Source organism: Mixophyes fleayi, chromosome 8, assembly GCF_038048845.1.
Source record: "Mixophyes fleayi isolate aMixFle1 chromosome 8, aMixFle1.hap1, whole genome shotgun sequence".
Taxonomy (NCBI): domain Eukaryota; kingdom Metazoa; phylum Chordata; class Amphibia; order Anura; family Limnodynastidae; genus Mixophyes; species Mixophyes fleayi.
The window spans coordinates 57,214,096-57,358,274 of NC_134409.1; the positions used below are offsets into that span (position 1 = coordinate 57,214,096).

General features: G+C 42.3%; 2 protein-coding genes across 2 annotated transcripts; both read right to left on the minus strand.

The window, feature by feature from the left end:
- Positions 1-9,948: 9,948 nt before the first annotated feature.
- On the minus strand, positions 9,949-87,152 carry KIF14 (kinesin family member 14). The gene is made up of 31 exons (XM_075184172.1): positions 87,088-87,152; positions 84,588-85,622; positions 83,005-83,259; positions 81,671-81,755; positions 79,742-79,840; positions 73,957-74,009; positions 73,750-73,780; positions 73,499-73,591; positions 66,326-66,433; positions 65,839-65,955; positions 53,150-53,268; positions 52,252-52,424; positions 50,922-51,069; positions 50,290-50,353; positions 49,692-49,876; positions 49,438-49,540; positions 49,048-49,208; positions 48,807-48,954; positions 46,507-46,659; positions 42,646-42,757; positions 40,609-40,702; positions 35,172-35,316; positions 34,613-34,713; positions 34,140-34,234; positions 24,291-24,536; positions 18,112-18,296; positions 16,402-16,560; positions 12,565-12,687; positions 11,350-11,424; positions 10,814-10,937; positions 9,949-10,190 (listed from the first exon to the last, which is right to left on the minus strand). The coding sequence occupies exons 2-31, from the start codon at positions 85,472-85,474 to the stop codon at positions 9,949-9,951; spliced, it is 4,683 nt and encodes a 1,560-aa protein (XP_075040273.1). The 5' UTR covers positions 85,475-85,622; positions 87,088-87,152.
- Positions 87,153-93,566: 6,414 nt separating this feature from the next.
- On the minus strand, positions 93,567-107,994 carry DDX59 (DEAD-box helicase 59). The gene is made up of 7 exons (XM_075182598.1): positions 106,551-107,994; positions 103,572-103,739; positions 98,523-98,612; positions 97,909-98,160; positions 95,114-95,266; positions 94,612-94,740; positions 93,567-94,031 (listed from the first exon to the last, which is right to left on the minus strand). Exons 1-7 carry the CDS (start codon positions 107,895-107,897, stop codon positions 93,771-93,773), a joined length of 2,400 nt encoding a protein of 799 aa, XP_075038699.1. The 5' UTR covers positions 107,898-107,994; the 3' UTR covers positions 93,567-93,770.
- Positions 107,995-144,179: the final 36,185 nt, after the last annotated feature.

Consider the following 144,179-nt stretch of genomic DNA (forward strand, 5'->3'; position numbering starts at 1 on the left):
CCTTAATGACCCGTTAAAAGCACTATCGTGCTTTATTAAATATGCCCCTATGAGGCAAATAAATGTCACTTACTGCATGAGCAGTTAGCGCTATACAGACCTGGTCCGCAGCTCAGTCCCGTGCTGAGGTCTGTAAGCACATAAGTCTCATACCATGTAAAAACTCTGGAGCTCGCGGTGAAGCCGTAGCTAGAAATGCTGGTTCAAATAGATAATATCAATGGCGGCTGAAACACTCGCGGCATAACAGGCTGATAACACTTGGACTGCTAAAAGATAGCAATTTCCAGGGATTACTGAACAATAACAGGGTCAAGGAGTAGTGTATCCGAACGGCTCAGTGAGGTCTCCTAGTCACCTGACGCGTTTCATCACCTGCCTGGTAATTTCTTCAGAGGAAGTGTTCTGTTCTAATCCAGTGCTCCTTCAAATATCCTTAACGTGATTAATCAATCAACAGCTGATTCAGAATGTGCAGTATATGCTCCAATCGTGCTTGTGGTAAAAGATGCACATTCAGTTAACTCCATTAAAGGTATTGGGACATTTCATTAATAAAACAAAATAATATACCAATAGTTTACAATACATATATCAAAACACTTACAAAATAATACTAATAATAACAACCTCACAACACAGATCAAATTACTATTTTCAGGATCCATAAGTATCCAAGAATCCTAAATTCTCACACTGATACCACAACTCTAAAATGAATACAATTTAATACAATACATACACATATATAGATATATAAATCAACCCACTTAATGGGTCAATTGAACTGCAGCACAAGTCATCTGACTGGATCTATCTTGAACTGCATACAAATATAAAAATATAAAACATGTATAGACCAATATATATAGATGTTTATAGATATATCATAGATGAGGAGACGGGCAACAATGGATGTCACCCAAATGCCCCACCACACCAAAAAAGATAAATACAAATAGGAATGACCCACAGAGTCCAGATTCATTCTTAATACTAGAGGCATTGGAAAGAAGAATAAAAATAATAACAATAAAACCTAGAGGTCAATCATTACAAATGGGCATCTATATAGGATAGAAAAAGGACCAAAGATGAAATATCTAAAGAACATGTGGATTCCCACATGTAGACTCCAATCTATAGATTCAAATTAGCCCCAATAATAAAACCTAAGTGTATCCAACATTTATACATATTTACCTGATTTCTACATGTTTAGTCCTGTATCCACTGGCCAGTGATGATTTTATATTGGATGGTATGTTTTTTATCAATAAAGTGTATATTTTTCACTTCACGGATCTATTAGTGCATTGTGTACATCAGTATATTGCGCTGTTCTGTGTTCAGTTATTATTTCTTTGTTTGAGATCTCAATGATCTTTATAGCTGCAGATACTTTTCTACACTTAGTCTCCGTTCTATATCATCTCTCCTTGCGCCAGGTTTTGGTTTGTTGTTTCAATTCTGAATCAAGGCAGAAAAAGTGTCTCTTATTGTCACGAGTCGCGGCGGTACTCACAGCCGCCGCAGCTCGCTTCCTGTCCTCCCCGGCGTCCCGGCCATCACCATGACGACCGGGACGTAACTTCCTCCCAACGGCCGGACGCCCTGCAGTATAGCGCCGCATCCCGGTAACAGCCGGGCGCGTGCGCAGAGGTACTCAATAGCCTGGTGGCTATTAGGCTCTTATTGTTTAATCAGTCAGATCCTGGGAGTAGCTGTAGAGCTAGGCTCTGATTGGCCCACCTGTACATTTAAGGCAGTGAGGTTTGCAGCCTCACTGCCGGTTATAGCTTCTGTTATCAGTCTGCTGACCTGCTCTGCTCCTTGTTCCTGTCCTTTGGATATTCTGTTGGATTGCCCGTGTATGACCCCTTGCCTGGATTAGGACCCTGCCTGTATTTCTTGTGACCCCGACCTCTGGCGTGTTTACCGACCTTCCTGTTTGCTCGTGACCCTTGACCTCAGCTTGTTTATTGGATTCCCTGTCTGCTGCCGGTCCTCGACCCTTGCCTGGACTTCACTCAGCTTTCCTGGGTTCTCCCAAGCCGGTACGCACTTCACAACCCTCTGTCAGTCTGCGGCCAAGTCTGTCCCCACCACTAGGGGCTCCAGTGAACACCTGACTGGCAGAGCAGACTCCGGGTTGTGCAGTACTGGCTAGAGGGGTTCCTAAGACTTATACTAGATTTAGATCAATGCAATGTAGAGAAATGCATCGATCCTCAAGTGGACATATTTAGTTATGTAAAAACACATCAGTAGTTTGTTCGCTGCAATTCTGTTCAATAACCCAATGGACCTGATGCTGAGTTGGATACATGATGGTGTAATTTAAATTAGAAAAAGCTTCCCATAAAATTAGCGTTAACACACTTTCTCATTGTTCACTCTCTCCTTAACAACCAGACACCTGCCTTTTAAGTGGCAATATGTCTGGCAGCATGGTTTTCCTATCTTATGTATACCTGCAGACTAGTCCATTGTTTCAGTCCGAACAAAAGGATTATTGTCCGCTATTCCTGTATGAATGTACATCACACCAGAAGGTCTTGTGTATTAAGATAGGGAAAAGGTCCACAGATAGAGCTCTTTGTTTAATTACAGAGGACTACATTGTGTATTTAAATGTAATGTGTCTGGACTGTGATCTCTCCTGTTTAAACAAACTCTGCTGTATAGACACAGAGCAATACCTGTATCCCTAATTATATAGAGAGTGACTCATCTGCTATCCCTTTGTCTGTATGTTTAAACACAGAAAAGGACCAATCAGGCAGGACGTGAAAAGGTAATTTATGGCTTTAACAGAGCTCCAGAGAACAGCAAGGGGGCATTCACTACCGAGTGATAGTCGAAGTCAGGCTGGCGCTGAGATCCAGATCTCTGCCCCTGGAAGGAAAGGAAAGGAACAACCGGTCCCTGGAGTACTGCCTTTGCCCTGATCTACCTCTCCAGGTCTTGGGGAGCTGTGTGTCCACCAAAAGCGGAGTGACCGTGACTCAGGACCACTGCCTTGCTGGTAGCCTCAAAGGAGAGAGGGGGAGAAGCTTGGAATAATAGATACTAGTCCCTGAGAGTGACTAGGATACTGGTGAGGTGTTTTCATTATACCCAGTATGTTTTCTGTGCCAGACTGTAGTGCTATTTGTTGCAGGTTATTATTTAAATATTATTATTGCTGTTTGGCACTACCATTTTGTTAAATAAACCTATTTATTTTATTTTGGATATTTGCCTGGGTGATTTTGAACCTTGGATAGGTATCGGGTAGACCAGCTGTGCGGCACAGAGGATTACATTAAACCCGGTATCATCAGAGAGGGGAATAGGTGCAGTCTCCTGGGGTAGGTGGTAGTGAACAGCAGCAATAAAGTCACAAGTCCAGGGTTTTCAGTACAAATGAACTAAGCCAGTTTTATTAAGCATATTTAAAACATAAATAAAAGGCCTTGCTTGTCCAGCACTAACTATACATTCAGCAACACCCTCTCTCAAGTGTGGGACCTTGTGACTCCAAACATACCAAACAGCCTTTAACTGGCACCACTCAGGTGAAACTCCTAATTACCAGCAGACAGTAGTAACCTGGAAGTCCTAGTTACAGCCCTAATTGATGGTGCCGGTCCTCATTCTCTCTCCATCTATAACACCAGAAACGCTTACCATATTCGCAAACAGACAGGACACATATTTTGGGAAGCTTTTCCCATACACAAAAACAATTTGTCTGGTGTTTTAATGCACACAAGGCAGAAAGCCAAGGACACATCCCTCTGCCATTCCACTAATCCAGTGACTATCACAACTATATATATTTTATGGATCATATAGAGCCACCAACAAAAAACAAAGAGGAATCATACCTAATAATCAGGATATTACATAGACTTTCAATAACAAAAAGTAATTCAAGTGTATCTCAAAATAGTTATGTAGCTGTTCCGGTTAAGAAAATTCCTCTCCACATACAGCATAGACCCAATTACCTTAAAATGAGAAAATGCCTTACTAATCTCATACTGGTGATTGGACAATCTCCTGGATCAGCATATTATAATGTATGAGGCCAGACGCCCTGTATATCCAGTTTTGTTGTGAAAATATCCATTTCTTTCTGCAGTCCACAATTTCAGAGCTCTTATGGTAAAGAGCCGGATGATAAATCTCTTTTGTACCCTGTACTAAAAATTGATGTTCACCAAATGTCCCCATCCAACCTATTGGAGATCATGCAATATTGGAAAGAATAATTGGCATAAACTGCAGTAGACTAAATTCTCCCTTTTAATTTTTCAAGTCATTCTCATTTTACTATAGATACTCATATAGATTTATGGTGGGATTGGTCTTGCTCTCTTTAGTCTTTCATTTTAGCCAACCAAAAGCAGACCTTATTGCTCTGATTTATATTTGTAGTGTCCTTTTTTGGCATCAGTTTCTATTTTTTACCTTTAAACTAACATACAGTGTTTTAGGTTATTATCTTTCTCTTGCTCACCACAGGAATAAATAGGGAAATGTAATTGGTTTAATCGCTTTACCTTCTGTGTCTTTTTTTTTTTTTGTAAAGAGTTTCAGGCTATGAGTTGGATCAATGACCTCAGTGTGCTGAAATTAGCCTTCTAAAAACAAAGATATACTTTTTTTATAGCTTTAATCGAAGGACACTACATTATCATCACTATTCTCCTAAGTTTGCACGTGTAATAAGTGATCATTTATATAACGCCAATCATATTGCACAGCACTATACAAAGAATATGTAAATCATTCCTCATCCCAGTGCAGCTTCCATTCTAAATTTCCTACCACACACACATTTTAAAAAAACTTTAAACACTTTGCTAACAGACCTATTATCCAGTTGTACAGCCATTTTTTTTTTGTCTGCGTTTGGAACAGTCTCAACCTCATCATGTATACTAGGGATTCATCACACTCCAAAAATTATCGCAGCAGTCCTATGTGGAGCTTCATCCATAATGTTTTAACATCACATCAAGATCATCATCATCCTACATACTACATTTAAGATCACTTCTATCCATGGATATCAGCAGCCCAGAATGAACTGTCCAACCATGTTTCAGCAACACCAGTGAAATAATGTTTCTCATATAGCTGCAACTTGAGCTCTAACATAATATCTGCTGAGTTTTTCTTTCTTTCTGTAATTTGCAAATCAAGATGTGATCTTCTATGTTTAGCTGCCATAAACCTCCCACCGCTAAGCCACATTTTGTTTCTCCTATTTACCTCATTTAGTAATTTGCCATCCATCTCACACAGATTTTAAATACTTATACAGGTATATAGAAATTTCTCCACTAGCCGAGCAGACTCCCTTTCATTTAGGTGTAATCCATTCTTAATATAGAGCTCAGTGCACCAGGAACCTAACACTTTAGTCATTAACTTCCTTAGCTCCCACTGTCTCATTTGATCTATTAATGGCACTGCCAGTATTTTAGAGAATCCAACCTTGGCGGGTTTCAACTTCAGCTTACAGTCTAGTTCCTCTAAATGATTTAGGATTCGGCATTTATTCTATCATTTGTACCAATATGAACCAATACAGGTCATGCCCAGCCCTTGCCAGCAATCTGTCAAACCATTTGATCAAAGTGATCATGACAACAGATTTATCTGCTTTTCCGATCATTGAAACCACTATTACCACCAACAGTATAGGTCTTTCTAACATCCCCAGTGCTACTAGAACAGGTGCGCTCTCTTTTATTTGAGAAAGCAGTTGTGTCTAAAATTTTCACCACTGAACTTGCAACACCTATATCTTTCCATAAGCTGACAACTGTGTTAGGATACACAAATCCAGGACTGGCACTCATTTTCTAAAGACCCTTGTCAACTCCGTTTAGTTTCTGTAATGTTCGTTTTGTCGCTACCAATAAACATTGTCCAATGCGATTATTGTGGTTCCAACGCACAAAGAGATAACAGCAAAAGATAGCATGATTTACAGCAAGCCATGATGATGCATAAAAGATAACATAATACAGTAAAGTACAAATTGAATACATTGCGCAAGCGCATCCTGGGCCCAGGTCCATATTCAGCCTTGTAGTCTGAAGTCAGGAAGAGAGAGCTTAACACTGGCCCGGGGGCTTACTTATAAGCAGTTTGAATTAACATAATCAGTGATGATGTCACAAATATACACAGATAACACTAAGAGAGGTCTTTATTGTTCCAGGGTTAGCAATGTTCCAATAGACTGCTGGTCATAGGTCAGTTCATTTGATCTCTTCTCCAAAGGTGGGGGCAACTTACTCCAAGTGTTGCCTATGTGTCTTCCCACCAAAAAAAACAATTTAATGCTGTAAAGTACTTTGTTTATGGGTCATTTTAATATTATACCATTCATAACTTGCGATCGCAATATGCGATCATTTCTCTATTGACACCGAACTTAAGCTAGTTAAATATAGATTAATATGAAACCAAACTTCACACATTTCTGTGGAATTATACCATAATTACTCTTACTGTAGTATTATCTATGTATAAATAATCTCTAATACATTTTACTAATAAATGTGGATTGAAACCTTAATGTATACCATTTACAAGTGTAAGTGTGAATGTAAAAGTGTGTGTTATTAATCTGTGTGACTGCGCCATTACACATGGCATACTAATCACAATCGTACGGTAAACAAATATTAATTTAGCCGCCTTCATCCAATTATTTGACTTCCCCATTTCCATAACCCAGCTTCCCTGTCTGTTCACCCCAGTGACTTTTGTTCAAACACCATGTCTACCATGCTGCCTAATAGTGAGCAGGAGACTCCCTTCAAGTTTAATAAAACCTTTCAATGTTGCAGTTTTGTACCTGCAGAAATCTGTCTCTAAGCGTGCAAACATAGAACACATTGGACCTCATTTAGTTAGCAGAAAACCCACCTAGAAGGTTACATGTTGCACCTTGGTAAAACCATGTGGCACCGCATAGGGAGCAAGTTTAAATTGTGTGGACAGATTTAGAATTAGGAGGGAAGGGGCAAACTCTACATTGCAGTGTACAAATAATTTTAAAGTGATTTATTTGTTTGCTACATTAATTCTTTGTATAAATCCATAGTGCAGAGTGAGATCTTGAAGCCTGAGGAATTGCATTATCCCAAGGACTAGTTTTGCAGGTACTAAAACAAAAAAGTTATTTACAGTAAAACCATAAAACCCAAATTATATTAAGTCCCTTTATTCACATGTTCCTTAGTCAAGCAAGTAAAAAAAAAAGCTGGCTTAGTATTCAATAGCCAATACAAGTTAGTCAATGCAGATACTGTCAGGGTCAGCACAAGGCTTCATGGCACCCAAGGCAAAGCTTCAGCCTACCGCCCCTGTCCCGTCGTACGCCCACTTTCCAAGCCTCACACCTAAGCACTCATATTTTTCAACAACAAAAAATATAATAACCAAAAGTACTTATTAGTTATTCACAGTAAAAATAGTATATCCCCCTCCCTCCAGCAGTACTAATTTATTTAACTCATGATTAGATTACTTAATATACTAGGGAGGGTGTATGATCATAAGGAAATGCTCAAGTCTCCTCTACCCTTTCTGTCCAAAAGTTTTTTTTTATTACTTAATCTGTCTTTACAGCATGCACACAAGAATTAAAACAAGATATGAAGTAACATTCCTTGTATTTGTCTGTCCAAAACTTTGCAAAAAAAAATCAATCAAGTTACAAGTAAGGTTCATCCCTCTATTGAACAATAAAGATATTATACCATCAAAAAATTTGCGTCTTTAGTACTCACGCAGAGTGTTATTGATTATTTATTAAAGTCACTATCTTACCTGGCTATCATTAAATCTACTGCTGCTATTCTGGGCTACATAGACTCCATTGCTTGTTCCTCTGTGGGCGGAAATTGACTTGGTGGGAGTGAAGGGAAGGGTGCCTTGCTGTGTCTCTGGCTGTCATGTACCAACAAAGGTTGGGCCGTTCACAGGATGTAGGCTGGGTGGCTAGCAGCATTATGCTCCACCACCACCAGCAGTACATGTATAATTTAGAGACAGTAATGTTTGCACCTGGTCTCAGTGGCACTCCCCATCCCCCCCAGATCATGGCACCCCAGACAGCTGCATAATGGAAGCATCGGGCCTGAATATTGGTCTATATGGAATGCAGCAATATTCCAGAACTATGCATCATAAAATGAGTGGATGCTTATAAATCTAATAGAATAGAATTAATGTGTGTATCTCTAACAGTGGTGGGAAAAATGCAGCCCTCAATGGGACAGGTAATGACCATAATAATTTCCTCTTTCTGCTTCTCTTCCCAGTGAATCTGTTGTCACTGCATAGCCCAGGATAAGACGGTGAGCTTTTTTTTCACCAGTTTGATTAGCCAATCATCAGTTGACCTACTGTTGAATTGTCTGTCATACTGGTGCTCTGACCTCAATGTGATCTGATGCTCTCACAAAAGGTAATATATGGCCCCATTGTGGAATCAATGGCCACTGGCTAAGACATTGACAAATATCAACCACTGGTCTATAGGGATTCACACTATGTCACAAACTGCAGCACATGTTGCTTTCACAAGTAATCAATGGAGTAAAAGTCTTATTTGCCAAGAGAAGCTTATTATAGGAGGCTGTCCTCTACCTTTGAGGAACCAGCAGACAAATTAAGGAATTATGGCTATAGGTGAGCGATGATGTCAACAAAAGAATTGGGTGTTATTATAAATCCGGACACAGTTGCCAGATTATGTCCGATTGGTACTTTGCTGCTACTTAAATCCTGGAAATCCATTACCTGTAATTATTAAATCAGGCAGTGAATCGTTAACCTCAAGTTTTGACGCTTCTAAATCGCTCTGGTATCAAATTGTATGAAAACATTGTCTGTGCACCACTCGTTCTACATGCTGTACTGCTGAAATAAATACTGTCTGCTATTACAGCCTGCATATTCATCTGTGCTCCCAGTCTGCATATTGTGCTTATCACTCTGCATATGAGACCTTGCTTATTCTACAGCCTATAAAATATCTTCTGCTTATCACAGTCTGCATATCCATCCGTGCTTACAGCCTGCATATTGAATTGTGCTCATTATCCTGCATATGAACTCTTGCTTATTACCAAATTCTATATGTTCATTGGTGTTCCAGCCTGCATATTGGTTCGTACTTATGGACTTGTGCTATTCACCACAACTTGAATAATAAAATTATCTTTTACTATAACCACTTTTATTACACGTCTTCAACCACTGGGATCTTATGCAGGAAAAGACTACCATGACACTGCTGCTTTATCTGTAGCAAAATCTAAGGCTCATCTACCTGTGCCGAGAATGAAAACATGAGCATTCTGTCACATTGGTTAGACTCCCAAAGTCACTCTAAGAAACGATGTACCACCCTGTACCTTATTTAAGACATTGCTCTGAAAAAGGAAGGAAGAACAAATTTTGGTTATACCATGAAGTTGGATTCCTTACTACAAACCAAAAAGGGGACCATGATAAAATCACCCCAACAGCTACACACACACCGATGAGTTTCTCATGCATATTTTTAATTTATTTTCCAAAGGCGTTGGCACAGTATAAAGAGCCCAAGAGATAATTTGTGTAGCGCAGTGACATTATTTACACAACACGTTTTACTCCTTCTGTGCTGCCAAAACTCAGATTACACTCTTGTGATACAGTTAGAAATGTCATTAACATGTAGATATTAGCACAGATCAGAGGGTCAATCTTATGTTAGATAAATATGATTTTTAAAAGATTGCCTAAAAAAGGTAAAAAAATTATATATACACAAAGCTCTTTACAAAAGACCTATCTCTATACAGTTAAAGCAATCATGCAGTGCAAATTTCTATTTGAAATAGTATTGTGTTTGTAATGCTTCCTTTTATACACAGTATATGAAGGTTACACCCAAAGTATGGTGCTAGGTGAGAACAAACAGTGACCGGGTGCATCTTTAGCTTCAGAAGGCTGGTGGTCACAGTTGCTCTTGTGAAGGGCATAAGAGAGAACTTCTGACAAAGTTCTAAGCTCAGTGAGGCTGATAACTTGTGGTGACAGTGAAAGAAAGATTTTGTTTAATTCAGATGCAGATGAACCAAGGTCATTCAGTGAGCCAATGATTTGTGAGGGATCTATATCTGAACCTGTAAAAGAGGGAAGTTAAAAAATATATATCAGAATTAGCAACACTTGACTTCAAGAGGCAATTGTAGCACACAGAATAGAAGCAAAAGAAACTAGCACTGTCACAAGTGCATAATATGAGCGCTTCATATTTCCACATTTGGCAAGACGGTGGAAATAATGCAGGGTTTGGATCCAAAGTGAAATTATAGCTACCAAGTATTCATTCAGAGCAAAAACAGAACAGTCAATATCCAGCAAATGGCCATATTTCCAAAAATCCCCTCCAAAAACATTACCATGTGTTCAGTAATTGTCCAATTGCACATAGTGTTCCCCCATGTATCTCCCTAGCCCAGTAGAGTTGCAGCCCTGTATTCATGTACCACTAAAAACTCAATGTAATTATTTGCCCAATCCATTAGATCAATTTACTTTACCTGTTGATGGTAATGAGGAGAGAGTTGAGAAATCTGCGTTGGACTGAGCATTGTATGTTGTACAATTATATATTTTATCTCTTTGTACTTGTTTGCAATAACTCAATGTGTACAGTGCTTTCAAAATGACCTGATAAAAGTGACCATATTTGTCTCTCTGGAAATCAGAAGAATATTGAAGACACACAAGGATGAAATGTTACCTTTCAGGAGTGAAACGACAGTATGCCGCAGCAAATCCACACAGTTTTTTAGATTGCACAGCCTTGCACTTAGGGAGCACCGAGCACTAAAATCCGAATCTCTGATGAGCAGGTCAATGTTAATCTAGGGTAGATTTAGAAAAGGAATATTGGAAAGAACAACATAAGTATATATAAGAATGTGACATTATGGAGTATATAATAGGATGCTCTATTCAATGAAAGAACAATAAGGAGATATGCAGTTTAATTTATTGACTAATTCTAGACAAATTATTTCTTACATAGAAAATCAAAGGTCACATAGCTGAGTAATTTAGCTCGCTATGTAGGTAGATTGCTTATAGTGTCTAGATGCCACAATATATCAAATACACATCTACAACTTTAGTGAAACACTGTAGCTTTTACATTAGTACAAAACTATCAAACATAGTTAGAGAGAAATATTGGCATATGTGGTGTTAAACAGGTGGCAAAACAGTAAATGTCGTTATCTCTAATATATACACACACAAAGAAACCTACAATTATACCTTCTTACAATCTGCTAGACTGCGCTGGATAAAGGCAGCTAATGTACTGGAACTTTTCTTTATTTCTACAAGTACCTAGAAAGAGAAAAGGAGAGAGAGTGTTTGTCCAAAGATCAGCTGCTATCAGTGTTCTGGATCAGTAGATCTTGTGGGCAGACTTTACATGTATTCACATAACTCCCTTTTACAGAAAGGCAAGGGAAGTTTAACACATTTATACATTACCAATACAGTTCACAGTTCCGTAGCAAGTCAGATAAATATGAGAAAACACAGTTTAACAACAGTGACGGAATAAACTCTCCATAAAGATGGCATGTTTAAGTGTACTTATAGATCATATTTGGTTAATCAGATTTAGGCATATTTTTATTGTATTGTATACAAATATTGCCCTGGCAACCAGCTTTGACGTCCTGTCATCTGGGGAATGTGCGTCCTCGATTGGCTGTATATCAGTAGCACTGATAAGTCAAAGCCGACAGTGTGTTACTGTGTGTGCCGAGGACATCCTGGCGGGCTTTGTTGATGCACACCTGCCCTGGGTCAGTGGTTAACGTTACTATTTAAAGCTACTATAACATGTTTTTGTATGTAATCTGTCCATGAGGAAAGGTATTGGTATAACTGAAACTAAGTACTACATTTATATCGTAACCGGGTTTGGGGAACAGTTGCCATCTCCTGAATAGTGGTGTACAGCAATAAAACAAACACCTTGCCTGTCTGGCACTTGCTAAACATGTCATTCCTGACTATCAAACTAAACTAAACATAAGAAGTTCCAGCACATAGTGACTCAACCAATATCAGTCTCTCTCTTTTAGAGACTCTGCAGTCCCTTCCCCCAAGCAGAGCAGAGACTGAAGTGACATCCTTTTAAACATCTCACAGGTGCACCCATTAACCAGTCTGTCAGACTGGCAGAACAAAAGACAGAGACTGGGCCTTGTAAATGGAGCCCACCATTCTCTCTCTATTTACATCCAAATGCCCCTTACCAGCTTTTTCCTAAAGCCGAACACACTCTTGGGGAAACTACTTCTCACACAAAAACAATCTCCCTGAGGTTTTTAAAACATATAGGTCAGATACCTGGGACAAATATACCAGCCCAGATACACTGTTGCAGTGTTTTTGTATATATAAATGTATTTTTAATTGTTTTAAATTTGACAGATCAGATTTAAAACATGACCCACTTGTTAGATTTACCTCATCATGAACACTGCATCTCTGGATATCTGTTTGCATCACATCCGAGGCCTTCATTCCACAGTTAATGAGGCTTTCTAATCCAAAATGTATCCCTTGGTACAGTATATCAGTGATAGACCTCTGGAATAGAGTAAGGTTACACTCGAGAAACAGGATTGAAGCCAACATTCATGATAGTGGAAGCATATCAAAAACTTGATTACACATGCTAGCCTTGATTAATAGCTATAAGCCGTAACTGATAATGATAGCCATCATACTCGTATTACAGTTTTTAAATATACAAACTCGTAGAATAGAGAGCAGAACCACCTAAAATCTTTAACATGGAGAGATTAAGAGTCGAACAGCTCTGTGTAGAGGCATTTAACACCAGGTTTCACGAACATTCTGATGAACCATCTTACAGGTGCTGTTTAATATCTATAGGTTGTCAATTAGCAGACTGCTAAAAATACTTAATTGTATTTTTACTGCTGTTCGCTTCTGTACACGTTGTACCATTTTCAATAAAAATAGAATAAAAAAAAAAAAAAAAAAAGGAGTTCGACACGGAGGTCCTATGTCCCCGAACAGATTAAGTAAAACTATTTTAATGCAAGTATAATAAATCCGGAGACACCTTCCAAATTGCATGCAGCTGATGGATTTATAAAAAGTGGGGAAGTACAAATGTTCCACAACAAAATAAAAGAAGCAAAGCCAAATCTAAGCACTACAGGTTTTTCAGCCAATTATCGTGCCAATCACACGATAAACGACTGTTCGGTCCAAAATTGTATATGCTCCCACGATCATGTTTTATCGCAGCAAAGCACATCATATGGTTGGATTTGATTTTAGAAACTAACTAAAAGTCACTTTCAACGATGGAACATGTAGGGCAAATTTGGAAGTGTGTATGGACTCACAACCAGCAGTGTAGGCAGATCTCTATAGCATGAGCAGAGTTACCATCTTTTCAACAGATTCTTTACCAGATCTGCCGGTAAATCGTGTGGTTGTGTAGAGAAGTCTGCTCATTGAGACTTTCAGTCGTTGGTATAAACGTTACATAAACCTTTTCTGTATTAATTTTCTGTAGTGTGTACCCAGCTTAAAACACAATGTAATCTTTCAACCAAAATGGGAGGCAAAACATGAATCTGATCATGTACTGAGATGAAGAGGTAGCAGTCTTACATAAGTGCTCCTTGTTCAAGTCCTTGCAGAAAGAGAAGCTATCTGCAAAGCCATGCTTGGAGGTTAGGCAAAGTGTTCCTGTTACTCCAAAGAGATAAGGATATAGTGTACATGTAGCAAACCCTATTTTTCAAACATACAGCTTATGAACAAAAGATAAGGCATTTCACATAAGTAGATTTTTTTTTTCCTATTTAGAAAAATGTCTGGACACAAAATCAACGGAGTGGTCACAAGGTCACATAAAAAGTATGAAAGACAGGTCAAAAGAAATAACACCAGGTAGGATATCTTCGGGTAGGTAGCTAGACAATGACCATGTCAGAACATTTACATTTGAGTGCTATAACAAATAAATAAATGGGAGGACTGAAGTATGAAGGAAAGCAGGGAAGGAAAGAGAGGGAGGATAGCTAGTGCTTATACAGTCGCTATATGTAAACAGGAGCAAGAGTGTCTTCATGAAATCAAGGAGTGAGTGAAAAACTATGGGTGATTGGGACTGCCAGGGAGATCCCATCCTGTAAGGGGGTTCTAATTCTGAAGTGCAGAGTAACGCGTCGTCTTCAGCAACCAGAAACGGAGGGGAAAAGGATGATTTAAATTCAGCCGATTCTTTAAACTTCAACCAACTAAACCAAGAGGCTGTAAAGACCGCGTGCTTGTCAGTGGCAGATAAAATAATATCATCCATGGACATATAAAAATCCACACAGTTGAGCCATATGTTATTCGAAGGAGGAGACCTAGACCACCAGTGCACCGGGACAAAAGCTCTGGCTGCGTTGTTCAGAGCTTTAGGAGCAACCTTTTATACTGAGAGATTGGAATATTCGTGTGGCAGAGCAGCCAAAAGCCCTGGAACCTCTTGTTCAACTATCATCTCAGATAGCCTGAAAACTTTGTTCCAGAAAACAGATACATGTGCATACTCCCATCATATATGGTATACCTTTCCAGGGACATCACTACATCTCCAACAGTGTAAGGGCATTTGTGGGTGGTACTTATGGAGAGAGGAAGGATACCTGTACCACCTAGTCAACAACTGATATTGAGTTTCGACTACCAAGACACTTAATGAGCAGCTCTGAGTAATTTGTAATGTCTTGGGTCAGGATAGATGGCTAACATGCACTGCCAAGTCTCTCACCCAAGGACCAGTGAAGGAAGCTGCAGACAGCTCTTCCATCAAGATCTTGTAAATACCCAAAATTATATGGGTAGGAATGGCTTGGAACAGATACATAGCCTAGAGAAGAGATGGATAATTTAATGCCCCCAACCAATCTAATATAGTGTATCACCTGAATGTATCTCCACTTTTCCCCAGAGGACAGGGAATATTTATAGATTGATGCTCCTGGAAAGAGCACAGCTTCCCATTGACTACCAGCTGGCCCAGCCCGACGGTCCCTGCCTTTCTCCATCCTCTAAACAAAGTTTTGGAAAGGCCAGGACGATAGCGATGATTGGCCACAATGGAGGACAAAGGAGACGGAAAAGCTGAAATGTTCTCAAAGGAGTGAAGCTGTGTCCACACTGCAAGAGTTAGACCAACAGTGGGGTGAAATATTCTAGGGATTTTTGAAAGGACATGGTATAGCGAGCAGTGGAATTTCTACAGGTCTACACGTCTACCCACTGTTTCTTCCTGTCCCACTCCTATATCCTGTTCAAATGGACAGCCTGGTGTTAGCTCGTAAGCATTGGTAATTGCACTAACACCCCTCCCCCTTTTGGTGTTTGCATCTATATAAAATAGAGTGCTCAAATCGAGGCTTCCTACTTCCCCCAGACAAAGTGGCGGACTAGGTTTTGGAGATCGACAAGGAATTGCATGGGGTTCTTAACCTGTACTGTCTGTAGAATGTAAAACATTTTAGTTAGAATATTCATTTTTATAATATTGAGTCTGCAAACTATGAGAATTTAGAAGAGGACCAAGGCCCCAATTCCTTCTTAATTTGGGATAAAAGGGGATAGTAATTTAGACGGAAAAACCGATTGCTATCTCTAGCGATTGAGACCCGAGATAGCGGATGTCGGAGGATTGCTATTTAAACGGGAAGGTGAACTTGAGCCAGCTATCGCTTGGTCCGAAGCAGAGTTGTTATGTGTAATCGATTTAATAGCATTCATTTTGAAATTAGAAAAATGGCCAAACTGCAAACAAAGCAAAGTGATATTCCTTCGATACTACCTGGAGGCCGGATATGTTGGGGTTACACACAGAATAGCCCTCACCAGAGCCTTCACATAACTAGCAAAAATTACGGGGACAGTGGACAGACCTGGTGTACCATTAGAAATAGAGATGGGCTCTGATAGCGTGCCATTAACTCTAACCTTAGCTGTTGGAGATTTATATAAAGCCAAGAAGGATCAATCCCCATGTGTCCCAGAACCCTCCTCATAAAGCACCAGCCCACCATATCAAATGCTTTCTCAGCATCCGTGGATAAGAGGACAGTGGAGGTCAAGGAGACTGAGATTGAGTTAATTAAAATCTATAATTTTGGTGGTATTGTCTCTCGTCTCTTTGCAAGGGACAAACTCCACCTGATCGTTATGGGTCAATGTGGAAAGGAGAAACTTGAGTCAGTTCGAAATCTGTTTAACGATTAATTTTCACATCAGTAGAGTTTATACCTGGAGACCATGTTCCTCTGTACTCCCCTCTTCTGAAAGATGCAATTCAGTGTCACTCAGTGCAGCCAGGTGTCCAATGCTCTGTAGTATTTGCTCAACTATTTGATTAGCTTTATCTTTTGCCTCTGTAACCATGGCCAATATATCAGAGCAGCAGCCCTAATCAGAAGTAGATAACACACGGATTACTCAGAGTTGAATAAATTACAAGATTTCCACAGATGAAAAACACATGGTTTAGTATATTTCAGCTACATACTGTGGACATCTTAAAACCTTTTCATCAATGGTTACAAGAGGAGATACAAAAATCTAAGTCATACTGCTACAAACATTTGCAGCATTGCCATGCACTCAGACGATATATTTACATTTCTCCAATGATAAAAGATTAAAACCCAAGCCCTGTTTAAAATAGCGGCACATTGCAATATTCTTATACACCACAAGGCTTAAACATACTGTTGCACTATTCTAAAACCATTTTGAAGGTTTAGCATCTAGGAAACACCTAAGGCGTCTCTTGCTTGGGCTATTGGAAGGAATTGGAAATTAAATTTCAAACTATGGCCATTCACAACCCACTATCCTTAGCAACAAAAATAACTGCATATAAATGGTTTTTTAAAAATCCTCCAACAATTACACAATGGGGAAATTTGACCAGCCAAATGCTTTAACATGAACCTATGAAGGCAGCAGAGTGGTTAATATTGTTGCTTCACTGCACTGGAGCCATGGGTTCGATTCCAACCAGGGTACTATGTGCGTAAAGATTGTATTTTCTCCCTTAGTTTGTGTGGGATTCGTTCAGGTGCTCCAGAATTCTCACAAAGTACAAAAACATACTGCTAGGTTAATTGGCTTTGGACAAAATGAACTCTAATGGGTGTGCCCGTGTGAAGGATTAAATATTCTCTACACAGCTCTGCGTAATATGATAGTGCTATATACATAGCTGGTAACAGATAAATAAAACGATCAAGATACAAACATGGGGTACAGTTTCTTACATTTGGAATAACTGGTTAGAGGATTAATATTACACCTCTCTCTAGACCTTCCCTGAAAGAGATGTAGGTCACACTTCGTATTTTACTACTATAGTAGATGGGAACCAGCCCTGAGAGTTGTGATGGTCTTTCTGTTTTTTCCTTTTATAGTATTAGTAATATAATATAGTAATAGTATTTATGTTTAGTAGAACAAGGATTTTAGTTGCAAGTATTTCTAACTACTGTGTGTACGAATATGTCACTTGTGGCCTATCTTCATAGTGTTAACAGCATTTTATAAAAACACAGACATGCTTATTTATTGCATATGGAACAAATACTTAGCAGTTTTATAAGACATGAATCTTGGGCAATGACGTACCAAATAATGAAAATATATTATAGTATACTGCATAGTAGCATAATGATCACCATCCATTTATATATTTAGCAACATTTAAGAAAACAGATGGACAGCAAGATGCTGTAAATCATAGCAACCAATTAGATGTTGGTCTTCATCTTTGAAACTGTACTACAAAAGACAGACTATTTTTCTGTGCTCCAGTTTTAAAACGCCCAAGATGAATTCCGCACAATTCCCAAACAGGGTATCTATGAAAATATTGACCCCTTTTAATAATTGTCTAACTTAGTGACTGTTGAAAATAAAAGGTTTATAGCAAAACTGTGCATAATTAGTGTTCATGTTTACCTGTAAAAGCAGCTGCAGATATCCTCCCAACTTCTTAATATACAGGGCTAAGCCGTCAGCAACCTTTGTAATCTCCTGACTTTCTGGGAAATGCTCCAACCAATGCTTGGTCAATACAACCAACTGTTGAAAGGCAGAGGTCAACCGCACACTATGTTCTTGAGCCACACGATTAACCACAAACACTGGAAAGAATAAGTGGTAAAATAATGATTTTGGTGAAATTGCTCTAAATGTAATACAGGTACTTCTTGGCACATGCTTTGGAGTTGCCCAGTGATGAACACATTTTGGGAGGATGTATGTGTCTAACAGTGATTGTAGCCCCCACCTTATGTTCGAAGATATGTCTCATTGGCATTACGCTGGAAGAGTGTTTTAATAAATTATTCAAATATATATTTAAAGTCACTAGCCAAGGTGATGATCGCTAGGTGCTGGATAGCATCAGAGGCCCCGACACAAATGGATTGCTCTTGGTAATGAGGTTTTAAACCACAATATATTTATGTATGAGAGCAGATAAGCTTTACATAATTATTATAAAACCTGATCTCACTAGAACAAACCACGGTCGGCAATACATCCCCATCAAAATGTTGAGGATCAATGGCTGAACTTTAATCCCGCTCCACTTCTCTCCCCATCCTTCTTTTTCCAGTGAGTAGTTTTGAACAGCTCTGCATAGCAAGTCTAACACACCACTGCTCTATATGAATGTAATATTTATTTGAATCGTTGATTTATCTTGAAATTATTTCTTGGCAATAGTGTAAAGTATCTTTTTTTAAATTTGACACGGTTGCCTGATTTCAAGTTGGGGTGAGAGTATATAGTTAGAACAAAAAACAAAGCAAACAACCCACAAACTGCTCTATATCTATTATGAAATTTTTCAATAAAAATACAAAACATGAATTATAGCATTTATTAAAAAGTTTTTTTTCTTTAAAGTAATTTATTTTTACAAACAATGAATCATAACATAGCCAGAACAGTGTCATTCACACTGCTCATGACTGGGGGAGTCATTGGAGCAACTTGTTACATACATACAAACTTAACAAGCCATTGCGGAACAACATTACAACATAGATCAATTCCCAGGGCTATCAATTAACTGGTCTGGACTTAGCGGTAGACGCCACACCGGGCCTTCTCTCTTTACAGAGCGGAAGCATAGCTTCTGGTGGGAAAGGGAGATGAAAAGGAGTCTGCTTCTGCTCCAGGATGAGGGATCCTCAGATGCTTGTCTAGCGCTCTACTGTGTGGTGCAACAGAGATAATATCTGGCTAACCTCACCTTCGCAACAGCTACTGTAATATATGTGGGCGAAGAGACTATTCCCCAGTTCTCTATGTTTGGAACGAGTGGAGCAAGACTCACCTCCAGCAATAAACTGAAAGTTTGTCTGGTCAAGAGCTGGTGGAGCTTGTTGCAGCTCGAGATCAAATCAAGCTTCAACATTCTTGAATGAAACTGTGCAATATGCACTGCTTCGCAGGTGGACACGAACTTTCCCAAAAACTTCATGTCCAGGTGAACAACCACCCACCTGCAAGCTAACAGAGACTTCAAAATTCCCTGTAGCAAGAGGATGTAGTTCTCTGGTAGAAACATCCTTGCTGTCGGGTGTTGAACAGAAGGTCCAGAAAGCCAGGTTGGGCCTCCTGAAGTTGATAATACAACCATGAAATTCTAACACCCGGGTCATATCCTGAACATTGTACTGAACTTGCCTTTATCAGCAGATCGTTGAAGTACACAATGACCGCCACCCCCTCTGGATCTAAGAAGGGCTGCCATCACACTTCAATGATCTTGGTGAACACCCTCAGACCTAATGCCTTGTCAAAGAGCAGGGCATGAAACTGAATGATCACTGATCCCTTTTTAAAAAGTTGCTCATGAAGTTTTAGTAAGTATATTCATATATTTATTGATTTTATCTCCTATTTATGGGTTACAAACACTGCAGCAGCAATTTGCTATTTTACACTTGCGGACTGAAAAAATACCTTTTGGCAATAGGAAGGAGCTTTAACCATCTGAGAGTGTTTTCAGTCTGGAAACGATGGCTAAAAAGTGGCCCCAGTATACATCAAGGTACAAGTACTAGCTTTTCATCTCTTGGCCAACAGATTACCTGGAACTTCTTGTTCCAAAATTGATTCCGGATCAAATAGTTCTCTTCCCTTTACATTCATAACACAATACGGTTACTTGAAATAGGTACTAATCTCTGGAACTTGCAGTTCCACATGTATCCGGACTGGCATTAAGAAACCAGTCTTAGTTTCTTCAAATTTATACTGCTTTTCGAAGTATGCACAATATTAGCAAAATCCATTAGGAGTGACATGTATGTTTATACATTTGCAACAATTTGTTTGGTTATTATTTTAACTAGAATATATGCTTTCCTTGCGCGTTCAGAAGAGGGAACACGCTTCTCCTTGATTTCTGGAAGACCTGTGGTGAAAAAAAAGCACCTGGGAGGGAAAGCCTTGAGATCTATTATGTATCCATGCCTCTTGCCCTATTATATATCCCTGGCTGTGGTGGAAGAAAACCACTGATCGATGAAGAGAAGCAGACTGGCTCCCACCATGGGAGCCCCTGGGTGTGCAGACTGCATGTCATGCCAATTGCTTGTCAGAGGGATTTAAACATTGGACATCTTGCTATCAAGGCCTGTCTGTCTCCATCCATGAGGAGCTGCATGCTGACCTCGAGGGCTGACCTTTTATTTTCCAATAGAGATGAAAGGAAAGGAACCTAGGACCCTTGAAAGATTAAAAGGAAGAAAAGAGACCAAATAGGACCTACCCAGAGTATAGAGGGGTTCCATGGTCCTTTTGGACAATGCATCCACCTCACAGTTCCATAGCCGTAGGGCGCAGTGCTTCACAATGGCAAAGGTAGAAATTCTAGCCACAATGAGCCCCATATGTATGGCTGCTTCCCCAATATACTCAGAGGCATTGTGGATATGCACCATCAAAGTGAGCAAATCCGATCTGGGTCTATCAGTCTCCAGACCTTCAGGCCACTGTTCCATTTATATTTCCACAGACTTATTGACCCAAACTGAAGCTAAACCGGGTCTAAGGGAAGCCTCTGCCACTGTGTAAACAGTCTTCAGTGTGGCTTCAAATTTTCCTATCCTTGCTGTCCTTCAAGGTAGTAACATCAGGAATAGGAATAATGGTTATCATGGTAAGGTCTAAGGGAGCATCCACTTTTGGTGGGTATCCACCAGGTAGAGTGTAGAAGGCCTGCAGTCTGCTTGAGATCTAAAATTTGCGATTAGGTCTAACCCACGCTTTGCTAAACAGGTCCTCCATCTGTGCAGATGAAGGAAAAGAAACAGTCCGTTCCCTTTTCCTCCTAAAGTGTTTGGAACCTCCAATTCCTTGGTGTTCGATCTTCGAACAGCAAACACCAGGTCATCCACCTCCTTTTTCTTGTAGGAGAAACGAGGAACCATCCTTTTGGAAAGAGAAATCCGAATAATATTCGTCTGAGGCAACGTTGTAAGACAACACATCTGAAAATCCAGATGTCAGAATCCTCTCTGAGGAGGAGGATACCCTGAAACAAGCCTTGCATGGACCCGGTAAGGTTCTGTGCCCAGGTCAGATGCAAAATGAGTAGAATCTAAAAGGTTCCAGCACAAATGGCTTGGGGAGGGACAGACCCACATTGCTTCATAGAGTGCATAGCCAGCTGCATAAGCTCTTAAATAGCCTGAGCCAGAGAAATGACCCAGGCTGGCTCAGCCATCTCAGTGAGTACACTCACAGACGATCATGACCTCTGGTCCATCACCTCACACGGCACAGACAAACAGGACCCCAATACTTAACCATTTAATCCCTGCAGCTAAGAGCATAGGTGGAGAGGAGAAGACTACTGTACGAGGCTGCTCCCCAAAATAGCTACTGTGTATCTTCTGGTAGGAAGCCCCTCCAGGGAGTAGGGTGCTAAAGGCATCTCACCTACCCCAAGGGCCCAGCACCAAGATGGCCAACATTCACAGGACAGCCCTCTTAGCTAGGTAGTGCCTTGTGAGGTGCCGCTAGGTGCCATAGGAAATAAGGAGAATGCAAGGGTGGCTGAATACATTTGAAGAACACAGAGCTAGGTTCCTTTTCCAGTTCAATATGAAGTCAAAGAAGGAACCAAGTTTGGGTGTTAAATTCCTTTCCTCACACAAGGATAAGTAGGATTGCCAAACTCTATAACAGACATGAGAATAAAAGGACATCAATGTCCTTACTTTGGGTATGGGTGCCGTCTTATTCCCATGTCTATGGTCTCAATAAAAGTTGGCAGATCAGTTTTGCTTAAGAATCATGGCTTTAAGAGGCATAACTTTAAAGCAAGTACTGACATTCTTGGTTAAAAAAAAAGACTCTAAAAGAGAAGTTCAGCTAAACAGGGAGATACATAGGTTGATTGCTCAACAGATCAAGCAGATCTATGTACCAGAACCATTTTGTGGGGTCACACAAAAAACATACCATTGACAACCAGAAAATATATAAAAAGAATAACCTGCCTGAACAACTTTGAGGCTCTGGCACACTGAAAAAAATACCCTTCAGATTTACCCTCATCCTATCCTTTATTCTTGCATTTGAAAAGGAAGAATTAAAAACTTTAAACAAAAATATATATAAAACCACACATGTTGAGAAACATTGGTCCTTAACAAACAGTAGAAAATAATACATAATCATTATTGATTAGTGGTCAGAGTCTTTGCATTCTTTTCATACAGAGGTTTATGCAAAACGTCCTTTTAAACTGGGAGGGTATGGTTTGGCTTAGTATGGCGTTGGACACATGGATCCTGCATTCCCGCATAATCCGCCTACTTATCACCTCTGCTGCTACTTGGAAGTGCCCTGTCACCCATCATCTGGCATCAGCTTACCTGACATCTGTCTAGAGAAGGATCCGTTGCCCTTAGAGGTCTGGAGCTCTCTTGTTCCTCTGCGACGGGCACTGTCCATGCACCCAGTCGGGTGTTTCTGTGTTGCTTCACACAGACCATGTATTTTACCATACAGAAGTAACTGTGGACTTTTGTTACTCTTGGGAGCGATATTGCTTTTAATTATCGCTGAGCTTCTTTGGATCAGGCCATACCCTTATGACCACAAATGTATATTCCATTTCTGTGAACGCCACAGATCTTGCTTATTACTACGGGACTGTTCATTTCTTTTCGGTGTTCAGCGGGACATTCAGTGGTGCCAGAAACACAACAGCTGTGCTGTGGTAGACTGTGTTGCTGGAACATTGCTGGTGGCAAAAACCCTGTTAAACATGGAAAAAAACGGTTATGCAGCAGGCGCTGCGGCCAGATTGGAAAAATGTACCCGTCAGCTTTCAAACGCATTGACCCTCTGTCAGGCTCTCATTCCTCTAAAATTTTACCAGATCAAGCTTCTGCCGATCAAGGGGAACACCCCATTCCTCCAACAAGTTCTTCATGCTACAACAACTTCACAGATCAGATAAAACTGGAGCGGTGCAGGCTGACCTTTCATTGATCCGCCACAACCTTCAGAAAATACGTGAGATGGTAGGAGAAGCTGAACACAGAATATGCACCTTGGAGGATATTGTTGCTCCCATCATCGGAGAACTTTGCCCTTGAGATCCATCATTTTAACTCTGCATTGACCAGTTTTTTGTCATCAAGTTGGAGACTTAGGCGAAATAACCTCAGGTTTGCAGTTTTCCCGGAGAAAGCAGAGGGCTCTATCCCTGAAAAACTCCTGGAGAAATGGTTTACACCGGAATTTGGTTAGGAGGCATTCTTGCCGGACTTTGCTGTGGAATAAGCTCACCATTTTCTGCCCCAACCGTCTCAGCCTGGTGTCCCTGCCCGTACTTTTATTGCGAAGCTACTGCATTACAAGGACTGGGATGCTATCCTCAGGATGACAAAACATTAAGGGTCTTTAAAAGTACACCGTCTGTTTCTCAATTTTTAAACTAGACAATGGCAATGTTTTGAAAAGCTGGAAAGGAGATTTTCTTTGTTTTAGTGTCTTATTCCTTACTTGAGGACCTTCACATGATCTCTATTATGGCTATGACAAAATGCAACACACTCAAATGAATAAAAAATAAAATTAACGCAGGACCCTTTTGAACTTACAAGCATCTGTGCTGTCCTCATCCTGTTGCTCATATGCCCGAGACAGAGCACGAACCCCAATACACACTATCTGAACACAGTGGATCAGACTGTCGGCAAGGTTACCCTCATCTGCATGACATCGACCAAGGTAATCCAAAGCAGACCCTATTAGGTCTTTACATATTCCAGGGAGATGGGAATCAGTGGGGTTTGAACAAACACTGCTGGACTTACTCAAGAAACTACTGGATTTGTTCATCAAACCTGGTGATAGACAAAAATTAGAAAAATAAATAAGTTCAGAGACATATCTAAACTTTCACATCACAATTAGAGGTTGTAGAAGCAAAATGCTTCATTTGCAATTGTACTACTAAATATTATTGAAGGATAAATAAATGACCTCTCCATTATTATAATGATGCTTCGTATTCAACATAGATAGATTATTACGACTTACTATGGCACTGAACAGTGGCACAGTGGTTGCAATTGCACTTCACATTACTTGGGTCATGAGTTTGATGCCGACTAGGACTAGGACAATCAGGGGATTAATGTGTGCTTATCTGCCTGTCCATCTAGAGCCCGGAGCCACCCACCGTAAGGTTCTCACCATTACCTGAGAACTGGGAAAAGGCCAGGTGTCAGCCCCTCTCATAAGCAGGCGGATGGGAGAGTTATCCAAGATCTGCCTTGCTGTAGCCACACCACCGTTTGGACCCAAGAGGGGCATAAAAGACAACACAGCCATACCAACGGGGGACTGTTGGACTAGTCAGTGGATTGTGTGCACACTACTGGATTTTGATACTGGTCAGATAACTGGCTTCTGACAAAATTTACCGTGTAGTTGGGAATTTAGATTGGAAGCTTAAATGGGGCAGGGCCTCATGTGAATCATTATATATTTGCTGTACACCGTTACATAATATGATTGGCACAGTAAAAATAAAATAATAACTTAAAAAAAATATATATATATATATATATATATATATATATATATATATATATATATATTGTATTATGAACAAATAATCACTCATCCCATTATAGTCACTGGACACCATTATTAGTTTAAAGTTTATTAAATTGTAGAATTGTGCAAACGAAGACTATGATTATGTAGAGTACAAGATAGCATACAGGTAATACAAGCATCAGAGGAAAACACACAGCTGAAAAATTCAGACGCCAAATATAGCTATACAGTTTTGCTTCACACAGTCTATTGAATAGGTGGTAGTCTTTAAAACCACGCTATAAACAATGACACTGAAGCTGTCATCCCCAACAGACTGGTCATACAGACTGCTTGAAAAAAAAGACTTGAAAGAATTCTGATTAACAAATATCCCACGGGCAGCAATGATGTCACTTTGAAGGGCAACACAACTATTGCTGTTAAGGGTTTAAGGAGGCGCCGGCTGTACAATGTGCTTTACAAAGTCTTGTACATTCTACAGCCGGCGCCTCTTTGAACAGAGGACCAGGCCAGGTGGCCGTCAGATACAGCTGCTCAGCCGAAGCACCATGCTATGCATCCAGGAAACACTCACAACCTCGAGGAGTGAGCCCGAAGATTATCCGGAGCAGGCTGCTCAGCCCCAATATAAACTAGACGAGTTATAGCTGTAATCAACTGAGCAATAGTCACCTTAGAGGCTGGCCAGCCCCTTTTGTGCGCCAACATAAGACCCAGCATTTACGAAATTCTGAGCATCTTTTCGCCGTTTATGTACATAAGTATGCAAAGCTCGGACCATATCCGGAGAACGAAAAGAAACCTCGTCCTCTGAAGAGACAGGGTAATGATGAAAATATCCTAATTTATGTGGACTCAGGACACCACTTTAGAAAAAGCACAAGGGCTTTGTCCTAAGAATTGCCCTATCCTTATGAAAAACAAGAGGAGACTTGCAGGACAAGGCTGAAAGCTCTGAAACTCTTCTAGCCAAAGAAATGGTCAAAAAGGAAGACAGCCTTTCACATAAGGAATTTCAAGTCCACCGTGTCCAAGGGTTCAACATCAAGCATTCAAAAATGGCACCACTGGAGGAACATATGGACGCTGCACAATAAGCACTCCCTGCAGGAATGTCTGCACATCAGGCATCAAAGCGCGTATTTTTTTGAAAGAAGAAAGAAAGAGCCAACACATAATTCTTATTTAAGCCAACTTCCAGCCCATCCTGTAAGAACATAAGAAACCTGGATACTTGGAAAGAGGAAGTAGTGTACCCCTTCCTTTCACCCCAGGCAACATACATCCACCAGACATGATAGGCACGGAAGTCGGGTTCGACCAAAAAAATGCATCATGTGATCAGACAGACCTTTCGCTCAAAAGGATCATGACTGCAACAGCAGCACCGTTAAAGCCAGACATTCTAAACAGAGATGAAAAAAAAAACAGTCCTTGACTGAACAGGTCTGGCTGGAGCAGCAGGCGCCACGACTGACTCACTGCCATGAGAGAACATCGGTGTACCAGGCCATCCAAGGCCAACCCGGCGCCACCAAAATGACCAGAATGCCTCTTCTCTTTACCTTCAAAACCCTTGAAAGCACAGCTACTGGATGGAACAGGTAAACCAGGTGAAACAGCCAGGGAATGGACATGGTGACAACCAAGACAGCCCGAGGATCTCTTCCCCTGGAGCAGAAGAGCTGAACGTTGAGGTTCAACCGAGACACAAACATGTCGACGTCCGTTCAAGAGACAGATTGCCGGGGTGAGGAGTTTGCCTGCTCAGAAAGTCTGACTCCCAATTTTCCACCCCTGGGACGAAAATCACCATGACGGGCCAAATGTGATTGTCGGCCCACTGAAAAATCTTGAGTCTCTCGCTTGGCTAAAGGACTCCTGGTGCCACGCTGGTGATTGAGGTATGCCACCGCCGTGGCACTGTGACTGTATCTGTATGCCACTGCCCTGATCAGAGCACGGGACACCACTCACAGTTCCAACACATTGATCGGAAGCTTGGATGCTTTCAGCGTCCAATGACCCTAAAAATGTGTACGAAGACAAACATCACTCCAACTCTGAATACCGTTGTGACTGAAGTCCAATCCCTGATCGAGAATTGGTGACGACCCCAGCTGAGATTGCCCTCCTGCAGCCATCAAAGAAGCAACAGACACACCCGAGGGGAAAGATGAAACACCTGACTGGAAAGGTTCCACTTTGAGAGGTGATCCAGCTAAAATTCCCTTTCATAAAATGGCGTAAACTGGACCACCTTGAAAGTCTCTACTATCTTGCCCAGAACCTTCATGCAGAAGTGTATAGAGGTCTGCCAGAAAACCAATAGAGACCTTACCATCTTCCGCAAGGCCTGAATCTTGTTTAATCTTGTTTAATGTCAAGAACACCCGCTGTTTGCAGGTGTCAAAGAGAAGACCCAAAAAGATCATCCAATGGGAAGAAATCAATTTGTCTTTTTAGAGATTGAGGATCCAACCATGGGTCTCCAGAGTCTGTGCCTGACTTTGATTTCTCTCCCACGTCACCTGCTCCCCTCCCTTCTATACCCTCTCCACAAGAGCAGCTCAGTTTATTTACTACCCAAGCCACAAGAGAGGGTGAAACCACAACCCACACACAACAGAACTGTCAGAACAAAGGGTGGGAGCACAGTACAAAAATCCTATTTTCTCTTTCACACCAGTTGGGGGACACTGCTCACCTTGGGGACGTTCCAAAGCTGCCCATATGGGTGGGAATGCTCAGAATAAGTGGCACATAAAACTTTACGGCCAAAACGTGCGTCTTTTGAAGTAAAGACGTGGAAACGATAAAACTTGGTGAATGTATGAACAGAAGACCAAGTAGCAGCCCTACACAACTGCTCATCTGAGGCCCCATATCACGCCATCCAAGAGGCACTAAGGGACATTGTGGAATGAGCGGTCAGACTTTCTGAAACCGGAGAGCCCTCCGAAATGTACGCCTGCCTGATCGTAGCGGTGCTCCATTTAGCCACCGTCTGCTTTGTGGCCGGCTCGCCAGGCTTGCGATCTGAACCAATGCTGTAAGGTCCACATAAATCCTCAAAGCTCTGACCACATCTAAAGAGACGGAGTCCTGATCAGGCGCCAGTGAATCCTGAGCAGCTGAACAATATCCTGATTTATGTGAAATCTTGAGACCCCCTTTGGTCGAAACGAAGGCTTTTTTCTAAGCACCGCACAATCGTCATGGAAAATCAGAAGAGGAGCTCGATATGACAGGGCTGCCAACTCCAAAACCCATGTGCCTGAAGCAATGGCAAGCAAAAAAGTCAATTTCCACGAGAGAAGTTTTAAAGAAACAGACACCAAAGGTTCAAAGGGCGAGTTTTGAAGCGCTGAAAGGACCAAGTTTAGGTCCCACAGAGCCACTGGCAGAACAAAAGGCAGTTGTACATGAAGTACACCCTGTAGAAGTGTCTGCACCACCAGTAACAGAGTGATACGTTTCTGAAAATACACAGACAACGCCGTTACCTGGACCTTAAGGGACGACAACCTCAATCCCTTGTTTTCTTGCAGAAAAGCCAACACCCTGGCTAAATGAAAAGAATTAGTAGGCACTTTAACCTTCTCACACCAACATATACATGCTTTCCAAACGCGGTGATAAATGGTGGACGACGATTTTCTCCCTGGATCATGGTATTAACCACACTCTCCGAAAACCTTTTCTTTTGGAGAATCAACGATTCAACCTCCAAGCCATCAACGCCAATCAATCTAGGTCCCGATGAAAGAATGGACCTTGACTGAGAAGATCCTTCCTGAGAGGCAGACCCAAAGGACGATCCACGGACATGTCCAGAATATCTGAGTACCACGCTCCTCTCGGCCAATATGGTGCCAGTAGAATCACTGGAATCCTTTTGCCTCTCACTTTCTGCAAGATCCGCGGCAGCATCGGAAGTGGAGGGTAAAGATGCACCAACTTGATGTTCCAGTGTATCGTCATAGCGTCCAGTTAGAATGCCTGAGGGTCTCTTGACCTGGCACAATACCTTTCTACCTTGCGGTTGTGCCACGATGCCATCATGTCTATTTATGGCCGACCCCACCGGAGGACTATTTTAGAAAACACCTCCGGATGGAGCGACCATTCGCCTGGGTGAAGGGCATGCTGACTTAAGTAGTCGGCCTCCCAATTGTCCACCCCTGGAATGAATACGGTGAAATTGCAGGAACCTGTTCCACCCATTTCATGATCTTTGACACTTCCTTCATGGCAAGAGGACACCTTGTTCCTCCTTGGCGATTTATGTAAGCTACCGCCGCAGCATTGTCCGACTTTATTCGGATCGGCCGACGTGCCAGAAAAAACTGTGCCTGAACTAGAGTATTGAATACTGACCATAGTTCCAGAACTTTTTTGGGCAACTGTGCTTCTTCCAGCATCCAAGTCCCTTGCAATCTGAGGTGGAGAGTGACTGTACCCCACCCCAACAAGCTGGCATCTGTTGTTACCACATTCCAGTCCCACACCAAGAAAACACCAAAATCTCCTGATGGAAACTGCGCAAAAGGAAACAAGCAAACTGCAGAGCCTCGAACGAGGAAAACCATGCGACCCAGTAGCTTCATGCACTGAAGTACGGAGACACCACTTAGAGATAAAAGATCTTTCACCCGATGTCGGATCTTCCGTATTTTATCTGAAGGGAGAAAAACCCTCTGACAATGTGTGTCAAACAACAATCCCAAGAACACCATACTTTGGGTTGGTAACCAACTGGATTTTTTGTAGTTGACCACCCATCTGTGTTCCTGCTGAATGTCCCTGGTCAGCTGCAGATGTGACTGAAGCCGAGGTACAGACTCCGCCTTGATTAGCAGGTCGTCTAGGTAAAGTAGTCATCCCCTGTAAACGCAACTGAGCTGCCATTATAGCCATCACCTTTGTGAACACTCGCGGTGCTGTGGCCAAACCGAATGGGAGAGCCCTGAACCGAAAATGCTTTAGACCCACCGCAAACCGCAAGAGACTTTGATGACCTGTCCATATCGGAATGTGTAGGTAAGCATCCTTGATATCCAAGGATGCTAAGTACTCACCTTTCTTCATGGAATTTATCACAGGTCTGATGGACTCCATTCGAAAGGTGGGTACCCGTAAGCAAGTGTTGATGTCCTTCAGGTTTAGAATTGGTCCGAAGCACTAGATAAAGGTGAGTAAAAGCCTTGACAAGTCTTCCCCAGTGGAACTGGAACAAATACCCCAGCATCCTGAAGTGAATGTACTGCCTCCTGCAAAGCCTGTATTTTCTCCGACTTCCCGGGAAAAGGTGTAGTCACGAAACGACGTGGAGGTGCCCCCACTAGGCCCAAGATGTATCCCCTGGACACTATACCTTTCACCCAGGAAACTGTGGTGTATCTGAGCCACCGCTCCTCAAAGAGCAGTAGGCGCGCTCCCACCACCGGAGACCCCGGTGGAGGATGCAGGAAGTTATGCTGCTGGTTGTCTGCTGGCTTAAGGGCAGAGAGACGTCCTGTCCAGGCCTGTCTGCCTCTTTGCCCTCCTCCCCTTGTAACCAGGGCTTGGCTTCTGGAAGGACTACCTCTAGAGTGGCCGACAAACTTAAAGGAGCGAAAACGCCTCCCTTTTGCTTTTGGCACAGCTAAAAGAAAAGCACCCCCCCCCCCCCCCTCCCCATGACCTGAGCGATGAATTTGTCCAAAGGAGAACTAAACAAAGCAGCTCCGTCATATGGGACAGTTTCCAAAGCTCCCTTGGAATCAGCATTCGCCTGTCAAGATCTTAACCACAATGTGCCTAGCTGCCACTGCCAAGGAAGAGGCTTTTTGACAACCCCTGACCTGCATCCAGAAGCGCATCCCTTAAAAACAAAGCGGCATCTTTAATATGCTCTTCCAGAGGAGCCAACTTAGTTCTAGCCACGCCAGACTAAATTCCTGCATGAAGGGAAATGGCCCATTTTTCAAGAGCTTTAACGACCCAAGCCGATGCCACCACCGGGTGCAGGGACGCCCCCAGACGCTAAATAAATTGATTTAAAAATCGCTTCACTCTTTTTGTCAGTACTGTCTTTAAGCAACGGGAAAACAGTAGACTTCGCCTATTGTAAGGAGTCTCGAAACTGGGAATGATCCTACCTCTGAAACTGAAAAGGGGTAGAAAAGTTTGTATCGTATGGGAATCTGAAATTTATTATCAGGCGTAAGTCTGTCCTCGTCCCAAACTTCCAACAGTTGTGCAGAAGGAGAAAAAAAAAAAAAAAAAAGTTCTCCTTTGCACTTTGAAACATGGAGGTCTGTGATACAGATTGCTCCCTATCCGATATGTTAAGAACCTGTCGCACTGCCAGTATAAGGTCCTCAATGCCCTGTCTATTGGATATACCCTCCTCACCTGTGGGCAAGTCCTCAGTCAGAATCCTCTACAACATCATCTCCCAATTCGGACGGATCCGTGTCCGAATCTACTAACTCCTGGGCAATAGGCAAACCCAAGCGTTTACGCCGTCCACCTGCCATACTCGAATGGAACAATTTTTCCAGGGGAATTAGACACTCATCCAAACAGCCTCCTGGGAGACCCCTGGACCATCCAGCAGCAAATGAGATGCCTGTCCTGAAAAAATGGCGTCTGAGGACTGCGTACCAGTAGAAGAGGAAAAAGGTATCAGCACCTACCGTCCCCAGCCGTGGGTTTTCTCTTTTTAATTCAGCAATAGGCCTTGCCAGCTCCTTGGCCCAGGCTGGTTCCACGATGTCCGCCGCACCCGCAGACGAGCGCCCGCCCAGGTACATGGCCTCGCATACAGTGCACAGGCCCCCCTGATCTGACCGTCCACCAGTCAATTTGGACTCACACCTAGTACAGGTATAGTACATTACAGAGACTCGGATTTGGCCCTGGTCCCTCTTTCTGACATATTGCAAAACAGAAAGGTAAATGAGAGACAAACTGTAGAACTATCTGAAAACAAAGAAGAACAGTATATGGCAAACACTATAGAAATACACAATAATACAATGCTTCAGCCAAGACTAGCACCAGAAGTGTTCTGTAATGTACCCCGACAGGATGTACAGCAGATAGAAAACACACAAACACTGAAAAAGCTATAAGAAAGAGCAAAGCCACTTTATATCTACTGGTTCTCAATCCCCAGGGATGTGTCTGCGTCTGAGTAACCTGCATGCAGAGTGAAAAATGGCTGATAAGCTTGCCAGAGCCCTGGGAAAAAACAGGTGAGTTAATTATTACCTAACCACGCCCACTTAATTCTTTGCTGGTCTGCACAAAATCAGCAAAACACAAACATTTGTAATTGCAGTGAAAACAAAACCACACATCAGACCCTGGTGGGTACTACGCTCCAGCGACAGCTCCCCACCAGCATAATATTCCCCACTACCTGTTTGCAACTCAACATCTACTGTAAATGTCGGCCGACAGGCTGGGCAACTGGACCGCAAGCAGCTCCGCCTCCACAGCAGTCACGGGCGACCAGAGCATGCTGCCGCGGCCCGCATTACCTCCCTGGAAGCGGCTGGGTCCTAGACACTACCGGAGTGCCAGGTGACCCTTTACCGGGAGCCCTACATAAATCAGGGGGGCCGGCACTAAAGCACATCAGGCACTCTCCCTGAAGTAGCCAAGGCTCACTCAGTGATTGCAGCAGTGAAATCCTGGCCATCTATAAGAAACACAAAAAAACCTCTAAGACTAGACAAAGAAAAACACTGAGCTCTTCCTGTGAAGGGGGCATAGAGGGGAGGGGAGCAGGCTAGACATGTTATTTAGTGCCAATAGTCCCACAACGCACTCTATACTCCAAGATGAGCAGTGTCCCCCAACTGGTGTGAAAGAGAAACACCCCAAACATCTGACTTTCGGGAACTGGAACAACTACCCCAAAAGAAATCAGGAAGAAGATGGCTTCTTACAGAGCCAGTCACTCACATACAGTGCACAGGCCCCGCAGGGAGCCCCGTGGAAAAGAACCAACTGGGGAATTACCTGAGGAGACTGCAGCCTCCAGAATGTCTATTACCCGGCACACAGCCTGTATCAAATCCTCCATCTACAGAAGGACAGAGGGAACTTCCTCCCCAAAAGAGGAATTCTCCACGTTCAATTCAACCACCACTTCATCCTCCTCCTGGGAAGAGCTGTCAGAATCTGACTGGGGCACCACCATTCACCTGCGCTTACACAAGTAATATAGCGTATTGGATTCCAACATCCTCTTTAAAGAGAAGGATACCAAGAAATGTTCCAAAGCAGCTATACCTCGGCCCCTGGCAGGTTCCTCCGATACCACAACCAAAAGCCCTGCAGGATCCTGATCCAGCAAATCAGAAATGGGAGGCACCATACTCCCTACAGAAGCAGGGGAGACTGCCCACTAGGCTATCTCAGGCAGAGAATATTTTTTTTTAGGCGATTAAGAGCAAGAAATGCTACTATGACCTGTGTATTCTAAGGAATTAAATTGATTAAATTACATTTAAGAGTAGATTAACCGGCAGGAATCATCTCCCCCTGTTTTTTGTTTTCATCACTAATAAGCATTTTTGGATTAAATAGTTTGATTTATATATAAGCATTTTTTTAATGTGAGAGGCATTGTAATGTTCTGCTACAATACAAAACACACCAATAAAGAGGGCATTTCTACTTAATATAGCAATGCTAGTGTTTGAGCTAAACAATGGTTTATATTTATCAAATACATTTCAATAAGTAGCTTAAAAAGTGATATTTATTTTTTTTAAAGTTTCAGAATTAGCAACGAAGCAGCGATATATTACAGAAAGTTAAGTAGGCAACACTATGCTAAGTTCGCCCTGCATATAGTGCTATATGAAAGGATATATTACCTGATGTATGTCCATACTGTAAACTTTGAATAGGGTGAACTCGTATTTCATAAAGACATCCAGAAATCCTCTTGTTCCTCATTAGGCTTTTACTCCTGGGGCGAATAATAGAAATAGGTTTTCCCGAGTACATAACTACAATAACTAGACCAGCTCAGAAATAGTTAGATGCGCAAAGTGTCATCCTCACAGCACAAAACGATATACTTTACACTAGGATAGAAGTATTGGTTAATGCTGTGTGTTTACACATTAAGGACACTATAATGTATTAATGACTGTGTCTAAAGCAGAAGCATCATTAAGCAATATATTTTGCTGCCTAGTCAATCTGGCATGCTTTTTATCAAACTGATCTGCACACTAGTTTAACATACAACAGTTGGGGATATCATGCTGTGATTTGTGAATTTACATTTCTAATCATTTTAAACTGTTCTATTGCACTAATCTTCATCAAAATTGCTCTGTACCTGCGTCTTGAGAAATTGGACATTGATGATTTTGACAGATCTGGCTCCCACTCATCTCCTGGATCATAAAACACTTCATCATCCCTTGTACTACCATTATTCTGTGAATACCAGAGACAAACCAAAGATACGTTTAAGGGGCTTAATTGCTTGTCACGGACGAGCTTACAAATATATCTACATTAACTGTATGCTCATAACTTAATGCATTGTGAAGCTTCCAAAACAAGAGCTTTGGTCACCCTTAATATTTTTACAATCCACAAAAAAACTAGGGAAAATCCGTACTCTAGGTATAAATGGGTCACTCCCTCCAAAAGGTTACTTCTATTCCTTCTCAATATGAAGAAAGGACAATGCACTTCATGGTTTGGGAGGGGTCAAATATCTCACAGAAAAATATGCTTTAGGGATTTAAGTTAAAAAAAAAAAAGTAGTAAGTTAGCTGAAATATGATATTTTTAATTCATTAATCAATTTAATTTAATCTATCTTTATTTGTTTAATGTAGAGACACTGCTAAAGATCTCACATACTTCATATCCCAGTTGTCTGTTACCTCATACAATTCCTTCATGGCAGCCAGTTTGTATTCAAATTTCTCCAGGCTCCAGAAAGTTACAATGCCCAGCTTGTTATTTTTGACCTGGATTTCTACAGAATTTGCAGGTGTGTTTTCTTTATCTTTATTAGTCACATCATGTCTGAAAAACACATTAAAATATCAGATGTTTAGTGGAATTTTTGTTCACCTGATGTTAACTAAACCTCCTACAAGACTATAAACATGGTGAGAGGCATCTTCTGATACTCCACCATTTTCTGGATGCAAGGGCAATGGCAGAAAACAGCATAAAGGAGTTTACAGCCCCACCCTCTTCATGAATTTTTCTGGCTTTGATGCCTGATGGCGACCAACATAGGCAACCTGTATCTAAAGATTTGTGCAGTCTCAGAAGTTCCACCCAACATTCTGTACATCAGTAAGATGGAGATTCCACTTTGAGTTTTTCAATTAAAGATGAGTGAATGTTCTATGTGCGAGCAAGGCCCACTTATTTCTGTCTACAATACCCAATATTGTTTTATTACTCTGTTTGTTCCCAATTGTAAAGCACTATGGAATTTGCTGGTGCTATATAACTATATGTTGATGATGATCATGGGAGTGCCTCTTTCAAATTAATTCTTTCATCATTGCAATGCAGCAAAGGGTTGGAGTGGGGAAGGAGGAGAGAGTGGCAAGAAAATATATAAGGTGAAAGTCACATTGGGTTGGTGTGCCAAGGTGCCTGGATTGTATGTAGAGAAGGGCTTGTGCGAGAGCAGTATTGTAATTTGCCTTTTTGACAGGTCATTTTAGTGGTTTCCTTGGCCAACCTCATTCTCTGTCTAGACTTGTCTCTTGATTGGGTTTAATACCTTGTTTGGGACTCAGCAAGATATTTGCATATTTCACTTATTACTATTTCACAAATAAATATCAAGATGCTGGCACATGATAAAAAAAACAACGAACCATGGCTGAATATGTCAAGTTGGAGAATATTGGAAAACGGGTCCTGAGTGACGCACTAGATTCTTACCTACAGACTAACGTCCCAGAAGACACCTCAAATTACACGCACTGGTGCGCTTTGAAGGCAGTCATGAGGGAAGCTGCTATACAGACTGCGGCTAGAATTGGACATACCCACTTGGAGGTTATAGAATCGTATGAAGCCCAGATTGTTGCTCTAGAGCAACAACACAAGCTTAACCCCTCTGACCATGCTATTAAAGCATATCTGGTTGACCAACGGAAAAAATTAGGCTCTATCATGTTACCTCAGGTGAAAAGCGCCATAGCCAGGTTAAATCAAAAGTTTTATACATTGGGGACTAGGGCGAGTAAAATTCTGGCTCGTACACTTTGGGGAAAGAACACCAAAATAATAATATCAAAAGCTCTTGCAGGCCCTCGAAGATTCCGCATCTATAACCCGTCAGACATTGCTAATCAGTTTGCCACTTACTATGCGCAGCTTTATACTCTTCGCCAGGACCACACTCAGCCTCACCACTCCGTTATTCATATAGCTGCCTTCTTAGACCCGGATGTGCTCGCTCTGGACGAGCTCAAGATCTGAGTCTCTCTTCTACTCTCATTACTTCCTCCCATTCTCGTTTACAGGACTTTTATGGGCTGCACCCACTTTATGGAATTCACTCCATCGAACCACAAGATTTTCCTCTAGTCTTCAAACATTCTCTGAAAAACCACCTATTCAGACAAGCTTCTGGTATTCCTCTACCACCCTCAATCTCCCTAGGTTACCCTATTACCACCCTCTACACAGCTAACACAAGACCACAAACCTCTGACCAACATATTTGTGTGACTGAGCATACAGCCCACTAAATACTTTGTAACCTTTGCATTCTAGCTGGACAAATATTTAATATGAATGTAGCACTTAACGTTGTGTATCAAACCTTTGTCCTATAGATTGTAAGCTTGCGAGCAGGGCCCTCTTACCGCTCTGTATGTATTACCAAGTATTGTTTTATTACTGTTTGTTCCAAATTGTAAAGCGCTACAGAATCTGCTGGTGCTATATAAATAAATGTTAAAGATGATGGATGGAGGATGAGATACAAAGGGCGATAAAATCCCTTAAACGAGATAAAGCGCCAGGACCAGACTGTCTCATAAATGGCTTTTACCTTGCCGTCCAGGGGGAGCTTTGCTCAGTGCTTACAACTCTCTTTCATAAGGCCACTGAGGAATCTTACCCAAAAAGATGTTGGAGAATAGGATAGTTACCATCCCAAAGCCTGGCAAGGACCCTGCCCATTGTCAGAACTATAGACCAATTGCGCTCTTAAACACAGATCTTAAATTATTTGCCAAACTGATTGCCAATAGACTTAACCTTATCCTGACAAGCCTTATTAATCAAGACCAGGTTGGTTTTGTGTTGGGCAGACAAGATCCAGATAACACACGCCGGTTTTCAATATATTGTCCACCCACACAACTCGGGCTCATCCTCTGCTGTTACTGTCGCTAGACACCGAGAAGGCTTTAGACAGGATTCATTGGGAATACCTGAAGGCCATCCTTGCCAGGTTTGGGTTAAGTGGTTTATTCCTCCAGGCAATTAGTACCCTGTATAGCGGTCCCTTAGCCAGAGTCCTCAGTAATGGATTCCTGTTGATATCACCAATGAAACCAGTCAGGGCTGCCCGCTCTCTACGCTCATCTTCGCACTGGCAATGGAGCCCCTGGCGGAACAGATCTGGACAATGCCCACTATCACTGGCACCAGGATTGGGGATATCCATCATAAGATCTGCCTATGCGCAGATGATGTACTTTTGTTCCTGACCGAGCCGGAGACCTCTTTACCTGGCCTTGCACTAAGTCCTTGGAGCATACTCTGAGGCTTCCTACTACAAAGTAATACCAAAGCTATGGGGGTGGGTTAAGCACCAGATAGGCTTCTCTCACTCCAATCTACTTACAAATTCCACTGGTGCTTCTCATCTCTTAAATAATCCATATTCCATCCAAAATATCTTCTAGAAAGTAACTATACTCCACTCCTGCAACAGTTTATAGCCCTTACTACCTCATGGGCAGTTTGAGGTCTCGTGGCTCGGTAGGATAGCTGCAAAATGATGCTCTTGCCAAAAATCCTGTACTTGTTCAAATCCGTTCCAGTCTTGGTCCCCCGGAAAATACTCAACAAATTTTACACAAGTGCCTTGCATTTTGTGGAGAGGCAAGCGCCCCAGAATGGCTTGTTCTTGCCTGTTCCAACATGAATTAAGAGGTGGCTTGGCAGCTCCCGACCTGGAATTCTACTAACAAGCCGCTAGGCTTGACCACCTTATGGTCTGGACAGCTCCCCACCCTCGCAAGCCATGGGTCTCTATTGAAAGCCAAGCAGGTTTCCCCCGCTCCCAGTAGAGGACTTGCTTTGGCTAGATAGGAGGTGCAGGCCGTCGACAGCAGCCGCTCTGCCAAGTGTTAGGCACTCCTTAGCGAGCTGGGAAAAGATGGTTAAGGTCATTCAATACTTTTCCCTCCACTCCTCCCATCTCGCTCTTCTTGCGGTGGCGACATTAATTCCCGACCTGTGACTGACTTCCACGGGAGATCCAAGTACCCAAAGGTTACAAACCTCTTTGAGGAAGGTATCTTGGTCCTGTATTCCGCTCTCCAGGAGCGCTACCAGATCCAGACTTAGGACATCTACAAATACATTTGGGTACGTCATTGAATCCAGTCGCAGCAATTCTGCCCTTACCTGCCACGTCCTCCCCCACAGCTAATGAAGAGGTTGATACAATCACGTTCCCATGCTGGGAGTATATCCACTTGGTACCCATGTCTCTTGACAGCTCCCAAGCACTGTAAATTACAAGTGCAATGGGAAACTGATCTTGGTCAGCCCCTAACAGATGAGGACTCGGACCAAGTTTTCAAAAATGTTTACACCATGTCGAAATGTATCAATCACTCATGAATGCTCATTAAAATGATCCACAGATTATACTACACCTCTGTTAAATTACATAAAATTTGGCCATGGTTTCTCAGCTCTGTTGGTGGGAGTGCGGAGAAGCCAGATCCTACTTTCATACTTTCTTTCATATTTTCCTGCCCCCAAATCAGACCTCTATGGGATGAATACGACAAGTAACTTTGCTGTCTATTACACCGCATCCATCTCTGGCCCTTCTCCAGCTCTATCCACCAGACATCCCGGTTCATCCCCGTTCTGTCACAGGTCACATTTTAATTGCTGCTAGAGAAGCCATCATTCAACACTGGAAGAGCCCGGCTCTCCCTACTTTCTCCAAAATTATAGTAAAAACTCAGCATAGCTATGTGATGGAAAATACAGGCTTCAAATATTCCACTTCAGCCTCTTCCTTCCCTGATGAAATGATTCACTTGGTCTGATTACTACGCTACTCATAGGACTGCACTCTCGCCCTCTGGGTCCAAATAGGGTCATACTATCTTTTCTTGACCCCCCTTCCGTAGGGGCCTATTGAGTACCCCATTTGACTACATACTTATAGCAGCTCCAGGAGTTGACTCCATTCCACATACCCTTCCCAACCATCCCCATTTTTATTGTTTAGCTTGTACTGTACCCCTGTCTCTTTTGGTTTGATATGTGTTTGTATGCTTTTAAATGCCACTTGACCTTTGATTGTACATGTATAGGTATATTTACTCTTTTTTCACTAGTTTTATTTTTTTTGTTTGTTTTTTCTTTGGAAAATCTAAAAAAAAACGTTTTGCGTTTAAAAAAGAAAAAACTAAATAACACCACCTTTTGCCCAGAAATGGTGTCTTTAGACACATTAACATTTAACTTGAAAAACTGACTATTTGAATTGAGGCCCATTTGGCCGCCTGTCTAGCTGCTCAGCTGAAGCACCGCACCATGCCACCCACAAAGCAGGCAGAATGCACATTCACATACTAAGGAATAGGCTTCCCAGCTACCAATGTAAGTATGGCAAATCACAGAAGTAATTCACAGCGTCTATTTTGGCGCAGGCCAACCTTTTAGATGCAGCATACAAGACCGGAAGATCTGACTGTGAATCCAGTAATGGATCAGAAAATACTGACTTAAGTGGAACTTAGAAACCACCTTAGGCTGAAAAAGATAGCTATGCTCTTCGTACAAAACTATCTCCATAAAAACAAGGTGATTACAAGACAGAGCCCCCAGTTCAGACACCCTCTGAATCGTGGAAATGATCAATAGTAAAACAATCATCATCTCACAGGCTTTAACTGAATGTAATATTAAAATTCTGCTTTTAATATGCTGGACATTAACTACTATACAGTTTTTTATTTTGTTGACAATGCCACCATTTAATGTAAATGTACATTTGGAAAATCATTGATTGATTGAATATTCTGCTAATTTATAGCATTGAGCTCTAGCTATATAGTTCTTGATTTAATGCTTGACACTTACCTACTGAACATAGTGTGTTTCCGAAGTTTGGCACTGATTGTATTTGCTTCCTGAATCATCAAAGAGAGTTTCAAGGAGTTCCAAGTCGGATGAACTATAAGAGTACACAGATATTATATCACTTGTGATCAAATATTCTTCAAAAACCAAACTAAATCTGAGGTTAAATGGTAAATACACTTTACTATGATAAATGCATGGCTCTTTTTGCTCATTAGTTACACTTTTCATATGAACATCTTGAAACAACTAATCTTCGCTGTTCATTGTTTGCCTAAGTTGTCAAACAATTTGAACAACTTGATAAAATGGTATACAGACCCTTCTCTCCACTAGTTGCCCAATTTACCCCAACATGGGTTTTGAGCATTTCAATAGCTATTGACAGTGTCAATAGCAATTGGTGTGGAGTGTTTTAAACCTGAAGATACAACTGGTTGTCATACCACATTCCCCAGTAGTTCAAATGATGATCTATGACAATCTAGTTAAACAATGAAGACAAGTTCAGTGTGTAGTTGCACTATGAAACATTCCATGTACAAGTTTTCTGCAGATGAGTCTTATTATCCAATTTCTTGCTTCAAAAATGTTTTGCTACGGTCTAGAAGACGGCCAAGAATCAGTTAACTTTCTTTTTAACAAAACACAGCATCCACTTTCTGCTAACTGGTGAGGTGTGTATGACTTTAATGAACTGAAAGGAAAAACATTTATGGATGACTGTACTAAACAAACACATAAAGGCAAGAATCTTCTTGATTTAAAAACAAAAAAGACAATCCAGATGACCAGTACCATTTTTGGTCAGTTTCAATCCTCCAGGTGTCTCAGATGGGAGCTTAATATACTAAAGGCATTAATTTGGATCAAGTGGACCTTAAATCAAACCAACATCTTACTACTGGCTTTACTCTACTTGTGTGTTTCAAGATAGAAAAGCACCACTCACCCCTCAACAGTGCCTGCTTTCTTTAATAGACAGAGCAGACCACAAGGTGGATAGACTTAGCATACGTTAGCTACTTCATAAACATTAATAAGCTAACTAAAGCACAGGATTTTATATATATTAAAGTGCCATATAATTGGCTATACATGCTCTGCTTTTAATGGTTTCCAGCATATAATCATCCTGACTATTGTCACTACTTGGCCAAGTAAGCCAGTGTCAGCACACCAACATAATGTCCCCAATTGCAAGAGGTTATCTGTTGCCATCACCAGGCTTCTTCATTGACACCTTTAAATGCCCACTGTTCTTAGGCAATATGTAACTGCTGCAGCACCTCTTTGCCGGTTGCTCTGATTGAATTTTTCCTGATCTGTGGATCAGGACTGCTGAGTAGCTGGCAGATCACTAGCTTAAGAATGTTGGGTTAAACACAGGACAGCCCCAGGGGGTGGTAATCCAAAAGGGAGAGCTTTAAACTGTTTGTCTCAGGAATACAACTGAACAGGGTACAAGCATCATCACAGGAACAAGTAGGATCTTAGCAGTTATTGAACTTATTAGCTCTTCAAAGTGCTGTTTAAAGTGGCCACAATAATTAACCAGTTTATATAAGCTCTAACCCTCCATTTTGTATACATTATATTTTTAAACACAGGTCAAGATTGGTAGATCAGTTTTTTTAATCATTCTTGGCTGTCCCCCATACCTATCCATGATGGTAAGCCTGGATATTTTACATTAACTATTGTAGGGGAGCAATCATGAGGAGGGGATGGTGGGTGTTGGAGACTAGTCACCATGTGTCCATGCACAATCAGAAGCTGGAGGAGGCCATTAGATTCTAATCTTGCTCAAACTTACTTCTAATATTTTGGCAATATGGTCTAATGCCACGGCAAAGCCAAATTTGGCTCCAAGAGATTGGAGTCAGATTTCAGAGAAGCATCTGCAACAAGAGCTCACTGTACTACACTGTTGTGCTTTACCTCCTAGTACTCAAGAGGAAGGGGGACCCAGTGACAGCAGGGTACTTTTCATAGATCATAGGTTTGATTTCAAGTGCTCAACGAATATACTCATACCCTTGTTCTTGCTCTCTTGCTGAAGAACCTGCACTTCTCTAGCAATTTTTTGTTTCTCATCTTCTAGAGCTTGCAGAATCTTGGCATGTCGGATCGCGTGATCTTCTAATGCCTGCACAAATAGGGAGGAACAGTGTAAAAAAAAAAAAAGTCATGAAGAAGAAAAAAAAAAAAAAAGGAAATTGATGTCTGTAACTATATACTAAGACACTATCTATATAATACAAAGCTACAATTTTACTACAGTTATGTGTGGGTTATAGCTCTTATACTGTCCATAATTCCTATTTATATTTTGCAAGATTAAGATATATTTCTTTAGTGGGCAGGCACACACAGCAATTCAAAACTCACCACAACAGAGACAAAAAGAAAAAAAGAAAAGACAAGATACCCCTATCTTTGAAAGCATAGACCACAAGATAAGTTCACAGCTACGTTTTTGAAAAGAGAATGAAAAGCACACAAGTTTTTCCTGCATAAAACATCACTATAGATATATCTGCAGAGTTTCAAGCTCTGCACAACTAACACTCATTGATAGAGGCAGGATCCATTAATAAGGAACTGCAGGTGTTACCTAAATGAATATTCCATGCTTCTGCCAGATATGGTTTTTTTGTTTGTTTGTTTTAAAGAGAGCAAACCCATTTGGGGTTTGTTTGTAAAGATTTCAGTTCATAAAACTACCTGTCACCTGGATCCCATCCCATTTCACCACCTTCACTCCCTCACTTCCTGTTCCTTGCACACCTCTTCAAGCTGCCTCTCCCCACCGGTATTGTCCCCTCTTTAAACACGCCCTTATCTTCCCATTCTTAAGAAACCCAATCTCGACCACACCTTTCACTCTAACTACCGACTCATTTCACTACTCCCCTACAACTCTAGCAGGTTGTTTCCAACCGCCTCATCAGCCACCCCTCCTTGACCCTCTCCAATCTGACTTTCGCCCCCTGCACTCCACTGAAACCACCCTGGTCAAAGTTACCAACGACCTCCTCTTAGCTAAATCCAAGTGTCACTCCTCCCTGCTCATCCTCCTGGACCTCTCCGTGGCCATTGACCACCCTCTCGTGTTGCAGACCCATCTTTCTCTTGGCCTCTCTGGTTCTGTCCTTGCATAGTTCACCTTCTTTGCCTCTTCTCTGTTTCCACCCGTCTGATCATCACCCCCATCTACTCTCCCTGTTGGAGTTCCTCAGGGCTGTCCCTGGCCCCCTAGTCTTTTCACTGAACACTATCTCCCTGAGTGAACTCATCTCTTCCTTCAGTCTCCAGTATACACAGTTATGCCGATAACATTCAACTCTACATCTCTTCTCCTGACCTTTCACGCCCCCCTCCACTCTCATGTCTCTGACTGTCTTTCTGCCATCTCCTCATGGATGTCCTCACGTTTTCTTAAAATAAACACTGCAAAAACAGAACTCATTGGATTTCTTCCTTCTTCCTCGCTCTATCATTATTAATAACACCACCATCTCTTCTGTTCCAAACTCCACTTTCTGGGTGTCACCCTCGACTCCTCCCTTTCTTTTGACCCCCACATTCAACTTTTAACATATTAAACTACGGAACATTGCCCGCATCTGGCCCTTAATATCTCAGGATGCCACCAAAAGAATTATCCACACTCATCATTTCCAGTTTTGATTACTGTAACCTTCAACTCACCGGCCTCCCCACTCCCATCTCGCACCCCTTCACTTTATACTCAACGTGGCTATGAGACTTATCTTCCTTACACGCCGCTCTTACTCTACCTTCCCTCTCTGCCTTGCCTTACACTGGCTCCCTTTCCCTTACAGTATCCTGTTCAAATGCCTCACCCTCACCTACAATGACCTCTCACTTTCTACTGTCTCTTAGATCACTAATCTCCTCTCCATTCACACTCCCGCCTGTTCTCTGCGGTCGGCCAATGATCATTGCCTTTCCTCCATCCTGTTCACCTCATCCCACCCCAGAATTCAAGACTTCTCCTGAGCGGCTCCCCTCCACTGGATCGTCATCGTTCACTTCCCTGTCTGTCCCCTAATCTGTGCTCCTTCATACGGGCAGGCACTTAAAATACATCTGTTCCTGAAAGCCTACCAGCAATCTACCTAACCTTCTCCATGCTTCCTCTCTTCACCTCCCTCTTCCGTTTGAGCTCCTCTAGTACTTTACCCCCTCCCATTACTCCTCTTGTGCCTCCGGTCTATTTGTCATCCCTTTAGAATGTAAGCTTTTATGAGCAGGGCCCTATTCCCTCCTGTCTCTTTATCAATACTTCTCCACCAACTTCACAGTACTAGCTAGGCTTGGAGCTATTGGAGTCTTGGTATTACTCATTATTATTATTATTAATATTTATTTATAAGGCGCTACAAGGCATCCGCAGCGCCGTACAGAGACAAACAAAATCACAATACAATGGGAGACAGCACAGTACAGTAAACACAGCAACTCAGTACGCTCAATGCACAGCTAGAGAGGGCGGGGAAGGGGGTGGGAGGATCCGAAAATGACGGGGCCCAAGAAGGGGGGCGCGGAAGACAGGGAGACCCCCAGGGGGGAGGAGGGAGCGAAAGTGGACGTGGGGTGGAGGACCTTTGAGGAGGAGGGCTAAGTAGCTGGAGAGCAGAGTTAGAAGTGGTGGAAACAGGAGGAGAGATGGCCCTGCTCAGAGGAGCGTACAATCTAAGGGGAGGGGTGGACAGACAGAGAGACGCAGGGGAGAGAGAGAACTCATCTTTGTTCTGTACTGTTTTTTTCCCTGTAGTATATATTGACCCTTAGTGTAGAGGGAAAGTATTACTATACAGATTGTCTGGACTATACAGATCATGTTCAAAACTACTCCCTATTTACCTAAATAAATTATACTCCTTAATGTAGTTTTTAATGCACATTGTGAATACAATGAAGGATGACCTCATCTCATATCTCCTCACACACATACATTTCTTTGCTTCATCAATGCTGCTGAACTTTACTTGGTACTTTCCATCTCCTGGTCAGTTATGTCAAAACAAAAATCAGTAAGCCTTTCCTGAGGCCATGTGCTCTACCATCACAAAGCTGGAACCAAATGGTGCACCATATACTAAAGCTGCCTAATATATACAGATTAGGACCGACCATAACAAAGTTTTCAACTAAATTGGCCTATCATTGTTTATGAGGCCGCAGAGGTCTTGAATGATCATCATATCTGCTTGAGCAGACCAGAAAATTAGGTCAGCCAACGATTGCCAAATATGTAAGTGAAGTTAATCGCCAAACTGGAGCAATTATCTATTTTAATCTATTTGAGTCAGTCACTAAGAAAGCTGGGCATCAAAACGAGGATTCTTGTTCTTACGTTAAATGCATTTCTAGGATTCCATTAGAAGGACACTGCTACTATGGGAATATAGAGAGCTTGCTGGAGGAGGCACTAATTTAAAACCTTTGAAATTATTCTAATCAGAAGCTCCTCCTAAAATTCTCTGGAAGAAACGACCATTTACTCATGAACGGCCTCACTAGTAGTCCCTACTTGATAGGCTGCATTCATATACGTATTGCTTCAGCCTATAAAATGTCTGCCTCCACTGTCTGCAGATGAATAATATTTTAAAAGATGAGTGTTAAAAGACATTCTGCAATATGTAATCATGCTGGTGGCCAGAACAGATAGACTTAGCAGTACCTGAGGGCCTCTTTTTTAGCTCTTCAGCAATAACACTATAACCCTATGATAGCAGTATCCCCCAAAATAGGAAGATGAAGAAAATTTGTTTTCTCTATTGGAAATGAAAGCATGCCATAGATAAAAAAAAAAAAAGTATGTCAAAAACCTTGGCTTAGTTGATGAGTTACACTATTACTTACCTGTTTGGTTGCAAGAGTCTCCATTTCCAATCGCCTCTTGTTGATATTAACCTCCTGCTGAAGGTGCATTTTCACCTCCTGCAGCTCCTGAATTTTGCTAGCTGCCCTCTGACTACTCATCTCCTGTTGCTGTTTCCTCAGAGTCTCCTGTTTCTGGTTAGAAAAAAGTAACCAATACAGAATATATAATTGTTATTTCTACCTTATACCGCACCAACACATTACACAGTGTCGCACAAAAAATATTTATTAAACATCAGTTCTGCCCCGATGGAGAAGATTACAATGTTGCTTCCCTACAGGCACACAGCCACACTAGGACCAATTTAATTAAGAGACAATTAACCTACCAGTATGTATTTGGGCAGCAGCAGGAATCCGGTGGACCGACAAGAAATTTGCATTTCATCCCAAGGATCTAGTGCTAGGAGTTACAAATGCACACAGACTACAACATATCTTTGCAAGTGTAATCAAAGCAGCATATTATTATTATTATCATTTACTTGTTAGGCGCCTCAAGGTATCCACAGCGCCGCACACAGTACTAACAGTAGACTATACAGGGCGAAACCATACAGAACAATGAACAAAAAGTACCAATATTTCAGAAACTCTGGCTAGTCATATGCAGTAGAGACGGAGCGGAAGAACAGGTATGGAGACAGGAGGGGAGGGGGCCCTGCTCATACGAGCTTACATCCTAAGGGAGGGTAAACAGACCAGGCACAAGAGGAGCCAGTTGAGGCAAGAGGAGAGAAGGGAGGACGAGCTAAAGGGAGGAGATGGGGGTTAAGTAGATGGTTGGTAGGCTTTGAGAAAGAGGTGAGATTTGAGTGCACGTTGGAAGGAGCACAGAGTAGGAGAGAGACGGATAGAACGAGGGAGGTCGTTCCAGAGAAGAGGGGCTGCACAGGTAAAGTCTTGGATTCTGGAGTGGGCAGAGGTGATAAGAGTGGAGGAGAGGCGGCGGTCGTTGGTCGAGCGCAGGGAGCGGGCAGGAGTGTGAATGGAGAGGAGGTTAGAGATATAAGGGGCAGTAGAGTTGGAGAGAGCCTTGTAAGTGGTGGTGAGGAGTTTGAAAAGTATTCTGTAAGGGAATGGGAGCCAGTGTAAGGCAAGGCAGAGAGGGGAGGCAGAGGAGGAGCGGCGTGAAAGGAAGAGGAGTCTTGCGGCCGCATTGAGTATAGAGCAGAGAGGGGAGAGACGGGAGTGGGGGAGGCCAGTGAGGAGGAGATTACAATAATTGAGGCGGGAGATGATGAGTGCGTGGATGATAGTTTTGGTGGCATCCTGAGAGAGAAAAGGACGGATGCGGGCGATGTTGCGTAGTTGGAAGCGACAGGCTTGGGCAAGGAAATGAATGTGGGGGGCAAAAGAGAGAGAGGAGTCAAGGGTGACACCCAGGCAGCGAAGTTGGGTGACAGAGGAGATGGTGGTGTTATTGACGACAATAGAGAGGTCATGGTGGGATGGGAGTCTGGGCGGAGGAAAGACAATGAGTTCAGTTTTAGAGATATTGATTTTGAGAAAGCGCTCGGACATCCAGGAGGAGATGGCGGAGAGGCAGTCGGATACCCGAGCGAGGAGGGTGGAGGAAAGATCAGGAGAGGAGATATAGAGTTGAATGTCGTCAGCATAAAGGTGATACTGAAGACCGAAGGAGGAGATGAGAGCACCAAGGGAGGAAGTGTAGAGCGAAAAGAGTAGAGGGCCAAGAACAGAGCCCTGTGGAACTCCTATGGGGAGAGGGTAGGGGGAGGAGGAAGAACCAGACGTGGATACAGAGAAGGAGCGATTAGCGAGGTATGAGGTGAACCAGGCATGGACAGAACCAGAGAGGCAGAGAGAGAGAAGAGTTTGCAGCAGGAGGGGGTGGTCCACAGTGTCAAAGGCTACAGAGAGGTCAAGGAGGATGAGTACGGAGAAGTGACCCTTGGATTTGGCTGATAGGAGATCATTAGTAACCTTGGCCAGGGCAGTTTCGGTAGAATGGAGGGGGCGGTAGCCAGATTGGAGAGGGTCAAGGAGGGAATTGTCCGCGAGGTGCCTGGTTAGGCGGCTGCAGACAATCCGCTCAAGTAGTTTGGAGGCATAGGGGAGAAGAGAGATAGGGCGATAATTAGCAAGAGAGGTGGGGTCAAGATTGGGTTTTTTGAGGATAGGAGAGATAAGAGCGTGTTTAAAAGAGGAGGGTACTACACCAGAGGAGAGTGATAGGTTGAAAAGGTGTGCTAGGTAAGAGCAGGCCGTTGGAGCATATAACCAGGATGAAGATAAAAAAAAATTCAAAGACTCACAAGCTCCACTTCTAAAGCTTTAATCTTATCTTCATAGGCCGACCTCTGGGAGGTGAGTTCATGTTGTGCCATCTCTTTTGCAATCTGGATTCCTTGCATCATTTCCTCCTTTGCTCTTAACCGAGCTTCTTCAATCTCTTCTTCCAACCTAGTGGGCAAAAAAGGTTAGTCAGGCATCTCAGCTGCAAAACAAACATGGGTAGTGTTTTGGCCCTTTAAAAGATGAACAGTGTTAACTTACTTTGATCTCTGGGCTTTCAAAAGTTCATTCTTTGCAAATTCAAAGTCTTTGGGTCCTTCTGAGCAGAGGTTAGAGGCTCTAGAAGGTGCCTTTAATTGCTGAACCTCAACAGGGTGATTAAATCTGAAGTAATGATCTCCTCCCAGAATCACACGATCACCCTGAATATTGCAGCAAAGTTCAGTTTAGTGAGTATACACAGAAATGTTTTGTTGAGGATAAAATTGATAGGCGGCAGTAATCAACTCAATTTATACACATCTATACACACATACACATCTCTACAGTACACTATGTAAGAAATGCTAACAGACTTATCTAAAAATAAATAACAGGCAGGTACAGAAAATGTAATGCTGTTGTAACAAGATAAAAGAAAAACGACCATACATGATGCAGAACAGTTGAAGATGAAATCTGGTTTCCATTAACATATGTCCGTGCGTCGCCAGAAGGGGTTATACACACAGTGTTGTCTATGTTTGTGATGATGCTGCCAAATAGGAAGAGATTAAGAATAAATCAACATATTGCAATCTACAAGTGCCCATCAATTTTGTTTAAAATATGCTCGGGATTTGTAATTGATCAATGAAGTCAACTACATTCAAGTATTTTATCAATGCTGATCTCCAGCTACTTACCAGTGATCTTCTGCAATAAGAGCTCCTGATAGCTGGATGTCATGAGAAGCGTCTGCTCGATACTTCCCCACAGTTGTCTTTCCTTCCTTTATCATATAAAGCAACATTTCGGACAACTGGGGATCTTCATTGAGGTTTACCAGGTTAGGCAAACGGTTATCCATTTTAAAAGTGATCCCTGCTTTCTGAGTAGCAGAATGCCAAAAATTGACAGTATGTCAGTTTCAGTAATTTTCACAGAAAACTAAAATAGTTTTCCATACTACATTTAATTAGAAACTTGCATTTGCAAATTGACACCATTTATAAATATTTGTAAAAAGATATGCAATGTTAATTAAAGCATGCATGTTTTTTCAGCTTATTCATGCTATTGTTTAACTGTTAGTAATTATAATGCTTTATAAAGAGGCTTTGCAAATGGGAAATCACCACTACTGAGATGATCTTTTAATCAGTATGTACTAATAAAGGAGGCTCAGCCCACTAGATTTTGATTTTTTTCCCTAACACTTTAAAGAACCCAATAGCCAGACACACACAAGACGCACCACTCTGTATTCTGAAAGCAAACTGTTTTAGCAAATGAAAACCTCACCTGTAATTCCTTGGTTTCCTCTTTCTTCCTCTGTTCAGCTTGATCGAGCTTCTCCTTCCAAGCCCTTGATACAAACCAAATTACATACAATTGGTGTAATACATTGCTGTAACTCTGTAGAACATTTGTTATATATTGTGGGGGTAAGGGGCAGGTTCATTAAATCTGTGTTTAAACAAGTTGAATGCGTGGATTTTGATTCACATAGATATGAATTACAGATATTGATCTTCATTTGCATCGCAAGGATTTTGAGGAGGTTTTATGTGCATTATAACACAGTTACTTTGAGGATACATCTTTTGTACAGATTAATTGAATACAGATTTTATGGCAGTAAATTAGTAATAAAACAATTGAGTAACTTTGAACCTTGGCAAACCCATGTTGTTTTAGAGGGGGATGTAAATTTAAAATGTGAGGACAGATTTATAATTGGGGTAGATCATGTCCTAGCTAAACTTTAAATGTCAGTGTACAAATAAGCTATCAAACATTTGTGTGCTAACTGAAAAAACTAATAAACTAATTTGCACCCTTTGACTAGTAACATGGTTTGTCCAAGAAAAAACGAATTTCTTTGTCTTACTTTCCTTAATGAATTAGGCTCCGTGACTTCAAGCTCCACTCACCTGTGTAATTCAGACATCTCCTTCTCTTGCTGGCTCAGTTTAAGTTTTAGAGAGGTTATTTCCTGGTGACATTGGCGATACTTTGTAGAATCTATATTCTTGGCAGATAGCTGGGCTGCTTTTAATTTATCGATCTCAGATTTTAATTCTAAAACACAAAATGTACAAACAAAAGTATATGAATCTTACTATTACACTCCACTGTATCAACCAATATCTGCTATATAAAAGCCTAGTAGCGTGTGTCTGTGTGTGGGAAAAAAAAACCAAGCTGCAGCGCCACCTGCTGGGCGAAGTTTTACACTGACCTACTAAATTCTTAGTGTGTGTGGGAAAAAAACTCAGAAAGGGCTGAAATTTGGTATACTAAGATGTTTTTAATTTGTTAATTGTTAAAAGTGTTTATAAAGATTTTAAAAATATATATATATATATATTTATTTCTTGAAGGAGAAGTGACAGTTCGGAGTGGTTGGTGGTTGCCGGGGGTGACAGTGGGGATGGTTGGTAGTTGCCGGGGGTGACAGAGCGAGAGGAGTGTGATACTCAGGACCCTGTGTCTGGATAGATGTGGCGATAAAGATGAAGGATGAGGTGATGGAGAAAAATGATGAGGTGGTGACATGTGGACAAAACCACGTTAAAAAAGGGCGCTTAAGTTGGGAAGTAACGCTCTTCCCCTGAGGAGGCCTGGCCTAGCCCCAAATGCATGACAAGAACCTTTTTAACACCTTAAGTAGCTTGATTTGACTAGAATGCATGAGTATCATGCACGGGTTAACTTGTATAAATATATGTATCTATCTGAAGGTGAATTTGTAGATTAAATTACTGTGTGAGGAATCCAAAAGTAAACAGACAATTTACAATCAAATCTAAATTCCAGAGAGTGTTAATTTTAAGTCAAATTTCCAGGGAATACATCAAATGAATCCTTAAAGTCATATCCTTTTAAAGCTATGTTTAATCCTAAATCCACCCATTGTGGAAGTCTTCCATGGATATCCTTTAAAAATAGTTCCAAATGCCTAGTGGTACCTTCTTTTGCAGTCAGTGTTCTGCACATGAACATTTATGGCAGGGCTACAGAATTTTTGATGTCAGGTGCCAACAGCAGCCAGGGATATCTAATAACTTATGCAAGTTTGTTTTCATGGTAAATTGGATGCAGAGTTTGATTTCTGCAGCTGTGTAATATCCTTGTCTATTACTCCTCTAAATAACATGAATGTCAGCTTTAATTTATGTGATAGATCCATTCCAAATACAAAGTGATGATGTAAACTTATCTCATAGTAAACATTGGTGATTTATAACACATTGCACTCACCTCTGATCAGTTTTGCATTCATGTCTTCGTTCACCTTGGCAATGTTTATGATGAGACGAGCCTGTTTGGCATATCTCAGTGTGCCGAGAGTCTCCTCAATGTTACTGACAGCAGGACTGATTGTAGCAATCATTGCTGTTTTAGAATTTCCTCCCAGACTCTCTTTCAACAACCTTTATGGAATATGGAAAAAAATAAACAGCAAGAAAACCATAAAATAGTTATGTTCTGTACCATAGATGAATATCTTGCCTGCCCATACGTATGTTGGTCTTTTGTCTAACAAAAAGCACGAGAAACACATGAAACAAACAACAAAAATAAGTTTTATGTTGAGTCCTTAAGAATGTCTTAAGTTGTGTTCTGGAATCACTTGAACATTTTATCTGCAAACATGTCAGAAACAGTTTATTTTGGGTAATGTCTTATCACTCAAAAAAAACAATTGATTTGTTGATTATACCAATGTTACACGGTCATTTCTCTGTGTAGACAGTGCAGTGTAACAAAGAAAAGCACCAGGCTCCTCTCCTTCTAGCTTTTGTTCTAAACACAGTGCACCTGTCTGAACTGAACCCATGTTCACATACTATGATCAAAGTTCAAAAAAAAAACCCAGATTGCAATAAAAGGTGTTTGGGCTTCCATTTGGTCTTACCCACCTAAGAAAGGTGTACCAGTCCCTGTAAATGCGAGGTTCCATACCATGGATGTTTTGGTGGCCATGGCAGTTTTTACCCCGCGTTCTCCGTTCATTAAAGGAGATCTAGAGATTATGCATTACTGATATGAAGGACATATGATGAGGTCTGTGTCTTTTAGGACAAAGTTACTTTATGAAAGTTAACTACCATTTGGACGACTGGTAAATCTGTAACTATTTCAATCTTTAACTTACCAAGTGAGGATAGATTCCCGATATGGAATAAAAACCCTTTTCCTTGCCTGCGAGTTATCAGACAGAGCAGAAATCACTTTCCCTAAAGTCAGTAGGGATTTGTTAATACTGACTCCTTCCTGTATGAATTAGAGGATCAGTCATTATGATATGCATGGCAACATAAATTAAAAACCATAAAACTGAGATTATTGTACTTAACATTTCTGCGTGACTGCTGGGGTACACAGCTTCCCCCCTAGAAGGGGAGGTACTGGAAAATAACAGACAACTTCTCCTCCTTATTACCCACCTTCAACCCCACAACCACTTTCCCTCAGTTTACAACTGCCTGGCAACGAGACAAAAAGGTGCAAAGCAGAAAAGAAGTATACATGAATAGGCTGGAATGTGTCCCCTTACAGACTAAGACAGGAATTTAAGAATATGTACATAAATTCCCTATCCTCCATTTGCAGTAAATGGACATAGGTGATGCGATGTCCCAAAGTTACCCCAATGGGAGAGGAAAAATGCCTAAGAATGAACAACAGTCTGGAGGACAATTCTACCCAAGAAAATCTTCAATGTAAGATCTGGATAAGCCATGCAGAAGTAACCAAGTAATCACTCTGCAAACCTGGGCTGCAGAAGCCTCGTGACGCACTATCCAAGAAGGACCAAGTATCTTGGTTGAGTGTGCCAAAAGGAACTGGTATTCCCACTACAGAATAGGCCCACAGGATTGCCATACTGATCCAATAGAAGTGCCTTCCTAGGGTCATTGAAGAGGACAAACAGGGTGCCTGAATATGGAAAATCATAAATCCTAGAAACATAGATCCAAAGACACCACCACCACTAAGAATTGAAGAGATGCTTTTTTTTCTATCTAACCTTCAAGCAGCAATATATATATATCTATTCCATAAAGAGTATATTTGCACAGTATGTAACAAGGATACATTTCTCCACAACAGTTCCAGTAACTCATCTACATTCCAGCTTCAACAACACCTATACGGATTCTTTACTCCGGCTCCATATGACCACAAAAATCCATCTACAACACATCAAGACTCCACATGAAGCACTCCACAGAATTAAACAGCCAATATCAAGGGTGGGGGCCTAGTGCCCCCATATTAACCATTATTTCCTGACAAACAAAAAAGAATTAATGGTCACTGCATAGGTTGTAGCAGGTTGAAGCAAGTCTGGAGGCTGCAGGTTGTGGAATTGGAGTAACTGTGGAAGCAGCCTGTAGCACATGGACAAAACTGGCTACACAGGGAGCGTTGTTAGTCTAGTGCTGATGTTCTTTGCTGTTCCATTTCACTTGTACAGGACAAAGTTATTTTTATTAGGTTTTTCTATAAAGGCACCACAAGATTTCCTCAGCGCCGTACACAATACAAACAGTATACCATACAGGGAAAACAGTACAGAACAATAAACCAGTAATAACATGACTTTGTAGGCTCCAGGCATAACAATTATAGTGAAGTTGGAGCAGAAGAGTAGGTAGAGACAGGAGGGAACAGGGCCCTGCTCATACGAGATTATGTGATGAAACGAGTGTGGTAACACTGTAAACACTGTTTCTCATTTCTCACAAAATGTGGATTATAGCAAGTATTTTTTATAACCCTTGATTTTTCTCCCCAGTTCACCAGAATACAACTGCATTGCCTAATTTCATGTAGCTAAGGGGATATTGTAGCTCAGTGTAAATATGTATATTGTGTATTGTATATTGATGACGTGGCAGCGAAGTTGTTATTCACTGTCTTTAAAGTGAAGCCAGGGGGTTATGGGTAGGGATCAGGTTGATAGATACTGGCGGGCTAAACTAAATAGTGTCCAAGACTATTCCATACAGGCCATCTGTCAGGATGAGAGCATAAATCTGATATGCTGAAATAGAATATTGGATGTCAGCACTCAAATAAATCTTTGCATGAATACCTAAATTAACCTGATGTTCAATTCATATAAAGGTGTGACCAAATGAGCCCAGGAACAGGTAATTTAGTTAGGTAAAACCTTTGTGCAGAGACCAGCTTAAGATATGCAGATCACAGACATCCACTGTATTTGATCATGTATTTCCCTAGCTAATTTACTTCCTTTCAACAGGTAGTATAAACACACACTAACCCCTAGGTGTAAATTAGAGAGCTTGCAGTTATTTACAAGGGATAAATCATAAATGCAGTGTAAATAGGTTGTATCAAATGAATCCATTGATAAGTTAGTGTAACAGTTAAAGACGCAGAGTCTGATGTAATGGTGTTTGGAGGTTTTTACATCCCAGTGTGAGGAGATAAGCCTGCCACTTTTAGCAGCTTCCAGGACATCGCACTGTTTGCTTGTGACACTTGAATAGACTTGTAGGTACCGCTCAGCATGTGGTCTGGCTCAATGAGGCCAGGTGCTAACATAGCCTATATGTAATACTGTATAGACAAAAAGAATTCAGTTTTAAAATATGCCACTTAAAATCAATAAAAAGTAGTGATCCACCACATATTCCTCAATAGCATGATGAAGGGCAGCTCATATGTTAAATTAAGAATTCTGCCCCACAGAGAAATGAAGAAAAGGAGTGGAAGCTCTGCGAATGCCCTGTACTTAGACATGTTTGATATGAAAAGATGGACAAAGTCATAGGGGGTTGGTTAATGATAAAATTGGATCGATGTAACGCTGTCCAGGACAAATATATCACATTGTAGAATTGGTTAATAAATCAGGCAACAGGTAAATTTGGTTTGAAAAAGTGTCCCAGGACACAACCCCCGATTAGCATTAACCCTGCCCCTGTGAATGCCGTCCCATTTGAGGTTGCTTAAAAATCTGTGTTCTGAGGGAACAAATTGTCAGACTTTTGGGGATCAATCTAATTGAAGGACTGTCCATCATTTCTGCCTGCCCCAGGCATACAGATTATTATTTGTAAGTAATGCTCTGTACTTTCATCCCATTTGTTTTATAACTGTTTGCAATTTTTTATTTGTATGTCAAATCTTTATTCATTATTTTTGTTATCTGTATGCCCTGTACCTTTGGTATATTAAATCTAAAATTTAATAAGTTGCTTCCTTGATACTCTAAAGAATCCATAGCCTTTTTAGAAGAGATCGCTCGACCAGGTTAACCATTGGAATGCCAGTGTGTGATTTGTTGCTACATTTGATTAACAAGCTGTGTGTGCTTGTATTTACATTTGTGTAACAGTCTGGAGGTGTGAAGAGTTAACCCTGTGTGTGCTGGTGTAAGTCTTGCTAGTTTCTGGAACTAGAAGCCTGTGTGCCAGTGTGAGCCAGTATATTGGGGTCCTATTGCCCGTACCTAATAGGTGGTGGCTGTACCTGAAGTGTCTGGGGGTGTGAGAGCGCTGTGTTTGGAGCGATTCCGTAGGTCTAGAACCTGTGTGATAGGTGAGAGACTGCGGGCTGAAATCGTGTGTGACCTCATACAGCAAACACCCCAAAGTCACGGCAGCTGGGAGCGCGTTCGTGACACCATCTAACAGGGGAGGTTCTGTGCAAGGACAGCTCCCCTTCACTGCCCTCTCTAACCCCCCCCCCAGTCCAGTACTGACCAATGGTTAAGAAGAATAGACCCAGGGGTTTGCCTAGAGAGGGGAAAACACTGTGGTAATTTGACCATAGATATAAGGAGCCACTCCAGGGGGAAAGGGGGTGTTCATTCTGGGATTTCATTCATGGAAGGTGCAAGGTCTGGTTGTGAGTTGTCGTTCTCTACTAGAGTCTACATATGCAGCTGAGAGAGATCAATGGGTCATCAAGTCTGGACAGCTAGGTGACTAACTCCTTAGCTAGTGGGGTAAGGGACCGATGATGTGGTAAACCTGCCTGCCATTTATTTACTGTGTGTACATAGTAATCTCTAGTGATTGTTTGTATTACAATAAATGTATTGCTTTACTTTCTAACTGCATTTGCCTGAATGACTGAGAACCCTAGAAGGTACTGGGTAGATTTCACTGGCATAGTAAGCCATCCGTGGGTGGCCAGCCAGCGTGAAGTGGGTAGCATTGGGCCAGAAAAACCTGGTATCTTCACAACTTACATCCTAAAGGGAGGGCAAACACAAGGGAGTCAGAGGAGGGAAACAAGCGCAGGAGGAGCGAGGTGATGAGAGCGAGCATGGAGAGAGTATTAAGTGGAAGGCTGGTAGGCTTTGAGGAAGTGGTGACTACAAATTAGGAGACAAATCGGATGAAGCGTGGGAGGTCATTCCAGTGCAGGAGGGCAGCTCGGGAGAAGACTTGGATTCTAGAATGGGATGTGGTGATCAGAGTGGAGGAGAGGAAACGGTCATTGGCCGATCACAGTGACCAGGTGGGATGGTGAATGGAGAGGAGATTGGAGATATAAAGGGCAGTAGAGTGGGAAAGGGCCTTGTAGGTGAGGGTAAGAAGTTTAAAAAGGATTCTGTAGGACAAGGGAAGCCTGTGTAAAGCTAGTCAGAAGAAGAGTGGCGAGAAAAGAGGATGTTTATACTTACGTTAAATCCGTTTCTCTGATTCCATCTGGGGGACACTGCTACCATGGGGGTTGTATGTGGGGAGCTTGGAGTTGGCACTTAACAAGTTAATTTAATTCTTGCTGACAGACTCCTCCCGGCTGCAACCCCCACTCTAGCATCAGTGTAGTTCAAAAACCCCAAGGAAGGGAAAAACCACCACTGAAGACCAAATAGCAGAAGAGAGGGATCGCAGTGTCCCCCAGATGGAATCAGAGAAACGGATTTAACGCAAGTATAAAAATCCTCTTTTCTCTTTCATCCTATCTGGGGGACACTGCTACCATGGGGACGTTCTAAAGCAGCCCCTTGAAGGGAGGGACCACTCTTTAAAGCCCGGCACGCAACACTGCGTCCAAAAATCAGTGGCAGCCAAAGGACTATATAACTCCTTGGCCAAGTTGATCCTCTAAAACACTATTAAGATAAGGCCAGATCAGCCCCACAAGTGGGTGGAATTGGCGCCAAGACAATATGACACAGGCCGAGTCGATAGAGACCTGTCAGACAGAGGATCGAATTCTCCTAGCGAAGGTCTGCTTAGCAGACTTTTCCAACCTCTGTATTGAACCATATGATCAGAACTCTCTTCCTAATAATGGATGGCCCCACCACTAGTAGGAGACCTGACTCATTAGTGATCCCATTTTGTGCAAAAGTTAAGATGCTATTTTTAAGAAGAAAGGGGGAAATAAGAGTTAAGTTTAAGATGGATTTTCATCTTAACTTAAGAAATTCTTCACTTGCACAGTGGATTTTGCTTCTTATCTCCCTTTTTGAGCATGCAAATGGAGTGGATATACTCAAGTTAAGCAAAAAAATGGCAGATAAGATCACGAATGAATCAGGCCCAAGAACCCTATGTTAAAGAAAAAACCTCCAGAGTTAAGGTCCAAAGAGGCAGCCAGCTCGCGATGAACCGGCACCAAAACCTCCACATTCACTTTGAACCCTAAAAGGCATTGAAGGCTGTTCGAAGGGACTGAATAAGAAGAAAGGACAGACTCCACGGGCGCTCTAAAGATGCAGTCCAATTGTTCTACCTTATATTTGGTTTTGAGTGAAGGAACTGTACGAAACAGCCCTTACATCGCATTAAATGGAGAACATGGTATAGCCACAAGGGACTATGACCTTATACCCTGCACAAAGGTCCTTGGTCCAGGAACTCCACTACTCCGTGGCAACCACTCTACAGCTGAACACGAAGTTTTGATGAAGCTGTTAAGTAATGAATACCTAATGTCTTAGGTCACCTCTTGATGCCGGGGAAGGAATCCTGGAGTTATGTGCAGATCCCCTTAGGGAAGGGTCCGCACCTGCTGCACATCTTCAGGTCTCTGCAATAACTGAGCATGTCCCGGAGGGAAAACTGACTCCCGAACAGTCAGGAACTGAGCCAGAGAATCTTCCTGCAGTAATTTGCAGAAAACTAGAAACAGGGAAAAAAAAAAAGTTGTGGTGCTCACCCCCGCCTACGAATTACTGAGCACCCTGTTAAACTGTGGTAGCCACAGGTTTCCTGGCCACTATTGTGGATGAAAATCCCCTGAACCATCACAAACCGACCATAACGGACCTGAACCTGAGGAGGAGGGAGGGGGGTGAGGGAGAAGGTCTGTGCAAAGCAGCCGATCCCCTTCTACCTGGACACAGCAAAGAGAATACGGCAGCCGGAACCGGTGCACAATTTAAAGACAGTAGAATTCTAAAAAGAAAGGGCCTCCTTTATATACCTCCCGGAGACTCAAGGACCCTGCATAGTGGGAGGAATAGGTGTCCCATGTGGAACTTCCCTGCCTGGTCCCGACAGCTATGTCAACAGTAGGAGCCCTGGTCCAGATATAATCCAGGCTCTGGTGACCTGGCAAGACCTCCTGAGATATCAGGTAATCCACTGCTGGGACTGCGTCTGAAGCTGTGCGTGGAGACACGGATTTCTCGCTGGACTGCTGCGACAGAAGTCTACCCAATGAACCCAGGCTCAATAAATTTATTGCCTTCTGGCATTCCTGGTTCCACCCAGTCAATTGACAGGAATCCCAAACCTGAGATGGTCAGACTGAAGGAGGACTGAAACCCTTAAGGAAGTGACCGAGCCCCCTACTAGGGCAGAAACATGTCCCTATGGTCTAACTTATATCTGCAGAGCACTCTTTCTGATCGGGTACCTGATGTCGGATACCGATCCCCTCTGTGTTAAAAAGACCACTGCTCTCCAGCCCCATAGGCCGGTCTCTGTGTCACCGTGTTCCCTGAGCTCAGGGCCAAGGCCTTGTCTGTTGTGAGATAGTCCTGTCTCAGGCATCCATTGAGATATAGGAGTGTGATCCACTGCTGGTACACATCTCCCCGTCATGCAAGTCCCGTTTCTAGAAGGATCTCCCCCAAAAAGGGCAATCGGATATCCACTGAAAAGAACGCAGACCACATTAGATCTTAACCCAAGGTCGAGAAGATACAGAATGAGGGCTCGTAGAGCAAGTATGGGACTCAACGGCCTAGCTGGCTAGTGAAGCAGTAGGAGAATGAATACAACTCCTCTGCCCTATATTATGGGATCCCGGCAGAATAAGCCTTGCTGATCTGTCTGTGGGATCCCGCGTAATAGTGCGGTACTGGACTAAACCAGATACAGGCCAAGGCTCTTGACAGCCTTTGGAAGCTAGGACTCTGGGTGCCTCTTATGAGAAGAAAAATCAGCCCTTCCCTGAATGGCCCTGGCCGAACGGGATCTGCTTCTGGACTACTGACCTTTGTCAGATTCACCGCCCCAGAGGAACTGGCAAAAAAAAAAAAAAAAATCACTCTCAGAGCCCAAGTTTGTTTTGAAATATTCCACGGAGTAGGGCACTCACCTCCTGTGGGCGAACATGAAATGTATGTCAGCCTCTGGCCCTACTGATATCCAACCTGATAAGGGGAATTTTTACAAACTGTGTGTCGGCACAGGAGGACCTTAAATAAAAGGTCCTGCCACAGACTAAGGACAGGTAATTAACTGATGCAGCATACCCTGTTTCCGATACCTGTATCCCTAAACCTCCGACAATGGCATGCCATCGGGAACAGTGCTTTGTAACTGCACTGCCCGCTGGTCTGCTTAAGTTTTCCAAGCCCTACCTGCATAAAGGTAGGCTGTGATGTCAGGTAGGTGTTTGCATTAAACAGATACCCGCGGTACAATACTTCAACATGGCAGAGGATAAGGGTCAAGTTTTATGAGCCTTCCTTTTTACCATCTGGTTACCTCACCACCCTGTCTCTAATTAGATAGGGTCTAAGTCTAGGTGATCGGTCACCACCAGATCCACAATGTCCTTATGCCTGGAGGTTTCTTTCCGACCCGCCGTGGGGAAAAGCAGAATCCTCCATACCTGTTCTGATTTAGAAAAGTCCTAGTGTGGACAGACTACGAGGGCAGGCCCGAGTGGAACCTTGTCCACTTACGTTCATGGCGTCATGTGGGTAGACTTAAGAACCATGTAAATGGTTGAAGGTCTGCACTAACCCCCTGAGCGAGAGGGTTCTCCTGGAAGGACCTCCAATGCTATGTGACCAAGCCGGCCCAGGCCCGTAACTACGTTGGAGTCATACTTGTCCCCCTTGGAAGGGAGTACGGTAATAGAAAAAAATTTCAGCACTGGTTTACATCTTCGTCGGCCTGGCAAGTAGCTGAACACGTGTCACTACTGACTACTCTCGGTTGCACACACTGACATGTGTGTATATATCTGAGGGGGGGGGCGTTCAGTGTCGGACTGGGGCATGAAGGGCCCACCGGGGGGAATGTAGTGATGGGGGCCCACTACATCGGGGTGTGGTCAGCCCATGGAGGGCAACTTACAACGTAAAGAACAAGAGCACCTGGTGTGTATGTGTGTATATATTATAATATATATATATATATATATATATTTTATATTTATTTATTTTTCATTATAAGGTGCCATTTAGATGGGGTCTGCAGTATGTGTATTGATTCCATTCCCCCATTCTCTCAGGGCTGCTCTGCTCCTTTCGGATGAAAAAAACAAAATAACAGGCTGGCTGGCTTGGGAGGGCACTCACTTACCTGTGTGGAAAGCTCCAGCATCCTGCTCTTCTGGGCGGCCGTGATACCAGGAAGACGGCACACTCCTCCTCCCCTGCTGAAATGAAAAACACACTACCGCACAGATGCAGAGAGCCTAGACACGGCTCTCTACACCTGCGCGGTAGTGAGTTTGTGACGGAAATGGCCCCGCCGCCCAGAGCTGGATTAAGGCTTTGGGAGGGGGCCCCTAAAATCTAAAATTAAGAGCAAAGTGTCTTCATTGGGTATAAGGCTGTAAACATTGACACATCCTGCATTACGACACCTATAGCCCGCTTGTACGACATTCACAGCTCTCCCAGAGGGCTCGCCTAGCTTGTCTGCACAAGAAAGTCATTACTTCCACAAACTAAAATACTTTACATTAAAACAATCATCAAAACCCCACATTAAAATGGGCATTGACACCACACATTAAAACCAGCAATGATATCGCACACTAAAACTAGCAATTATACCGCACACTAAAACTAGCAATGATACCACACACTAAAATTAACATAAAAAAAATAAACATTGATAACATAACACCAATTTTGACTATATATGTCTGTATGTGTGTAGCTATGTATGTATACCCTTATATAATGCAGCAACTATGTTAGAGGATCCACTATTTTATTAATCAATAGTAAAGCAATTGTCGAAGCCTGCCACTTATATTAAAGCTTTCAATTAGATTACACATACATATATACACACACACATACATACATACATACATACATACATACATACATACATACATATACACATACACACACTAAATTCTCATTCAAGCTTTAATATAAGTGCCTGGCTTATGTGATTACTTTACTAATGAAACATTAATATCAATGTTCAGTGTATATTTATTGAGATATAGCTGATAAAAAAATAAACATATATATATATATATATACATATTTAAGAAGACCCTTCATAGCATGATTATTACTTGACTGCTTGATTAAATATGTCAAATGTAGCCACCTATAGCAGCAAGAAAATATATATATAGTCTCACTGCTATAGGCGACATTTAATCAAGCAATAAACAATAAACATGCTATGCTGTGAAGGGCCTTCTTGATATTTATTTATATATGATTTATTTGTTTTTAACTGTATAAATATGTGTGACACTCACCTGCTAACTTTCTTGTTGCTTCCTGCTTCTGCTGCACATGCGCAGAAGCTCCAATTCGGACATTTTTGACAGTAGTACAGCAGCACCACAGCTGCTGTACTACTGAAGAGATCATCTGATGCGGGTGGCGGGGGGGGCCTCGGAGAGAGGGGGGCCCAGGACACATGCCCCCTATGCCGACATCTGACCTCCGGTCAGCTCCGCCCCAACAGCGGAGGGGGCGGGGCTTAATCGCGCCCGGGCCTGCCGGTGTATAGCCCGGCTGGCCGGCAGGCCAGTCCGAGGCTCGGGGTGTTACCCTGGTCCTACTTAACATGGGTGAGCCCCACAGTCTGCACGGACAGGCCTGGGTCTTTCAGTCCACAAGAGAGACTATTATTTATATTGTAACCAGTAAATCTTTTAACCCGGGCGCTTCTTTTTGCAGCCATTGTTCCTGAGACCAGGTAACTTCTGCAGCAAACCAGTTCCTTGTGTTTTTCCTACCCTAGGAAGCAACACAGTCAGAACAGGTGGCAAATATACAAACATAGAGGATAACTGTTGTTTCTCAGCTTTCAGCCCAACAGTATCACAATCTGAATGGATATAATATGCGATACCTGTTTCAGAGAATAATTCTTATTTAAGTCAACTCTAGACAGGATAGTGTCCACAGCCCAATGTATATTAACTGTGGAATATCATTTGTCAGTTAGCAAACGGAGCATCTCATACCTAAACACATGTACACAAATAGGTGCTGAATATCATAATAGTGAACTGTACATATACACATATATTTATACATACATATAAACATATATACAAATCCACTGATATACATATATACATGCAAATAAATTCATGAAAGTACTTAGCCCTCCTAGTGGCCAAGGACCCTCAGTGACAGAGAGGAGCCTGTAGTCATGAAACCGCCTTTCTGTCTGCAGTTCCCTCTTCAGGAATACACCATTGTATTGTCGCAGATGAGGGAGAAACACCTAACTGGGCTGTTTCACCCTGCCTTCTCTCTTATCTATAATTATACCTGTCAATAAAAAAAAACTGTTTCTGCTGTGCTTCTCTAGCGAACCTGCGGCAGTCTTATAGAAGTATGTATTTTTGTGGGCCAAATAGTGATCCGCATTTGCGGGGAGTGTTACAATCTGAATTAGAAATGGCCGCCCACATTTGCGGTGTCCGACGCTCTCTGCCTAATGGCAGCGGCGGACATCTAGGGTGATAATTATTTTTTTATACAATAAATATCTATAATAATAATAACAATAGAAAAAATTAGGTACTTCACTACATGTGATCTAGTACACCATGTCTCTGAGAAAAGAGCCTGTCAGCAAGTTTGTATCTGCAGACTCTTCTCCTCTGCTTCAGGAAGAGCCCATGTAGCCTGCCAGGAAAGGGGGAGCTCAGTTCTCCACCTCCTTCATGAAGGCTCTGTAGCGGTACCTGCTGGCTGTGGTGCTGCTTCTATATGTTTAAGCGCAGCACAGCCATTTCTCTTTGGTAACAAATATGGCACCAAGAGTGTGTACCTAAGTCCCCCCTATGCTCTGAGAGCGGGTGAGTTGGTACAATCCATCCAAATGGCGGGCGCCATTTACAGAGTAGCGGCGCTCTATGCCCACAGTGGCAGCGCCGGTACTCTTAACTGTAAAGACCTGATGGTCTCTGTTGCAAGGAAGAGGCTCCGGTGTGACAGCGGTCCCTGAGATCGCTGGCAGCACCTGTCATGAAGCACTGGCAGCGAGGGCCATCCTGCTCACACTGAATTCTGTTGGCTGCAGCTATTTACAGCATAGGAGTCCCCTTCAGTTCTTGCATGTTATCCATTTAGCAAAATAAAAGAAAATAAAATGAAAATAAAGTAAAATCAGCAAGGTGTAGCTGCAGAGCAGCCATAGTAAGCACAACTCCTTTGGGCACCTTACAAACACTGAGGCTAGAGTGGGGGTTGCAGAGGGGAGGAGTCTGTCAGCAAGAATTAAATTAATTTGTTAAGTGCCAACTCCAAGCTCCCCACATACAACCCCCATGGTAGCAGTGTCCCCCAGATAGGATGAAAGAGAAAGGAAGATAAGTCTGGCAGCCACATTGAGTATCGATCAAAGGGGGGCGAGGCTGGTGAGAAGAAGGTTGCAGTAATCAAGTCCGGAAATGATGAGTGCATGGACAATAGTTTGGTTGCATCCTGAGATAGGAAGGTCCGGATGCGGGCAATGGAAGCGACAGGAAGATAGTACTGCACCTTCTACCCTTCAGTGTACTCTGATATTAAATTTAAAAAAGGAAAAAGCTCCTCTGTCAAGTCACCATCTCCAAGGTCCCCCCCAAACTATCAGCTACTACAGAGGAAGAGTGTGGCCAACATTCAGCCCTCCCTTACCAGGAAGCTTTAAGGACCATAAGGACCAATACAGCAGGGGCCCCTCCTCACCCTAAGCCAATAGTTCACGTGACATGTGGCTGAGGCCAGAATAGAGGTTTGAGCAAGGGTCTCCAGTGGTGGATGCAAGCAGATGGAGAGGGTGTTAAGAACACTCGCTCCTATGATCCAGAGGAGTACAATAAGAATAAAATAAACAATCTAGAGCAGAGGCAGAAGGTCCTGTGCACACCTCCTATGTAGGGAACTGGTTATAGAGAAGAATTGGTTCTTTTTCCAGTGCCTAGGGGTGAAATACTACATACTGTCTGTGGCTCTCTAGTGCAGACAGAGAACAATGCATACTTCACTACTATAGGTATGGTAGAATATTCTAAAAATATACATAAATTAAAATTTCTGGGATAAAGAAGCTAAAAGAAAGATCACAACACAGGAATAATGTACTTCAAAATTATTAATTAAAGGTATGACTGGCTTTCACAAATGTGCAACACGCATCTCCAGAAACCTCAAGAGCAGGGAGTACTTATAAAAGTCCACACCTTGAGACGTTCTCCACTGGTCTTTGCTGATGTACATCTTTCGCTGCCTGCCAGGTCCACAAGATTGATCCGGCTAGTAATCCGATGATCGTGCTCTTCCCCATCCACAATCTCTGTCTGCAATTAAATGAATACAATATTTCCTTTCACCCATTTCATGTTTGATTAAAGAAGACCTTTTGTTTTTTAAATCCAGGCCATAATTTATTCCTCACAAGTAAATTAATTAGAGCATGTAAATGACAATCGTAGAAACACTTCTAAATCCAGTTAGCAACTATCTAAGTTAACAGAGCTGACAGTCACTGAAAATTAAAGAAATGTAGTTCACCTTTCAGAACAAGACAGACATTTCTGCATCACTGATGCAGCATTAAAACATATGCACTATTGGAAGCACAGGCCAGATATATAACAGTATTCAGTATAACAGTATTCAGAAATCCAATTGAAGCTAATTTACTTATAAAACCAGGAATGTTTTTACCTTGGTCTGGGTCATAATGAGCGTAAACACAGAGTGAGATCTAGAACTTTTGTCATTCATCCCTGTAGCAGCAGTTGCTCTCTGCTTGTTCCCTAACTCCAGCCAACTCTAAAATCAGAACAAATGGAACCGTGAATGAGTTCTCAATATATGCAAAAGTAGAAAGAGCAAGCAATGAATAAAATGTGGCCGATAAGAGGAGTATAATAAGATAAAAAGGGGTAGACACACAACATAGGCAGGAGTTCTATGCTTTTACATATGGTGTAGCGCTGTGTACTCAATGTTACAAAATCAAAATGGTTTTGAAATCTCTGTTTACGGTTTTGAAATTGATATATGTGCAGGTCTCCACTGTACCTACACTGAATAATAAGATTTTTACTCACCGTAAAATCCATTTCTCTGACTCCATTGGGGGACACTGCGAGACATTGGGGTATAGTAGTGGGCTCAGGAGTTCTTGTCACTTTAACTGCTAAATCTTTGGACTCCTCCCCTGCTATGCCCCTCGTCTCCTAAGAGATCCTCAGTTTTGAATAACCAAGTGTGAGCGTAAAGGAGGTAATATAACCTGGAAAGGTCTTAAACTTCTAAAAGAACTATATACAGAGCAAGGGAGGGTGCGCAGTGTCCCCCAATGGAGTCAGAGAAATGGATTTTATGGTGAGCAAAAATCTTATTTTCTCTTCCCTGCCATTGGGGGACACTGCGAGACATTGGGGATATACCAAAGCTTCCTTGAGGGTGGAAATGCTCTGGACCAGCTGCACGCATAATCCTGCGACCAAAGCTTGCATCAGCCGATGCAAAGCCTTGAAATCTATAAAATTTAGTAAAAGTGTGGACGGAAGACCAAGTTGCCGCTCTACACAAGTGCTCCGCCGACGCCCCATGCCTAGCCGCCCAGGAGGCACCCACTGCCCTAGTAGAATGTGCCCTTAAATTTTCCGGAACGGTCAGAGAGGCTGCAATGTAGGCCCCACGAACCGGAACGGTCAGAGAGGCTGCAATGTAGGCCTCACGAATCGTGGACGTGATCCACCAGGCAATTGACTGCTTTGAAGCAGGCCACCCCCGTTTATGGGTGTCATATAGAATAAAAAGATCTCTGGTCTTTCTGACCAGAGACATACGGTCTACATAGCACTGCAGAGCTCGTACAACATACAAGTACTGCATAGACCCTTCTAAGGAGTCTTTCTTTACTCGAAACGCAGGGACAATTTCCTGATTCAGGTGGAACCTGGAAACTACCTTAGGAACGAAAGATGGCTTGGTACGAAGGACCGCCCTGTCAGAATGAAAAATAAGAAAAGGGGGGGTCACAGCGAAGAGCCCCAAGCTCCGACACTCTGCGAGCTGAGGCTATAGCCAACAGGAATACAGTCTTCCACGTAAGATACCTTAAGTCAATAGACTCTAAAAGGTTCAAACGGAGGCCTAGAAAGAGCACGAAGAACCAGATTAAGATCCCAGGGCTCCACTGGATGGCAAAATGGAGGTTGTATATGTAACACCCCCTGCAAAAATGTCTTGATGTCTGAATAATCAGCAATCTTTTTCTGAAAGAAGACTAAGGGCGGATATCTGGCCCTTGAGGGAACCCAGACGTAGACCCTTCTGAACCCCATCCTGTAGAAAGTCCAGTAAGCAGGAAAGCTTAAATCTTGAAGAGTGGAATCCCTTAGATTCGCACCACAAAATATATGCCTTCCACACTCTAATATATGGAAGACGAGGAAGGCTTTCTGGCTCGAATCATGGTAGCTATAACGTCCAGAGAGAAACCCCTGGCTTGAAGTATTAGGGTTTCAATAGCCAGGCCGTCAAAGCTAGCTGATCTAAACATTGGTAAAGGAATGGACCCTGCACCAGAAGATCTGTTTGCATGGAAAGACGAAATGGAGGAGCCCCTGCTAACAATAGCAGATCCGAGAACCACGCTCTGCGTGGCCAAAATGGAGCGATTAGAATAGCGGGAACTCGCTCCCTCTTCAACTTCTTTAGGACCCCCGCAATCATTGGTATTGGAGGGAAAATGTACACCATCCGAAATGGCCATGGGGCCGACATGACATCTACTATTTCCGCCCCTGGGTCCCGAGCTCTTGAGCCGTAGCGCGGTACCTGATGGTTCAGTCTGGACGCCATCAAGTCTATGTCCGGACCGCCCCAGCAATCCACCAGAAGGAAGAATATCTGACTGCTTAGAGCCCATTCCCCGGGATGAAGGGTATGTCTGCTGAGGAAGTCTGCTTCTCAATTCTTTACCCCCGGAATGTGAATGGCTGAAATCTTGGGAACCCGATGCTCTGCCCAAGACAATATGCATTTGGTCTCTCGCATGGCAGCCGCGCTGCGAGCGCCCCCCTGGTGGTTTATGTACACAACCGTGGTGGCGTTGTCGGACTGAATTTGAAGCGGTTTTCCATTTAAGAATTTCTGGGCTCCTATCAGAGCATTATATACTGCTCTGAGCTCTAGAATATTTATAGGAAGAGAGGCTTCCTGAGGGGACCAGAGACCCTGAAGCCTCAGGGTTTCTGTTACTGCCCCCCATCCCAACAGACTCGCGTCTGTTGTGACTAGAGTCCAAGACCAGGTCTGTAAGGATTGGCCTTTCTCCAAGTTGTTTGGGACGTCCACCAGACAAGGGACAGCCTTGTGGGCGTGGACAGACGAATAATCTGCCTGTCTAAATTCTTCTGAGACCCTAACCACTTGAGTAAGATCTCTGCCTGAAGTGGACGGGAATGAAACTGCGCAAAAGGGACTGCTTCGAATACCAAGACCATTGTCCCCAGAAGTTTCATGCAACTGAGGACCAAGACCCTCTTTTTCACTAGAATGGCTCTGGTCCTTTTCTGCAGAGCTAGGACTTTTTCCCTTGGGAGATAAATCCTCTGTGACCGAGTATCGAAAAGATTACCCAAGAAACGCATTTGTTGAGCTGGAACAAGAGATGACTTGGGTAAATTCAACACCCAGCCGTGACTCTGAAGAAACTGCATAACTGTCTGTATATGGTGGGATAGAAGAACTGCAGACGGTGCCTTCAAGAGAAGGTCGTCTAGATAGGGGATAATGGTTATACCCCTCTGGCGCAAAAGACCGGCCATGATCTTGGTAAAAACTCTGGGAGCAGTAGCCAGGCCGAAGGGGAGAGCCCTGAACTGGAACTGCGCCTCTCCTACTGCAAACCGAAGGAGACTCTGGTGTCCTTCCCATATCGGAACATGCAGGTAGGCATCCTTGATGTCTATGGATGCCAAAAACTCCCCTTTCTCTATCCCTGCTATCACCGAACGTAGGGATTCCATGCGAAATTTCTGAATTCTCAGTTATTTAACGACCGAAGATTCAGAATGGGCCGGAAAGACGCATCTGGCTTTGGTACCAGGAAAAGCTTCAAGTAAAATCCTAGACCCCTTTCTAGAGGAGGAACAAGAACTATAACCTTCGCTGCTAGAAGTTTTTGAATAGCTTCCAGAAGCACTATACGCCTGAGGGGACAAGAGGGGAGAGGGGTGATGAAAAATCTGTGACGGGGGAGTGGGCTAGGTCTATAACATAGCCCCCGGGACACAATCCCTCTAATCCAGAGATCTGTTGTGGACTTCCACCATTGATCTCTGAATTGAAGAAGACGTGCCCCTACCTGATGCTCCCCCCGAGAAGCTCTGTCACGCGGAGCTCTTATCTGCTGGGCGAGTAGCACCTCTCCTCGCCGCGCCTCTACCTCCTCTGCTTCTATTAGCAGGTGCCATCGACGCTAAGTACTGGCCTTTTTTAAGGGCGCCTCCACCTAGGGCAAAACTCCGAAAGGAACGAAACCTGCCCTGACGGAGCCTATTGGAAACAGTATGGAGAGAAGTGCTTTTTCCCCCCCGTAGTCTCTAGAATAACCCTTTCGAGTTCCGCCCCAAATAGGGTTAAGCCGTCAAAGGGTAAATTTTCTAATGCTCTCTTAGAGTCCGCATCAACTGACCATGTCCGTAACCAAAGGTTACAATGAGCCGCCACAATAAGAGCGGAGGCCTTAGCATTCACTGACACAGCATCCATGGCTGCATTTGCCACATACTCCGAGGTCTCTAGCACATGCTCTGCTAGATTTAAGAGCTCTGTACGAGGAGTGTTATCTCTAAGACCCTTAATCAAAGCTTCCATCCATAATTGTACAGCCTTGTTAGCCCCGGCCACAGCCATATTTGGTCTAAACAAACTTCCCACAGCGGTGTATGCTGAGCGAAGTGCTAAATCACACTTTTTATCCGTGTAATCTTTAAGGGCTATCCGTTCTTGAACTAGAATAGCAGAAGATGAAGCTAAATGGGCTACCAGGGTGTCAACCCTGGGTAATGATTCCCATTTCACTGTGTCTGCAGGTGGCAGAGGATAAAGGGACTTAAATTTTCCCGGCATCATAAATTGTTTATTTGGCTTACGCCAAGCTTCCGAAATAATCTCCAACATTTCTGGAGAATGAGGGAATGTAGCTAATTGAGCCTTAGCTCAATAGTGAGACACCCGTGGGTGCTGAGGGCTCAGGATCAGCAAACCCTAAGGTATGCCTGATACCTAAAATTAGACTATCCACACTTGCGTAGACCGAGTCAGAGTCATAACGGCCCTCCCCTTCCGGGTCTACATCTACCTCCCCTTCCTCTGCCGAGGAGAGATCAGACTCCTGATCTAGGTCCAGAACCGTATCAGTAATAGCTCTCCTACCCCTCTGGGAAATAGATGATAACCTATCTTTCCTGTGGGCTGACTCCGCCTGTGATGTAGAAGCGTTTTCTTCAGACTGACTACCTGCAAGTGTAAGTGGGGTAGTGTTTTCACGTACCTCTGTTACCCGCACAATAACGGTCGTCAGTTTTTTCACGGCCGAAGAGAAGGACTGCAGCCAAGGCGGTTCTACCACTGCTGAAGATACCTCCTGGACTGAGCTGTTTCGCACGTGAGCTTCCGTAGTACAAGCTGCGCAAAGGGCGCTTCGGTCTGTGTGTCCAACAGAAAGTTTTGTGTTACATTTTGCATAGGTATAATACAAAACAGAAGGCACAGAGTGACCCTTGCTTTTGGCTGTCCCCTTCTCAGCCATTGTCCTCTTTCTTAAAATAATTATTAAAAGAAATGTAGACAAAAGGAGACTATTGAAATAGAAGTCTCTTGTGCTAGAAAGTCTCTTTTAAATTAAAAGCACCACTCCTATTATCAAAAGACTGTACAGTACTGTCTGTGAATTTTTTTTTTTTTTTACATGAAATAAATCACATGACAAATTTTATATATATATATACATATATATACACATATACATATATATACACACATATACATATATATATATATATATATATACACATATATATAAAAAACCTCCACAAAATCTCTTCTAGTCACACAAGCCTGTTAAACCATTAGGCAGCTATGTCTATAAATAGAGGAGAGGCAGAGCTGAGGAATAGGGCAGCGCTGACATGCTGTTCACCAGTGACTTCTCCGTCCAGCGCACAGAAGAACAGAGGAAGGAAGTTACCAACAACTCCTCCTCCTTCCTGGCCGCTGCCCGCCCTGTTTACTGTGCATTTCTGGCCCCATCCAGACATCGCAAAAATGGCCATCTAGAAGTGCTTGACGCGCGCTTATTTAATATGCCCAGGAGTGCGCACCATACTCTGCAGTCTGCCTCACCTGTTCCTGAGCGTGAGCGCTGCATCTGTAACCCTTAATATAACTATATGCTCGTTTAAACTTTAGGGGAGAGCGGGTACCTGCCGGCATATAAAGCGGCAAGGGAGGAGAGGCTTTTACAGCTTCACTCCCTTTGTCCGCTACCGAGGGAGGGACTGTGGCCGCGGAATCTCTGAGGGCTTCACTATGCCCCCCCCCCCTCACACAGCCCCCCTTCGCTACCTATTCTATGGAGAATGCCGGCAGAGGTGCTGGGTAAGTGAGCGCAAGGCTTCTCTTACCTACGCTGGGACCCAGAGTGAGCAGAGCCGATTCCTACTCACTCTCCTGGGTCTTTGGCTCGAGTCCCGCGCTGCACCTAAAAGGAGAAGTAAAATAAAAACATGAAAACCTACAATCTAAGAGTATAGGCAGGAGCCTATACCCTAGTGACCTTAGCTCCAAGTCACTTAAAAAAAACTGAGGATCTCTCAGGAGAGGAGGGGCATAGCAGGGGAGGAGTCCAAAGATCTAGCAGTTAAAGTGACAAGACTCCTGATCCCCCTACTATACCCCAATGTCTCGCAGTGTCCCCCAATGGCAGGGAAAAGAAAAAGCATTTTTGAATGGCGAGAAAAAAAAACCCAGATATTGCAGTACCACCATGGTACTTGTTAAATAGGCTTCTTCATTCATAGGCATGGGGAAGCCATTAGCATGTAACTCTTACCGCCGGTGATTGCAGCGTTATCACTGGCGCTAATCCTTGTTGTATAGGACAAAGAATTCAAATTCCCCATCTCCAGTGAAATTGTCCTCTAGGTATTAGCAAGAACTCTTACCTCTATTAAATTTACAGAAATCTCAGTTGCACACAGTTACAATTGCAAACGCATGGAAAGCCACCCGCTGTATTGTCATTTGGGGGCTTTTTAGGGTACCTCTTGGTAAGTTAGCGCTCAATTTAAAAACACATATGTATGGCCCAAATATAGGGACTCTCACCGTTTAGAGTTAGGACCACCCTATTAGCAGAAGCACCATGAAGTGGCGGGTGGCTTTCCATACATTTGCAAATGTATGGAACGGAGATTTCTGTATTTTTATGTACAAGTAGAAATAGCAGCTCCTTTGCTGGTTATAGCAGTGTGCTGGGGATTTTTCTCTGTATTGTTTCTTTCAGGATAACCTCACCCTTTGAAGCACCTGCTATGAACCTATAACTTGATTGAGCAACTTCCACTTCTGTATTCTCTATTTAATTTAGTAAGCCCTGTAGAGAACACTATTATCTAGTACCTGAGTAACACCTGTATAATTTTTCAGCTCAATGGAAATGAACAAATGCATACAGCATATAAAACAAACATTATACATATGCATCCTTTTCTTCGTTATTTTGTAAACCAAGCATGGTATGAAGGAGAGATTTCCAGCACTCTTACAGCATTTCTCTATGCAAAAATCAAAAACTAACTATGTTCTACCCACAAGCCACTTGTTTAGATGCCAGTCACTTTTGGTATTCCGATGCTTATTCTCTTCACTGTGCAGATCAGTCTGTAGTTCACCTCGCAGTGCTAACTAGAACACCAAAAGGCATCTGAATAAGCTGACAGCAAGTACTATTATCATTTTTTACTTTCTATCATTTAGTTAACTTTTGCATTGCAATCTTCTTTAATTCACCCCCATGCTCATCCATGGCTAAAGCCAAGAGAAGTGAAAGCAGAATTTCTCACCTGAATATCTTTATAAGACGATACTACGTTTCTAAAATAAAAAGAGTAGAATGTATGAGTTAAGACAAGCATTGATAAATATAAATTAAAATCAGATTTAATAACATCTATTTGGCTGCGTTTTGTAAGATAGGTAACCTTTAACACTGGGCTGATTCATAGCTTAAGACAAATACAAATATTGTGGATCTAGGATCTGTTACTTACGTGGAGAGGTCTTCTACATACGGTCCTAACAACGGATGCTCCCGGACTCTGAGCTGCCAATAAAACAAAATGAATTACACTGGGTCCATTTAGTTCTGTATTCTATAGCCAAAGGAGTAAAAGAGGCATTTTGTGCTTGCATTAAGTGCATTTCTCCAATTCCATTTGGGAGGGGAGGGGTGCAATGCTTGGGGGGACACCTTTTGGTATAGATGGCTTGTGCTGCAGTAGGCACTTAATTTGAAACTTTAAAGGTTTGAAAACTCCTCCCCTTCCAAACCCCTTCACCAACGGAAACGCTGTTATTAAATAAAGTCCCATAGGATAGAAGAAGTAAATCAACCAGCATAAATGTTTACTTTTGGGTATAAAACATTCTACCTTAATAGAACAAATAAAAGGGTAAGGATGGGAACACAGTGTCCTTCAAATGGAATCAGAGAAATGGATTTAACATAAGTACAGAAAAACCTCTTTTCTCTTTTTTACTATTTTGGGAACACCGCTAGTGTCCTTGGGGACATTCCAAAGCTGGCCCTGGGGAGGGGATGCTTGGACATAAGCTGTGTGAAATACTTTCCGTCCAATGCTGGCTTCTTGGAGGTAAACACATTGAAACAGTAAAACCTTTTGAAGATATAGACAGAGGACAAGCTGCTCAGTCACGGTTCACTGATCTGGTAGAGTGAGCCATTATATTTCCTGCAATTAACTTCCCTGCTCTGATATAAGCCTGCTGGATCATAGTTTGTCTGCTTTTTTTGCTGGCTAACCCCTCTGTTTACGAATAAATGAAGTTCTATAAGGACAGATCTTTAATGCTCTGTCCTACAGTAGGGATAACAATGTCCTGCTGTTGGAGCCTAACTCCAGGTGCAAAAGAAAGCCGAGACCCCCCATTTGGCACACAAGAGAACATTGTGCCAGAACGATAAACCAGAACAAATGAACAAGCCTGGAGATGAAGCAGCAAAGTGTAAAAACGGTGACCTCCACACCAAGGAAAACAAGCATTCAATACACTGTAGCATGTAGAAGAGTAATGCTTAACCACACCAAAATCCCATCTGCACAAGTTAGAAGGAAGAAACCCCCCTGGCCCGAAGGATCACGTTTCAATAGCCCCGCAGTGCAAACAATCAACAAACAGAGGAGCACCAAAGAGGTCCCTGGAGCAAAAGAATCAGACAAAATGGAAACCGCAAGGCAGGCCCACGGTTATTCTCAGGATGAACGAGTATCCTGGCACGATGTGGCTGACAGAGTAACCAGAAGGCTGATACTCAAACGTATTGTAGTATTCGCAAAATCTGAGAAAGCATGGAAATTAGCTGGAACAGGTATACCCAATAAACCCTTTAACTGGATCACTATGGCATCCTTTTATATCAGCATGGGGCCTGTGAACTTGTCTTTGCATCTGCACTTCTTGCTTCCTTAATGCTGTGCAAAGAGAAAGAGCTCTGGCAGTGCAGAAAGAGCTGAGCCAACACTCTATGTGAAGGGATTACACTTACTGAAGGATCCCAATTTGACCAAAACTGCCTTCTATCCGTCTCCCAGTTCTCAAGTCCTGGGGTGAAGCTGGCTGATATCACTGGAACCAGACGTATCGCCCAAGACATACGACATGCCATCTTGTCATGGCCATATCACTGTGAGTTGGTTTGGACTTCATCAAGCCTCACGCGAGCACCTAACATGAAGAAAAGAATGATCCATCCATCCATCAGAAGGGTGGAAATGGACCGCATCCTTACAAGTTCTCGCTGAAGCAGTCCAGAATAAAAATGTGCTAAAAGGGTACCCCTTCAAATCCAGACACTCTGATTCCCAGAAAAGTCCTGCAGCAGAGAATAGACACTGCACATCTGTCCAAGAAAGACGTGCCCTGTTCAGACCGGAAAGGACTTTCTCCTGGAAGAGCAACCACGGGAAACACAGTGTTGAAATCTATTCAGAATAACTGCAGCCATAATCATGGAAGACTGGAAAGGATTGAAAATCCAGCCATTCTCACCAGAATCAGGATAGTATATTGAAGTCACTGTCGAAATGCAAAGGTCGAAGACGGCTGAAATGAGTCGTCCAAAAGAATACAGCACTGCACTGCAAATTGGAGAGAACAAAGCCCCTCTACTATGGGAATGTGGAGATAGACACTGTCTATGTTCAAGGATGCAAGGAACTTGGCAGGCCATGAGCACGGATAGTAACTCCTCCATCTTTTGGAAGCTTCTCCCATCCCTCTGAAGGAACGAAAAGACCAAAACCTATACTGTCACTGTGTAGCATTTCTGACATGCAGACAGGATCTCCCATCCCCTAGTAGCTATAGTAAAAATCACTACCAGTTCCTAACCTAACCAGAAAAAAAAATGATACTGGAACAATGGAGGTTGCTTAGAATCTGCATCCGCCACCCAATGTATAATGTAAAATTTTATCTGTTGAAATTTGATGGATGAGGGGACCTTCCTGTAACTGTGAATTATGGTCTTCCACTCCTTGCACTGCAGGACTCCTAATTACATCTTCCATTTGGCTGTAAGGCCCACCAGAGCATTTTTCTTGACTTCTGTCAGAAGTAAGGAGTACAAATCTCCACCCTGAATTCCTCAAAAGACCTAAAGCTTTATATTTGTCTAACAGAGGCCATAAAATGGTTCAACCAATCACCCCTTCCTCCCTGTGAAGGAAATTCCCTCAACACAAAGGACCACATTAAAGAGGTATCAAGATTAAAGACAACACAATGAGCTTGTACACTGTTCCATCTTTTTATGGTTTGCTTAATTAAAGGCACTCTGTGATCTCTCTCCTCCATGCAAAGCCTGTATTGAGGAGTGGCCATACAGTTTGCGATCAAAGTGGAGCAAACCCCATAAAGAATGGTCTGGACCTCAGGAATAGTGACCAGTTTTCTCTGAAAATCCGACACTTTGGTTTTAAAAGAGGCTAATCGCAACCCACAGTCTAGACCAGTGATGGGCAAACTACGGCCCGCGGGCCAGATCCGGCACGCCAATATTTTAAAAAATTTCATTAAAATATGCATAAAATTATTAAAATATAATTATTTGTTTTTATATTTAAATTAAAAAAATAGATACGAGGAACTTATAGAAATGCAGACACAGCTTCATTTATCACATTAGTTTTATAAAAATTTGTATTATATATTTCGATATTTGAGTTTTTTAATAAATTATATTGGCCCGCCTAAAGTTCTTTTTTATTTGGCCCGCTCCTGAAAAAGTTTGCCCATCACTGGTCTAGACAATTCTGTAGGGACTAAAGGTGTACAAAGTTAAAAGATGAAGTGTGAAATCATTTTCTGTCACACCTGCTTATGTAGGTTTTCCATACTATTTGACTAATATTAGAGAAGGCTAGTTTTCTGGCCTTTACCATTAGTCTGATCAAGACCGCCTCAGGTAGCCACTTAGATCAAAAGAACCATGGATTCAAACAGCCTTGCCGTTAAAGGCAGCGGAGTTAAGTCTTGGTGGTAAAATGGGCCCTGACTAAAAAGATTTTCGCTTAGACACAGACTCCACGGTGGTTTTGCCACCGTGCTTAGAATGTTGGTGTAGCATGACCTACTTAACCAGTCTGATGCTAATTACTGGCACAACCTCTGTCCTCGAGGCACAGCAGAGAGGCCTTCATATAAACCTCCAGTTGACCCCACTTTTCCAGGATCTAGTTGAAAACCTCCAGATGGAGGGACCACTTCCTAGGATAAATGACATGCTGGCTTAAGAAGTTAGCTTCCCCCTTGTTTTCCCCCTGTGATAAACACCGCTGAGACTATCACTAAGCATTACACATTCAACCCAGCGCATATTTTGGCAGAGGACTGAAGCTTTTTTCATCGCCAGATGTCTCTGACCCACGAGTACAAAGGAGACCTGATCCACTGGTCCCGAAAGACCAAGAGATGAGCCCACACTGTGAATCTTTCTGGTTGGAGGGAGGGAATACATCATGCAGACTTTTTATCAGCAGGCTTCAAACCAGGATGCTTACTGGGCAAGGCTTGCTTACCCCTTTGGTGACCCCCACATGGGGCAAAAGACTTGCCCCTTGCAGAAGTTTCTCTTGTTTTCCCTGAGGGACAAAATGATGGAATCTCTGGCATTTTGGCCTTGGAGCAATAATTGGGAGAAAAGAGCTCTTTTCTCTTGTGGCCAGATCCTGCCAAATTCAGAACCAAAGAGGACATTCCCTCAAAGGTAACAGTTTCAGATTCCTTTTGGACTCCATCTCCATGTCTGCCTCCCATGACCTAAGCCAAAGAGTACATCTGGCTGCTACCACTAAGGAACGGTTCTGAAGAGACAAGGGTAAATTTATCAAGCTGCAGGTTTGAAAAAGTGGAGATGCTGCCTATAGCAACCACATACTAGTTATAATGTATTTAGTACATTCTACAAAATTACAGCTATAATCTGATTGGTTGCTATAGGCAACATCTCCACTTTTTCAAACCCACAGCTTGATAAATTTACCCCTTACTCTCAAGGACTGCATATCTTAAATACTCTGACGCTTCCTTTGCATGGTCTGGTAAGGGTAGTAACTCTGACCTGGGCATCCCTGATTGAATGCCATAACTGATCTGTTCAGCCCACTTTTCTATTGCAGCGATTATCCAAGCGGTTGCAAAAAAGGAGTCGGTGCTGCTATGAGAAAGATAATTTTCAAAATCCCTTCATATTTCTTGTTAATGCTGTTCTTTTAAGGACGCAGCATTCAGAATAGGAATAGTGCTGAATTTTGCAAGACAGGTAATGGGGTCATCCACTCTTACTTGAATTTTCCATATCTGCTATATAGTTTCTGTCAAGCCTCGCCCAAAAGTTCAATAAAATGCACAGAGGAAGGGAAAGAAAGTCTGCTTCTTATTCCTTTTGAATAATTAAACATCCAGAACCTCAGAATCCTGAATACTGAAGGCTTGTCTAACAGCCAACACCAGTTCCTCAACCTGTCTGGATGAGTCATCCTTCTATCTTGTCAGGTCCTTACAGTCTTAGTCCCCTGGAACATCACCTTCCTTCTGAGAGAATGATTCAGATACTGAATATGCCAGGAAATGGACGTGTCCCTTATGCTTAAAAGGCTTGTTGGATAACCGTTTCCAACAACCTCTCCAGCAAGGACAACACTCGTGCCAACTCCTGTGTTGACTTATTCCGGTTTCAGACCATGGGGGGCTCGTGGACTGCTGTTATGGATTCTGGTGCCTGTTGAGAAAGGCTTCCTGAGAATGGGAGTCCAGCGCTAAAGTTCACTCCCTCCACAGGACACAGTGTATGCTACATCAGCTCCACAATGGATTTAGCTAGTGTCTTAGCCCAGGCTGGCTCCACCATTTTGTTTGCTTCTGAACGAACATGTGTGGACCATGGTCCTTGGTTTTCAAAACTTGCACATCAGACATCTGGTTCAAAACATTCACTAGGTAATTTTAAGGTTAATTTGAAATTGCCTAATGCTACACCTAGCACACTCTATATCCAGCATCTCCCATGTACGACAGAGAAAAAGAAGGTTCCTGCCCAAAATGGTACTTGTAATAAATGCTTATTTTATGCCCAAATACTTTTCAGTTATTAAACTACTTCATATGATATAGGTTTTAAAAAGGTCACCTAGTTATTTTCTTAAAATATAAAAAAAAAAAATTATAATCTCTGTAAAGGTTTTAGCACTATGGACTAACATACTGCACCATAGCAAATTCCTCCACAAGACTACAACAATGAAGAATTCTTACTGGCTGTTTCTTCTGTCCATTTTCTGCCTTGAAAACTAGCAAGTCATGTATTTTCTCATTGTACACTTCAAAGTAGCTTATCTCCATATGGAAGGAGACCTAAAGAGGAGACATAGGTTACAGGTATATTCTTTAATGTAGTTATAAATTTATGTGAGGCATATGATCTTAAGTTAAAATACAAGAACAGCTATAGCTCATAAATATTCCCAAATGCACAAGGACATCAACAGCACACTAAGCAATATTCTCAACATTCCACCAAATAAAAGTTTACATACATTACGAATATTGGCTATGGATTAATATCAGGCAGGAAGACTATAGAACAGTAGAAACTCAATTCTAAAAATTTAGCAATGATACTGTATAAATTTTCATGGACAACACCACAGTTGTCAAAAATATATTCTCCAATATATATTGTGACAGAAACATTGGCAAAATCATTAATGGACTGTATGGTAAGACCCAGATTTCTGTCATATGTGTTTTAAATTCCAGAGAAAATTGTCGGATCAAAGGGATACCTGGAGTCAATTGAGAGAGAAGGAAAGTCTCCATTCATTATGCCCATTTCTGGTGTTCTGACCTGCCAGTCAGATAGTAGGCTAATTAATAGTTGCACCTGCGAGATTTTAAAAGGGTATCAGTTTGCTTAGTTAGTCGCCCTCATTACCTGGGTAAGCAGGATGGAATTCTCCATAAAGAGAAAAACTGCTATTTGTTCTTAACCAACTTAACATCTTCTGTTTGTTTGTGAGCTAGACATTAAACAATCCCTCTCGAAGTGTGGAAAGACCGAATGAATTAACTAGAGCTAGACAGGACAGGAATTATTTTGTCATCATCTTTAATAAAACTAGTAGAAGCTATTTGTAACCTGATCTCACGACAATATTACACATACATACACACACACACCAAATATGAAGCTCTGACATCTTGCAAATGTGAAAGTGAAAAATTCACAGACCATCACAAAGACACTAGTATGGCAACTGCCCGGCTTTCTATTAGGGGAATGAACTTGACAGGTACATCTATTGCGCACTATAAAAATCATCTTAACTGATAAAAGAGATCACGTTTGAGGGGCAATTAGGTGGTATTTATTCAATGAAGTTTAGTTTTAATTACTATTGCTGCTGCAATTAACTAAAGCAGTAATTTTACTAGGGCTAAAAAAAAATATTTAAGTACAGGACAATTTTCCTAGCAAAGTGGACCTATCTCAATCCATACAACATCCACTTTTATATGATGCACTACCACCTTCATATAGATAGCAGTACATTTTAGATTTTCCAATCTTTGAATTAAAAATAAATAAAACTAAAAATGCTACTTCTATAGGCATCCTGTCTTACCATATAGACCTACCACGTCATTTTGATTTGATAAGCACATGAAGGGGAGAAATAGAGTCTAAAGATATATCAAAAATAGATCTTTTCACACGTATCCTTCTGTAACACAATACAACGCCTTGAAATAAAGATGGTGTTCTTTGCGTAACCTGTCTACTGCGACACAGTCAGATCCAGAACTAGACATTAGAATCATACCACTCCAATGGGATTTATTTGTCAAAGGGTGAAAAGCCCTATCTCCGTTGAAACTAGGCGTTCTCACCATTGATGAGGCTTTGCCCTATGCATCAAAGGGTTGATGGGATAAGTGGCAATAGAAAATCAGTCTTATCCCAGCATTTTAATAGATAGGTCTCCAAGTCTAATAGAAAGAAACAATGGAGATTGAGGAGTAACACAAACTTATTCTATGGAATAATCATAGCAATATCCTATGCAATTATTAGGGGAATTCAATTGCTGGCGATGTGTGCACATTGCTGGCCAAAGATGGACAGAAATCGAGGAAAAACGACCTTGCACCTAGTGGTTTGCAATGTTTAGAGAGATTCTATACCTGTTGCTTTGCCGTTTGAATCCAGGAAAATAGATGGTCACAAAACCTTGGTATAATTCCTAATTCTTCATCAAAGCCCATCATACTGCAATAAAAGAGAGCACCATTAATCACAACTTAGAGAGTTATTTATTATCACGGTGATAAGTATTTGCACATGAGTAAGCAGGATTCCACTTGGTATAAATAAATTCAGATGGATTTAGGAATAAAAAAAATAATTTAATAATCACATAATATTCTGGCTATCACTGTGTGCAAATGCTGTAGACTAGACTTAAGCTTGGAATCATGCTTGTTTCAAGTCAGCTTCCATCTACAGTCATGGCCAAAAGTTTTGAGAATGACACAAATATTGGTTTTTCACAAAGTTTGCTGCCTCAGTGTTTTTAGAACTTTTTGTCAGTTGTTGCTATGGTATACTGAAGTAAAATTACAAGCAGTTCATAAGTGTCAAAGGCTTTTATTGACAATCAAGTTTATGCAAAGAGTCAATATTTGTGAAAACCAATACGTGTGTCACTCTCAAAACTTTTGGCCATGACTGTACACTTCCCCTGTGCTAAAGATGCAAGGTGGCTGTGAAGCAAGAGTAGATCATTAAAGAGCAAGCATACTCTGCCATTGAACCCAGTCTATAGAATTTGCATAAATCAACGGACAACACATTATGTTCTTTCCCAGGCAGGGTGAGCAGTGGGACACTTATTTTTTTGCACCAGACTATGTAAAACAAAAATTGCCTATTCTCTAAAAAGAAAAATTGCTTTCATTACAGCACTTTGTTGTCTTTTGTTTAGAAGCAAATTAATGGAGTTGTAGCCTTGCACTAAATGCGTTACAGTGTAGGGAATTTATACACTGTTCAAGAGGTGGCTTGGGGACATAATATAGTATGCCACAGAGGACTAAGGCAAAGATATGCATATGCCAGTGTATATGATATTAACTTATTACACTAAAATTGGTGCAGTGGATGAAATGATATACAGGTGCAATCGTGGCAAGAAAACAAAACAGTTGTGACATAAGATAGGATTCCAGCTTTGTAAGCTTAATACCAAATACAGAAACGGAGATTGCCAGACAATGCAATTCCTACGTTGCATACTATGTACCGCCATACACAAAACAAACCTATTTGGTGGTTACTACAGAGTAGCAGTGTGTGTCAGAATTTTATTCTCTAGACATGCTGCCCTAATATCTTACACAGTCATTTTTTAACTCTTCCAATAGCATGTGAATGAGGGAACACCTTCCTGTTGAGGCCTATTGTTTTATACAACCATGATATCTGGACAGAAAGCACATGATTCGTTTTTTATACATACGTATATGACTTTCCAGATCCAGTCTGACCGTAGGCAAACAAGCATGTGTTGTATCCCAGGAGAGACCACTCCAACAGAGGAACAGCCAGCTTCTCATACACTTTTTCTTGCCCTGCATAGTTGGGATCCGATTTGTCAAAGGACCAAAAGGAGAAGTCATAGTGAAAGCTGTGGTTTTGCTTGAAGTCGGAGTGTTGTACAATGGTCTCCTGCCCATTCATAAAGACCACCTGTGCGGCATTCTCTTTTATTTCCCTATAATGATAATAATTTTAAATGACGCACAGAAGACAAACACAATTTTACTCTTTTCAGAATTTTGTTTTAGAAAAATATCCATAAAAGAAGACCAACTACATTTGACAGTATATATAATGCATTATTATACCCCATAGTAGCAGTGAGTATGTACTAGAGTTTGGTGAGGAACAGACTATATACCTATTAAGGCTTTGTTTGGGACAACTGTCTGCATATGAGAGGGTATGGGGGAATTATGGGCTGGAATGATGTTTCAGAAGCGGAGGCACATTTCTATAGCAAAGTAATAGTTATTCAATGTTATGCAGAATATTCGACCCATAAGGAACCAGTCAGGCGCTAAAAAGGGGGCATGTTTATTTATTAAGAAATTAAATCACAATAAAGTTGTTGTTTTTTGTTTGTGTTTTTTTAAAGAAAACTAAATCAATTTATTTAATAGAATATATATCCCAGATCATTTTACATAAATATCGTACTTTTATTGGAGAAAAGGCTGCTCCTAGGCGGATTATTTGGAATAATCCAATATTTAAAACAGAAATACAAGACTGTTTCATCAGAGATCATCATCAATCATTCATTATCTCTGATGAAACCAATGAAGCACCAGGCAGAGAAACACGTAAACGCTTTACCATCAGTCCCCTTATTATTGCTTGACGGGGGTGGGCAATTTATATTGCAGCTTAGCTATAATATTCTCCTATGTACAGTAACTCTGTAATTTATGCCAGTCTAATTACAAAAACAAAATTGACTTCAGATATGTGTACTATCGCTTCTTTCAGCTGAAATTGATGACTAAAGATCTGTAGAAGGTGAAGTTTTTATATGTATGGATTTTGTAGCTTATTTTGTTAATAAAATGAACTTTTACTTAATTTTCATTTTGGATCTATTTATTTGATGGTGTTTTTATGAGGATGATAGGCACTCTTTTCAGTGTCTTGTATTTCAGTTATTCAGTATGTTTAAAGCTCTTAATACTATGTATTAACAAAAACGGGAGCAAGAGCTGTATGTGTGAAGCATGCATTTGTCTGAGAAAATACAAAGTGTATTTAATAAAATCAAAAATAAATTAAACGTGCAGTAAAATTCCCTGTTCAATCTTATACTGCCTTTTACAGAAGTTTTATAGATAAATAGTTATTAAGTACCATGACACATGATTTGTCAGTGTAAACAAGGGATGAGTTTCTGGTATTCTAGTTTTGCCAACCAGACTACAATTAAAAGTCTAGTTTTATAGATATTTATAAAGAGAGTTTCTCCCCTGGTGTAAACCATTTAACTCATGAGAAGATGGTTCTACTAACCTGGTACTGAACGGTCTAACCCTCACAGCTACAGTCACTGCACAGTTCTGTGCCATGTAACAATCATCCTCACTGTTGGGATGAAAGCTGTTAGTCTCATCTTTTACATGCAATGGATCAGATGGAAAGCTGGCTTCCCGAGTCTTTTCTGTCTGGCCAACTATACAAGGGTTCTTCCTATGGGCAGCAGGTAGAGTTCCTACTGGGCGCTTTGGTGTTACCACAGGGCTCCTGGTCTCCCGAATCGATGCAGACCTCGCTAAGCCAGTGGTCCCATTCCTTGGTGTTTTTTGCTTATCTAGACACCCATTTTTTGCTACATATGTCTTAACAGCATCTTGCCCCAAGCCGCTTGAGCTGTTGGCTACATTATTTCCTTTTGTGCTCTTGATGGCTTGCAGCTTTACATCATCTGATGAGCCATTCATGTGCAGTTTTTCAGCTTTTAAGCCATTCAAAATAGATTTTGGTTGGGATTGTTTCACATTTGCACTACATATACCTTTACTTCTTATTTCAGGCTGACTGGAGCACTCATTGCAGGTTGCACTGGACTGTGGTAAACCATATTTCACATTCTGCTTTTCTGAAGCAGGTTTGACATGAACACCTGACTTAGGATTCTTGTTGGAGTCATCTTTTTCAATGGAACCAGTTCTCAGCCGCCTCTGTAAAGTCAGGCGTTTTTCAGGTTCATCAGATGGAACATCCTTATCCAGACCCTGTTCCACTTGAGGAGACCCCTTTACAATAGTTTCCCTCTTTTGAAGCTTTAACTTATTCTCTGGTTTCAATGTTGTTGGAGATGCAACATTTTTGCACTCAGAAATTATGTAGGTTCTATTGTTCTCTCTAACGTTAGAAGGATGGAGGCCTCGATGTGACATTTCTCCTCACAAATCGTTACACACGGCTTTCTTGATTTATTAAAGCTGCTTTTAATACTGAAATAGATTTTCCCTTCACATGTGAATTCCCATTACACAGTACTTTTCATTACACATGTTGGTGATAGTTTTCAGGATCATAATTTTTCTGAATAAAAGAAAGAGATCTAAAATTACTATTACTTTAAAAAATATCAACAAATATCGTTTAAATAATAACAGACCTATAAAGAGGCAAGCAGAGGTATATGAAATAATTATAAATATATTTGGAACTTTACATACATAAATGGACTCTAGTTGAGATAAAATACCAATATTGCATTTTACTAAATACAGTACTGTGTTACCGGGAAAAGTACTTTCCATACACCGGATTGGTGTAAAGAGGGCTGTGCAGCATGGTGCCTATACTGAGAAACTATTAGTACTAAGTTTATATGTTTTATGCTTTCTCTCTGTGTTTTTTTATTTGAATTTATTTACACCGGCCTACGATGTAATCCAACTACCCAGTAGGTCGAGCATTAAATCAAAGGGCTATCTGAGGCGTAGTTTCTTATTAAAGTATTGTCACTAGGGCTAGCAGCTTAAAAATCGTTTGTTCATTGTTTCAGTGAAACCGTCTCTATAATGGTTCACATTTACACTAATGAGCACCAATGGATGAAACAACCCATCTTAATAATCAGTGGGCAAAGCATAGGCATGTAAATATGATGCCCCAGAAGTCCCAAAGAGAAGTTGCTTATTTACATAATGTTTAAACAAATATTATGTTATGTAAACAAGTATTGTCTTTTATATTTGAAATTACTTTATAAACAAACTGTAAAGATGGCCATTTTACCTCTATAAAACAAAATGCTTATAGAGGTAAAATATGTAAATGTGTAAGGCAGAGCAGTCATAGTGACTACTATATATGCAATCTAATGTGATGAGTTTTGTTTTAATTCTTCAGGTTATTTACCTTGAGAAATAATAGATTTGCACCGTTTTACTAAATTGTAACTTTTAAATACTCTTGTAGCATCCTTATCTTTCTCAGCAAGAGTCCTATAAAGTGATTTGTATCACATTTGGCAAGTCATCTGGAAATGAAAAACCCCTTGACGTTTCGGAAAACCATGTTTATCTGAATTACATAAGCTATGAACAAAATCACAGACAGACAAGCCAGAGAATTGCTACAAAATGGATATCAGTAACAAACCACTTATGCAAGTACTAATTTATTGTTTTGCCCAATTATATATTATATTGTACAAAAGCGTATTGTGATAAGTAGTTCCTGGAATGTACTAAGCAAAACTTGAAAGTATGAACAGTAACAAAATGCAACATTGCTCTCAGATGTTAAAAAATATATTTCCCACAGACCACATCCCTCAGTATGACCACAATTAACGTTGCAGAACACATTCTAATGTAATTATATATCATTGCTGGTCTGTAAACAGTGTTTACACGTAACACATCTACACTAACTAGTGCTGTAATAAACACGATGTAAAGCACAACAGCGTGCACCTCATTAGCGTTCTCTTACCATCTCACAAACAACACATAATACATTTATTCTGGACCTGGGGCAGAAGTCTCTCTCTCACCTTCTTCCGTTTGCCAGCTGACGACTCATTTCGAATTCCCCTCTATTCTTTCTGATTGGTTGAACCGTTCCCATGTCGTAGGAATAAAGTCACAGGGTTAGTAGAGGAAGTAAACGCCGGCCATTTTTGTTGTGGGCAATCAGACATATTTTTTTTTAAAAGCACTCAATGTATCTGTTTAAACATTACTGTACGTGTATTTTGTCTTTTCTCTGCACTGGTTTTATTATCAAGCATTCATATCAGAAAAATACAATTAGGGAGGTTAACACAATTATGGCATTTATGTACATTGCACAATGACTTACTCGTGGCTCAGTATAAAGCTTTGTAAGTTTTCAAACTCCAATGTTTATCGGTCCTGCTAATCAAGGCACATTTAATAAGTAAGCATTTTTCCACAATTTCATTATTTTTTAAAACACAAGTGCTAATAAAATATTATAAACTGTTGTAAATAACACAGCTCAACAAATAATTTTGTTTTTACTTGCTAAGGATATTTGAGCGAATTTAGGGTATTTTGTGGTTGCTGAATTCAAACATTTATTTTTTTTAAAAAAATTGGCTCTAGTTCTTTAGATAATGGGAACCCTAAACTAATAGGGAACTTAGCCATAACGAGTGCATATGGGAATCTACCAAAACATTCTAGAAGGTGAGAAATGCGATTATTCTAGGTGTTCACTCCACAATCACCATACCTCCCAATACCTCCCGAAAGTGGTACAAACTAAGCCATGCCCCATTCAGCCCAATCTCCGCCCACAAATGAGCAATTTAAAAATGCCACCCACTTTCCTGTTAAGCACACGAATCAATATGTCCATCCAAAATCGGGACCATTGGGAGGTGTGATGTTATATATCTATATGCTCACATTCTCCCATTCATTTACTATTAACTAAATAATCATATAACATATCATGGCCTCTCTTGTGTAATCCGCTGTCCCCACTCACTCACACGTGTCCTCCTAGTCTAGTCCCACCCTCTTCTCTCACTGTGTGCAGGTTGAGCTCCTGATTGGTCGACAAATAGCATCTGGCAGAGCGTGGCTGCCAGCAGATGTACAGAGCCGGGAAGTTAATCGCATTCTATCCGCCTAGTACGCCCTGTAAGCGGGCAGCAGACTCCGCGATATGCCGCTGACTTCCAACATGCTCCACCTCACCGGTCCACTCTTCCTTCTCCTTCTGCCTGGCGCTCAAACCCCGTACTGTCTACTCCAACCACCAGGCTGGACGAGTGCTGGGGGGACCCGAGAAAGCTGCCTAGCTGGCTACCAGAACCTGGGGCAGATGGGCATCAAAACCGGAGTGCATCTCTTATCTGTAATATATGTCAATTATTACAGAATAAGTGGCTCTGACGGCAAAAGGTCAGTGTTAATATGGTAAGAGACACTGGCAGTCCCCAGGATAGTGTGAGTGTGAATAGATGGACTGATGTCAACACAGAGGAATCCTGGCCACGAGTTTTGACAGTTTGACAGACACAAGATTGCGACACCCATAGACAAAGGGGATGTGGGTAAAAGAGAAGGGGGGTTGAGGCTGCTTCTCATATGGTGGGAGATGACCGAAAGCAGACACTGAAGACCAGTCACAGACATACCTCCCAACTGTCCCTATTCCAGCGGGACAGTCCACCTGAAATCGCTGGAATCGGGACAGTTGGGAGGTATGAATCACTCTAAAATATTACCCCTCCATATGTAAATGATCGGTCACCCAAACAGCTGTAGACAGTTATACGACACATATACGAAGTTTCATCTGCTTGTGGGATAGTAGGGCAAAGCAAGATCATTGGAAAAAAGTCAGATGGCCTTAAGAGAAAACATGACTGTAAGGGCAGCGAATATCATTGACGAGCCAGTGGTTGACAGGGAAAAAAATCATTCTCCCACCACTCCATATCAAGCTGAGTCTAATGAAACAATTTGTTATGGCCTTGGACAAAGAAGGCATTTGCTTCAAATACATTTGTAGATCGTACCCTGGAATAAGTATGGAAAAACAAAAAAGCTGGAATCTCCGATGGTCCTCATATTCATAAACTTATCAAGGATTCTAATTTCACAAAATTTATGAATAGTGTTGAAGCTTCTGCCTGGCGCAGTTAAGTCTCGATTGTCAAGAACTTCTAGGTTAACTACAAAACAGACAATTATGCTCACAAAATGTAAACATTTGGGTACTAATAGGAGCAAAAAAGTATACTTTCTCCATAACCACTTACACAGATTTCCAGATGATTCCAGATAATCTTGGTGATTTTAGTGAGGAACAAGGTGAGAGGTTTCATCAAGATATTAAAGTGATGGAAGAAAGGTATCAAGGAAGATGGGACAGACACATGATGGCTGACTATTGCTGGAGCCTCCAACGTGATTGTCCTGATAACCCACAAAAAAGAAAATCATACAGTGTTTTACTATGCATTAATTGTAATTATCCACTTACTATATTTATCTGTTATTATACCAAACAAAATGCTATTATTGATTTCATGTGTTTACTTTTGCATGATTTGAGACAATTTTACAAATCGTATTAAAATTGTAGGCTTGTTTATGTTTTTCAATGGGGTACCAATTATCTCAAATATTGGAGCCAATTTAGCAAAACAGATGTTATATTCGGATTCAGCACCACAAAGTCACCCCAAAATTAGTCTATTATTGGCAATAAAATGAGTGTTTATGTCATAACTTAAACATACCCCCCAACTGTCTTGATTTTGGCGGGACACTCCCAATTTGAAGGGGTGAGTGGTTAGCAGCGCACTGCATTTCAAGGGTGTTTTTAGCCAGCCAGCCCTTTACTTCAATTGATTGGTGTGGATTCTTTAAGAGTAACTGCAATCAAGTTACTGACAGATAAGCCATCATTCTTTTAAAAAGTGTACTCTGCTTTTTTCTAAATCTTAATTAAAGGTTTGTTAAATACTATATCCTCCGAGTGCCCTTTTTCTGTTTCTAGATCTCTTCCACAGTGGGTGTGGATTATTGAAAGAAAGGAGCTGCTGATCTGGACATTGCAATAAGACTTATCATTTATCTTCCGTGATCAGTTTTATATTCATTTATTTATATTCATGTATGCAACTAAGGGATTTAAGATATTTTGACTGCAGTGAAAGGGTCGTTTTAGGGAAGGAGTTTTGGGGCGGCCCAGAACTTTGAAAGTACTAGGCATGTCCGTCCGCATTTTGCCTAAGATCAAGTGTAGTATCTGTCTTGCTTTACTGTGAGTCTGTGCTGCATTTTGTTTCTTATGCAACAAACTATCTTTTTTTAGGACTAAGCAAAATTGCTATAAACAGCTGCTGAGGAAACAAGAAAACAACAAGGAAGATAAACTTCAAGGAAAGAAGCCCTGCTAGACTCCACCAATGGGAGAGAACTTTGGGATCAACCCCAGCGGAAGAACCCCTCTTCACGGCGGAAGCTCCTGCTCTTCTCTGCCCAGCGGGAAGAAATCTGAATAGCCCCTCCCCCTCCTTGGACAAGACCTTCCCCCAGAGCAGCTTTTCCAGCCCTTCTGCTCAGTAAACAGTCTTTTAACTCATGGATTAATAAAGTAGCCAAAACTGTTAGAAAACACTGTCCATCTCTCAATATTAAACCTCTTCTTTGTTTCTCAGATTTTCAATATGACTGGACACAGACTAGGTAAGAATTTTCATGTTATTCTGCTTGAATCAGAACCTGAACTAAGTTAATTTTCCACAACAATCATACTGCCTCAAGGTTCCGAAGATGGGCTCTTTTGCTGCAATAGATATGTGGCATGACTAATGATCAACTTTTTACATCCCCATACTAATAAGTACCTCTCAATCAATGGTTGTCCACCTGAGGGCGATAATTGCGCTCTCTGTATCTCCATGCCTTTGGGGTATGATAGCACCTGAATCCACAAAACACCTCCCTTTGTGGAGATACTTATAGCTGGATGACCAGTTCTGTGCTTAAATATACTATTCCCTTTTATATTTATTGTTCTTTATAACAATAAATATAAAAGGGAATAGCTTACACTGGCTCCCCTTCCCCTACAGAATCCTTTTCAAACTTCTCACCACCACTTACAAGGCTCTCTCCAACTCTACTGCCCCTTATATCTCTAACCTCCTCTCCATTCACACTCCTGCCCTCGGCCAATGACCGCCGCCTCTCCTCCACTCTTATCACCTCTTCCCACTCCAGAATCCAAGACTTTTTCTGTGCAGCCCCTCTTCTCTGGAACGACCTCCCTCGTTACATCCGTCTCTCTCCTACTCTGTGCTCCTTCAAACGTGCACTCAAAATTCAACTCTTTCTCAAAGCCTACCAACCATCTACATAACCCCCATCTTCTCATTATCCCTTCTCTCCTCTTGTGCCTGGTCTGTTTACCCTCCCTTAGGATGTAAGCTCGTATGAGCAGGGCCCCCTCCCCTCCTGTCTGCATACCTGTTCTTCCGCTCCGTTTTTACTGCATATGACTAGCCGGAGTTTCTGAAGTATTGGTACTTTTTGTTCATCGTTCTGTATGGTTTCACCCTGTATAGTCTACTGTTAGTACGGTGTTCGGCGCTGCGGATACCTTGTGGCGCCTTACAAATAAATGATAATTATTTACATCATCTTATCTCCTGCTCTACTGATATCTCAGTAATTTACTTCTTATGTAACCCACATCTCATCTATCTATAATATGGGCATTTTTTTAATCTCCTCTTGTGCAATTTTTGTTTTCATTCAACTTTTAGAAACTGCCACTTCAGCTCGATCTCCTGGCAATAAGTGTTCTACACATGCCTGGTATCTCAACAATTACACTTCTACACATAATTTCTCCTATAAAAAAGGGAATACGTATATTTCAGCGTGATGATTTTTCTTATGCATCTAATGTGAGTACATCTCCCATAGAAGAGCTATTCTGTGAGATCATAGAAATAATAAAACTGGCAACAGTATAGTACGGTGTACAAATATAATCTTTTTGTTTCATTACCACGGGGTCATGACATCAAATATGGGCTCCAACAGACGTCATACAAAAAAACAAAACAAACGACTACTGCAGCTTAAATATCTGTTTCCAAGGCCTACATTCAATTATAGTCTTGTGATGCGCCCGACAATCCACAACAAGCTGGGGATTATTGTTCATCCTATTGGATCTTGTTTGATTCTTTGATTTCTTGCCTGTAAACAGATTATATTTATACACAATCTATACAGTACCATTTACATTTTTCTTTTTTATGTGAACATAATCTCACGGAATGGCTCTTCTACGGGAGATGCACTGGCATCAGATACATAATAAAAATCATCAAGCTGAAACATAAGTAGAAGATATTATTTACACTTGAAGAGGTTTCATATTTTATCTTGTATTTTATGTATACTAGTAAACTGGTGTATGTTTATTTCAGCGTTTACAAGCAAAGCGCTGAGAAAGATTAGTTATCCTACAGTTAATTCTACACATAAGCCAGTATGTTCTGCAGCTGCACACATTTATTTTATCATAATGTAGCATTTATGGGGCAAGCTATATATTTATTTATTTTTGGGGGGCACACTGTACTATTAAACCAAGTTTTGCCTAATTAAAATCATTATTCTGGGTGCCACAACTTAAAGGCTTCTTCGTGAAGTAATTTAAAAACTCAAAAACACACTGTAGCTGGTATTTGGTAGGTATGTTGTAAATAAATACGTTCAACTGCATAACAAGTTTACTGGTATGCAGAACCCAACCAAAAGAACTTTACCTGCGGCCACCGAAAGTTCTCAATCTGCTTATGACCGGCAGCTGCAAAGAGGTTTGTTTTCATGTTGCTGACCAGAAGAGTAAGGTGCTCTTATAATGGACATAATCAATCACTGATCATATGGGAGCTGAACTGCATATTTAAAATGCTACAGGTGTTTCACATGGAGATATATAGCTATAAATTTATTTTCCCAGCTCCTAGATTTTTGGAAAAAAAATCGTTGAACCATGCACAGAGGCTTGAAAGCGATTGAAGGCATGTAACCACGTTATATAAACCTTGTACACTGAAGGAGCACAGTCCCAACGCTTGTGGCCTTATTTTGCCACCCTTATGTCCACAACCCACCCAGATGTTTACATTCTAGGTGGAACATAAGTATTACATTAGAGTGGTTTGCAGGGGGGAGCCTGACAAGTGCGGTCAGTATGGTATGGGACCTTCCAGCATCCAGTTATCTTTCATTACAGACCTTACACAGATCTGATTTGTAGACTTGAAATTGATATTGCTGGGAATTTTGATTGGCAAAAGGCACTGAGCAAGTGGACTAAGAAAGTCAGCTGGACTGAGATACATCACTAAGGTCCTTGGAGAGAAATAAACCCTGTTGCACAGGTTACATAAAATGCCTTTACACATAGCAGTAAAATCTTTATCTACAAAATCACTTAAACATACTGAACACAAGACATTCACAAAAATAATTATTGCACTTTAATCAGCTTGACTGAATTACCTCTCAACAACGAGAGAACAATTTCCCTTGGTGAGAAATCTCCCAAGACACTTTTTCTGCACAAACAATTTTTTCCCCATAATGAAAATAAGTATGGGAATGTAAAGAGATCCCCTCTAATATAAAATTTGATTTGTTCATTTTAAAGGGATGAGCACAATGGTCACTTGTGTGACTTCTGCTTGTCATGTTTTCGGATGAGAGCAAGGATCTGTTCTCCTGTCACCAACTTGTCTTTGTCCTGACGTTTCCTCTGTTCTACCCTCTTCTGCTCAAAGAGATAAGGGGAGTTCAGTAGCTGAGGGGGAAGCAGGGAGCCAGTGGGCTGCACTCTCTTCACCAGGTCCCAGAAAAGATTTTTGTTGCTTTTGTTAATGAACGTAATAGCAGTTCCTCGGTGACCTAGCCTTCCTGCTCTTCCGATCTTATTTAGAAAAGAAACATAGGATCAATGAGAAATCGCATTCAAATATATACAATGAAGAAATTACTTCTAATACAAAAAGTTTGACATTTTCCATGTTACAAATGTATTTTAATCTATGACATGGCAAGAAGTTAAAAAAAATAAATACAGCCTACCTTTCTAATTTAAAATGTGTTTTGGAAGATGAAAAATAAATAATTTGTTACCCATTTATTTAAACATTATATTCAATGTTTGCAGGATCATTTACATGCCATCCCTCTTCTTCAGAGATGTAATTCTGTGCAACCAGTACTGTATAATAATTGATACAGAAAACCCCCTATATCAGGCCTGTCCAACCTGCGGCCCTCCAGGTGTTGTGAAACTACAAGTCCCAGCATGCCCTTCCAGCTATCAACTGGTTGTCTACTGGCAAAGCATGCTGGGGCTTGTAGTTTCACAACATCTGGAGGGCCGCAGGTTGGACAGGCCTGCCCTATATGTTCTTAGATTTTATTTTTAATTCTCTTTGTATACTAAAAAATACATTAAACAAAGAAGTGATCAAAAAATAAAGTAGATCTCATCTCCTCACCTGATGGACATATTCATCCATACTTGACGGCATGTCAAAATTCACCACCAACTTTACATTCACCAAATCCAGACCTCTGCCAAGGACACCGGTACTAACAACAACATCATACTCTCCCTGCAGCAATCCCTGTACAAAGAGGGGGGTGATATGAATTACTCTCCAGTCAGTCTTCAATGCGAGTCAAACTCTGAGGGACTATTGAAATACAGAAAACAGAATGTGATTCATCCACTGTTAAGAGGGGGGTGCCCCATAAAAAAAAAAAAAAAATTCCAATAGCTTTATTTAGCATGGTCCCAAGTCTTACACACGTCTGGAACCTGTGTTAATCATTTAACTGTGACCACTTGCATTTTGCATTCCATGTTATATACGTTGTCTTGACTTTCTGATCTTGTGTTGTAACCAACATGTTAGTGCAAATGTAATTTAATGTATAAGTGGAAACCAGCTTTAAAAGTCTTCATAGTCAACACAAATTCATCATTAATCATTTTACCTTCAGTATCTTCGTCCTTTCAGTTTGGGGTTTCTCAGAATGAATCGCAACACATTCCAATTCTGTAATCTTATGGACAGCTTCACTGAGCATATCTGCACCGAGACGGCAATCCACAAACACCAGGACAGGGGGCTGGAACAGCTTTGAGTCCTAGTAAGATAGAGGTCAGTGAGGACACGAGGCTTTATATGGTAATCACATAGGGTTTAAGAACACACATTCAATGCTCAATCCCTATAGAATGTAATTCAGTTATGAAACTTATGAAACTCCTGTTAATGGTTTAAAGATAACTTGTCACACTTCTGTTTGCTAGTGGTTTATATAGTGCTTAATGCACTAGCGGATACAGAACAATTGGAGTTTTGCTATGTGGTACAAGCTGTATCCAAATACAGGGAATCAGTGAGAGATGGTCAGCAGTCTCCAGTTACTGTTATGGCCAATGACCACACAGAGGCAATATTGCTAGTATTTGCAGACTGGACTTTTAAACACTTCTAATTAAAAATGTATCAATCCTGATCAGATGTTAATAAAGATTTTTGGTTACTTTTGGGACCACACAGCCATTTAATGCCATTATTTAATTTAAAAAAACAATTGGCTACCCAAATCGCTGTACGTGTGGGCTGCTTATGTTAATTGACTCATCGAAACGATCAGCATTCCAGCACTAATTTAACCTAAATGTGTTTAGACAAAGTCTGATTATTAGATAAAGAGATTAAACACACACAATGGGTTGAAATGATCAATTAAAATTTTCCAAGGGGTTATTTCACAAGTTGTATGATGAGAATTGGGTATAAGAGCATCAAAATAACAATTCTCAGAAAGATTTACAGAATACGGTTTCATTTTGGGAAGGTGGGCTCAATAAATCTTATTAATATTGGAGACTCTAGGCTGCGTATCTTGTTTCTCCGGGTGACTTCATGTCTGTCTAGTACTGAACACATAGGAAGTAACTGCAACACTAAATAGAAGGTCTCCCACTGCCTCTGGTCACACTAACTGTTAAAGACCAAAAAGAAACATTAGGTACCTCAGGTATTACACACTGCAAAAGTGGAGTACTGTGCCTTTGTTAGATATAACCACAGCTGTCCTCTGCATGCTGTTGAGACTTTGCCTAACTCACTTTACTACTGAGACTTCAATAACCAATCCGTAGCTTACCTGCAGAGCCTGGTAATTCTGTACCACCATTACAAGTGAATGATTCTTATTCATCTAAAAGTCAATTGTAGGGCTGGTAATTCAGCAGTTTGTTCTAATTCCAGATGTTCATTAACTGGATAGTTTGTTTTTTCCTGTCATTTATTGGATATATTTTAGGAAATATTTGGGAGTGTGCACTTGTTATACTAAGGGCCGTCCCCAGGAGAGGGGTTTTCCTTAACTGGTGTATTTTACTTCACTTACATTTTAATAAATACTGAATAAATATTCATTTTTATATTTCAGTCTACACTATGTGACTGCCCTCACATATGTTTCATAAAAGAATTACAGGCAACAACTAATGACCTGCAGGTCTCTCTTGTATTGTTTAATGTAAGTGTACATAGGTCTTCCATAAACATTCTGTTTGAGAAAGAAATCACTGTGTTCCAACAAATTAACCTCTTCCCAGCTATGAACCATGATGGTAGAAGTATAATAGTTTAATACTGCTTTGTAGCTTTAGAAACCAGAAGGTTCACAATCATTAAGGAAACAATTCATTTTTAATTGCTCAAGCAAATTTTGCAGACGCACTAAAGTCTTTCATCAGTGAGATAAACGTTAATGGAATGTAATAGTCATGTACAAATAAAACTACTCAAGAGTAGATACTGAAGACATTTTGCATTAATTAAATTTTTTTTTTACTTTAACCCAATTAAAAGTTTAAGAACATGAAAAAGTTTAACACTCCAAGAAAGCCTGTCCCATATTTAAAAAAAAAAACAACACCATAAAAAGTTAAAGTAACTTACCTTTTAATGGAAGAACCATTAGGACCCTACATACTTATTCTGCAACCCCTTTATGGACCCAGTGATGGCTAGCATTATCTCAATGACACAAGTGCATCCAGGGCTCATGTGGTCACACTCCCGAACATACTCACCGTTATTGTATAACAATAAAGAGCTTAAACTCTATTCTACTCTAGCCAGCAAACTGAAGGGGAAGAGGCAGCCCCAAGTGGCTCTCCAGCTCAGAGAACATGGAAATGCAAAGCTGGAAGTTGGCTCATAATAATTTGGGGGTAAATGTATGAAAGTCCAATTTCTGCAAGTCACCGGAAATCGGCGACTTTGCAGCTAAAATTTAAAGGGACGATGGCTTGAAAAGGCAAGTTTGCCTTTACAAGCCATCGCCCCTTTAAATTTTAGCTGCAAAGTCACAGATTTCCGGCGACTTGCAGAAATCGGACTTTCATACATTTACCCCATGGAGTTAAACTTCACAGCCTGCAGCTGTATACAATAAAGCTCAAAAACATTACTATATAACAGAAAACATGACAGGTGAGTCAACATAACACCAGGCTGGAATTGATAAACATGTATGATTTAAACCATTGCTTCCATAGGAGATGCCATAAATTACTAACCCTAAAGGTCTGCATACTTTTCCGACAAATACAGTGAATGTTTAATCAACATCTGTTCAATAAAGACATAAAATAATATGTTTTTGATATAGTAATTAGGAGAAATAATTTTATGTGCAATCTATGCTTATTTTTATCTATTTATTTTAACACACAAACACACTTAGGGTAACCTAATACTTACGTTAAGTATTTCAAATAGCTTCTTTTTCTTGGACGGCTCTTCCACCCACAAAACAATTTGACGAACATTAGCACAAGGCTGGTTCTTCTCACCAACAGTGATCCGTACAGGATGTCTCAAGAGCTGCTGGGCAAAACTTTCAATACTAGCAGGGATGGTGGCTGAAACCAGGATTGTCTGACGTTCCTGTGGGGTGTGTTCAAAAACATCAAGGACTTGCTGCTGAAACCCCATCTTTAGCATGGTGTCTGCCTGAAAAATGAAATACACTTGTGTAAACATCCAATAAATATTGCCTTACAAAATCTAAAAACTGTGAGCTCATTTTCCACACGGTATTAAAAATTTTAGATAACTAAACACATCATAATTCAAAAATGAATTGATGGAATTTGCAAATGTTTGCAAAGTGTAACAGAAATAAACAAAGCCCATTCATGCTTTGTGGCTATAACATTTACCAAGGAAGATGTGTGGGGGAAAATGATTTCTACTTAACTAACATTGTTTTGGAGAGGTTATTCTGAAGGCAAGAAATCTGCAGTATTACAATATACGGAAGTTACACTAGTGCAGTGCTAGTAAAACATCAACAAATCAATATTTGCACTCACCTCATCAACTATTAGGATCCTCAGTTCACCAAGGTTGACAGAATTCTGTTTAATAATTTCTAAGAGTCTCCCAGGAGTTGCTATAATAATCTGATTGCATTGAAAAACAAAAACAACATAAGCCAGATGAATTATAAATAAGAGTGACAAGAAAAAGCAGGGCACAGTATGCTTGTGTACTATTTTTACACTGCTATGTCATTAATTGTGGTTCAATTAAACTCAAAAGGACATTTTCTCTGTGTCCCATAAATCTCACCAAGGTCCTCTTTTCTGTCTTATTTGTGCAATCATCACTTTACAATGAAATAGCCTAAATATCCCATGCAGGGCTGCAACGAGGGTGGTGCAGGCGGCGTGACCGCCCATGGTGCAAGGCAGGGGAGGGGGGTTAAATGTGGAGGTTATTAATTTAATGGTTTGCCAAATTATTTTTCTTGCTGCCCCTCCCTGGCATTATCTTTAGGACTATATCCTCCTTTACCCTTCCTGCAACACACACCTCTGTCCACATTGCCCCTTCATTAATTCACTCACCTCTACTTAACACTCATGAACTGGTTCCCTATTTAAATTCATTAGTTATAACAGCCTCACCCTGTCGCCAGAAACTAAAAGGACACACATATTACAGTCATCTTTCTTCCTCCCTGCTTCTACACACATCTGAACGCTACCAAAATCCAGCAAACCTCAAACGCATCACCTATCTCCCCTCTCTTCCAAAGTCCTTTAAAGGTGCCCTTTGGAATGCAAGCTCTGTTTGTAACAAACTTACCTCCATACATGACCCCTTCCTCTCAAACAACCTCAACCTTATGGAAATAACAGAAACATGGCTCACACAATCAGACACTGCCTTACCTGCAGCCCTTTTACATTATGCTCTCCATTTCACCTACACCCCCAGACCTGGAGGCAGACAAGGAGGTGGGGTTGGACTACTTCTCTCCCCACAGTTGTACCAAATGTCCCATCACTCATGTTCACATCTTTTGATGTAAATACTGTTAGGATTTTTAACCCATTTTCTATGCAAGTTGCTGTGATCTATCGCCCCCCTGGACCCCACCAACAATTTCTTGAACACTTCTCTGCATGGCTCCCTCACTTATCTACTGATATCCCCACCATCATCATGGACGATTTCAACATCCCGATTGCTAATCCACGTTCCAATGCTGCTTCAAAACTGCTCTCTCTAACCTCCACACTTGACCTCTCCCAGTGCATTTAATCCGCTACTAATCAGGATGGCCACTGTCTTGATCTTGTTTTCTCTAGACTATGCTCAGTTTCTAATTTCCTTAACACTCCTTTCCCCCTCTCGGATCATCACCTTATTAGTTACTCGCTCACTCCCAGTTCTTCAACCTCCCTGCTGTCAAACTCTTTCAAGCCTTCTCATACCCGCAAGGATATTAACTCTATTGATTTTCAACAGTTTTCCACCTCTCTGCAACACCTTCTCTCCCCAATTTCTACATTCTCCTCCCCTTATAAGGCAGTTCCTCATTTTCACCAAACCCTAGCAACTTCCCTTGATCAAGTGGCTCCAGCGACTTTTCATACTCCACGTAGACTTCGTTGTCAACCGTGGCACACTAAAGTAACACGAAATCTACAAAAACTCTCTCGTAAAGCTGAACGTCACTGCCGTAAATCTTGTGCCTCTAATGATTTCAGCGCATATACTGCTATCTACCACTCCTATCGAAGAGCTCTGGACACTGCTAAACTAAGCATACTTCCAATTTCTCATCTACGCTCAGGCTTCTAACCCCAAATGCCCAAGGTTGTCAATGATCTGATCACAGATAAAATTAAAGGTGTTTGCGCTCTTCTAATTCTCCTGGATCTCTCAGCTGTATTCAACACGGTTGACCACTCTCTCCTCATACAGACGCTACAATCCCTAGTACAGACGCTACAATCTCTAGGTCTTCAAGACACTGTCATATCCTGGTTCTCATCCTATCTATCTAATCGCTCTTTCAGTGTTAATCTCTTTGGAACAACCTCCACTCCGCGTCCTTTATCAGTTGGAGTACCACAAGACTCAGTTCAAGGTCCTCTGCTATTCTTTATCTACGCCACTTCTCTAGGAAAATTAATAAACTCCTTTAGATTTCCGTGTCATCTCTATGCGGACGATACACAAATCTATCTATCCTCTCCTGATCTCTCACCATCTGTGTTGTCTCGCGTTACTGACAGTCTTTCTGCCATTTCATCTTGGATGTCTGCTCGCCAACTCAAACTCAATCTTTCATAAACAAAATTGATAATATTCCCACCAAACAATAGAAGCTTCCTGCCTCCCATTTCTATTTCTGTTGACAACATGACCATAAATCCCAGCCCTCAAGCTCGTTGCCTATGTGTAATCCTTGACTCACAACTATCCTTTGTTCCCCACATCAATTCTATATTTACATCATGCTGCATACATCTAAAAAACATTTCCAGAATACGCACATATCTCACACAAGACACTGCAAAAACTTTAATTCATGCACTCATCATTTTAGTTCTCTTCTTACCGGTCTTCCCAGACTCGAGCCCCTGCAATCTATTTTGCCCTCAGCGGCTAGATTGATTTTCTTGCAAATCGTTTTACATCTGCTGAGTCACTCTGTCAGTCTCTACATGGGTTGCCTGTTTTTCCAATATAAAATGCTTCTACGAACATACAAGGCCATCAACAAAATTGCACCAACATACATCTCCTCACTTGTCTCAAAATATCTCCAAACTTGACACCTCCATTCTGCACAAGATCTGCATCTCTTTTCCACTCTCATCACTTCTTCCCATTCTCGATTACAGGACTTTTTTTTCGGGCTGCACCCCCTTTGTGGAATTCACTCCCTCGCACCACAAGACTTTCCTCTAGTCTTCAAACCTTCAACCGTTCACTGAAAACCCAGCTCTTCAGACAAGCTTATAATATTCCTCTACCACCCTCTTAATCACCCTCTACACAGCTAACATAAGACAAAAACTCTCTGACCAACATAGTTGTGTGAATGAGCATACAGCCTTCTAAATACTTTGTAACTTTTGCATTCTAGCTGGACAAATATTCAATATGATGTACAACTTAACCTTGTGTATCAAACCATTGTCCCATAGTAAGCTTGCAAGCAGGGCCCTCGTACCTCTCTGTATGCATGTATTACCCAGTATTGTTTTATTACTGTTTGTTCCCAATTGTAAAGTGCTACGGAATCTGCAGGCACTATATAAATAAATGTTGATGATAACTGTTGGGTTTGCAACGTGCAAGAAAAGCAAGCAATAATATTTTAGATTTGTTTCCACCAGATTTATCAGAAAAAAACGATGCCACGTCTACCTCTTTCCTTTATCTTTATTGTATATGTTTTGATCTTTATCTCCTATCCCATTGACACATTTTCTATAATATTCAGGACAGTGTGGATCTTAATTAATCTCGATCTAAAATGTTATATTTAACATATTTAGAAATACTTTATTACACATTAAATGAACAGTTTATTTCCCAATTACCAGTTTCAGATTACCCATGGGTTACATTAATGGGATTTTGAGAATTATCGATTACCCCTTTAATGATTCCTGGGCATCTGTTATGGCCTACGACCACCAGGATGAGCTTCTAGAACAGTAGTATAAAGATCTTCACCTTTAGCAGCCGCCTTTTCCCGTAGAGCTTTAAATGCTCACAGGTGCTCAGCTGCCCCCAGGACTTAGTCTCAGAGAAGTAAAAGCTCATCCAAGATGGCCGCATTGCAGATAGAACTGGAGGCGCTAGCCCAGACTGGAGTTGGTGGTCAGAGGCAGGCCGAGGTCAGAGGTCCGCAGCAAACAGCGAAGTCCAGAATACAAGCCAAAAGGTCAGGTTCACAGGCAAGGTCCAAGGCACAGGCAGGAGTCACAACAGCAGATCAGGCAATTAGATATCCAAGAGCAGGTCAGCACAGCACAGGAGTGGAATGCTATAACCGGCAGGGAGGCCAAGCCCTCCCTACCTTAAATACTGAAAGTAGCCAATCAGGGCCTAGCCCTGAAACCATCCCCAGGCACTGCCTAATTACTTAATACAACAATTACTTAGCCCACAGGCTATGTCAAGTTAATGCACACGCGCCCGGCTGCCCTGTATTGCTGGGAAGCGGCCCCGAGAACCTCGGCATCCGGCCGTTGCCCTATCAACGGTCAAGCCGGATCTGGAGTGGTGTCCTGGTCGTCAAGGAGACGGCCGGGACACCAGGCAGTAGAGAGCGAGCCGCGGCAGCTATGGACACCGCTGTGGCTTGTAACAGTATCAAATCATTAATTTATAAGAGGTTATGTTTACTGAAACTATTTCCAACTCTAATTATTCGTAGAATTAAATTTGTATTTTTATCCCTTCTATGTTCTTAGTAAATCTGTTATTATAATGGAACTGGATAGTTAAACAATTTTGTTTCTCATGCATGGTGAAATAATGTCAGATGTTGCTGTGTCTTCCAAACACTTTATATATCCACATAATTTGTATACAGGAAGGCTATTTATATAGGATGAGATATATGCATATAAAAAAAGTGTATGGAAGACTCATAACTGCATGCATGAGAAACGTATACTATCCAGGCAGCGGTGTTTGTTAACACTTGCCTTCTCTGTTATAAATCAAGTTTAACTACTTATTTATTAATCAATTTAGCTACTAGATTCATTGCTATTTAAAACAGAAAAATATTTTCTTTTGTAATTGTCTGGTATTTCTCTCATCAAAACTACAGTGGGCAAGATCTTTTTTAAAACTAAGATGGACTGCTCAGCTTCCTTCCTCTCTCTTAGTTGCATATAAAACAGCGTTAAAAGTATATGGTGTGGGGGTGGGGTACATGTTCTATAGTCACAGAATTTCAGATGTCACAAAAAAACCAAATTAAAAACATAACATAGGATTCCTGAGAAAATAAGCAATTATTATGATTAAAACTAATGCAGATTTAGTAAGCACCAAGTGATATAACACACTAAAGAAAAATAATAATACTGTTAAATTACCTGCACATTTTGCTTCAATCTGTGCAACTGGGGTGGTAATGGCATTCCCCCTACAAGCAAGGCGGTCTTCATTTGTGGTATCTTGAACATCAACTCTTGTGCCTGTCTCTCAATCTGCACAGCAAGCTCTCTTGTGGGTGTCAGAATTAGAGCCACTGGGGCCTCCTTCTAAAATAACAAATGTAAATAAGCGAGAGCGGATAGAATGCTGAATAAGTTTCATTGGCAATATTCCTCCTGTACTGCGCAACATAACTATTGACAGAAAGAACATAATGCTGTTATATACAAACAATGAACACTGCAACTACTGCATATAAATGTTATTTGCTATTTCAGTGCAAAGTTTTTTAGCCTTTTATAAACCAGTCCAACTGGAAGCAGGGGCTGGCTGGCAGACCTTAGCCCAGGGGCAAGCACATAGCACTGGCCCATAAGTAGCGGCCCATCCTTTAAGGGTGGTCTTCGGTACAATATATATTTATCAATATAAAAAGAGGCAATGATATTGTTGCTTAACGCAGCAATACTTTATTATTATTTTAAATGATAAATCTTAAATATTGAAAACAAAAAAATGCAACAAAAAACCAAACCTCACTTTATGTTGCATTTTATTTTATATGTTCCTTCTCCCTACAACAATTTTGTTTATTTTTGCTTTTTTTAAATACCTCGCTGATTACAATGGGGTATAAATCAAAGCAATAGATTATATAATGTTCTCTTACAGTACTTAACACAGGGGCTGATTTATCAAAATGCATAAAGCCCTTTTGCTTTAAAAACCTGATGTTTTTGCCAGCGAAAGGGATTGTTTTCGCTTTGGACTATATACAAATAGGGTTATTATTTGTTTTAAGGTTAACCTAAAACAAATAATATGAGCAGTGCTACTGGTAAGAGGAGCAGAGCACTAGGTGTTAATCTGACATCCTGGTCCAGAGCCGGAATAAGGCTCTGGGGGGGGGCCGAGGTACTTTAGTCAGGGGGGACTCTTATGGTGTAACATTGTTATACTTTTAAACAAATTTTATAAAATACACAGGAAATACTGTGTGCACTATTGTTAGGTGCATGTAGTTATACCTTCATGATCAGTACACAGTGAAGCAGGACATAGCTCCCAACTGTCCTTGCAGTCAGACCAAATCCTGACTAAGCGAGATAGTCACCCAAATTCGGAACTGCTCCAACAGATTCAGGACAGTTGGCAGACTGTCCAGCTCTCTCCTACCTGTTCTTGTCACTTCACCACTTGTGGCTGCTGGTGTCTTTAAATCAGTTGCTGCTTGTCTGGATCCTGGAATGTTGGATGCCCTATTTTGAAAAAAAGGGTACATGAAATTTAGAAAACTCCAACTAGCTTCGCTGTTAAATAAATAGAACACTCACATTTTATAATAAAGCCTCCCTACAGCCGAAATTAAAATAATAATATTCACATTTGATAAATAGCTCTACTTCCCTCCAACTAGCCCTGAAATTAAATTAATAGCATACATATTTAATAAATAGACCTATTTCCCACCAACATTAAATAGTCTTCCCATTTAATAAACAAACCTATTTCCCTCTGTCCAAACAGCCCCAGCAATAAATTAAACAGCATTTACACTTAATAAATATAACCATTTCCCACAGCCATCCCAAGCATTAAATAATTCATAATCACATTTAATTAATAGACTCAATTTTCCCCCAAACAGCCCACATTCAATTAATAACTCTCAAACCACCCCATCTTAACTTCATAGGCCCCAATATTAAATTAAATTGCCCCACCACTCACAAATAAAATAGCACCCATAATTAGCCCTCAACCTGCAATCCAACATTAAATTAAGATTCCCCTTCCCTCACACACCATGTAGTGGTCCACACACACGAGCACCGAACATGTAGTGGTCCCCTCACCAACAATATGTACTGACACAAAATATAACTGACACACACACACTACACGCTGACACACACATACACTATACGCTGACTGACTGACTAACAGACAGACACTTTATACACTAACACACCACCTCCCAGCCCCCGCCGGCACTTACCTTATTCCAGCCGCGCCGGATGTTCCTCTTCACACATTGGACGGAACCTGTCAAGTGGTGCGTGTCCCATGTGATATCGGCTCCATTACAGGTGGGCTGCAAGGAGGGAGGGAGGATCCGCGGCCAGTAATGTAAGGTGTCTGGTCCCGGAGGAGGGGTCAGCCACATTTCAATAAAGACAACACCGCCCCGAAATACTCTTGATTCTGCCGGCCTGGGGGGCATATGCCCCGTCCCTTCCCTGACTGGAATCATATCTTGTTTGCACATAGAAACACTGGCATTATATATTTAGTGCTGTTTTTCAGGGGGAGGGGGACTCTTTTTATTATATATAAGGTGGCATTTATGAAAGTTGGTGCACAAGTATGTGCAAAAATGATATATCAACCAGTCAATTGATTTTTTTCTTAACGTCTACTTGGGGTTACTACACTTTTACAGAGTTACCTGTGCACCAGCTTTGGTAAATGCCTCTCATAATATAGTTAAAAATTACTTCTTTTTAAAACAATATGAATTTGTAGACCTTCCCTTATCTAGTAATACAAAGGAAACTGCCATATCCAAGAGACACTTTGCTCAAACAGGTTTTAATTGATATCATGCAGTTTTTAAATATATGGGTGGAAGTGTTTGAATAATATAGCACTATTCCTTGTCAGAATAAATAACAGCTTCCACATATTGCAATGAAGATGGCAAAAATACTTACATTGCTAGTCGTCATCCACATATTTTACTGAAATTACTAAAATGTAAGTAAAAACAAAATCTAAAATGGGAGAATATTTCCTGAGCTTGTCACAAAGGACACCAGTATACAGAAGCCATCTCAATTGCATCAATGTAAACAGAATATTAGCCTAACAAAATAATATTTGCATGTGACATGCATTAGCTCATCCACATTGAATACCTGTTCCATACATCTGATAACAGCTGGGAGAAGGAAAGCAGCCGTTTTCCCCGAGCCTGTGTCTGCACTCGCCAGTATATCCCTTTCCATCAATCCTACAGGGATCATCTGCATTTGGATAGGAGTTGGAACTTCATATCCAGCCCTTTTCAAGTTTGTACTGAGAGCTGGAGGAAACCCACAGTGTTCAAATTCTATGATTGGTCTGCACACCTCACTTCCTTGCACAGACAAGCCAAGCTGCTGTCTTAGATGGTCAATCTGATCCTGCTTCAGCTGAGTAATAAAATCATGTTCTATGTAGATGTATGGTACATCATGTAAGAGAATCAGAGAAGAGGGAGACTCTGCAATATTTGGAGTATGTCTCAGTGTTAAAGTAGATGTATTAGACAATGGTGATTGTTCTGCAGCAGCATTTTCTGCAGTTACAGTAACCAAAGATGAAGATTCAGGAGTTATAGCACTTTGGGGGTTTGTTTTCCCTGTACACTGCAATATATCCCTAGCTTTACACTCTAAACTGCACACATCATGCTCTGTCCGATCACATATATACTCTCCATATCTACCGCATACAACACAGACAGGTTCCCCCAGGAGGGGCCAACGCTGAAGTTTGCTGAAAGATATGATGGGCTCATCTTCTAATACCGGTGGAAGGGCAGAATCAGAGGATATCACTGATTCAGAAGGAGGTGCAGATCTTGGAAGATGTACAGGATGAGAGACAGATGATGAAAGTGAGCCGGGAGAGGATGCTGAAGCTGAGAGATGGGCAGAAGGAAGCAGAGCTGTCAATAGAGGTGCAGATTCTGATATTTGTGTTGCACTAGAGGTAGATGTTGATAGACTAGTACAACCAGAAACAGTTTTTAACAGTAGTTCAGGAGGTGGTGGGTCTGGTGAGGCAGGGACATCACATGGGGTGGGGACTGTAAAATGGGCAATAAAGGCAGATGTTGAAATATGTGTTGCACTGGAGCTAGATGTTGATAAACTGGCACAAACAGAGACAGGTGTTAGCTGTAGCTCAGGTGATAGGGGGGTTGGTAAGACAGGGACATCACAAGAGGTGGGTACTGTAAGATGGACAGGAGAGGAGGCAGATGACGAGAGAGGGACTGCAGGGCATAGGCTGTGTGATGTATGAGGTCCTGCGGGGCTAGCGGAAGATAAGCGTGGAGTGTGGACAGTGTGTAATAATGAGAGGTCAGTTGTTATAGAGAAAGAGGGATCTGATAACGGAGACTGAATTGTGGATATAAAGTTCTCTCCAGATGCTCTTCTCTTCACCCCGGGTTTCTCGCTTTCCTGTCGCCTCTTAACAGCTCTCGGTAGAAACATCTTCACAAGGAGACGGAGGGTAATTAGTTGTCATTGTACCCGAAGCAAAGCAATGCCAAGGCTGTTAGGTAGAAGGCCGGTCTCTGTACCCGATCAACCAATCAAATACCAGCTAGTGAAACCCGGAGCTGTGAGCCGCATGCTCCGCCCTTTTTCCGGCGCACACTGATGATGTCATCCCCAGGCCCATCTTATCGCTCTGCAAAGGAGAGAGCTGTTAGGTCAAAATATGTTCACATAGGTTCAAGTAAACCTAAATTACAGCGAACAGCTGCAGACGTCTTCGCAAATTGTATTGTTAATTTTTTCAAATCTCGAATATTTCCATTAAAAAAAAAATATCAGCACTGTTACAGTCATTTTGTTCACAATGGGTGTTTTTTTTTATCATAGAAACAAATATTACTCTAATACCTTTTTTTGTTTGCTTTAATATTTGAATAAACTTATTTGATGTATCCTTCAATGGTTACCAGTGTTTCTGTCAAAACACCTGTTTTAATAATGTAACTGCTTAATACAATTATTTTGTAATTTATGCAAAATGTAATGCTCATAATCTGTTGTCAGACACCTCAGGACTTAATATTACAGGACAAAATCAATAACCCTTATAGTATACTTATAGTTGAAACACTTATAGTATAATTATAGTTAAAACACCCCCATAAAAGGGGAATGCACATACGTTTGCAGGTCTGCAAATGCTTGGAAATAATAAAGAAAATAATGACTGATGTACTTAAATGCCCCTCATGGCCTATGCAATATCCAGTTTTATATTGGGTGTCCACTTATATGCCTCAAGGTAACTTTTAGCATAAGTCACTGTAAATGAAATCCTTAATGAATGTTGCTATCCAGAATACAGCAAAAATAATGTTGGTGATTCATTGACATTCATTAAGGCTTCACTTGAAGGAAAAATATGTCTGACTTCCCTTGCTTAGAGATTTTCATCTTTGAGCTAGAGGAGTTAGCCATATTTTCCTACTACAGGGTGACTAGTATTTTGGGGATGAGTGGGGGCATCCTTTACTGTTATTAGCCCTGGCACTGCTCTCATTACAATGTTTAATAGAGTGATGCCAGAAGCGGCTATAACAAACCATTTAAAATTCCAGCCCCTCCCTAATGTCAGTTAATTTATTCATTGCACAGTGGACGGCTCTGTAAGGTTGATAATTACAAAAACATTTAAAAAAAAAAAAAAAAAAGTGCCCCTCCCCCTACAAATCTTAACCAGCACTAGTGCTTCCAGCGAAGGCTGATACTTGCAAAATCGGACAAATAGTGTCGGGTTCCCCCAAATTTGCAAATACAAGCACTAGGCTTTGCCAGCCTGGGTTGGTGGCACTATTGCAGGGAAACCCGCAGTGTGGGGTCCCACTGCCATAATGCCAAACCAGCCCCAGACTGGTCAGCATGGGGCTAGATTACCTAGGGAGATCGGGTCTACAAAAGAAATGTGTCTCTGCCCCCCTAAGTTTAAACAGCCTGTGTTGATAGCACTAGGGCTCATCCTACATCCCTGGGGCGGTAAGTGTGGGGTAAAAATAAAATTATATTAAAAAATTGGTCCCTGGTGCTTTACAGGTCCTAGCATGCCCAGGCTGCTATTAAGTATTTTGGCATGTTGTTGCTTATGCTACAAGCGCCAGCATACCCATGGTTGCCAGGGCATGCTGGTACTTGGAGAGCCACAAGTGCCAGCATGCCCTAGCACCAGGGCCAAATGTGAAAAACAAAACACAAGTTTAAAAAGAATTTTATTTGAAATAAAAACATCCCTACAGTACCCTCATTCACCACTTTAATTTTTCACCTAGATCCCAGCATGGCATCCTCTTTTTCTGTAATAAATCCATGGATACTGGGCTTGACAAAATAGAAAAACTCTCATACTCGCCGCACAACCAGCTCCCTGCCGCAAATAAGCAGTTAGCGGCGGTTCTGCCATATATATAACATGAGGATTTCCAACGGCCTGAACTCAAGCCGTGGGATATCCACGGGATTCTAATGCAAGTTGTTACGGACTTACCTTATCCCCGCCGCTCCGTCCAGCCGCACTTCCGCATTCAGGACCATGTGACCGCACCCGGAGGCGGTCACATGACCACAACCTAGAGGCGGGGATTTTGAATCCCCTTCTGTATAAAAACCTCACTCTGACACTCGCTGAGTGTCAGAGCAACACTTACCTGTTCCTGGCTCCTGCTCTTCGTGGATTGCAGTGTCTTCCTGTTTCCTGTGTCTCCTGTGTGCTGATCTCTGCCTGTTTGACTTCCCTGGCTCTCTATTCCCTGTGTACCGACCCGGCTTGCTGACCATTCTCCTATTCTTGTGACCCGTGTACCGAACCTGGCTTGTTGACTCCGAGTTGCCTTCTGATTCTGCCTGACTCCATTCCTGTGTACCGAACCGGCTTGTTGACTCCGCTACCACCGCTTCACTCCGCTGTACTACATCTTGAGGCGAACCTGGGGACCGCGACCTGCGACTCCTGGCAGCGAAGCCCACCCCGCCTTGCGGCGGTTCTTGGTGAACACCGGGGAGATCGTTAGACTCCGCACCTCAGGTAAGCCAGTGCTAATCAAGATTAGTAATATAGTATCCAGAATCTGTTACAGTTTGCTCTGACCATGGATACCACAGCTAAAGATCTGTTGGAGCATTTAGTAGGAAGGATGGATAAACAAGAAGCTAACCAAGAGCAACTTTTAAAATTCCTCAATAGTCTATCCACTCGCTTGGATGTTGTCCAGAACACCCTAGTGGCTGGTGGATCACCTGGGCCGGCAGTGGCCCCTGTACCTCAGGCCGCAGCAGCAGCTTCTTCCTCGCAGCTACGGTTACCTAACCCACCTAAGTTCGATGGAGACCCTAAAAATTGCAGAGGATTTTTAAATCAATGCTCCATACAATTCGAGCTTCTACCTGGGAACTTCCCCTCCGGAAAAACGAAAGTGGCCTATGTGATTTCGTTATTGTCCGGTCAAGCTTTAGCATGGGCTTCCCCCTTGTGGGAGAGGGACGACCCCATTCTACATAACTTCAACCTCTTCTTGTCCACCTTCAAGAAAATATTTGATGAGCCAGGAAGGGTGTCCAATGCCGCTTCCGGCTTACTACGTCTCCGCCAGGGAAACCAGTCTGTGGGGCAGTATGCGGTCCTCTTCAGAACCATGGCCTCTGAACTTCGCTGGAACGATGAGGCTCTAGTAGCTACATTCTGGCAGGGCCTTTCAGACCGAATCAAAGACGAGTTGGTATCCCAGGAACTCCCTACGTCTTTGGACGACATTATCTCCCTCTGTGTCAAAGTTGATTTGCGTTTCAAGGAACGTAATTCTGAGAAGGAACAGTCGCGGCGTAGCATGATTCGCTTGGCCCCCAACTTCCAAACCCCTGTTCTTCCCACTGAAGAGCCCATGCAACTTGGGAGGACCCGCTTATCAGCCGAAGAGAGGGAGAGGAGATTTCGGAACAAGCTGTGTTTATATTGTGGAGAGAGTGGCCATCTTCTGAGTTCTTGTCCCAAACGCTCGGGAAACGACAGGGCCTAACGAGTTCTGGAGCTGTGTCGTTGGGCCTCTTTTCTCAGTGTCAGTCAGTTCCCAATAGTAATGATTGCCTGTCTATTCCCATTTCCCTTCAGTTAGGACAAAAGACCTTCCCGCAGTCGGCTCTTCTAGATTCCGGAGCCGCAGGAAATTTCATTTCTGCCACAGTAGTTAAACAATTCGCTATTCCCACACAAGCCTTGGAACAACCCATCTCTCTGATGGCCATTGATGGGGGAAGAATCCCTGAGGGGTCCATCCTGGTACGCACTATTCCTCTTCTACTTCAGATAGGAGCACTTCATCGGGAGAAGATTTCTTTTCTAGTAATACCAAGATCTACCAACCCAGTCATCCTAGGACTTCCTTGGTTTCGTGCCCACTCTCCCACCTTGGACTGGAAATCTGGTCACATATTGTCCTGGGGACAGTCCTGCTTCTCTCGCTGCCTACAGAGAGTGGTTCCCCCGAATAGTCCCAGACGTACCCAAGAATTTCCTGTGACTCTCCTGCCTGAGCCATACCAAACCTTCTCTGATGTTTTCTGTCAACAAGAGGCCACTAGACTTCCCCCTCACAGAATCTGGGACTGTGGCATTGATCTGATACCTGGTAAACCCATTCCCAGGGGCCGTGTTTACCCCCTTTCCCTCCCGGAATCTAAGGCTATGGAGGAGTACATCCAAGAAAATCTAAACAGGGGCTTCATCCGCAAGTCTGCCTCCCCAGCTGGGGCTGGCTTCTTCTTCGTAAAAAAGAAAGATGGGGGCCTCCGCCCTTGCATTGATTACAGAGGCCTGAATGCCATTACCGTTAAAAATCTAAAAAATATCCACTGCCACTGATTTCTGAACTATTTGACCGGATCAAGGGTGCCACCATCTTTTCTAAACTTGACCTCAGAGGAGCGTATAACCTTATACGCATTAAGGAGGGGGATGAATGGAAGACGGCGTTTAACACCCGAGACGGCCACTTTGAATATCTGGTCATGCCTTTCGGGCTATGCAATGCCCCAGCCATATTTCAGAGCTTTATGAATGAGCTGTTTCAAGACCTCTTGTACCAATCTGTAGTCATCTACTTGGACGACATTCTCATCTTTTCTCAAGATCTAGCATCTCATCGTACTCATGTATTGGAGGTCCTCTCTCGTATCCGAAGAAATCAGTTATTTTGCAAATTGGAGAAATGCACCTTCGAGCAGAGACAAATTCCCTTCCTGGGATATATTATTTCGGGCACCGGTCTACAGATGGATCCCACAAAATTGAAAGCCATACTTGACTGGCCCCAACCTTCAGGCCTTAAAGCCACTCAACGCTTCCTAGGATTCTCCAACTATTATCGTCAATTTATCAAGGGGTACTCCTCTCTCGTGGCTCCCATCACAGCATTGACCCGCAAATCTGCTGATGCTGGTATTTGGTCCTCTGAGGCTATCCAAGCCTTTATATTATTAAAGTCTCTCTTTTCATCCGCACCCATTCTTCAACAGCCAGATTGTTCTCGTCCCTTTGTCCTGGAGGTAGATGCCTCTTCTGTTGGCACAGGAGCCGTACTATCACAGCGAGGTCCTTCTGGAAAACTTCATCCCTGCGGATTCTTTTCCCGTCGCTTTTTACCTGCTGAGAGGAATTATGGGATTGGCGACAAAGAGCTCCTGGCCATCAAATTGGCTCTCTCCGAATGGAGACATTTACTAGAAGGAGCGCAATTCCCTATCACCATATATACCGACCATAAGAATTTGCTTTACTTACGCACTGCCCGATGTCTAAATCCTCGTCAAGCAAGGTGGTCCTTATTCTTCTCACGCTTTGATTTCAACATCACTTTTCACTCAGGATCTAAGAACACGAAGGCAGACGCCTTATCTCGCTCTTTTGATCCAGCTGACATGGAATCCTCGGAAGATAAGAAATTCATTGTAAATCCATGTCAAGTATTGGCAGCTACACACCTGAAAAAGGGTTGTCCTCCAGGCAAAACATTCATCTTGCCACATCTACGCACCCGGCTCCTTCACTGGGCTCATCACTCACTCTTCTCTGGGCATGCCGGCATTCGCAAGACCTGGGACTTATTGTCCCGAAGCTACTGGTGGCCTTCCTTGCTGGAGGATGTGAAGAGATTTGTTGCTGCTTGTTCCAAATGTGCTCAACACAAGACCTCTAGGAAGAAGCCTTATGGATGCTTGCTCCCATTACCCATTCCTGATTACCCTTGGTCACAGATCTCCATGGATTTTATCACGGACCTTCCCCCTTCCAAATCCTGTACTGTAGTGCTTGTGGTCACGGATCGCTTCTCTAAAACAGCCCACTTTATTGCTCTCAAAGGCCTTCCTTCTTCCTCCTCCTTAGCCGATATTTTTATTAAAGAAATATTTCGCCTCCATGGCTGTCCTCAACATATTGTCTCCGATAGGGGATCACAATTCATATCAAAATTTTGGCGGTCTTTTTGCAATAAATCCGGGATCAAGCTTGACTTCTCTTCCGCATATCATCCCCAGTCCAATGGGGCTACTGAGAGAACCAACCAAGAATTAGAGAAGTTTCTCAGAATATTTATCTCTAGTAACCAAGACAACTGGGTGGACCTTCTCCCTTGGGCCGAGTTCGCCCATAACAACCATTTTCATGAGGCTATCTCTAACTCCCCCTTTTTTGTTATGTATGGCTGCCATCCTAGACTACCCACCTTCTCTCAGGTCTCATCTTCTGAAGTTCCAGCAGTGGACTCTCTGGTTCGTAACTTCTCTGATATTTGGGAACAAACCAAGACAAACTTAAAACAAGCAACTACTCGTTCCAAAAAATTCTACGATAAAAGGAGAAGAATGACTCCAAGTTTTGCAGTTGGTGACAGGGTATGGCTATCCACCCAGAACATTCGTTTAAAGGTTCCCAGTAAAAAATTTGCTCCCAAGTTTATTGGCCCATTTGCTATATCTGAGATTATTAATCCCGTAGCCTTTAGATTGAGTCTGCCTCCCTCCTTACGCATACCCAATGTCTTCCATGTCTCCTTGTTAAAACCGATGGTAACCAACAGATTCTCCACCTCATCCAGAACTCCTCCTCCTGCTGTGGATCGGGATCAAGTGGAATACGAGATTAAAACTATCCTAGATTCTCGTAAAGTTCAAGGTGCCATACAGTTCTTGGTGGATTGGAAGGGTTACGGCCCTGAGGAGCGCTCATGGGTAAGAGCCATTGACCTACATGCTCCCCGTCTACTTAAATCCTTCCATAAAAATTTTTCTTTGAAACCCTATTAGGTGTTCGGAGTCCACCTTTATGGCAGGGGGTACTGTTACGGACTTACCTTATCCCCGCCGCTCCGTCCAGCCGCACTTCCGCATTCAGGACCATGTGACCGCACCCGGAGGCGGTCACATGACCACAACCTAGAGGCGGGGATTTTGAATCCCCTTCTGTATAAAAACCTCACTCTGACACTCGCTGAGTGTCAGAGCAACACTTACCTGTTCCTGGCTCCTGCTCTTCGTGGATTGCAGTGTCTTCCTGTTTCCTGTGTCTCCTGTGTGCTGATCTCTGCCTGTTTGACTTCCCTGGCTCTCTATTCCCTGTGTACCGACCCGGCTTGCTGACCATTCTCCTATTCTTGTGACCCGTGTACCGAACCTGGCTTGTTGACTCCGAGTTGCCTTCTGATTCTGCCTGACTCCATTCCTGTGTACCGAACCGGCTTGTTGACTCCGCTACCACCGCTTCACTTCGCTGTACTACATCTTGAGGCGAACCTGGGGACCGCGACCTGCGACTCCTGGCAGCGAAGCCCACCCCGCCTTGCGGCGGTTCTTGGTGAACACCGGGGAGATCGTTAGACTCCGCACCTCAGGTAAGCCAGCGCTAATCAAGATTAGTAATATAGTATCCAGAATCTGTTACACAAGTGTGGTGTTTGTAAATGGCCACCCCCTGATGATTCTCAATGTCAAATTTGTGGTTCAACATGATTTAACCCGTGCATGTAACAGAAAAGCTGGTGGGCATATGTTTATTGCAGGTGGTGATGTGAGAGAATAGCTCCATGACGACCGGGACGTCACTTCCGGGAACTCGGCCCGACTATTGCAGTTCCCTCCTTACTGGTCTTCCCAAACTTAGACTTGAACCCCTACAATCTATTTTGCACGCAGCGGCTAGATTGATTTTCCTTGCAAACCGTTCTTCTTCTGCTGAGCCACTCTGTCAACCTCTACATTGGTTGCCTGTTTTTCAATGAATCCAATATAAAAATTTTCTACTAGCATACAAGGCCGTCAACAACATTCTCCGACATACATCTCCTCACTTGTCTCAAAATATCTCCCAACTCGACACCTCCATTCTGCACAAGATCTGCGTCTCACTTCCACTCTCATCACATCCTCAGATTCCCGGTTACAGCACTTTTTTCGGGCTGCACCTACTTTGTGGAATTCCCTCCCACGCACAGTAAGACTTTCTTCTAGTCTTCAAACCTTCCAGCGTTCTGTGATAACCCACCTCTTCAGACAAGCTTATGATATTCCTCAGCCAGCATCTTACTTTCCCTAGGTTGCCCTATTACTACCCTCTACACAGCTAACACAAGACAAGAACCCTCTGACCAACATTGCTGTGTGGCTGATCACACAGTCCATTCAATACTTTTTACCTTTGCATTCTAGCTGGTCCAATATGCAATATGATGTAGCACGTGCCTTGTGTTTCAAACTCCCATTGTCCCATAGATGCTCTTCTGTCCGCACAGGGACGGGAGTCCACTCTGAAGGAAGTCACGTATGGTTGCTTAGCAACCAGACACATCAGGTCCCGCGGCCGCTTCTGCGCATGTACATCCCTTTGCCAAGCAACGGGACGCTAGTTTGACAGTCGGCGGCAGCAGCTGACGTTACCGCCACCGGCGCTTCCTATTTCCTTAGCCTCTATATAAGTGAGGATGTGGGACCATTATAGTGCCAGAGTATCAGGTCTTCTCACTCCAAGCGTTTATGTGCTCCAAGCATCCTTGTCTGTCTTCCTGGTTTTGGACTCGGCTCTTCTTGACTCCCTTTGGATTCTCCCTTTGGCTTAGTAACCAGCTCCTGTGTTTTGACTCTGGCCTGTCTGACTATTCTCCTGGATCTCCCTGGTACTGCGCTGGTCGCACGGCTTGTCCTAAGCTCCCCTTACTATCCGATTACTCTCACCTACCTCGCTGAACGCCCTCCTGGAGAACCGCGACCTGCGTGCCCCCCACAAACTTCATTCCAAATTCCCTTGCGGGGGTCCCTGGTGAAGACCAGGGGCACGTTAGACTCCGTGCCTCCAGATAGGGTAGTGCTAATATTGCCCATGTATTACCCAGTATTGTTTTATTAATGTTTGTTCCCAATTGTAAAGCGCTATGGAATTTGCTGGCGCTATATAAATAAATGTTGATGATGATAAAGGTCACTCATCTCAGGACATCAGTTTAGAAAGATTCAACAAAACATTAAAAACCATGCTAAAAAAAAAAGTTGTGGATAGAGATGGGAAAAACTGGGATTATTTATTGCCATATTTCTTATTGGCCATTAGAGAGTTCCTACAGTCCTCTACAGGGTTCTCTCCATTTGATTTATTGCATGGGAGACACCCCAGATGATTGCTGGATGTGGCAAAAAAGATGTGGGAAGGGCAGTCCACTCCTTATAAAAGTATAATTGAACACATGTCTCATATGCATCACAGAATTGCTGCCTTGGTTCCCATTGTCAAGGAACACATGGAAGAGGCCCAATAAGCCCAAACAGAGGGTGTATAATTGGAAGATTGGTGGATGTACATTTGCACCCAGGGGCAGAGTCTTGATTTTGGTGCCCATGGTAGAAAGCAAGTTTTTGGCTAAATGGCAGAGTCCGTTTCAGATCAGGGAAAAAGTGAGTGAGGTTAACTATAAGGTGTATCAGCCGATGAAGAGAAAACCAGAGCAAAGTTACCATATTAAGCTAATAAAACCCTGGAAGAATAGTTAGTCCTAACAGATGAACCTTGCTGACCAATATCCCAACTTCCTTTAGTTCCAGAAGTGAAAGTGTCAGAGACACTGTCAGCGGCACAAAAGAACGAGGCTAAAGAGCTCATCATAAAAAAACGGGTATTTTTTCAGAGCTACCCGGCCGAATGGTCAAAAATAAAACATGACATTGTTGCAGATCCAGGGGTCAAGGTCAACCTAAAGCTTTTTAGGATAACTGAAGCCCAGTGAGAGGCTATTTCAAAGTAGGTTAAAAAAAAATGTTAGAACTCAATGTTATAGAAGAGTCTAATAGTGAGAGGTCCTGTCCCATAGTTCTAATCCCAAAACCAGATGGCATCCTATGCTTCTGTAACCATTTCCGTAAGCTGAACACAGTGTCTAAAAAATGCTGCCTACCCTATGCTTGTTGGGAAGAGCTGTTGGCAAGGCTAGGAACAGCCAGATATCTCACAACACTTGATCTGACAAATGGTTATTGGCAAGTACCATTGACTAATAGTGCAAAAGAAAAAACAGCCTTCTGTGTTCCAGAAGGGCTCTATCAGTACAAAGTGTTGCCGTTTGGGTTACATGGGGCCCCAGCAACCTTCTAACATGTTATGGATAAGATTTTAAAGCCCTACAGACAATATGCAGCTTCCCATCTGGACGATGTTGTGATTCACAGCCTGGATTGGGACTGTCACCAAGATAGGGTTCAAGCAGTGTTGTACTCAATCAGAAAGGTAGGGATAAGAGCCAACTGAAAAAAAGTTGCCTAGAGATGGAAGAGGTTAGGTATCTGGGATTTACCATAGGTAGAGGTTTGGTTTAGCCCTAGTTGATTACAATTGGGGTTATTCAAAACTGGCCTCATCCTGTGAATAAAAAAATAGGTGAGCGTCTTTTTGGGGTTCACAGTGTACTAACGGTAATTCATTCCTAGTTTCGCCACTACATCGATTCATTTATCAGACCTTAGGTCTAATATGTTGAAATAGAACCCTGAGGCAGAGAAAGCCTTTCTGGGGTTAAAAGTGGTGTTGTGTATGAAGCCTGTATTGATAACGCCAGATCTTTCAAAAGAGTTTGTTGTGCAGACAGCTGCCTTAGATGTAGGGGTATTTGCCATATTGTCCCAAAACAGAGATGGAGAGGAGCACCCTCTAATTTATCTGAGTAGAAAACTCAATGAGCATGAGAAGAGGTAAGCCATTGTAGAGAAGGAAGTGTTGGCTATTAAGTGGGCATTAGACACCTTGAGGTATTATTTCTTGTGTAGATAGTTTAAGCTTGTGACAAATCATGTCCTGTTAAAGTGGATGTATGCAAATAAAATTCAGAATGCCCGGGTGACCCGATGGTTTCTAGCATTACAAAATTTTAAGTGTACAGTGGAACAAAGACCCATTACACAATTTGCCAATGCAGATGCATTGTCTCATGTATTCTGCTTAGGGGCTACAAGTGTTCCTCCCTCTAGGTCAAAACAGGGGAGCGGGATGTGTGACAAAGACACTGGAATAGTGTATGCAGGCAGGTACATTAGTCCCCGGTTTATAACCTAATTGTCTTTTTGGGTTTTTTCTAAAGACTTTATTAAGTTTTGTCACATAAAATACAAACAACTGGCATGGTCAAAAGGTAACAGGAACAGGTGATATCTATCAGTATAGGCAAGAAGAGACGACCAAATTTGATTATGATGATTGCGCAATATGAACATATATATTAGGTACAGTAGCACAAAATTGGAAATAGACCTCTGAGAAGAGTATAAAAGTGTGACGATGTATATAGTGGGTAGGGGAGAGGTAGGAAGGAGAAGAGGGGGAATAAGGGGGAATGGAGTGTTGAAACTGAATTCGGGACTCCCGGGGGATGATTGAGAGTATGCAATGTGTCATCTACCAAATTTCAATCAGAGGAAGAGGGCTGAGACACTCTGAGGATGGTCAGGTGAGTGTGCAGGACCAGAAGTATAATTATAAAGGCACCAGTCACACCAAATTTGGGAGAATTTGAGGGTTTTTATTTAGATATGCAGAGATTTTTTCCATAGATGCCAGGTACCAAATTTTATTTATTTTAAGTAATTGCTGTCTAGAAGGGTATCTGGATTTTTCCAATGCTTCACAACTAGACATCTGGCTGTGTTGAGGATCTGAATAGACAGATTGTTTGCATGTTTATCTAGGACTTCAATAGGGGAACCGAGGAGAAATGACCATGGACATTGGAGACCTGGATGGTAGTAACATCGCTAATGAGAGCAGCAACATCGTCCCAGAAAGAGGCGATTCGTGGGCAGGACCACCAGACATGGAGAAAGGACCCCTGTTCCCCACAACCCCTCCAACATAACTCATAAGTGGAACCATAGATTCTTTTCAGCTTGGTGGCGACCAGGTGCCAATGGTAATATATTTTGTAGGCATTTTCCTTGACAAGGGATGAGATGGATGTCTTAGAGACTAATTGTTGCCCAAGTCTCCTCATCTGGTGGTCTGCCCAAGTTAGCTTCCCACCTGAGTTCATGGATGGGGATGTTGGTTTGCTTGGAGGAGATAAGTAGATTATACAGTGTCAAAATAATCCCCCTTTGCAGAGGCGAGTGCACACACAAGCATTCCAGGGGGGTTAAAGGTCGTTATAGGTTGTTATATTAGGAATTTAGGAAGGGAGTCAACAAAGTGTTTAATTTGGAGGTGGTTCGTGGAGAGCGAAGGACTGGAAAACAGATTTCGGAGTGAGGTGTGGGGAGAAGTTAACATGATGAGGATGTCGTCTGCGAATAGGCTAACTTTGTACTCTTTGGAGCTGACCACAACACCTTTGATATCTAAAGAAAAGCGAATTTTGCACGCAGGGGCTCAATCATAAGAGCAAAGATCAGAAGGGAGAGGGCACCTCTGACGAGTGCCATTGATGATTAAGATCAGGGAAGAGATCATCCCATTAACTAAAATCTTAACAGAGGGTTTCGAGTATAAAACTTGGATACCTTGAACAAAAGTGCCCCCAAGACAAAATGCCTTAAGAGTTTTCAGCATGAAGGGCCAGCTACTTCGGTCAAAGGCTCTTTCTGCGTTCAGAGAAAGCACTACAGCCGGGGTTTTGGCAGAGTTAATGTAGTGAATGAGGCTAATAATTCTTCTGGTGTTATAATGCGCCTGACGTCCTGGTATGAAACCCACCTGGGGTTAAATGTATCAAGCTGAGAGTTTTTCGGTGAGTTTGAAAAACCAATCAGATTTTAGCTATCATTTATTTAGTACATTCTACAAAATGACAGCTAGAATCTGATTGGTTGCTATAGGCAACATCCAGACCTGCTGGAAAACTCTCAGCTTGATACACTTACCCCCTGGTCTTTGTAGATCGGAAGGGGTAGTACCACATTAAGACGATCAGCAAGAGCTTTCACATAATTCTTGACGACTGTGTTCAAGACTAATAAGGGTCTATAATGGGCGCAATCTGACGGATCTTTGCCCTCTTGTGGTATGACAATAATATGTGCCTCAAGAGCTTCCTTTGAGAAGGAGCCACCCTTTAGTACACTGTTAAACAAGTCAACAAGATAAGGCGAAAGAAGCTTGTTATAGGTTTTATAATATATAGCTCTGAAAACCATCAGGACCCAGCCCTTTGTTTAATTTCAAAGTTTTGATAAAACCAGAAATTTCTTGTACTGTAAAGTCTGCCCCTAATTGCTAGATTGAGTCTGGGCAGGCAGAATTGAGAAAGGAAATGCATAGAGGCCTCCTAAGTTCCTCTGTTATTTGGTTTGGATCCTGAGTAATACCACCCAAGTGAGGCTTGATAAGGAGAACATTGCTTTGGGAAAGTTTAGATCACAGCCTAGACGACAATAATCTATCCACTTTATCACCTTTTTCATGAAAGTTTTGATTTAGAGGTTTCTCTACTCTAGTAGAGAGCAAAAGATTTAGCTCCCCCCTTGCTGTTACAAGTTTACATTGGTCCGCCGGCTGGTCCGAAGTTTTTATGAATTCTGTCAAGGCTGATTACACACCTGGAAATCTCCAGAAATTTCTGGGTCCTCACTTTTTTAGCATACGCTGCCGCTCTATTTAGACTGCCACGGATTACAGCTTTGTGGGCATCCCAGAGAAGCGTGGGGGAGATAGATGGGTCGGCATTTGTATCATAGTAGTGGCGGATTTATGTGTCTATCTGTGATTTGAGTGAGGGTTAAGAAGGACCCTATCATTAATGCGCTAAGAAAACTGTTTTCATCCCATTTAAGGGCCCACGACATCCACCATAGCTGGGCCATGGTCTGACCATGTGCTAGGGAGAATATCCACATCAAGTATATGTTGAGCTACATCAACGCACAGTAAGACCATGTTCAAGCATGTGTGCACGCCATGGACCGGTGAATACAAAGTTAAGTTTTTTGCAGTGGGTTTCCTGACTCTCCATGCATCAAATAAGAGATGTTGGGAAAGAAGGGATCCTTGGGCGTTAAAGTTAGTATCTATGGTATGGTGTGGTGATCAAGGGGGACGTGAAGATCTATCTGTCACGACTAAGTATAGCGTAGTATAGCGTACCTGCTATCGTTGGCACTACTCGAAGGAAGGTGTGGAGTCTAACGTGCCCCTGGTGTTCACCAGGGACCCCCGCAAGGAGGTATGGACTCAGCTGCAGGAAACACGCAGGTCGCGGTCCTTCCACGAGTCAGATAGCGAGGCACGAGAGGAATTGTCAGACAGGCCGGTTCGGTAGCAGTGCCTAGTGCCTAGCAAAGGGAATGCTTACTAAACTTGTAGCCGGGCGGCCGAGCAGAAGCGGAAGTGATGCGTCTGGTTGCTAGGCAACCAGACGCGCTATGCCAAAGGACAGACGGCCGCCGAGCGGCACCTGACACTATCCAGGTGGTTGTCTACAGTAGTACCAAATCTACACTACCCGCCTGGTGCAGTGATAAGAAAACACCTATGGAAAGGAAGAATTGAGCTTGGTTCGTGTTAGGAGCATAAACATTTAGAAGTGTGTAAGAAGTGTTGTTAAGGTAACCTATCTGGAGAATATAACGCCCCTCTGGATCCCTAATCTCCTTAGAGTCTGTGAATGTAATATGCTTAGCTATAAGAATAGCGACCCCCTTCTTTTGAACAGGGTTACAATCATGATAAGAGCAAGAGTACTGTCTGGGTTTCAATTCAGAATGGCGGGGGCCAGAGAAGTGAGTCTCTTGTAAGAACATTATTGCGCACTTCAGTTGTCTAATAGTATTAAACAAGGTGGGCCTCTTCCATGGACAGTTCAGCCCTATTGCATTAAGCATTAAGATTTTGATAGCCATGCGAGTAGAGTTAAACTGCTAAAGCATAAAGAAAGAAATAAGAGGTGGTCGGGCCACCAGGAGCCCAGAAGGATGGCCCAAAGGGAAGGGGCGAGATGGGGTCAGGAAAGAGTAGGAGAAGGTAAGGAAATAAGGGCTAGGGTTATGAATATGAGTAACCTGAGAGGTCGGACCCAAGAAAAAAGATGGCTAGAAAAAGGGGGATAGTGTGGCTCTGGCATCTGCCAGATGAAGAAAAGAAGTGTGAAAACTTCAAAGGTCCATGATGTGTAAGAAGACCAAAACATAAAATAACAATATAGCCATATAGTAGAACATCAGTGCAATATGTAACATCACTAAAAGCAACAACACTTAACTAGGTAACCGTGGTGTGTAATGTGTGCAGGAAAGCTTAAAGAAATATTAGACTTATCTACAGATGAGTATGTAAAAACAGCATTTGAGAGGAGACCTGAAGAATTCAGGGCCCAAAATAGAGAGCCTTGTGGTGGACAGTCTTGATGATGAGTTGCAGAGGTCCAGGATGATTAGTAGACCTGTAGGAATAAAACAAGGAGAAGACACACAAGCAAACATAATCATTACAAACAAAAGTCCTGAGGTTGTTTAAACTCAAAGGCACTCGGCCAAGTATTAACAGAAGGCCCAACAAGAGCCCAAATATGACAGATAATGAATGTTCAGGTGATTAGAGTCTTGACTTTCTTTGAATAAGCGGCATGCCAAACTTGCCTTGGAGCTCTCTGTGGTAGAGGGGGTAACACCTTGCTCAGAAGACAGCTCTATCGCTGATGAAGCAGGCATAGCGAGGTTCAGTTTCTGAAGCAGAGAGTGAGTCTCTTTCATGGATTTAGCGGACAGCACTCTACCCTCTCTTTGGACTAGAAGGGCAAATGCTAAGCCCCATCTGTATTTTATGTAAGTTAGAAGGGGCTAGGTCTTGGAACAGCATAATTTCAACCACATCCATCAGGATATGCGGGCGTCTTTTAGCTTCTCGAAGAATTTGTTCTTTCACTTTGTAGTAGTGTAGACGAAGAATAATATCTCTCGGGGGGTCGGTATCTTGTGATCGGGGGTGAAGTGCCTTATGGGCTCTGTATAACAGGGACAAGTTGTCTGAAATGGAGGGGGCCATCATACGGAAAAGCTGGAGAAGATAGTCCTCGAGTTGTAGACCCCCAAAAGTCTCTGGGATATTACGGATTCTGAGATTGATATTCCTGCCTCTATTCTCAGCATCATCCTGTTTATCAGCAAGGATCTGTAGACTGTCTCTTAAAGAAGTAAATTCTTGTTCCGAGAATTTGTGGAATTGAACAATTTCGTCATGAGATCGCTCTATGATGTCAACCCGATTGCCAATATCAGCGACCTCAGAAGAGAGATTTGACATTGCTTTGGTCACCTCATCCCCCAAGATAAGGAGATTCATAGGAATATATTTTAGGCAGAAGTATCTCCAGAACTCAGTGCAAAGGTGTGTTTAGATCTTATGACCAGTGAGTGGAATGTGGAATATATGATTAAGGATTGGGGCACCTTCTAGTGGTGGCTTGGGTACACATCAGTTGACAGCACTACAGATTATAATTGGCCCTTGTGTAGGTGAGTGAGAAATATACAGTATGTAGCTGTCTATAAGAGACAATCCATGAGCAGAGGGTTACACACAGAGACTGGCGTCTTTATGCATGTGAGTGAGAGTCACTAGGGTGAGGATGCTGTTGGTCTGAGCCCCTAGGATTATAGAGAGTGGGAAAGAACTGAATGGTGATAAACACCTAGGGCTGACAACGGGCAGGAGTGGTGCCAAAGTGCAGTGTTAAGATGCCCAGTTAGTAAAGGAAATCTTATGGGTAACAATGGGTTTCAGCTGCTAACCTGCGATTGCTATGTTTATGGTACTCCGTGACCAGGACTCTTCACTACCATGCTGTCCAGCAGTTGGATCTGGGGCAGAAGCATTTTCACCAGGCCAGTAGTGTCTGGAGCATCGCTGAACAATACAGCACAGAGGAGGAGGGGGTCCGCAGGTCTTGAATAGCAGAAGCTATACAGGAGCAGGGTATTGGGGGATGGATCTTCTGTAGCTCTGGCCAGATGTCTTCACCGCAGTGACACAAAGCTGCAAGACCCAACTGGCAGGGGCAGCAACAGGTGCAGCGTCCAGAGCCTGGACGGGCACAGAGCTGTGTCTTACCCGAGCTCCGCAGAGAACATCCGCAGCTGTGACAGGTACATAGAAATGGGGGTCTCAGGAGGGTTTCAGGCACCTCGGGGGACCACCATGGTCGCAGAACCCAGGCAGTGCATCGATCACCTCGCCTTCATACTCCTATGTGTCTCAGCTCGCAGGTATAATGGGGGTCCTTAAATTTCGGGTAGCCTGATGAGCTTCGGCCCGACATATTGGGGCAGCACACACTGCAGGCTGTTTTAGCTCCAAATTTGCTGAGCTGCAAGATGACATAGATTGCAAGCCTCCAGGAGCAGCGAACTCTGAAATAACCACAGCCAGGTGTAGAATAAGGCTCCATCTTCCAAATGGTAGTATTTGGGCACAAGTACGATCAAATGCAGGCTGGATGTCCTAAGTAAATATACGGCTTATACTGAGCAGTTAAGAAAGCTGAATGTCCATCTTGGCTGCCAAGTCATGCCCCCTAATCTACATGTTTTAAAACCACAGATACAGTGTTTATATTTGGCAAAAGCTTCCCAAAGAGATGTCAGCTTTAGGGAAATGCTGGTAAGGGTTCCTATGGTGTAAATGGAGAGAGAAGAGTGGGGTCCATTTACAAGGCCTTGCCCAGGTCTTCTATTCTTCTATCCGACTGATTAATGCTGGGACCTGTGAGCTGTGTTTAAAAGGCTGCTAGGCAGTGGGTTCGCTCTCTCACTACCTGGTGAAAAGGACTGCAGAGTCTTTGAGAGAGGAAGCCTGATCTTTGCTGTGAGAAAACTGTGCTGGAACTTCTTATACTTGTTTTATGTTTTAGTTTGTTAGTCAAGAGTGACTTGCATCTAGTTAGTGCCGGACAGACAAGGCTGATGCCAGTTGTACCCAAAGCCTTGGACTTGTATAATCTTTTAGTTGCTAGCCACTACCATCAGTAGTGTAAACTGAACGCACAGAGAGCGCCAGAACAAAGCTACAAGGGGTATATACATAAAATAAGAATATGTTCCCACAGCAAAAGAAAAACTAGTTTATTTTAATATAATAATAAAGGATATCGAATATATTTATTAATAAAGTAAAAACTTCATGCAAATGGATTGCCAACAATACAAAGTATTTTAAACGTACAGCGAGTGCTCAAATCAGCATATACAGATAGACACAGATGTTATAATTGCTCAGAGAAAATTAAGGAACCAAAATTAGTCCAGCTGTGGTAAAAATAAAAGGTCCTCAATTGGATAAGGTCTTATTACAGAAGTAACCAGCTGGTTTACCAAATCCTCAGTTAATAAGAGTACTGATGCTCAAACTTCAATTATGCATTAGTAAATACTAAATCCTCAATATGAGGTTCTGTTCAGCCAAATCTCGGTACATTCACAAATCAGGCTCTAGTATGTAGCTCCAAACTTGCATACACACTTATATAAATTACCATCCATAAATCAGGACTAAGAGCGATGGCTGTGGGGACTATCATCTGTGTATACCAGTGAACACACAAATCTGTGAATTAGCAGCTCCACCATTTTGTGAGGGACAGCAATCTCACTCCATAATAGTGCTGAATCTGCAGCTAACCACAGGATGTGATGGCATACCATGTCTGTATTGCGCAAGGAACACGTCCATTAAGGTTTCTGCCTTAATCGTCGTAATTTCATTGCTTTTTGCAGTTTGAGTTGAAGAGTTTCAATCGTTCTCTTACATTGTAGATTGTGTATAAGTGTCACGACTGGTAGTGGGTGTATGACTGATAGTGGGTACCTGCTGTTGTTGGCGCAACTCAGAGGAAGGCGCGGAGTCTAATGTGCCCCTGGTATTCACCAGGAACCCCCGCAAGGAAGTATGGACTCCGCTGCAGGGACACGCAGGTCGCGGTCCTTCCTAGAGTCCACAGCGAGATACAAGGGGGTGTCAGACAGGCCGGTTCAGCAACGTTCAGGTAGAGGAGGTACAAAGGGAAATCCAGAAGAATGGTGAGGCAAGCCGAGTCGGTAACTTTCAGGGAGCGCAGTACAAAGGCAGAATCCAGATAGGGGTGGTCAAACAGTCCGGGTCAAAAGGGTCACAAGCAGCACGAAGTATGTCAGGAACAAATACAGCAACTGGTACACACAAACGCTGGAGACAGGAAGACCTGATACTCTGGCACTGATTAGAGGACAGGAAGAGGTTTAAATAGTGTGGTGACCCAATCAGCATCAGCGCTGCAGCGCTGTCATACCTACCGCCGGGAATCCACATAGCATCCCGTTGCCTAGCAACGGGGCGCGTCATACAGCGAGGAGTCAGATGGCAGGGGGGATCCGGAAGTGATGCGTCTGGTTGCATAGCAACCAGACGTGCGGTCAGGCAGTCAGGCGGCCGTGCGGACGGCGCCTGACAGTATACCCTCCTCTTCTTCCTCCTGTTTGAAGGAACTTTTTGAGAATTGTAGGAGCGTGAAGGTCCTGCTTGTCCACCCATGATCTCTCCTCTGGGCCAAATCCTTTCCAATGGACAAGAAATTGCTGTTTGCCACGAAGAATGCGAGAGGCCAAGATCCGACTGACTTCGAATTCAGTTCCAGAAGAGGTTTGTATTGGTGGGGGACGACAGGGAGGTCGATAGAATTTATATATATATATATATATATATATATATATATATACATACTCACACATACACACACACAGAAACACACACGTTAACACACACAGATAACATACTTGCCTGCTCTCCCTCCCGAATTTCGGGAAGTCCTGGAAGAGTAGGCAAACCTCCCGGTTCCTATAAAATGCCGAAACTCACGTCATTGACTAGCGGGGGCGGGGCTTAATTGTGTCATTATTCCATACCTTAAATTGCTGTAATTTTAGTGGGGCGGGAGCTATAGTCACGCAACAACATTGTCACGCCCCCACCTACCCTCTGTCACATGACCTATACTCCAGGCTCTCCCGGAGTACAGATTTAAAAAGTAGGCAAGTATAACATATAATACATGTACAGTAACACACACATGATTGTTTAGTCTGGTGGCGGAACTTATGTGATTGACAGGCTGGAACACCGAGGAGAGGACCCGAGGTGAAGCAAGGGTGGCCAATACATTGCCTGCATGTTTCATGTCACTGATTGCAGATAACTGACAGCCAGGAAGGCTCTTCTGATAAGCCTCCAAACCTCCCCTCTCTCCCCAATACCTCACTGCACTGCAGCCACTGTCGGTGACATGGAACATGCAGGCATTATAGTGGCCACCCCTTCCATCTCAGGTTGTCTCCTCCTACCCTGCTCCTCGGAGTCCCACCCTGTTAATAGCAGCCATCCATGACTCAGTCATTGCACAGAAAAGCATTAAAGATTTTTTTGGTGGTCAAAGTACAGAATCATCATTAAAGAAACCAAGGGTCACTTCCATTAATGCAAGACACGAAAGCTTGGAGTCAGACCCTCACCCTGACGATGATCTCCATGTAGTGGAAACACCAGGTGAAGGTGAGCTTTTGGTAAAATTAGGTCTGTTCACCATGGAAAGTTATGCGTATTCAGCAGCCGAGAATCAATTAAAAAGTGCATTTTAAAAAAATTGAATTGTATTTATTTAAGTAGTAATACATTGTTTGCAATTTATAGATTACATTGCTACTGTGCTTTATCTTTACCTATAGTAACATCATGACTGACTGGAATCAACTATATATGTAACACCCCCTTCTGTATTATGCATTGTGAGGATGTATATATATTGAATGATATAGATGCTTCTCACTTCTGTGCTTGGTTTTCAGTTCCTCCACCTGAATCCCACTTTCTCTTCTGGGGGGTTTCTTGAAATACACCAGGGGGAAGATACGGGAAACCCCCTGCCAAATACTAACACAATGTGACACACTGTGTGCTGCAGAAGCCAGCCAGGCACATTTATTGAACTGGAACCACTAAATGCAGCTTTTGTGAATTTATAGACAAATATATTTTGGCATAGTTTGAAATAATAATGTAAACAATATAATAAAAAGACAGTGTGAATGAAAGTACAGCACCAACTCTTACTATGAACAACAGGTTAACACAATAACTCTCAATAAATCAATAATATCAACAGCATAAGACGTAACCATTGATTGTCACAACCTTCTACACTGGATGAATATATCAGATGTTAACCTTACTGGCTCCTGGTATTGGGAATTATCTCAAGGGATGATGTTTATATATTTACTTATTTCTATACAATATACTGCCAAACACACACACTAGCAGCGCTGAAACACACCACACAGATGGAGCAGTGCACTGCAAGTTGGGGCCCTTCTGTATGGATGCCAGCATGGCATAGATGCAGCATGTGTCCAATTTTCAGCTTTTAGGGGTCTTTCAATCACCTGCAGCAAGGTACAATAGTCACAGTATGCAAACCGTTCTGTAGCAACAACTGTAAAATCCTCAGCTTGCATATTTGCTTAATCCTGGAAATTGTAGTTCCAACAACTTTAATTTAACACCAGAGGGATCACATTTTGGTATAAACTCAAATGGTGATTAAACGAAAACTTTGTGCATGTTTACCTGCCCACCCATCTATCCCTGACTCTTCAGCCCTTTAGGACAGATAAAGCCCAAACCCCACTTGAATAACACATAGGTAAATTAACCACAGATAATTTATTTGTTTATTTATTTAATAATGTATAAATACATTTATTTTTTTAGCTAAATAAACCCCTGAAACACTGACAAAAATTAAAATTGGATTGGGAGTCTTTGTATATCAACAGTCACTGTTACAACTGTCGTAAACCGAGACACCAAGCAGGAGAAAAAGGGGCTCCAAGGCACATAGTATTTACTTATTTCTGCCCCCCCATGAAAATTTTTGTTCGTACACCCCTGTTTCCATATATCCTAATTTCACTTCTATGGCCCCTACTATTCACCTCTAACTTCCATTTATCCTACACCACTATGTACATCCAAAATAATATTCAACTCTCCACTTCACTAACTCCTCCATCATTGTTTATACCAATACCTCTATTTTACCTCTACCTCCATCAACACTCCAAATCCATATCACCTATTATTTCCTCCTGCTTTGTAATACCATAATTTAGCCTTCTAACCATTTCTGTATTTCCCTTATTCCACACCATCTCACCCTGAATACCTATCTGGGACTACCACCCTCTGGCTCCACAAACCTGGACCACATCACCACGACCACACCTCACGGACTAAAGCCGCGAAATCAGGCCATGACAAGCTGCGTTCGACTACTAAAGAAAAATAAGTATTACATTTTTCTAGTATCACCTATTTTAGATCTACTAGGTTGAGGAACCTGTGTGTCAAGCGCCATCCGCGCTCACTCCCTGCAGTCAAGGACGATCGCCTTCCTTCTCGAGTGGCATGGAACGTCTCCTTCTCCTCCCTGCCAGGCCAGGCGTCAGTGAGCATGTGCGGCCTATCGCATCCTCGTTGCTTGGCGACGAGTACGCTGCTTGCGGCTCCTTATGCAAGTCAGCTGTTCTGACAGCCAATTCCACTGTCCACCAATCAGAGCAGCTCTATATCTATATAAATGAGGCTCTGGCACCATTAGGGTGCCAGAATATCTAGGCCTCCCTATGCTCCAGTGTTCTTGCCTGTTTCCCTGCTCACTGCCTGTCCCCTTGTGTACCAACCCGGCTTTCTGTGGTTCTGCTCCTGGATCTCCCTTTGGCCTGACTGCTTTTAGTGGAACTGACCTTTGGCTTTCTGACTCCCATTTGTTTACTCGTTCGGTACCTCGCTTATCCGCACGCTTTGACTGCTGTCTTTACAACCACACCAGTTCACCTTCCACTTCGCCTGTAGGTAACTTGGAGGGCCGCAACCTGCACGTCTTTTGCAGCAAACTCCAAACTCCCTTGCGGGGGTCCCTGGCTAAGACTTGGGGTATGTTTAGACTAGCTTACCAGCAAGTGGCCTTCAGCTCTATCATCTCCTGACACTGTGTCAGTAGCGCACATATACCCACACCCACACTATTCTAGTGCAAAAATATACCCACTAACTGAAGGCTCCAGTCGCACCTCAGACTCCTCGGCTTTCACCACACAGGAGGTGGAGGTTCTGGTACAGCTGGTGGTGGAATAAGTAGTGAAACAACCACACTACGTATATAAATAATTCTGCATAACTTACTAATCTATCCACATGTATCCTGAACTTAAGGTATAAATGTATCTTATTCCCCAAGAGGTGCACCCCAACACATATCAATACATCAGAAATGCAAAAAAAGAGGAATTAAGTAAATGTGATATAGTCCAAGAAATAATTAAAAGGGATAACCTTTACTACTACTGGGTAAAATATTTGTCCATCCTACCATTATTCCTTCCCCATTACCCTCTCCCACCCCGCCATTTCCTTAAATTTTAGTGTTTAATTTCTGTACTGTGTAATTAAAAACTTTAATAAAAACTATTATAGAAAAAAATAAATTAAAAAAAAATATTGGTCCATCCTGATGATTGAAAAGCTAGCAAAATAGTTAAAAATGTAGCGATTTAGTGATGGTTTACATTCATATAGTGAAATTGGTGGTTAAGAATTTCAGCTCAACTGCAATAGCCTTGTTGCTACTGTGGCTGGATCACTTATAAAGAACTTATTGTAATAATATATTTAAATTAGTTGCACAGTGTGCCAATTTATATTGTTGCAAATGTACTGATTCTTGATACTGTGTATTGGAAATGTACTTATTTTATTATACCTTCTGGCACTTTTTATAGGAAATGCCTTCATTTCTGAGTTGTTGATTTGCAACTTCTCAGACAGAATGTCATGATTGGATTTGTATAACTTTTCTAAAGAAAGTCACTCATGTTAATTAGACCTTTTCATCTCAGTGGCCAACATGTTCGTTCAGCCTGTATGCACAGCAGGGGGGGAGGCAATGCCTCTCTGTCTGTGTAGCATGTATCATGCATCTCAAATCCAGTCTGAATAATGCGCACAGAAGGGTTTGGGATAAAGCAGATTAGTGTAAATTTTCTTAACTTTGCATTGTATTTAAATCCATGTTTTGGGGAAACATAAAATAACTCAGACTTCTTGGGGCCAGCTAAGAGTTCAGGGGGCTGGCTTACCCACTGCTAGGTTGTATCCAAAACTGTATAAAACAGCACTAGTTTGTACTGAAATGTATCATTATTGTTCCATATGACTTTCTGATCACTGGTACCTTCAACCAGTGTGAACTGTGCTTATCAGGACACTTGAGCGAATAAACATCACTTGCTTCAAAATCCTGCTTTAACAACTTCCCTGCTGCATTTCCTGTGACCTACAGGTTAGACCCAAATCTAATCTGTTTCCGGCTGTTCTGAGGTTTGAACCCAGCTTTCCTGTACCATCGCTCTGCACACTACCTAGCAGCTCTGGCCAGTGTCATAGGCCATCCACAACAACCCTTCTCTATAGGATGAAGTCAGGGGTACCTGCCCAGGTGCACCAGCAAGGGGTTATACTAGCAGCAACAGTTACCCAGAAGGAACACGGTTCTGGATGCCGTTAAGGAGTCCAGTGTTGGAAGCAATGTAAGACCCTCCTACTACTGTGAGGGCGCAATTGGGATAAAGAAAGGGAACGGTTGCAAAATAAGCCCATCTGGTTCCCAGCAACAACATAGTGGCATAGGCGGTCCATCCTGTCACAGATTTCTGGTGGCAAGCGGTGGGATCACCTCAGGCGGCTTTTCGTACACCAGTTAGGAGTGCCAAGCTATTCAGAAGAGAAATAACTGCAGGAATAACTGCAACCAGGAGAACGCACAGGATGTCTGATTACACTGTGTCCAGGGCAGACCTTGAGATTCTGTGCAGTGCCAAGGGCATTGACATCAGCCATTCCCAAACAGGGCGGAGATGAGAGAGGCACTGAGGGAATGGCACCGACAGCATGGTACCGAGACGGAGGAAGCTCATGGCGGCAGTGGCCAAGGCAGCGGCCCAGTTGACAACCGAGAACTAGGTGAACCAGATGCCCAGGCAGCAGAAACCTCTACTGAACAGACTGTACCCGCACAACCAGTCCCTCTGTACTATGATGAGCGCAGGGCAGCTGGGCTAAAGATCCAGCTGGTGGCCTTAGGAGACAAGGCAACGGAAGCTGAGCGGGCACAATTGACTTCCATTGTCCTATAGATTGTAAGCTTGCGAGCAGGGTTCTCTTACCTCTCTGTCTGTATGTATTACCCAGTATTGTCTTATTAATGTTTGTTTCCAATTGTAAAGCGCTACGGAATCTGCTGGCGCTATATAAATAAATGTTGATGATGATCATGATGATGACCTTACCAAGAACCTCCCCGCCACCCATAATGAGTTTGCCAACCTGCTGTGGGAGTCTGCCAAGAAGTGGGTGCGTGGAGCAGGTGCCCAGACGGTGAAGGAGGTAATAGACCTGATGTCTCGAGAACAAATACACCACCGGTGCACACCAGAGGTGAAAGAATGGGTGCTGGACTGATAGCCAGGCACCCTGGACGCAGCCCCCCAGTTGGTGGATCAGTATGTGGCTATAAACCCACACTAGCAGAAGTGCCAGGTTAACAGCCAACACCAAAGGTCTGTACAATCAGAGAAACACCCTTCTTCTACTCACCCCCAAAAGCAAGTATCCAACCAATCGCGTAACGTTCGCCAGCCACCACCCTGTTCTGTTCCTTTGAATAATCAGAGACCACCGGAGCCCAGGCTGGAGAAGAAGTGCTACAGCTGTCGGAAAACCGGTCATCTAAAGATAGACTGTCCCATACTTGCCCCAGCCCCCCAGACTCGGGCCCCTAATCCGAGTCCTGGGACCCAGCTGAGTTGCTTAACTGGCGAAGGTGAGCCATTAGAGACTGTCTCCACGCTTGCCAACTCAATGGAGTGTGGCGTGTTTGAAGGTGAATTGGAGGGAAGAGTCACCTGTGTGTCCAAAACATCCACAAGAAACACGAGGAGGAACCTGCAGCCGGTCCAAGTGGGACCCCTGCAGGGAGGACTGGGAGACTCAGGAACATTCATAACTGTAGTGAGCACCCATCTTATTGATTCTGCTGCAGTATTACAGGGTTGCACTGCCAAAGTTACAGATGGACTGGAGAGTGGAGATGGACTGGAAGTGCCTATCACAAGAGTGTATCTGGACCAGGAGATAGCCAGTAGTTGTGAGATGTTGCCGTTATGGATGGCCTGCCAACTGATGTTATCTTGGGCAATGATGTTGGGGGTGGAGCTGTGACTGCATTTCTCAACTCCATTACCCGGAACCAAACTGCACGACTACAGTCTTCAGGATCTACACCTGCACAACCCAGCCCAGAGGAAAAGACGACAGCTGCTAGACAACAGCCATCGCCAGCAACCACAGCTTCAGCAAGCCTAGAAGGAAAGACTCCATCTGCTATTTCTTCAGGAAACAGTCAACTCTTTGCCTCTGGAAAGACTACGTCCCCTAGCAACACAGAGGATGTTGTATCCTGCCAAACTGATCTTGTGGGGGTGCCCGGTGATGTTCCTGTGCCTAGTAGTATGCCAGCTCCAGTGGTGAGTATAGCTGATCACAGTGACCTCCCCTTTGACTGACCCCACATTGACTGAACCCAATAACCCCAACATTGAAGAGTGCCCTTACTTAGAAGATAGTGAGGGCTGCAGGGAAGAGTTCAGGGCAGCTTAGCTCTCTGATCCCTCACTGGAAGGCATGAGGTGCCAGGTCCAGTTTCTCTAGGCAAAGTGCAGAGTGCGGCAACTCTGTATCTCCTTCTACCATCCCCAGACTAATGGACTGTGCGAGCGGTTCAATGGCACTCTGAGGCACATGCTACGGGTATTTGCAACGTCGGAGGTGTGGACTATGAACGCTACCTGCCGCACCGCCGGTTGCTTATAGGGAGGTGCCAAAGCAGTCTACAGGTTTCAACCCTTTTGAACTACTATATGGCAGCAGGCGTAGCAACAGACCCGCTGCAGCTTCCCGTGGCTGCCTGTCGGGCGCATGCGCCTTGCTACTTTACCACAGCGCGCCACCCCCCTGAGTCCTCTAATCAGCTGCTGCTCTTTCAGAAGAGATATTCTCCGGTGCAAGTTCAAATTGGATGGAGCATTGGTTAAGAAATCCTCGACATCCCTTGGGATTATCGTCATACTTCTCTGGCGTGGGAATCCATAGAGTCTTGGGTGAAGCGACATTCACACTAGGAGGGGAAGAAGGAGTCAGAACAGCTGCCTGAGGAAGATTCAGGGAATCCAGACGGGAAATCACTCCTTGTATGCACTGCAGTTGAGCCTGGTTAGATTCTTGCTGTTCCACTCGCTGCCCTAAATGGAGGAGGAGATCTCGAGCAGAGGGTTCCCCGAAGCCGTCAGTCATGGCCAGAGTAAACTGTCAGGCTGTAGGCCTCCTGAGGATAACAAGAGCAGGACACTAACCGTTATTAGCGCTATTGAACTAACAGGTGCGTTGTCTAATGTACCCCTGGTATTCGCCAGGGAACCCCGCAAGGAGGTTTGGAATTCGCTGCACAGGGTACGCAGGTCGCAGTCCTGCTAGCCAGCTGCCAGTGTAGTGTAGAAGGGTCAGACGGTCCAAGTCAAGCCAAATCGGGAATGCAAGGTACCAGGGAGAATCCAGAGGAATGGTCAACAAGCCGAGGTCACGGAGCAATATGGGTCACACAGAACGAAGGATGGTCGACAAGCCGAGTCACAACGAGGAAGCAGGAACACTGGGAGCACACTCAGGAGACTGGAGTAAGGGAAACCAGGAACACAAGGTATGGAACCTGTTACTCTGCCACCCTAATGGCGCCAGAGTCAGGTTTAAATAGAGAAAGAGCAGCAGCTGATTGAAGGACTCAAGTAAAGTAGCGTATACAGAGAGGCAGCCACAGGAAGCCGCAGCGGGTCTGTTGCTAAGCAACAGAGCACTCGGCGGAAGTCAGGCGTCCGTCCGCGTCTGACAGGGGATCAGTGGGGGCGGCGCCTGACAGGTGGGGGCTGCTTGAGCTAGGTGTGATCCAGCCATTGCGCAGTCCATGAAAAGGCAACGCGGTTTTGCGTATACTACCGCCAGTTGAATAATGTGACCATGTCTGACACCTACCCCTTGCCCTGTCTTAACAATTTTGTAGATGAGTTAGACAGAGCTCAGGGTTATCTAGATGACATTTCCACTTTCAGTAAGACTTGGGAAGATAATCTGGAGCATGTAGGGCTGGTGAGCAGGTCTGACGGTTAGGACAGACAAGTGCTATTTTGGGATGTCAGAGGTGCAGTACCTGAGCCATGGTGTGGGGGTATGACGGGTTAGGTCAGAACCGGCTAAGGTAGAGAGAATCCGAGACTGGCTCCAGCCGACAACCCAGTTACATGTACTGGCATTCTTAATGACCATAAGGTACTAGAGACGTTTTGTTTGAGACTTCAGTACTGTAGCGAAGCCCCTGACAGATCTCACTACGAAGAAACGCCCCAAAGCAGTTGGCTGGACATCCGCTTGTGAGCTGGCATTTCAGTCATTGAAGGAAGCCTTGGTTTGCGCTCCAGTACTGATGGTGCCCAATTATGACAGGGACTTTATTGTACAGACTGATTAATTACATTATGGACTGGGTGCAGTACTTAGCCAGGTTGGGCTAGATGGCAGAAGCACCCTGTGGCCTATAGGATCAGAAAACTGTTGGACCGGGAGGTGGGGTATTGGTTATTGGGTTATTGTAAAGAATAATACATTGTTTCACAACATAACATGTTTTTGATTTACCAAAATACCACCCTCCCCACAACATTAACTGGCTTATTGGGCAATTTGTAATACACATATCAAATCCTTGACACTTCTCCTTAAACATAGTCATCCTAGAGTACAATAAAGATGAAGGATTATTTACACTCCAAATCATATATCAAGTTCCAAATGGTGCATAGTTAATAATCCACCCATAATCTATGCTGGTTGATACAGCAATTGGATGTAATATTTCACCCTTGTTACCAAGCAAACTGGGTTGCAAACAATGGACATTGATTAAGATAACACATTTAGTTGTATGATTGTGAATAACCATAAATTTGTCTTTTGTCTCTTTTTACAGGTGAGGAGGGGGATGAGGAAGTTGAGAAGGAACTGTTCGAGGAGGCCAGTGATGTGGAGGAGCCTCAGATGGAGGAAGAAGCAGAGATCATTCGGCAGAAGGCCCTTCTTCATTTCTATCACGACCTTCACTAATCAAACAACTTCAAAACACTACACAGGAGATGAGCACTTCTGTCACTCTTATTGAGAAAATATTGGATGCTTCCCTCACCACAATGAATTCCACGTTCACAGACATCCGCAATATCCTTTCCTGTCTCACTGACCTTGTTACCCAATATATAACTTCCAGCCTTCCTTGCCAAATGTCACATGGTTTCTCTCCTTTGCACAGTACCTCACTCCTGTCCATTGTCCTAATTTACCACACAAGAATCTCTGCCACATCATCAAGCACCATTTTCTCCTGGTTATAGTCCCCACTTTTCCAGTGTGCCCCACTACCCTCTCCTTCCAAAATGCATTCTTTTGACACAAAACCATTTTTGCAACAACATAATTTAGCACTACCACCCTCTTATTTACAAACCATGTCAACCCACCCCCAGCTCCCTCTGCCTAATCCCAGGGACTCTCTGCCTACCCCTCCCCAGCCCACTCTGCCTACCCAGAGGCAAGTTTCTCTCATTTCCCCTCTGCCGGCCAAACTGTCACTTCCGCATAACCCCCAGCCACTTCAGCACACCCCCCAGCCACTTCAACGCATCCCCAGCCACCTCTGCAATTAGATTGTCTCTCACACTCTCACTCTCTTCTGCCTTAATGATCTCTGCTTCTTATACACTGTTGTCTTCCACATCTCGGGTAACCAAAGGCTGTCCAAAAACCCACTACCACAAATCTAAGGGCCAAGTGGTGTAGAAAATGAATATTTTATTTTGTGAATTTTTTTTAGATGACGTGTTTTTTGATGTTTGATTAATACATTTGTTTGATAATGCACAAAACCAAGTCTCTTTTTTTATCTAAAAGACTTTAAAAGTGACATTTATACAAGATTGTAACAATTACTTACATTAAAAGTAGGTGGATAGCACATATTGTTTGTAGCAATTTAAACCATTCACATTAGTATGCAGTGCATAACAAACATATATAAAACAAATATACCTCTTAAGAATGCGAAGGTCTCCAAAAATGTAATCTTTCTCAATATATATGTCACAAGCTATTTGCAAAATACAACAATACCAATCTCCCTCTCTGGGGCATATTCAATTGTTGGCGTTACTGGCCAAAGTAACGCAGCGCGCACTATTACCGTCATTACGGTAATAGTGCACATAAATATCGTTATTACGGTATCTTTCACGCTGGATTTTAGCCCGCGGCGTAAAAAGTTTTATTAACACTTATACTTTTTACGCCGCGGAAAGCAGGAACAATTGAATATGCCCCAATGGGTCATATATAGTGGTATATAATAAGATGAGTGTATGCTGGAGGATTGTTCAAACTTGCATTAGATGACGCAGGTATCAAGCTGTGATTGTTTAGTGCTGTCAGCGATGACTTAGACTAGATCCCACGGTGGCGCATGCTTTACGTCAGAAGATATATGAATTTCTGCATGCATTAGAGTATAACTCCCACGTATGTGCAGGTAAATGCCATCATTGCGCATTTCTTGCCGGTCTCCGCCCCTTTCACACCACCATTCACTCCCAAAGTCAGACGCTGTAGTAAGCTCTTTTGCTGTCCCAGGTGCACAGAACAGGGCTGCATTCACGGCCATAGCTCCCTTTTGTGGGCATGCACAGAATAACAGAGTGATTTTGTGTACGATGCACTCACAATTGGCAGATACGTGTCTTGATGAATCAGGCCCAGGGTGTTCTTTGATGCTGAGCAGCACACCCCCAAAAAAATGTAAAATATTGTTTCAATATGAATGCAAATATGCGAGGGACAGCATCGATGACATCTTTAGTAAGCAGCCAATAAACAGGGTGTTCTTTGACTCTGAGCAGCACCCCTCCAAAATAATTAAACATATATTTCTTGCTTTTAAAATCCCAAGTGTTTCAATCTAAATGCAATTGTGTGTGGAGCCATAACAGTGACATCTGTAGTAAGCGGACAAAAACAGGGTGTTCTTTGACTATGAGCAGCATACCCCAAATAAATGTAAAAGATATTTCTTACTTTTAAAATCCCAAGTGTTTCAATCTGAAAGCAATTGTGTGAGGAGCAATATTCAATGACATCTTTAGTAAGCAGCCAAAAAATAGGGTTTTCTTTGAGCAAACATCCTCTCAAAAATATATATATTTTTTTTAAAGAACCGATTGTCTAACTTTGAAATATATAGTGTCAGAATAATTGTAAGGTACCATTCCCTCCTTTCCCTATCTCATTGGGAATTCACCTGGTATAGCTCCAACTTCTAGTAGCATTACTCCTCTTATCAACCATGGATCAGTCTACAGATCAGGAGCATCCCTGTACCGGTACTATCAGTAGTAGGACTTTTTCTACCTTGACTAGTAAAAAATGACATGCGGAAACAAAGTGTAAAAAAAAATGATGAAAATCCAAACACTGTTTGTCAATCTATAAGAAAACATCAGCTCTTGATGTAAGGATTCAGGAGAATAGTTTCTGATAAGTTTATATGTCCTACTGTCTCTCTACCTGCTGTTCTGCTCAAACTTCACTATAATTGCTATGCCTCTGAAGACATGGTATTACTCATTTATTGTTCTGTTTTCCCTGTATGGTATACTGTTTGTATTGTGTACGGCGCTGCAGAAATCTTGTGGCGCCATATAAATAAAAGATAATAATAATAAAAAAAAATTAGTGATTTGTCCAAAAAGATGAAAATAGTTATCATTCCAGATAACGACCCGCAGAGACAATAAAATGCTCAGACTATGCCCACTTTTTGCTAATAGGGGTCCTTCTACTGCTGGTAATCATGCTAGAATGCCCATTGCAAAAGAGAGTATTCGAAACAGACATGCATCTTTCTTAACTTCCCAGGAACCACCTTCTCACTCAGATTGTAGGTCTATGACCTCCAAAACAGCCACATCAGTGCATAAGAAGAACACTGAGGAGGAAGAATAAATTGGACACTCACAGAATCCTGAGGAGAGTCTGATTTCCACCATCAATGCATCAGGTTTTAGCTGATTAGTTGAGGTCATGTGTCCAAGCTACCAAATTCCGTCTCAATTACATTTCTCCTGAACAGCAATTAATCAGATGTATCGGGAGGTTAAAGAAAATGTAATTTAGTACCAAGAAAATACAATGTACTATATTATCTACTTAACTACGGATATGTGGGCAAGTGGTACTGGTCAAACAAAGACTACATGACTGTGACAACCCAATTGGTAGGAGTAACACCATTATCAGCAGCAGCGCCGGCTTCATCATCCTCCTTCTCATCCTTGACTAATGGTAAAATTACGTTTTATCGTGGGGGGCGGGGCAAAATGACACGATTCTCGGTGAATCGCGTCATTTTAACAATCGAATTCCGGGATGCGGGAGAAATGGCAGCTCTCGCGGGAGCCCGGGAGACTGACCCGAATTTCGGTAGTCTCGCAGACTTTCCGGGAGAGTTGGCAAGTATGGACTGTACGTGCTATGTTAATATTGTGTGCGTGCTATATTAATATAGTGTGTGCGTGCTATGTTAATATAGTGTGTACGTGCTATGTTAATATAGTGTGTGCGTGCTATGTTAATATAGTGTGTGCCTGCTATGTTAATATAGTGTGTGCGTGCATGCTATGTTAATATAGTGTGTGCGTGCTATGTTAATATAGTTTGTGTGTGTGTGTGCGTGCTATATTAATATAGTGTGTGTGTGTGTGTGCGTGCTATGTTAATATAGTGTGTGTGTGCGTGCTGTGTTAATATAGTGTGTGTGTGTGCGGTCTCGGTATATTAATTAGGCGTGTGTGTGTGTGACCGCAGTATTTTATTTAGACGTGTGTATCTGTATCTGTGGCCATAGTATTTTAATTTGGCGTGTGAGGGAAAGGAGGATCTTAATATAGTGTGGGAGGTAGGCTATTTACTGGTGGAGTGTTGGTAGGGGCTAATTATTTAAGGTGAGATGACGGAACCTTTAATTTAATGCTTGGGTGGTTTTGGGGCTATTAATTGAACATGGGGCTGATTTTGGGGAGGAGGGCTATTTATTAAATGTGAATATAAACAATTTAATGCCTATGCTGGTTGAGGAAAATGGTTATATTTATTAAACGTAAATGCTATTTAAGTTATTGCTGGGACTGTTTGGAGTGAGGGAAATAAGTTTTGATTAAATGGGTATACTGTTCATTTAATGTTGGGGCTGGTTGGAGGGAAATAGGTCTACTTATTAAATGTGAATATTATTATTGTTGGGATGGAGGGAAGCCTAATTATAAAACGTGAGTGCTATTGATTTAACACCGGGGCTGGTTGGAGTTTTCTAAATCTCATGTTCCCACTTTTTTCAAACTAGGGCATCCAACATCCAAGGATCAAGACAAGAAGGAACTGAGCTAAAGAAACCAGCTGCTACAAGTGGTGAAAGTGACCAAGACAGGTAGGAGAGAGCAGGACAGTCTGCCAACTGTCCTAAATCTGATGGGACAGCACTGAATTTGGAAGGCTGTCTCGCTTAGTCAGGATTTGGTTCGACTACAAGGACAGTTGGGAGGTATGTCCCACTTCACAACGTACTGCTTAAGCTGTGTGCATTTAACAGTAGTGCACACAGTATTGCCTGTGTATTTGTCTAAAATTTGTCTAAAATGATAACTGTTATGTAATAGGGACCCTGCTGTCTTAAATACCCTTGGCCCCCCAGCCTTAATCCAGCTCTGGTTAGGGAAAGGGACACAGCCTGCAAAGCAAGCCGAGGAGTATTACAAGATTTGGTAATCTCGTGAGACAAAAAGCTTCCCTGCTCACTCTACAGGAAGTTCCCACCCTGAAGAATGTCAGCAGCACCCAGGGGCGGATCTAGAATTTTTTTCTACCCCGGGCGATATGGGGGGGGGGGGATTTAGGCCCCGCCCCCTTTCTAACTTCTAAGGCTGCCGGTGGCTGCACAGTATGTGCAGGTCTGTTCGGCAGTGATAATGTGCTGTCCCGCTGCTCTGATTGTGTTTAAAACACAATCAGAGCAGCCGGGCAGCACATTATCACTGCCGAATGGACCTGCACAGTGTGCAGCCGCTGGCAGCAAGCCCCTGCTAGGGGGAGGCGATCGCCCCCCCCCCCTGGATCCGCCACTGGCAGCACCAGAAGCATAGATAACTACAGTGGGCTGGAGATGTCATAATGTGGCTGGGAGGGCATGATAAATGTAATGCTTTATTACAATATATGTATCAATGCCCCATGTTGATCACACCCCAGCACAATGTGGTCATGCCCTTTTTGGCGGCACACAGTTTATTTGCTACTCGTCTATGGAGGTGGGCCCCAAAAGTTCCTAAATTTCTCTTGCTGGTCCAGTACATACTATTTGCTGATACTGGTAAGCCCTATGCTACAGATAGAGAGTCAAGCTTCACGTAATGCATTTGTATCTCATCGGACACTGTATAACAATGACCTTTGCAAAACGTACTGTAAGATTATTATCTGGAATAGAGGTGGGCCTGTGTGCTTTAAATGCCAGGGCTGATTTTTAGTCCCAGTCCGGCCCCGGTGGCAGGTGAGGTACTGCAGCAGTGATGTATGGCAGAAGGAGGAGCAATGTGTTGGTGGGGCCAGTGGCAGCATGGGGTGAAAGGTAGCAGGGAGGGGGGACAGGGGTTTTAGCAGATGGGAAGACTAGCAGCAGGGAGGGGGGAGTCTGGCACATGGGGTGTCTGTCAGCAGGAATTGGGAGAATATATAAGTAAAGGGGGAACACCACAATATACAGTCTAGAGGGAGGGAGGGGCAACAAATAGATATAAAGGGGAGCAGGGAGACTGTGTATTCCCCCAAAAATGAACTCACACATAGAAATAACCAAACTTTTACCTCTATTGTGCTATTATGCAAAACGGCTTGGGTACACTTTAATGATGATGAAAATTCCAACACAGAGGAGGCCTATAAATAAAATCCGAATTCACCAAAAAACAATTTCAATATAAACAGACTTACCTCAATACCTACCCTGCAGATCTCCGATCGCATCAGCATGCAGAATCTCTCTGTGCGTTTAGATTACACTATTGTGCAGTTTGATAAAATATTTTCCGATAAAGTCTTGTTGGCTTTATGTATCCTTAAAAGTTAGCTTAGGGCTTGTAAAAGAATGTAATGGCAAACATTGCTCACTGAAAACCAAACTAAGCAGAGGATTATACAGCAATTTAATGTAATTTAACTCTAATATTATTTTGTAGTTCTACTTTTTTATGAAGTTGCTCTGTCTCTTTCTAAGACACGCAGGCCCTAAACTACGATAAAGCTAAACTAAGAAAATGTAATAGTACTGCATGTGTGTATTCCAGTGAACACACAAATCTGTGAATTAGCAGCTCCACAATTTTGTGAGTGACAGCAATCTCACTCCATGATAGTGCTGAATCTGCAGCTAACCACAGGATGTGATGACATACCATGTCTGTATTTCGCAAGTAACACGTCCATTATGGTTTCTGCCTTAATCGTCGTAATTTCATTGCTTTTTGGAGTTGGAGTGGAAGAGTTTCAATAGTTGTCTTACATTTTAGATGGTGTGTAAGGAACCTTAATCGGACATGTTAAACCGTAAGGTTTTTTTGTCTATGGAATTTCATGGCTTTTTGTACAGTAAAAATATTGATAATACATTTATAAGCCTAGAATTGTACGGCCTTTAAGAATAACTTGGCCCATCTAATTTCCACTATTTTTCTTAATCCCTAAAATACAAGAGTTTTAATATTGCTCTATTATACTAACCTCTACCACCTCTGTTGGATGACTGTCCCACATATCCACTACAGTTTCCAATGCATGGCTTTCTCTCACACATACCGCAATGCCCACCAGTTTTGTGATCGTATGCACACATGCCATTGCCAAGTGCACCAGCTTTATTCTTATATCACCCCCTGCGCACTAGCTTT

Bases quoted from the DNA above. Each gene is read 5' to 3' on its own strand.
- KIF14 (XM_075184172.1), bottom strand. From the start codon at position 85,474: ATGTCACATCGAGGCCTCCATCCTTCTAACGTTAGAGAGAACAATAGA. The intron at 34,235-34,612 runs GTACAGAGCAAT...TATTCGCCCCAG, and splicing joins TCCAATTTCTCAAGACGCAG to GAGTAAAAGCCTAATGAGGA. The intron at 10,938-11,349 runs GTATAATTGTAG...AATCTACCCTAG, and splicing joins GTCTAGCAGATTGTAAGAAG to ATTAACATTGACCTGCTCAT.
- DDX59 (XM_075182598.1), bottom strand. From the start codon at position 107,897: ATGTTTCTACCGAGAGCTGTTAAGAGGCGACAGGAAAGCGAGAAACCC. The intron at 103,740-106,550 runs GTATTCAATGTG...TTGTTATTTTAG, and splicing joins TTATCAGATGTATGGAACAG to AAGGAGGCCCCAGTGGCTCT. The intron at 95,267-97,908 runs GTAAGTATTAGG...CTATCTTACTAG, and splicing joins AGCTATTTGAAATACTTAAC to GACTCAAAGCTGTTCCAGCC.